Below are 121896 nucleotides of genomic sequence, written 5' to 3'. Positions count from 1 at the left end.
CTACATTTTTTTATCAAAATTTTCGCAAAAATCTGAAAAAAATTGACTGGGCTATATTTTGAGGAATCGGAACTTTGAACATGGTCTAAACATCTGTACCAAATATCAACACTGTCTGTTCAGCAGTTTTTGACTTTTTGTCGTTTACGGAAAATTTTCACTGTCCGACATCCACTCAACCCTGTCACAATAACATGATGACCTACGGTCATTATGTTAAAAATTGGTGAGTTCAAATAACTATACCCAGGCACATATTCTACCTTAAACCAAATCAATGCTTTCTGACCCATGGTTACTCTACGCCATGTCTGAGCCAACAAAAATTTTCTCAAATCACAGAAAATATTACAGATGCATGTATCGGTATGGGACTGATTAAAAAGTTCCGTAGTTGACTAAACATTGTTTTTGCATGTACAGGAAAGATATTGAGTGCATAAAACTCACAGTACATATTACATATTTTAAAGGGCCAGTAATGCTAACGTTTGATGATTTTTTCATTATTTTTATTTTCTATGTCAAGTGCAAGTTCTAATTCTACTTTCAAAAGAATGTTGACACCCAAACTATTTAGCTTGTCAGCATAGAGTCTATATGTGTAAAATGCTCTTATTGTTTGCATTTTAATTCTAGTCCGGACACTGCAGTTTACATGTAGGCTGAGTTGACAAGCTAAATACCGTATCCATATATGAGCATGCTTTGGGGAGTAGAACAAGAAATTATGATTGACAAAGTAAAACAAAATTAGCAAAAAAATTCTAAAATGTTAGCATTACTGGTCCTTTAATGAAAATGTTGAGGTTTCTTTGCTCTTCTTTCTTATATGATGGCAAAATAGGGACATATGATTAAATGGCTGTGGAATGCATAGGGCAGTATATCATTTTGAAACTCATGGAATGTTTTCACATCATCCTGAATGCTAACTCTCAATAAGTTCCATTTTTCAGACTCCAATGCCAGCACTCTGTTCTCCACTGTCATTCCCTGCATCCTGCAGCCACTTCAACGGCACATCACAGAGTCCGGAATACTTTTCCGCACTCACAGCCAAATGAGATATCTGGGCCAGCAGTGCATCCAATGGCATTGGAGAACTCAAATTTGGAGGCGTTAGCTCCTGAAAACAATACACACACCATTATTTAGAGGGTAGATAGGAAAATGGGAAAATTGAAAGTAAAAAGTATGTGAATACCAGGAGAAATCCACGATAGCATTTCCAAATGAACCTAATACGCTCTTTGTATTAAATTTAAAACATAAATGGGCTGGATTGAATACAATAAAAATTTACATGTGAGACTGATGTCACCGCCACCTTTTCAATTTCTGTTTTGCATAAGGCTTCCTCTTTCTCATATACACACATCTATAATTTTGAATTTCTTGCTATTCTGTCTGTCTATCTGTCTGTCTGTCTGTCTCTCTCTCCTACATACACAAAGATACATTTCACACATTTCTTGTTATTTACATCATATAATCATGATAGCAGTTGTTCATTTGTCCAATTACCTCACTAATATTATTTATTTCACATTCAGAATTCCTACCTTTCCAACGTAGATGATTTTCAGGAAGTGATTGCCTTCAGAGTCCTTGTAAACTTCAAACCTGAGATCCGCCGCAAAGGGCGGCCACTGAGAATCAAAGACGTCAAAGGCAGACAGCAATGCTATGATTGACGAATCATGACAGGCATAGACGTGAAATTTTGCTCCCCTGAAAAAAATGGATACAGAGTGATATTATCAATGATTATCATACTTTAAAAGAAAAATCAGACAAAAATTCAATTCTCTGTAGAAAGCAGAAATGACCAATAGAAATGCAAGTTCCTCTGCAAACAAAGAAACCTTACAATAACCTGAACTGATCATATTTCTTACATTTTACCGTCTGCAACACTGCGGAGATTATCCGAAATCATCTTCATCAATGGTCCGACTGACACTTGTAAAACCTCTTCTTTATCCTCTTCTGATGCACCCATCACCTGAGCTCTGGTGACCTCTAGAGCCCACTTCTCAACGTCATCGGCTTTTGATTGCAGCTGCTCTGGCACAGGAAGGTCATTTGACTGGGAGGGGGGAGTTGTGGAAAAAGCAGACAGAGAAATAGGCAATGAGTCAAACACAGTTAATGTGTTCTGTCTGTGTTTTGGATGATAAAATGATAAATTCAAAGGAAAGAATGTGTGATAAAGTTACAAGTATTAGATTTTAACCTTTTCAGACCTTTCTAACAGTTGCACTAAACCAGAAGGAATTCAAATTATAAGGTATGCCAAAAGAGTTGTGGAAGACAAGCAGATTACCACCATTTAGGAGACGGGCCCACTATTCTGCAATTTGCCTTTAGTTTGCCTCTTGTATTTATTACCCAGTCACCACTTTGTGTTCCTGTGTCCCTGGGCCCTGGATTCAAGTAAATACACTGGGCTGGTCTACGTGTATATGACAACAAATGGGAGTGACACTAAGGGCCCACTATTCTACAGGTGTTAGTCGTAATTTGTTCCTTGTACAACCATAGACAGTCTCACTTCTACTGTCTATTGTACAATGTACAATGTATTACCAAGTCACCATTTTGTGTTTTGTGTATCCCCTGTTTCAAACAAAAAGGACTCTGATCAGTAGATGTACGAGAAAATGGGGAGGGGATGACAGTTTATAAATATTTTTTAAATGACGCAGTATGGGAAACTTTTATTGTACAGAATAAATATTTCATGAAAGAGTTAAAGAATGCATCCAAACAAACTTGTAATAACCCTACCATTCTGGCAAACAAATCATCTCTAATATGAATAAAGTTGACGTCTTCTTCTTTCTCCAGGTCAAGTAATTTTTGCAGCAATTTTCTCTCCTCACTGAGGCCAGGTATAATGTCAAGGTGTTTGCTCAACCACTTGGTGTGTGCCCCAAGGTGCTCACAGTGGCGGTTGCTAGGATACAGGATTTCCTTTTTCTCATCTTCCGAGTGGATGACAAAAAGACCTAGAGGAATTGGAAGGGCACTGAAAATGTTACATGCACAAAACAGTAGCCTGTTGATTTTCTCATGCTTAAGTAGCAATCAGGAACTGTCAATCATAAGTACAACTATCTTTTTTGTGCATAAAAAGTATGTATTTTACTTCTTTCAACCATGTACACACATTATGTACTATTTTCCTCTGGCATACAATGGAAGTTAGTGGCTTGCTGAGTGGGTTTTGTCATCACTCCAATGTTATGTCACACCACTATCAAAACCATAGAGTTTGCAGAAATATATTCCATTAATTTATGAAAGACATTACAGAAGTAATAAAAAATACAAGTACTTAGAACGCTTACATGCGAAACCACAAATTTATAGGTAAATAGAGGTATTTTCAAATGTGTGCTTGGGTATATAGATCTGCAGGTGAATGTTCATGTTTACATTTTCAATTTTTCTGAGTCAATTTGATGACAATATATACAAATCTCTAAAACATCCTTATACAAGAACTCTATAATATTAGTTGAACTATGATGAGAGTTTGAAATATATTTCTTGCCATAGTTATTTCATAACAAAAAAATATTAACAACCATCTATGAAAATATGTGTCACTTTATCCTGTATAATATGAAACTTAAACTATAACTGTCACGGTGACAATCTTCTCTCCACAAAAGTACATGTATCATTTATTGGACAGCAGCCCATAATAGCTTTTGATAATGCAATGTACATATGAGTTAACAGGGCTAGGCTCGACTAGCGCATGGCTATATTCCTAGCTCCTTATTGTCAATGTATTCTGCTGAATTTGAATTGTATTATGTTACTTTAATTATGATGATGATGATGATGAGGAGGATGATGACAGAATATAATGTTAACTTTCTCACCTTTTGGTTTGTTCAGTAAGTCTTTGTACATTCCAGCTAAACAGGAACGAGCAGACTCTTGGGTTCTGGCAATATTTGTTGAACGAATGCTGTTATAGGAGAGGAAAGAACAGTAAACTACTGTTTTGAGAAAACCAGTAATTATATACACTGAGATAGATAGTTTCTTTATTCAATGTTGATTGGGATCAACCAATGATTGCAATGAAAATGTCCAGCTGATGTGCAGCTGGCTAGGAAGGTTATATCTGATTGGTCGATTTCACTATTCAAGCAACTTAAGTAGTCTATTGTTTATAATTCAATGATAACAGTAAGATTCAGCCAACCAATTGGATAACAGCTTCTGAGATGCTGCACATTAGATAGAACAAGAGTATTAAAGGTTCAATAGTTTTAACAAGATCATAATGCTATTTCAATTACTTTGATGCAACATATAACAAACCAGCTTTCCCATTCTCTGCCTTAAAGGTACAATTACCTACAACATGTAGAAATATTGTGCATTAAATAAAGTCTGGTCCAACACAGTATTTTAGCAGGATAAAAATCATTACGCAGTTTAGCAAAATTAGTTTCTTTTCTTCTGATTCTATTGAGGGAAGTTTTTAATCTACAAGGATGACTTTTCTCTAAAAAGAACAACAGGTTTAATCATTGAAGCGAGAAATACTTTTTTTCCTAATGGTTTCAAATAATGGGTTTCACAAATGGCAGGCAATCGTATATACTTAAAATGTAAAAAAAAGACGTACATGCAGAAATTTTAATATGAGGGTTGATAAAAATGACAAAACATATATAATGTGACCTACTAAATGACAGAAGGGTCAAATTCAGAAGGTAGGAATTTTTTCTCATCCACATATTCCTTCCGGAGTCGCTCTCCAAGTTCATACAGCTGCATCATTCCCTTGGCAGTGAGCTGACCTGGATATGACCCGCCCTGATAAGGTCAAAGTTCAGAAAAAGAATGAGCTGAGAACAGTGGCAGGGCTAGTACAACCACATAACAGTGTACCTTTCTTTAAGGGAGCCATCATTATTTACAGCCTGGGGGGGGGGTCGGAGGAATTGCTTTAGAAACTCCAAAATTTCGAGTAACCCCCCTGCCAACCATGACGTGTTTGAGTAACCCCCCTCTCTGCTACAGAAATTTTGAGTGACCCCCCCCCCCCAAAAGAATGGGAAAGTTAAATATCTATACAGTAAAATGGATTGCTGCTGCGACAGGCCCTGTACAGACCCTGATTAAACCCTGTGGTACAGGTCTGTGTTGGAAAGAGGTTCCATTGCTGTGACAGGGGCTGATGTACAGGTCTGTATCCAGTGCTCTGATGACATGCAGTGTTCTCCGTAGGATTTTTTTACAAGAGGGCAAAGACCGCAACAGGGGGAGGTTAGGAGGGGGTGTCCCCCCTCCTGCCATTGGAGCTTTTGTAAAATAGAGATTAAAATGGTGTTATATGGTGGCACTTGGGGAGTATTTTTTTCAGATTTTTTTCTTATAAAAAACTCAAAGGAACAGAAATTTGAGACAGTATTCCAAAACTAAGTTATATTCCAGTTCACTGATTTCAATGAAGATTATATTTTTTGAAAATGAAAAAATAGCGACAGACATACATTATTTCACATTTATTATTTATTATTATTTTCCTGCAATAAAAGATGGGTTTGTTGTCAAGGCATTCCACTGGTTTTAAACTTTATAGAATCAGAATTAGCTTGCTTTACACATTTTCCCCTATCGGTAACCTATACAATGTAGAATATAGAAAGCAGACGTTTCTCATGAATTTTCAGGCAAGTATATCAATCTTTAATCAGGAAATACTGAAAAATGTACTCAGTACTAGCCTGTAACATTAAAGGCTTGCCACGTCGAATTATATATATTTATAATATATATATATATATATATATATATATATATATATATTATATATATATATATATATATATATATATAATATATATATATATATATATATATATAATATGTGAGTGTGTGTAAATATACCGGGTATGAACATACATATCTCAAGCATACATATTGCTATTCATTACTATTATTGTTGTATTAATTCATAACTTCACCAAATGCTTCAGTACATGTCAACAAAATTGAGTAGCCCCCCCCTTTCTTGTTCTCCACTTTTGAGCAATCCCCCTTGTAGCTTTCCATTTTTTGAGTGACCCCCCTCAGATTCCTCTGACCCCCCCAGGCCATAAATAATGACGGCTCCCTAATGTGCAAGTTATTCTGTTTGAGGGCAACATGTATATTGCAAAATAAACTTAAGGTAGTATGTGCCTCGAAAATAAAACACTCGAACTTTCTGGAAGAAAACTTTTGATCATTACTCTCAAAATCAAGAAGGAAAATTTGGGGTCACCATACAAAATTTGGTACCAGAGAAATAAATTACCCAATATTTACCGACACTTTAAACTCAAAATGGCTGCTAACACTGTGTTACCACTGTAGGGAACCGAAAATTTTAAATTCTTAAAAATGGGTCAGTGAAAACTTTAGTTATTCCACTGCTTCAAAATGAGCCACAGTGATTGAACAAAAATGTAATGTAAAAGATTCAGAGTCTAAATATCTGTCCCCAATGTGAATGCTACTTGAAATTTGGTAGCATATGAAAATCACAAATTTTGACATTGACACATTGTCATTTTTGGATTTCATAGGAAAAGTAATTGTAATGGTAAAGTAATGGTATCTTATGCAAGTGATCAGAGGATTTATAGTTTTGTGAACACCTCAGCTTCTCATCTGATGCTCACAGTAAACACTGATCTTGATTGGCTGGTCATTTCTCCTGATACAAAACCTAACCATTCAGAATCATTGTTTGTGAATGGCAACAGTCCACTAACATTGGAAAACTCCATACCTGTAATGTCCTTGTACGGTACCTTGCTTCTGAAGTCCAGAATGGTGCTGGCCCATCCTCCAATGACTTCACTTCATACTCAATGCGGGCTTCATCAGCCCCAACAAACAGTTTGTCTTTATCCCATGTTGCCTAAAAACAGAGAATTTACATTTTAAACTAGTGTAAATGGGCAATGTTTTGTATTAATGGGGTTTGCGTATTGTTTTTCAAATTTCTGCTCTCTCATTTTGCTTTCAATTTTCAACAAAATATTCTTGCAGCTGGGTTAAATCATTAACTGCATCTTATTGTGGACACAGACAAATTATGACACACTTTCTTTACTCCGTTTGGTTATAGCATGCCAAACTTTAAACCGTCACTTGTTGAAAACACGAACTCACCACTGTGAAGGACAGTGTGCCGGAACAGCTACAGCCAGTTACTTGCTGAATATGCTGACTAATGGTGAGACCCCCTGTTGTGCGGATATCATCAATTTAAATTCCTTAAATTTTCATTGAAATTATGCTGTAGCGCAAGGAGTAGTAGAAACGGGAAAAATCAACTTTCACTCGAATTAAAATGAAACGCGAACATTGAAACCTGTGTCGTTCCATCGGCTGAGAGAACTCATGTGTCATCCTAAGTTTCTAGGAGTGGCACCCACCGACTCGACATTGGGAATCAGGTTCATCGTAGTTCTGGCGCCGTGTCTGATAAATATTTCTACGTGAACAAGTTCCAAGTCCGGTGACTTGTTCACTGGAACTCCGCCGTCAGCGTTTTCGTCCATTCTTGCAAAGGCCTAGAATATGGATGAAAAACTAAACATGTTATTGCACCGTCTGTTTTCACAAAACCCGGAAGTGCACAATGTACACAACAACTTGTTTCTCGTTGACTAACCCAGTACTGGATGAAGGGAACTGTGACTGAACAGATCTGACTGTTGTAAAAGTCTTTAAGAAATCAACTGGAGTTCGAAACCTGACACTCAAATGTCAAACATTTTAGGGAAACGTACCTTTAAGTCCAATGTGCTCAGAGGTACTTCTTGAGTGCACGATCTACACTTCGAAAGTTGCGAGCACGCGTGAGCTGCAGGGGAAACCAACACCAAGTTCCTAACCGGGAAAGGGCGCCCTCAATAGTGTATGCACAAAAATCTGAAAGTACATTGACTAACCGCTGTCGCAGAGGTTAATTCTGAATGAAGTGAATATTGTGCTCTACGATATTACACATTTTTTTCTGAAATGAATGGGTAAACCAACGGATAGAACAGGATACTTGCTAACCGAAATCCGAAATTTCTGCGAAGGAAAATGATTTATCATGAAATTTAAATGAGTTGTAACCGTGTTCAACTTCATAGCATTCGTCTGTCGTAAAGTTGTGGAGTCACATCAGCATACCAACTGAGATTGACAAGCTACGAAAAAGACAGAGGGCAATTTTATCGGCACAATTACTTATTAGTTTTGCTGTTAATCGATTTTAGATTTCCTTTCTTTTTCAATCACGGCAAACCTAGACTAGCCCCCAGTCGCTTGGCTTGTCTCGTCAGAGCAGTAACTATCCGGGGCAAGGCGTTCACCGCACGATCGAAACACCAGCCTACCAGCTAGTCTGACAGTCTGCTAAGTTCATTCCTTCAATGTATTCTGTTTTGATATTTATATGCTCACAGACTTGGAGCAAGTCTACGGTAAATTCTAAACTGGTTGGGAGTCTGTTAATTATCTCGTTGAAGTTCGAACATTGCTTGTGTAACATCATAAACACCATTAATATAAAAGTGTCTTCTTTTTTATTTGACAGCAAGGACAATTAGAGACACTGACAGAAGATGCAGTGACAGTCACCCTGTATCTGTTCAGAAGATCGCTTTAGTGCAGAATTTGGTGTGAGGAAGGTGTTTTTCACCAGGGTAAGTTAATATCTGGGAAGTGCTCATAGTGTTATTGCAAGCACTGGCAATGAATCGATCTATCCAGATGATGAATAATGAACAAACCTTGCGTTCGTAAACCGCACATCAAAAGGCTTTCATGGTTTGGCCATGACATGTTTTGTTACGTGAAAACACCGCTGTTTAGGGCTACTGAAATAGCCTTCAGTCAGTGCTCCAGGTTTATTGAGATTTCTTAACCTTCTTAACCTTTTAGTCGTCACTTGCATTTCCGAGAGCCACTGCCATCAACTTGAGATAGCCCTGGCCATAACAATGTGATTTATGATCAGTGACTCAGCGGTACAGCTTACTTCTACCTGAATCGCTAACCGATCCGTCCATGCTAACTTCAGCGACCTTCACGCTAGCTCCAAGGGGAACCTTTGATCGCAGTACTTCATCGTAAAACGTGACCGTAAAATACAGGACCTTGTATACTTGAAGATCACGCATTGACCAAGGTAAGTGAAGCAACTGTTGACATTCGGATGCATTTAAAGTGGTACTTAGAGCGACATTTTTTATTTTTGTGTTTCTCATCTCCCGAACCACCGTAAATTTCAGCTCCGACATGAAAATAAAAAACTTACCTCGAAACTAATGTAAGTTCCAAACTGTTGCTAAATTTTTCCACAGCGAAGCCTTAAGCCATTTTTTCTGCACATTAAATCAATAATAAAAATCAGGTGTCACATTGTGGTCTGAGAGTAAGTTTTCGGTTTTCTGTAAACTTTTGAGCAATGTGGTAAAAACTTCAAATGCTACAAATGCTAATACATGTATAATATAATCACATCGATAATGCACCTTACACCTATGGAGGCTGTGTTGACAAGCTGAATTGTGGATGTTTCAGAGTGCTTCGGAAAATAGAACAAGAACTTGCCGTCAACATACAAAACGAAAGTAGTAACAAAATCATCTAAGTGACCGCTGCTGTCTCTTTAACTTACCCAAAACAGCAAATTCGAATTCGTGGAAGATGAGGAGAGAATCAGCGTCAAGTGGACGGTAAGACGTTATGTTAGATGCAGTCAGTCAAGCTCGACCCTGAAAACAAATAGATGGAGGAAAACCGATGGTTCCCCGAACTTACATATCACCCACAGGGTGACGTGAAGCAAAAAATCTTCACATCCTTTAGATGATATCTTTATGATATCTGTGATGTAGTTTCTAAGACAGTCCCTCTATGTGTTTTCCATAGATTCTTTAAAAAGACTATCGACCGTCTCCTCTCTCTTTACTATATCTGCCAATGACAGCCTCTGATCACGTGACCAAACAATGTTGTTAACATTAGTCCATAAATTTTTTATTGACTGACTGATTTAATATCCTAATAAGGTCAACCGGTATCTCATCATATTGTGTTTATGGACAAACAGCAGCGTGTCTTCAAGTGACCAGGGGCTGCAAAATACAGTTCTGTATTGGGAGTCACATCACAGATACCATCAAAAAGATATAATATTATCAGATTTGTATACCGAGACAATAATAATTAACACTCTTTGCATAAATTACTACCATTGTGTTTAAAATGGTTGTAAAAGAGAGAGAGTTACACCGAGGAGATAGGATTCCTCAATCACATAGATGTTGACGGATATTTACAAATACATCTAGTTTTCTCTATGCAAACATGATGATGGTTGTTTCAATGAACTGATTTCATAAATATGATCAGTCATACTTTAAGATAATCACTTTGACTAAATAAAAAATGAGCATTCGTTATAAATATGCCAGGGGAAACTACAGAAACAAATCAACCAAGAACTTAAAGTTAAAAAAGGCCGCCGGAGCGCCAGTCCTGTGTTAAAACTGACGGTAACATTTTCGATTTTCACAAAAATTTCGATTTTCACAAAATTAAGTCGATGAAAACTTTACTTACTCGATGAGCTTAAAAATGAGCCCCTACAAGTCTCTCTCTCTCTCTCTCTCTCTCTCTCTCTCTCTCTCTCCTCTCTCTCTCTCTCTCTCTCTCTCTCTCTCTCTCTCTCTCTCTCTCTCTCTCTCTCTCTCAGCCCGTTCCCAACAATAGTTATCCTCCCTAGTAGCTGGTTGATCATCTTAGTGTTGGACTATACAAATGCCCCTTGAGATGACGAAATTTTTATACTGACCACACAAAGAACACCGTTGATCAGTATTTGTCCTTTCAATATCATTTCTGGTTGGTACCATCTAAAAATGTATATAGTCAGGGGTTTCAAGGGAAATTTTAAACTATTCTTGCTCTTGCTTTAAACTATTCCTGTATGTGTATGGCTGAGATTGACCATCTGAACTGCCTCCTTACAGTGGTAAATATTGACAGAACCAAGCCTCCACGCCGAAATCCACGAGCCCGGCTTATAGTTTGCTTCTTCGGCGTCGGCGCACTCCAGAAGCCATAAATAAGCGTTATCAATATATACGAGCTTGGATCAATGGCCCTGTACTATGCCAGCAACGTTTTTGTTTGTTTGTTTTTAGCGTAGATTGGGGCACGCTGAAATGCCCACTCCCATAAGCGTTGATTTCCCTATCGGTGTGTTCATACACCTGAAACGCTCAGAGCGACGGTGAAACTCTAAGTGCAGAAGCCAGCGTACATTTCTCCTTCGTTAAAGTTTCAAAGCTGGATTAAGGTTAGCTTTGAGGTAAGTCAATTAGCTGTGTACTGACGATCATGACGTACTCCTTGATATATTACATGTGAACGATTTCGAAATTAGCAGGTCGTCCGGTGACTTGGTATGTGCCGGCCGGTTGGAAGCTTGGCTTTATTTATCGTGGCCCCTGGCAACACGTTGAGCTGCTGTTTGCAACAGCTCGCGGATATCTTCAATTTTTGTCGTTTTCCTGAGGTGCGGAGACGAAAAAATATGCCCCTAATAATGTCTTGAACACGAATCGCTGTATACGAACCCTGGTTGCCCGTGAAAAGTTCAAAATCAGAGAGAGAGATCACAATATACCATTGACTTCCGGCAGGACACATCGATATAAAGATAAAAATTAGGTTAAATTAGCTTATACTTCTCACATGGAATCTTTTAATAACTCTCTTTAATTTCATAGTCAATGATAAAATTTAGGATTATAAATTTTAGGGAAAGAGAAGCAAAGTACTTCTAAAATGTGAAATAGACATTGTATATAGTAGGCGCCGCCGTCATTCAGTGTCCCACAATCCATCAGTAGTGATAGGTTATTACGGCAAGTTGGTAGCGGAAACCTTTGAAAATAGAACACTGTGACACCGATATCATAGTTAGTTGGTAAACATTCAATGGATAAAATTGCGATGAAGAGTTAGTTTAAACCTGTGTCCCTTCATACTATCAGTGTATGTCAAAACGAACCCCATTTTACCCACATGATTCACTGTGACCTCATCAAAACTATTTACATGTGTCCCACTTTGACGCCGTACACATCGACAAAGATAAGGCAAACCTAACGAGCTTATGGTATGGCACTATCTGTAATGTTTACACCCTTTCATTTTTCTCAAATGTTTGAAAAGGTCATATGGACGCATTACGAACATTTGCGGTCCATGCAAAGATTCGACCCTGTCAAATTTAAAAACTTTCATTCTCGAAAATGAAGCTGACAAGCTTTCTTTGCTCAAGGAAATGTTAAACTATGCATTATCTTTCAAGGGCACGAATGCATATGAAATGTAACTGATCATATGCATTATTACATCGGTATATTGCCCAAAGTTTACCGACAATTCCCATTCAAAATGGCCGCCATTCAGCGTAACACAAACATAAATTTTCGATCTTCATAAAAACAAGATGGTTATAAAAGTATTCTCTCAATACATTATTTCAAAATAAGCCAAAACAACTTACAGACAAGACAATGACTTTCATATTCTGTTCATCGGCTACATTCTATTTCCCAACAAAAATACTTTCAGTTTATTTTTCGTTAGAATTTTTCAATGGCTTGCTTGCCAAGTAGCAAAAGGGAGAAAGTAGCCGAATAGAGAACACACTATGTAATATGTCCTACCAAATATTGGATAGTTAAGTTAAAGTCATGCAAGGAAATGTTTATATTCGCAAAGATGGTCAAGTTCTATGAAAGATATGGAGATTTTACTGAGAAAAATTATATCTGTGTCACTCATAATGACAGCAGACTTAACTATGACTTGATGAAGTGAACATTCATTAGCCACTGTATGTCTCTCAAATTTGACAATTTTGAACCAACACTAACGGGCTTGGGATGCTAGCAGGGCACGCTTACCCACTCGGGCACCTGATATTGCCACTTGCTAAAAGTAGTTGAGGATGGTCCTAGTTGTAAATAAATGTCTCTTTTACCCACTAATATTTTACCTCGGATGGAAACGATTATTGACACTTTTGGCGTCAAATTGTCTGGTAAAGATAGTGAGTATCGTTACTGTTACAAGAGAAGGAGACAAGGCCAGAACAAAGATCCAAATAAGCCGTATTTACAGGGCTGTAAGAGCGTTTTATAAAATTATCAAATGACGGGCAAAATGAATCCTGCTTTATTTCACTCATACTGCCCTCCCCGACAACGTGATATTTTACAGGATGCTAGCCAGCTTCATTTCGACGACTTACAAGGGTATTGTTGATTGTCAACGTTTTAAGTATTGAAGGGCGACAAATTTGAACTAGTGTTTACCTATCGAATCTGCCGATGCTACCTTTGGTTGCCAATGTCACCCTGATCATGTTAAAACGTCATATGAGTAGGAACCTGATTCTTTCTGTAGTCATTTCCACTTTGATAGCTTTTGTGGCATGTATTGGCAGTATTGCTTTCCCTTGGGACACGTTCACAACGAAATGATGGTAGCAAGATTGCGTGCTGACGTGAGTATTATGATTTAGGAATGCGAAACTACTTTCACCGTTTGTGCCGCTTTCTCATCGAATTGTATGTACCCATATCACTCCCTGAACTGAACTAAAACTCGCCATGTCATCGACAATATCACCGAAATGCTGTTTGAAAATATCCAAAGAGATCCGTTGACGTCGATAAGATGACAAATGCTTAAATGATATGAAGAGTTCCCAAGTCAATTTTATTGTCAATTGGGTATGTATGATAACGCGCAGCCATAATTAGACACACAGTGTAATTGCTTGTTTCACAACTTACCAAGTTACGTTCCCAAGACTCGACAAAAATTCAAAGCTTTTGAAGTTCCAACGGTTTTTTCTCTTTGTGTTTACCGTTGTCGTTTTATGACATGGGGGGGGGGGGGGTGTGAAAGCCAGTATAATAAAAGCAACGTGAAAAATCGTTTATTGCGAATACTGAGCAACGGTCTATGATCGAAAGGTATTTGTTCCAAATGTTGCTGTAAACACAGTGAATGGGGACTATACAAAGAGGCTGCCATCGCTTTCAAGGGCCTCAAAAAATGCTATTCACAAGGAACGTGCGGGTTGTCGATAAAATCCGAATTGACAAGAAAGCTGCATAAACAAATAAACACTCCAGAGAACCTGTAAAGTTGTTAAAGTATTTGGGTGTCGCCTCAACCTTTGCAATACTTATCTGACTCCAACTCCAACCTGCGATGTATGGGCTATAAAGTCCTCATTAAAGGGGTTGTCGAAATTCCTGTCCGCAAGGTAAACTTTATATCGTTAATCTCTCTGTTGTATAAGTAGTCTCAACAGATAAAACTGGCCGGTATTTGCCTCTCATTTGGTGGTCAAGGAAGCGGGGCCGAGCTAATAGAATGATTAACATGATTGACGCATTTAGGATTCAGAGAACAATGTAGAGGGCGCTGTGATCGACATCTGAATCAAGATCACACCCCTCCGGAGTACTTTGATGGTACAGCCCACTTCTAGTACGACATAAAATCATTGATTCGACTGGCGATTAATATAATATAATATTAATCCCGTAATGTGTATATGAGAGTATACATGTACGTACTCATCCCAACGCTTGTCAAGAGTTGGCTATCGCCAAAGAAATGTAATCAATTATATGTTTATCGACCGTCACAGTGTGTCAGCACGGTTTATTCAGAAATCCTCGTTAATAATTCACGCCTTGAAGTTACACCGACACTCTAGGGACCCCGAGGAGACAGGCCAGTGATACAGTTTCCATAGTGATTGAGGTTGTCGCACTATTGTCTCAGAGGCGAGTCACAGGGGAGTGTAGGAAGTTCGGATATAAATCTTGTTGATGGTATCTGTGATACTTCCAATGAAGATGTTTTTTCTATCAACTGTCTCTCTCCTTTACTGAACACTTTAAATGCCACCCGTGATATTTTCATAAGGAACTGTTGCGACTGTTGCCGAGTGACAAACTTGTGATTTGGAACATGTCCACTGGCCGTATTTAATGGCAATTTCAACGCAACGATGCCGCGATCGATGGCAGAATGTGGAGAGAATGATTTTCTAAGGGTTAAACAAGGGCCATTAAAATCTTGTTGATCATTATTGTCGGTGAAATTACCATTTTGATATTGTAAGAGAAACTTGTAAAACGTGTTAGAGGAGCGGAAACTTTGAAAATTCACAATTAATTGATTTGCCTAACCAAATTTCACGTGGATCATTTGTACTGACAAACTAAAATAAAATTTGTATATCATTAAAGTCTAGTAGAACTTCCCCCAAATCCTAAATTCAACGGTATCGATCAATGTTGTGTCTGGTTAGTTATAACGGAAGCGTACTTGCAAAACACATCAGATCATCCAAGAACTTGAAATGCATACATTGCATGGTTTTCGCTGAAGTTTCCCTCAAAACGCCTTCAATCTCTTGTAATTCTAATTGCGACATTAATATTGGTCTACTGCACTTCAAAGTCACGGCCAAGCAATATCGCTAGCACATGGAACACAAAGTGAGTGGAATGAGTTGTACACTGAATAAAGAAACCTGGCTAATGTTCCCCTTTAATTTTTTCCGAAAGTCAGATTGCGATAGATAGAAGCCAGCAAAGATATTTTCGTCTCCATGATCACATCAGCCGATATATCCAGTGCTTAAAGTCGCAGCCGACATATTGTTTCATTGTATGGACTTGTATTTTTGGTTAATGTGTTCGTTTCGTCTGAAAAGGTTTTCACTTTCGCGTCTACAAGCTGCTTCAAAAAGTCCACCATCGGCTGGTAAAAACAGGTCGGTTCACCGGAACCACGCGGTTAAATACGTCTTTCCGGTACCTTTACCTAGTAACCCTCCGGCCCTAAACTCTTTGTCTCATTGTGAATATTCATACATGAGTTTGACGACTTTAGCTAGTTTTTGATGAGTCGAACTAAAATAAAAATAAAGTTAAAAAAGTTCCCGACCGAACTACCTGTTTCTGTAGGGCTTGTTTGGCGCCTAATGTGTTTCCTCAAGTTTACTTAGACCGTCGCGGATACAGAATTGTCGTTACGATCATGCCCTGTCGTTTTATGACAAGTCATACTTTCAGTGTATTTTCGAAAGTTACTTTCTAATATTTTTGCATTCCTGCTTTTTGTTTATCGGCGAAAACTCAAGATGAAAATTGTGGGTTAGTAGGGCGAGGGCCATCAATGTTTGAAATGGTCGCTTCAGATTGCATTTGATTTCGGTATTGTTTAGAATCAAAGCATTTGCGCTAGTTGCGCTTGCATTTAGTTGTATTTAGAAGGGTGAACTTACCGCTCGTGAAATGATACACAGTTTGATCAGCAGTAAACAATCTTGTGTCAAAGGTGTCTACTTCCGACTTCCTGCTTTACGCACGCCTGTCTTTTTACATCTGCATGGATCGACTTCACTCCACGAGTGCAGAGCCGTGTTTGATCATAAAACAGTCACTGAAAAACCTGTGATATTGGTCTTGGAATCTTCCCCAGCCATTGAAAGCTATTCTTGGTGGTTACAGTAAGGATTTACTGCATCTGGTTGGAATTTCATAATTTCTGAATAAGTATCCTGGACGTTTCACCCCTGTCTTTCTTTAGGTCATGGCACAGCGAAACATAGACAGTCTATGTTCCTCTGTGGTCATGGGTACATGGCGAGATGTTGACTGACTGCTTCAATTGCCTGTAATTTCGACACGGTAGATCATTTCACATTTGCATTAGCTAGATAATAAGCAAACAGACATACACCTATACGTATACATGTACATAACAGACAGACAGACAGAAGACAGACAGACAGACAGACAAACAAACAAACAACAAACAAACAAACAAACAGACAGACAAACAAACAAACAGAAAGAAAGATAGACAGTCACATAAGTATACATGTAAGTATATGCGTATACACAGTATTCATTGGTATGAGTTGCACGTTCATACCTACATGCTTATATGTACCCGCGTGGAGCTTGGTAGCTCCACGGTACACGTAAGTATGGTATTGAAGTTCCATGCACGTATGCAACATTCCGGATGCACAAAGGAACGGACATTCAAAAAAGTCAACTAGAACCGTAAAATGTGTACAAAGATTCATGAACACAAATAAAAAGACGATTTATGACATTCGTCATATCAAACTTATATCAAATATCAAAACCACCGAAAATGAACACCCGCAAGTCAAATGTCAGGAACTTGACAATGAATGCACTAGGCTTCGACAAGAACGTCACGCATACGCAATAGTACACCTGTCCAAAATGATGCTATTTCAGAGCAATTATCCCACAATCCAATTCAAGATGACATCAATCGTAGTCATTCTTCTCGACAACCACCTGCACAAACTGAGAACATTGAAAAATCCCGCGAAGAATCAGACAACTCCAATAAGGTATTGCTCATTGGAGATTCTCTTTACGTAACATAACACCAACAACGAATCTACTAGTTGTGAGAACTCTTCCAGGTGCAACAATCGACGGTTTGCGTCACTACATCAGAGCAAATTACTCACGTGAGAACCCCTTTCAAAAAGTCATTCTTGAAATAGGGGGAAACGATTGCTCATCAAGTCAGTCAACGGAAAGCAACGTAGCAAGTTACTCGCAACTCATCGATGAAATAGTTCTTAGTATCATCCCAAGAATTTACGACTCTGACCCAAGCCTTCTCCCGAAAATTGACCACGTCAACCGAGAAATGTCTCTCCTGTGTGCAAAAGACGACTCTTCATCTACGTTTGTGGACATTGACACTAACTTTCGGTACAATGATGGTACAGTCGACACATCTCTACTTCTACGTGATGGTGTTCACCTTACTTATACAGGGTGCGACAGATTCGTCTCAAATGCCAACCTGACAAACTATTGTTATACCAAAAGAAAACCAAACCAAAGAAAAAGATTTTCAACGAAATATGCACACAACAAGAACGAGGGTAACCGTTACTATAATAGGCTCAACTCTGATGGACATCGACATCCTCAACAAGTGAAACAACGAGAAATAAGATGCAATTTTTGTAGTGAAGACGGCCATGTTCAAAGGGTATGTAGATATGGTACTGCTATCTACTGTTGGTTATGCGGTTTCCCGGGCCAAGCTCTGCACTGCACCTATCGCCACCGCGGAGATTAGAATCAAGCCAAGGAAGGTAAAGCCGCTGGCGCTCCCAATGTAACTACGCCAAAGACTAAGCTTCCAAATAGTCTGAAAATAGGATACTGGAACATTCAGCATTTATCTAACAAACTTGATCAGATCACGCACTATCTGAATTTTGACTCGACTACCTTACATAGATATTATGTTTTTAGCCGAAACTTTTCTTGACCATAATAACTCAACTGTTGATTTTTCTATTCCTGGGTTTTTAACTTAAAGGAAATATAGAAATGGAAAACGCGGAGGAGGTCTACTGGCCTATATTACACCAAATATGGTTTATATACAAGAAGACATGATTTAGAATCTGATGATTTGGAAATTATGTGGCTGGAAATCAAACCACTTAAATGCACTTCTTTTTTAGTCGCTGGTATTTACAGACCACCAATTACTCCTCATAGTATCGATGTTCAGATTGAACAAAATTTTGAGTGTGGGTTTTTCTCTGGCAAAGAACTTTACATTTTAGGCAATTTTAATATCGACGCTCTATCTCCTGCAGCAAAAAACACTACCTCTATCAGTCTCTTTTTAACTTGAATTTATATCAACTCATTACCGAACCTACAAGGCCTATCTCAAAAACATGCATTGACCATTTTACGTCTCAAATAACGAAAATATTTCTACGGTTGTCATCTCAAAAATTGGTATGTGATCAGATCATTGTCCAATCATAGTTATCAGGAAAAGAAAGTGTAATTACGTCCGTATGTCTAATCATACTGTGGTAAAGTTTCGCTCCTTTGCCCATTTTCAACATGGTTCTTCTACGCGATCTTATCTCAGCTCCATGGCGTCTAATTGACTTTGCTAGTAATGTCAATGTTGCTATGAGAGTTTGGGCCCTGATTTTCGATAGAATTTCTGACTTACACGCCCCATTTGTCGAAAAACGTGTTAAACAGTTTAGACAACCGGGTTGGATGAACGAAGATGTACTAAATGCTATGCGTAAAAGGGATAACCTTTTGAAGCTCTCGAAACGTGATGCTAGCAAACTTGCCAATTACAGACTGGAAAGGAACAAAGTTGTTCATCTAATCAACAAAACAAAGAAGGCTTATTTTATTCAAGAACTTTCAAGCAAATGCTCAACCCAAACGGCAGTTTGGAATATTTACAATAACATAATAAAACCAGTGGAACATAAATCTCTATAGTTGTTAACAATGCTATGATCACAGGCCCCTCTGCAAATGCCTTCAATCACCATTTCGTGAATATTTCAAAAACGTTTAACATTTCAACAGATAAGAATATCGACTTTTCCTCTTTAGCTGATACTCTGAGAGATAAAGTCCCTGAAAATTCATTCCGTATTCCACATATATCTGAAGACTTTGTCACAAAATGTTATTGGATGCTAAATCGACAGGTACTGATAATATCAATGCAAAGTTATTGCGTTATGGTGCCTCAGTTATTTCACCGTCCCTTACAAATGTGTTGAATGCTAGTATTGACAATGCAGTCTTTCCATCCACTTTTAAATGTGCTCGAGTAACTCCTATTTATAAGGGTAACGGTAGTGTGAACGAGATGTCAAATTATAGGCCAATTTCAATCTTACCAGCTGTATCAAAAGTGATTGAAAATCATGTACACAATAAGTTATATGAATTTTTGTCTGATAGAGACCTTCTTTACGACAAGCAGTCAGGATTCAGAAAGAATCATTCTTGTCAAACTGCCCTTCTCCGTATTTGTGATGAATTATTAGAAAATACAGACGCAGGACGCCTCTCTGGTATAATGTTCCTGGATCTTTCTAAAGCTTTCGATCTTGTAGATCAGAAATATCTTAGTTAAGAAATTATCTTTAAATGGTTTACATAGAGATGTAATAAATTGGTTCAATTCATATTTGTCAGACCGATCTCAAATTGTTTGCCACATGGGCAAACTCTCAGATATGGAAAAGATAAGTATTGGTGTTCCTCAAGTATCCATTTTAGGTCCTCTTCTCTTCACAATCTTTATGAATGACTTGCCACTCTCGTTACAAAATTCAAATCTTGATATGTATGCTGACGATTAGACCCTTCTAAGGACGGGAGCCTCAATCTCCCATGTAAATCGTTCACTTCAAAATGAAGTTACTCCTATTTCCAATTGGGTAAAGGTCAATGGCATCAGCGAACGTAAAACAAACGTAATGCTAGGCTCTCGGCAAAAACTATACAATGCTGAGACACTGGAGAACGCTCTTGATATATCGATTAATGAACATCAAATATCTTGTGTTCCTTTTAAAAACATCTTTGGAGTAACTTTAGATAATGTAATGTCTTGGGATAACCATATTGATAAGGTCTGCATTTCATTGAGTAAGAGAATAGGCCTACTTCGACGTTTGTACAAATTCATTCCTCTCCACCCCAGAAAAACTTTGTACTTCGGTTTGATACAATCAGCATTAGACTATTGCTGTGTTGTATGGGGAATTACGACTGCCAAGAATATTGACAGAGTGTATAAATTACAGAAGAGAGCGCTTAGAGTTCTTCTCGATGCTGATTTTACGACTTCAACTGATTTCATTTTTGAGCTTGCTGATGTTTTATCTATCAAGCAACGTATTTTTTACTTTACCTGTATTTTAACATATAAATGTATCATGAATTTAGCGCCACCTTATCTTATAGAAGCAATCGTTCCACTCAGAAATGTTCATGATTATCACACACGTGCAGCTTCCACTTTGAAATTGCTTCTTCCGAAATTCCGCACTGCAAGTGGACAGAGAACGTTTCCTATGCGTGCTGCAGAACACTAGAATTCATTACCAGACACTATAAGATGTAGCACTGATCTTAATGTTTTTAAAAGTCAATTAAAATTTTTATCCTGGCAAATGTAGAAAAATAACTTTTTATGTTGCTTTTTGCGCAGTTGTATTTTTTAGTCCTTACAGTTAGACTTTAACTTTTATTTTTTGCTGTTATTGTTAAATGTCTTATCTTTTTAAAGGTTGTTTATGTAAGAAAGAACATCTCTTAACATGCTTGCCACGGCGATGTGAACAAACTGATTTTGTTCACGATGGAATTAATCACTGCAATAGTTCTAACGCTGATGCTTGCCGTTTTGATCCACTTTGGATTTCAAGCATGGAAGAAAAGAATGCTCTCGAAAATGATGTGAGTAGTTGAATTTTCTGAAACGAGTAGACCCATATGTAGGTAGGTAGGTAGGTAGGTAGGTAGGTAGGTAGGTATGTAGGCAGGTATTAGGTAGGTAGGTAGGTAGGTAGGTAGGTAGGTAGGTAGGTATGTAGGCAGGTGTGTGTTTGTTCGCGAGTGTGTAAGGATGAATGGATGAATGGATAGATGTGTGTGTACACATTCGTTCTTAGATGTATCCTATGTACGTCTGTGAGTGATAAAATATATATATGCATACATATTACGCAATTGTATTATGATACATCATGGATACTCATATTACACAGAAATTGTTCTCCACTTGTAAGATGCTGCATGGGAGATAAAACGCCCATCGTTAACCTCGAGGAATCTTATGTGAGAAATGCTACAGAATAGAAACAGTAAACACTTAAGTTTGTAAAAATAACTTAGTCAGCTTATATATAGGAGTTGACACTACTAGTTTTATGATATAACACGATTGGAACTAATTTAGGAGAATTGGATCTCATAACAGTGAAATTTTATCCAAATTGTTAAGTGCCTTACAGCAATATTACAAATAACCCATGAAAACAAGTTTATTGCAAAAAAGAAAAATAGATGACCTTACATTATGCTGATTAAAAAAACATTAATACTATATCGAATTATCCCCAAATAGTTCCAATCGTTTTATATTAAACCAGTTAAATATTTTCTCGCTTGGTTTCCTCTCTCTTTCCTCTCTTGAAGGGCCCGGCACATGAAGCCTGGCCTGTTTACTCTTAATGAGTACGAAGAATATGCAAGAAAACATCTGCCTCGACACATATTTTCTTACTTCACGGACGGGGCAGGTGATCAAAGCACAATGAGGCGAAATAAGGCAGCCTTTAATAGGTATGTGAGTCACGTGATTGGTTTCAATTTCAATACTTTATCTCGCCAAATGTGGTATGATTTCAACGTAAAAGGGACAAAGTCGCTCGTTTTTTGAGCTTTTCCATGAATATTTTTGATACGAAGAGTAATTTGTGTTTTTTGATTTCGTAAACCACGCCGAAATACTGGTCAGCTGTGCACAATCTAAACTCTGCTTTCAGCCAGACCAGATTAAACATTCAGTTGAGCATTTTATGGTCTGTACCAAAATAAAATAAAGTTATTGTGCAACTCTTACCATGCATGGCTGAAAGTTCACTGTCACATTGAGTTTGGATCTTATGCAAGCTTTTGTCATGAAATCCTATTTGGCAGTGGCTTTCATATAGATAATAGAATTTTTCCCGTATATTGTAGCAATGTTTATCCGTCATGGGAAAGCAAGGAGAAATAGGAAAAAAATCATTTTTCTGGTCTACTACAAGTGAAAACATTTATTTTCATTCAGAAAGGGGTAATTCGACACATTTTAAACTATATACCGTCTTCATTTGTACACTATGCAAGTATTCCGTGTTTTCTTGATATCACAAAAAAGTGAGCACGATCGGCTTTGTTCTTTTAAGGTAGCGAATGTCTCAAAACTTTTCAATATTTTTCTGGTCTACGACTTGTTTGGGTTCATTTCAAAACTCTTTGAGTCAGAAAAATTCCCATCGTCTTAATAAAATTTTCCGAATAGCGTTAACATAGGTATTCCATTTTTAATTTCAAAAATCAGAATTGTCAGTACTTTGTGTCTCTAGTTCCTAACTTCGCACGATGACCCCTTGAATCATATTTCTTTTATTGGTAAGATAATGGTTGAACGTTTCATTAAGAAATGTTAGAGCAAAAGTTTAAGTCTTTCACTGTCGAGGCACATGACTACCTTCAATAACGGTTTGCCAAAAAGGGATAAACTATACAGGCAGACTCAACCTTCAGACACGGTCTTGAGGTAGGGGGATGCTTTTGGATATCGAGTTCCTCTGACAAGCACTTAGAAATTCCAGAAAACACAGTTGTAATACTGTCATTTTTCGAGTAATATAAACAATGTCACGTTTTCGACCTGCTGGTTTACCATATTCAAGATCTTTTCCATGACCCATTTTTTGTCTGTAACATTTAACAACAGGTACTATCTGCAACAGCGAGTACTGACAGACATTGGAACTCCGGATCTGTCGACGACTGTGCTTGGTAACAAGGTTGCCATACCACTGGGATTCAGTCCAGTTCTGAGAAAAAATTGGGCTTGGAAAAAAGGAGATCTTTGCTCAGCCGAAGGTAAGAATCGACAGGTGTTTGTCTGGAGTGACGACATAAATATAACAGTTTTGAACATACACCCTTGAACTTAGTAGGCACCCCGGGGCAGTGGTTAGTGCACTCCCTCACCTTTGAAAGATGGTGAGTTCGAGACCCGGTAGGTCCAGAGTAATGGACGCACTCTGTCGGAGGATGGTGAGTTCGAGACCATATTGTGCCCATCGAGCACGATTTTGTGCCCTTCAAGGGAGAAGGTAACTCCCCGCACCGGGCGGTCTCTCTCTCTCTCTCTCTCTCTCTCTCTCTCTCTCTCTCTCTCTTACGGAAACCGTTCTTCGGTGCGAGCTACTTATACGTTATAAAACTCTCCTATTGTCATTTTCTGAGACTGTTCACTGATGAGAGCCACTCATAATACGACATTAAACTATCGTATAATACCTTATAAAACTTTCATATTATCGTTTCCTAGGATCTTTCCTTGTTTTGACTGACTTATGTTACGATATTTAATTATCATATCATTGTCGTTTTCTGAAATCGTTCCCTGACGAGAACCGTGCCCCAATACGAGCGATTCCTAGTGCGATTCATGCTGCAGGACATATCTGCTTCAAGGCACTTTACACCTCATTGCAATTTGGTAGTTTACGGACGCCTAATCCTGCAATTTGACGTTAGCCGCTGGATGATAGATTGATGAAAATTTCAAAATATTAAAAACTGAATTTGCATTTGCTATGTAGGCCGGTATATTACCACATTGATCAGTGATATTAGGGTTAACTCGGGTATCTGAGAACCTAACATGATCAAGAAACCAAATGAAAATATATCTCTCTTTCCGAAAACAAGAGAAAATCTACTTGTTTTTACATGAAAGTATTCATTTTTATCAAAATCGGGCTTAATACAAATGATAAAATTTCTTATTAAAAACCAAAGTTTAGCACTGCAATTGTTTTTCATTCAGGTACAGCTCAAAGTCAAATGTCGATTTGAGGTTTTACTTTTCATCTTGTTCAATTTTTCCCTGAAAATATAAAAGTATTACAATTTTTCTAGGATATTCAGTTTTTTTTATAAAAATGTCCAAAAGGCCCGGTTTTCGGAAAGTTGGAATTCTGTTTTGTTGTGTTAGGGACTGGACACAAATTACAGGGGGGGCGGTGTTTTTTGGGGTGGGTCGCCATTTTTCGCGCAAGCATTTTTGAAGGGTCATAAAATTTTGTGCAAGCCTATGGGGGAGGGTCACCTTTTTATGCATCAAAGCTGAAATTGCATGTGCACGTATTAAAGAATATGGAATACCGAAAAAAGAAAAAATGCCTCCTGGCACTTTCATTTTCTGTCATTTCCATTTTCGGCGCGCCCTTCGGGCGCAAGTTTAAGGGTATAATAAACAATGTATTGATGATCCAAGCAGCCACATTGATTTAAGTTGTCATGATTTCTACTTATCCAACTCCTCTATTGTACATATAAACTGTCCCCTATAATGACGCTTTCAATAACAATTTGGGAGATCACTTATTTGATATCATTCTCCCATTGACAATACATTGGGTATAGGTCGGTGTCAAATGTTCATGAAGCTGTATGTACATTTTTCATTTTTTGAGGACATTGACAGAATACAAACTATTCAGAATAGTGCAAAATGTCATCAATAACAACTGGAAGCTTCAGGTCGAACAACTTTTGAACAACAATTTAGGATCAGATAACCTATGAGTTATTTGTAGTTTCCTCATAGCCTACAATGTATAGTGAATCAACATTCGGTGAAATTCCAAAATCAAATTTCTTGCACAACCATAGACTTGAAACCACTGTAGTCTAGTCATGAACATTAATACTAATAATTAGGTGTACATAAATGCACAGATTTACCTAGTTTTGTATTGGAAAAAAAATATTCATAGTTTCATCATAGGCTGCCATGCATAGTGAATCGACATTTCAGTGAAATTCCAAAATCAAATTTCTTGCACAACCATAGACTTGAAACCACTGTAGTCCAGTCATGAACATTAATACTAATAATTAGGTGTACATAAATGCACAGATTTACCTAGTTTTGTATTGGGAAAAAAATATTCATGGTTTCATCATAGGCCGCCGTGCATAGTGAATCGACATTTCAGTGAAATTCCAAAATCAAATTTCTTGCACAACCATAGGCTGCCATGCATAGTGAATCGACATTATCGATGAAATCTAAAAATTGCATTTTTTGTACATGCATGCACTTTCTACCTGCCACTTCAAGCAAAGTACATTTACATGAATTATCACACACATATGATTTGATATTTTTTGGACAAAGCGTTATATCGACCGCGTTATATTTGCCTTCCTTTTGGGAGGGGACTTCAAAAGTATAGCAAGTCAGAAGGAGATCTTGAACACATTACGGGTTTGTTGGGGGGGGGAATATTGAGTAACAGGGGAGGGTCATTTATTTTCATGCACGGATAATGGGGAGGGTCACTAATTTTTGTGCATGAACTTTTGAAGGGTCACTATTTTTGATGCAGCCGTGGTTCGAAAAACACCGGCCCCCCCCCTGTAATTTATGTCCAGTCCCTTAACACGAGCGATTTGTATGATGGTAAATTTGTTTTAGTTGGCATGTAATGTACATAACATCTGCCACGGCATGCGCACTAATACATGTATGTCGACGTTTTGTTTTTCTATGCCATTCGCATCTTCACATACATGCGTACTAAGCAGATAGAAGCTAAACTTTGACTCGTTACATTCTGGAGTAGCTTAGACCCTTCATATGGTAAACGAAAGGTGGGGTTTTTTACAGGTTTGTTTTTGGACAGCCAGTTCACTATTAGGTCTCACTTTTGATAAAATGACCCGAACTCGATACCCCGTGTCACTTAGTCTTGAATTTGCTACAGGTGTACCCGGACAGTTCAAAGTATAAAGTACAAATGCTATTATTTTTACGGGGGTTCAAAAGTGGACAATTCTTTACACGATATGTCAACAGTCTACAGTTTCTATAACATTTAGAGGTCAAAAGTGCTTATTTGGGGTCAAAACTTTATCTTTATTTCCTTGATGAATAGCCTACAGGAGGCCGAGAAAGGGTCAAACCCACGGGATACATAAGGGAGCTTTCAGTAATTACAAGGGGGTGGGCCGGGGGAATTTCGCGCACACCTGTACCGTAAATTGTGAACCTCCCCCTATCCTCCTGTCTAAAATGTGACCCTCCCCCTTGTCCGACATTCTAAAACTTGACCCTCCCCCAACCACTGCGGTATTCTCCCCAGGAATGACTGAAAGAGTATCAGCTAATTTACATAACAATTGGTTCAATTGTTATGTTAGGGACAAATTACAGAGGGGAAGGCTGGTGTTTTTTGAGGGACAGTCACAATTTATCACGCAAGAATTTTTGAAGAGATACGGTATTTCATACATTTGAGGGAGGGTCACCATATTTTGTGCAACTATAAGAAGGCAAGATGTGGCTGATTTAGTGCTTTATCCAAAAATATCAAATCATAATACATGGAGTCCACCAGGCAAATTATTGACAATTTTACCCCACAAAACATGCTATATCTCTATATTATATATGTTCGATAATGTATTTAAATGTACTTGGCTTGAATTGGGAAGTAAAATGTGCATTTGTGTACAAGAAATTGATTTCTGAATTTCATCTAAAAAGTTGGTTCACTATCCATGGTGTCTATGATGAAACTATGAACAATTTTTTCCAATTCAAAAATAGGTAAATCTGTGCATTTATGTATGCTGGATTATTTACATTATTGTTCTTGATTAGACTAGAGTGGTTACAAGTCCATGGTTGTGCAAGAAATTTGATTTTGGAATTTCACCGAAATGTCGATTCACTATGCATGGGGGTCTATGATGAAAATAGGAATAATTTTTTTCCAGTACAAAATTAGATAAATCTGTGCATTTATGTATGCTGGATTATTTACATTATTGTTCTTGATTAGACTAGAGTGGTTACAAGTCCATGGTTGTGCAAGAAATTTGATTTTGGAATTTCACCGAAATGTCGATTCACTATGCATGGGGGTCTATGATGAAAATAGGAAAAAAATTTCCAGTACAAAATTAGATAAATCTGTGCATTTATGTATGCTGGATTATTTACATTATTGTTCTTGATTAGACTAGAGTGGTTACAAGTCCATGGTTGTGCAAGAAATTTGATTTTGGAATTTCACCGAAATGTCGATTCACTATGCATGGGGGTCTACGATGAAAATAGGAAAAATTAGATAAATCTGTGTATTTATGTATGCTGGATTATTTACATTATTGTTCTTGATTAGACTAGAGTGGTTACAAGTCCATTGTTGTGCAAGAAATTTGATTTTGGAATTCACCGAAATGTTGATTCACTATGCATGGGGGTCTATGATGAAACTATGAATAATTTGTTTTCCAATACAAAACTTGGTTAATCTGTGCATGTATGTGCGCTTGATTATTTATATTAATGTTTTCGATTAAACTAGAGTGGTTATAAGTCCATGGTTGTGCAGGAAATTTGATTTTGGAATTTCACTGAAAAGTTGATTTACTGTACATGGTCTATGAGTGAACTATGCACAATTTTTTTCAAATATAAAACTAACAATATCTTTGCATTTACGTACATTTGATAATTGATATACACTTTTCCACCTATTGCATACGTTTTTGTCTCTTGTCGTTTATCAGTTTTAACTGTTCAAGGTGTGTAATGTAGGATACCACTGCATCTTCTTTGCTTGTGAAACTTGTGGATAATGTGTACGTATTTTGTTGGTGATTTCCCTTTTCAGGAAATATCACACGGACAATCAAAGTTTTGGCCATAAAATCAGCTTCTGCCAAAAGTGACCCTCCCCCCAAGATAGGTTTATAAAAAGTGACCCTCCCCCTTGAACTGTTTTCAAAAAAGTGACCCTCCCCCAATTCCCCCGGCCCACCCCCCTGTAATTACTGAAGGCTCCCTAAGTATATCTCTTTTCTTGGACAGAGCCCCACCCCTCGCCCGGCCCTCCTCCCCCGCTGACAAGAGCGTGTAGCGTGTTTCAAATATACTTTAATGTTTATATTTGAACACTTTCTCAGCTGCCGGTAAGCATGGCATTTGCGACGTGGTACCCGTCTATTCGGAAAGCAGTATGGAAGAAATAGCAGCGTGTAACCCACAGGGACTACGATGGTTACAGATCTATATCTGTAAAGACGAAAGCATCATGGCCGCCTTGGTAAGACGCGCAGAGGCTGCTGGGTACAAGGCAATAGTGGTGTCCATAGACTGCCACTGGAAACGATTTGTGTACAGCGACTGGAAGAACATGATTTTCAAGTATTTGATTAAAACTTCACATGGCAACTTCAACGGCGAGAATTTCATCAAGGCATACTCACAGGTAATTTAATCCCTGTTGGAGGAGAGGAATACAACAGAACAAACAGTCATCGATTTGTGATCGGCGCTTTGTCGAAATCTTTTAGATTTTTGATTAGATATAGATCTCGTTTATTTACAATATCAACGTTCGATAATATTTTCATATTTGTTTGATACTCCATGTCACTAAGTCTTGAATTTGGTGCAGGTGTACCCGAACAGTTCAAAAGTACAAAGTACAAACGATAATATTTTTTTATGTTAGATTGATTGTTTCAAATCACGGAGGAAGAATGACGGAATCGCCGCCGGCTTCTGTTGGTCTTCGTATTTTCTGTCCATTAATCTATTTTTCCTGTGTGTGCACTTACAAATACATTTTGATTGTTTGTCCTAAAATGCATCGTATACGAAGTATTAACATAACCCGTATGTGGTCGTAAAACTTGAAGGAAGATTGTACAACTGAACTGCATTAAACTCATCTTCATGTACGATTATCCATCGTAAACAAGAATGAAAGTTTTGCCAGATATAAGCTTTAATCGAGAAATATACTCAACGAACGGCAAACATAAAATATTTCAGACGATGACAGTCAAAGAGATGGTTTCCCTTGTTACGAACTTCTTACAGTAAAGTTTGGTTTCCCAAAGTACTTTATAGATCCGAGGTTTTCTTGCTTTTCACAGAATGTAGCAGAGCGTGCAAGTTGGAAGTCAATCACACGACTGACCCAGATGACAAAGTTGCCGATCGTCGTAAAGGGCGTTATGTCAGCGGACGATGCCGTACTTGCGGCTCAGTGTGGTGTCAAGGGGGTTATTGTTTCAAATCACGGAGGAAGAATGATGGAATCGCTGCCGGCTTCGGTTGGTCTTCACATTTTCTGTCCAATAAATTTTCCATCTTAGTTCCGTCGTTTGTTGGGGTGCCTGTGTGTGCACTTTCCTGTCATTCTATGTCAGCTGGTGTGTCTGTCTGTCCATCTGTCTGTGTCTTCCCGTGTCTATACATATATCAGTATTCATTCGTCCGTCCGTCTACCTATACCTAAATGCATAATCTGTCTATCCATTCTTCCATCCATCCATCTATCTGTCTGTCTGTCTGTTCACCTATCTATCTATCTATCTATCTATCTATCTATCTATCTATCTATCTATCTATCTATCTATCTATCTATCTATCTATCTATCTATCTATCTATCTATCTTCTATCCACCTGTCTATCTATCTATCTATCTATCTATCTATCTATCTATCTATCTATCTATCTATCTATCTATCTATCTATCTATCTATCTATCTATCTATCTATCTATCTGTCTATCTATCTATCTATCTATCTATCTATCTGTCTATCTGTCTATCTATCTATCTATCTATCTATCTATCTATCTATCTATCTATCTATCTATCTATCTATCTATCTATCTATCTATCTATCTATCTACCTATCCATCTATCTATCTATCTATCTATCTGACGGCATATCTTATTGATACATTCCCCGCCTGTTCATCGCGCTATCTACCTACTTGACCGTACCCGTCTGAGGAGATAGATATCTACCTGTCTGTGTGTCAATATCTACACTGTTTTGATTTTAGATTGAAGTGTTGAATGAAGTTGTCACGGCAGTCCGTGATAAACTCGAAGTGTACATCGACGGTGGAGTCCGCAGTGGAACGGACATCATCAAAGCGTTGGCCCTTGGTGCTAAAGCTTGTTTCATTGGACGACCAGTGCTTTATGGACTGTGCTTCAAGGTAACATTGACAAGGTCTTGTTTTCCCATTTCGTTTGTGGTGAGAGGATATGACACCTATAGGACAGCAGCTACGATCTTGAAATGCGTTGATGATAATGTAGTTTGTGAACCTTAAACACTCTTCCGAACCACAGACAAGCCGTTTTCATGACCTCTACTTGACCTTACATTACTTTTTGGTATTAGGCCAAAAAATAAATGAATAAATATATAAATAAATAAATAATAAATAAATTGTGTTGTTCCGATAACATGGTTTTCAAAAATAGGGCAGGGTAGGTTTCCAAAAATATTTTTATTTTTATATATGCACTTTTCAGGGGTTCAGGGCGATCAAACACTGGCCACAACATTCCCAGAAAAACGTATCATACATATAAAAGGAATAAAAACATAAAAGACGTCCTCGTTCAAGCAAAAATCAAATGCCAGGTAATGAACACGTGATTGTACGGATTTTTCTTTCTATTTTTACTTCCGTTTTTACGTAGCTCTAAAAAGTTTAGGGTCGGCAGGCAAAAAATAGGGTAGGTCGGGTTATCGGAACAGCACAATATTTTTCTTTGGCCTTAAGTAATCAACATTTAACACCGTGTAGAGACGAGAATACAAGTTTTACTTGCAAATTAGGTTATCATAACAATTCTCTGAAAAAACTAACATAGTTGGCTGTGAGATACGGATTCATACCAACAAAAGTAACCCGATGTAATTTCATGTAGGAGTCACGAAGGCTGAAAAGTCTTCAAGTTGAAAATGATATTTGTCATGGTAGATGATTAACATGGCAGCAAAAGTTTAAATACCATCTTTTGAGGCGCGTTCGTATGTACTTTGATGAGATTAGGTTAAAAAAGCATACATCGCTTAGTTTGTATGGTCAATTATCACCGAGTTGCATTGTGGGTTTGGGTTTATTTCTTCTAATCAAAGGTTTCGTCCAATATTTAACTCATTTACGTTATATCAACATTTTTATCCAAGGGAGAAGAGGGTGTCTCGCAGATCTTATCCTTATTGAGAGAAGACTTAGAACGCGTTATGCTGTGTACAGGTATGAACTCAATGCTTTTTCAAGGATAACCACGCCTGAATCAATATGTATGAGAGAATTTCCGCATTGTTGAATAAACAAATCAAATTTAGTAATAACACATTGGGCTGAAGTACGTCACTACGCGAAAGATAATTGGACAAATGAGCCTTTATGACGTCAACGTTTAACACCAAAGTCGATCTTTTGTTTATTGCTGGTCGTTCTTTTTCCTTATTTCAGGCTGCGCATCCGTAACAGGAATAACTCCATCAGTCATAAGGGACAGACACGCACCTCGCTCCTCAAGCAACGTTGATTGCAAATGTTTTCTTTCTCCAGCGTCGCACGAGTAATTTCAGCGGTAACCCTGGGCTCGTCATTATTTTATAGATGACAGTATCTCCATACCTTCAAACAGTACCTTCACAGGGACCGTGCCTCAAGGAAACTTTGAATGCAACTTTAGAGTGATATCTAAAAATATTGCCGGTTATATAGTTTAAAAGCGCCACATTTGACCATTGCTTCTTTATTTTGTAACTTTCCACAGATTAATCAGAGTTATATTTTGATTTGTTCTATTATTCATATTTAGCTGTGTTAAAACTTATAAAATGTGTATAACTTCGCCAACATTCCATGTTTTTGTAAAACAAAGATTAAGGAGACAAAGTCTCCGTGTCTGTCATTATTGCTGTCAATTATAATTCGCTAGTATTGTCAGCCATTATTGGCGATGAACCATGACACAGAGGTTTACAAACTTTACCTTTTGACTACTCTTCCAAACAGAATTTTTAAAATGGGTGACGTAATTTCCGGTGAATACAACGCAATATGTTAATGAAGCAATGGCAGATGAGACAGCATGCGAACCTGACGAAAATAATATTTGGCACCGTTTACGACTTGTTAGCATTTCTTGAGTAGACGATCTGTTTCGGTTTTGTCGATCTAAAACTCAGTGACTTCGTACCTTAATCTTTTGAGTAGCAATGTCCTCTTCAGAGGAAAAAACAGCAATGCTTTATCATTAATTCTTCAAGGGCCTAGGGCGTCACGTCTGCGCACGTGTGACTCGTCTGTTTGCGAACATTGTATTTCTAAAGTTACGTTTGGTTAAAGCACCTCGAAATAGCCACAATATTTAAATATCCAAATGGATAACACCGAAAGTATTTTTTATGAATTTTAATCTCCTCAAACGTAGATTTGTATCATCTCTTTTGCTCGCATTCGACCGAAAGAACCTTTGACCGAATGATGACTGAGGCCCTTTAATGATGTATTCGATGACGTCACAGCAGTAATAACGCACAACTGAAAATCTGCTTGTCTTCGCTTTAGTCATAATGAATAATGAGAAAGCCCAAAAATAACATTAAAATACAAAACTGTTGGTCTTGGTATTGTCAAGCTTGACGTAGAAAGTTGATTTCTATGATTAATATTTGTATTTGTTTTGTTGTTTTTTATTTGTCTTCATATTCTTTGTACTAGTAGCTGAGTGTACATGACAAAGATAGCGACCGACCAGTTTACAATGACAAATGTGCTTAATCCCTTAATTAGTGTAACCATTTTAACGAACGACAACTTAGTCTTTGAATGTTTGCAACTCGGCTGCTGAGCATAATATATTCGATTTTATGTTGTATCCGGATATTACGTATGGTAGTGACAGTGCATTATTGGGGACAAGTGGGGAGTACATTGTTGTTTTACTATGGTTAAGGGTTCAGTAGCAACACAGCAAAATCTTTGCTTAAAGTTTAGGAGTTCATACATCTTGTGAATTTTGCTGTTTCTAAAACTGCTATCATTAAAAGCGGTAAACTTGTCAGGTGGCTTTTAATCGACAATAATTGGGAGAGAAGCTTTGCCATTCATCCATATTAATGCAGCACTTACGTTTGCCTGTTCTCTATCAGAGCCATCCATGTCATATTGTACAGCAAGAAATGAAAAATCATTTTGTTATCTCCAAACACTGACTCGAGATAAAAGATACTATATGGAGATATTATCTCATTATCTTTAGATATTATCTCGTCATCTCGAGATACCAACGCGAGATAACAAAATACCTACTCCAGATAACAAGATATTTTAAAACTAATTTCTAACTTTACGAAAGAGAATCGATGGTGTTTTTTAGTTAATGTTCTGCCGGTTTTGCCCGTTGCACCCTCTAGTTGTAGTAACGCCTACACTGAAACTAACATACCGTGGAATAAATTGAATTTTGCTCGGCTATAGGAAATGAAAAGTAATTTTTCCTGCGTGCCGTCTTCGATTGTGAGAGAAATAACGTTTTCTTTGAAACTACACTTGACAAGGGGACTTCGCTTACAATCAGCTATAGATCACACTCCAAGAAGATTTGGCAGATTGTTCACATTGGACAAGAAACGATTTCCTAAGTATCCGTTTTGGTGTGCTTCTGTAAAACGTATTACACAAGATACCTGAGTGATCTTAAATCACGTGACATTGTACTTGCAACTGCTTATAACGAGTGTAATGTTCACCGATAAAGAAGTTTCCCGAACCTTTATGTATGGTGCGGATTGAAACGAGTGCCCTCAACGACGGCGCTGATCACAAAAGCGTACTAACGATGTTTATTGATATGTACTTGTGAAAGGTGTATTTTGTTTGATGACTGTATACATTAGATCAAATAAACATAAAACGAGGTTTGATTGTTATTTGATTCTCTTATTTAGTTACATCTGATGGTCCTGGAATCCCTTTTACTACCGTTGGAAAACTGTTAGCGCTTTAATGCTTGTCAAACCTATCGAGTATTACTTGAATGAAGGCTACATTACGGAATACTATACTATGTCACACGCAAAAACTTAAAGGGCAACTCACTCCAAGTCATGAATCCTCATGATCATTTGATTTAATTTCCCAGAGTGCTTCGCACATACAAATTTTCGTACCAGTAGTATAATAACCGTGATAGATAGATGACTCACACTGGATGATCGTTAGGATTTTCCAACAACAACCTTATGCAGCAAATCGTGAATCATTAAAAGCTGACGTGTGTCATCAAGAATGCTACGTTAAAGTTGGAGTGTACGCTGCACCACCATTACAAGAGTCTATTCTGGATTGGTTGGGTTTGAAATCAGTGGCTTTCACAGAAATTCTCCCTGTCGTCCTCAGACGTTGATGTTTTTCGGTGAAAATGCACCCCAGCGAATTCATCTTCTTCCAGCGCCGAATGCTTCAATAGTACCTGCTCGTGTCGATAAGCAGGGCTAATCATATCTATCGTTACAAAATCTTAGTAAGTATAGACTCGCTTTCGAGGCGCATACTGCCTTAAACCCATGATAGGAAGCAATGTTCATGGATTTATAGACAGTTGGTAGCATATACGTCTTTATTATAGGTATGTCACCGATTTAAGCAAAGATATAGCCCAACCGTTCCCAAGGGTGAATTTTTACTGTATGTTACGGAAAGGGCATGATAGTGTGTCGTCCCACCGGAACGCTCGTCCCTCCAACTTGGCAGTGCTTGACAGACAAAGCGGCATATGGTGGCTCATCGAATTCCCGTCGGCGATCCGAGCAATCCCTAAATTTAGATGAAGAATGCTCTCAGCTTGAGCAAAAATCCCTTTTTGACGTTTCACGCCAGAATTTCAATTTCCTATTATGACATAATAGCAATAAACCACCACAGCAACGGGTATACCACTCGATTTTGACCACTTCACTTCATATATGCACTCGCAATATCATTCGTGAGCAAGTGTTGTGGACTGATCAAAATAATACCGTCTCTGGATGTGGTTTTTATTGTTTAAATATCACCCAAACAGAACAAGGGTTCCGTAACAGATTCACCAACTCAACAAATATAAAAATATATTTTACTAGCTAAGGGTTTTGTAGACTGACTATTCCACGAAGCACACTTTTTCTCGATAAATTTCTGATATTACGATTCAATAACAAAGGCTTATGCAAAAACACGCTATTTTGACAAGTGTAATGCAGTTCAACATAATTTGAAAAGTAGAACAAGAACCGATATTTTCAAAAAAAAGAGAGAAATTATGAAAAAAGACATCAAAGTTACAGCTAATTGAGTCTTTCTTAACTTCAGAGTTGTATTGGAAAACTACAGAATATTTACGATATCCATGTTATTAATGAATTTATCAAGATAACTATTGACTCTATTGTCGCATATTGGTCATCAGTAACATCATTAATATTAAGAAATGTTTACAAGTATTTCCAATTTATACGTGCGATAACAAGTAACAACGATTTGCATTTTTGAATCGAAACCAGAAGCACATTGTAAGTTTAATAAATTAGTCAATTTGTATCAAATAATCAATCAAAACATTTTAGAAATCAAGAGAAAAGTCAAAGCAATGTGTTCATGTAATTTTGTATTTAACTTAATTGGCGTCCTTTCTTCATTTGAACGCGACACAAAATTCCTACTCACACAACGCTCCAACACAGACATCCGTATAACGTGATTAACCTTAGCAACCCATTGGTGCTTCTAAATATACTTTGGTGTCAAAAATAAAACGACCGGCACGTTTCAAAAAGGTTCGTCTAAATCGATATCGTTATCAAAATGGTCAATTGTCAAAAGTATGCGTTCTCGTGAATGGCACGATCACAATCAGTGCTGTATTGTTATGGCGAGACTAACTCACACTTACTAAGGGCATAGAACATATGACATGGTCACCTTGTCAACAGCGAACTACAACTAAAATAACCGAGGACACTTTTTCCAAGAACCCACCTCAACCCCCCTGCCTTCTCTCTGTCTCTGTCTCTATCTCTCGGTCTCTGTCTCTCTGTCTCTATCTCTCTCCCCCTCTCTCTTTCTCTCTCTCTCCCCCTCTCTCTCACTGACTGACAAGCTTGCAGTTTCAATTCCAGTTAACTCAACTTGCCGTAAGATGTAAATGAACGGTCGTCATTCAAGTGACATTCGAAATGATGGGAAATGTAACCATCGCGATTCTGGCCAAATTTGTGTGTTGTCGTGGTATAAGACGGTTTATCACAACTCGTAACGGTACGTTTACGGTTGTTATCAGGACACTTTTGGTCATCATTTAGTAAAAGTCACTCGGCCTGCGGCCTCGTATTAAAAACTGATGACCAAAAATGTCGTGATAACAACGCGTAAACGCACCGTTACTCGTGCGATAACCTATACTTACAGGCTTAGTGTTTCGATGTTTCACATAATAAATATCTTTTGAATTATCCATTCATTTCGAAAAATGAAATGAAACAATACGGTAAATTTAGAATCGGTTGAGAAAGATGAGAATAGCGATGATAACGGAAGAACATATTCTCACTCCTCTGGTTGAGTGAAGTGATCGATATCAGTCAACTTGATATACCGCGTTATATCAATGTACTATACAACTGTTTATCGTCACACGTAATATGTGACGGATGAAGGTGATATATTGCGCTAGAAATAAAGTTCAAAGATTGATTTATATTACAAAGAATTCTCTCCACTCTGTCCCAAAAGCTGCGACGATTCCTCTGCAATCAGATCAAATCAAGGTTCTCGCGGATCGAGCTTCATCATCACACCCTATGTTTGTTTGTCTGTGTGTCAGTCTCTCTGTTTATGTCTATCTGTCTCTGTCGGTCGCTGTCTTTCTGCTTGCCAGCCTGCTTGTCTGTCTGTCTGTCTGTTTTTCTGTCATCTACCTGTCTGTCTGTCTGTCTGTCTGTCTGTCTGTCTTCCACTCCCTTTCCCCTCCCTCCCCCTTCTCTCTCTCTCTCTCTCTCTCTCTCTCTCTCTCTCTCTCTCTCTCTCTCTCTCTTGTTCTCTCTCTTTCTCTCTCTCTCTGACACAGATGGCAATTGTTATATTGTTTTCCTAGGCCTATATTGAGTAGAATATTAAAACTAAGCATTGAGTATCTAACGGATAGGTATCTTACAGTCGAAGGTGATCTATATCACACTCATGGAAGGTTTACTTTTCAACTTGGCAAATCGGAGTGTTGCCATTTCTCAATATTCTTACCTTTTGACGACGACCTTTTGATTTCACGACGACGATTTGACGACCTTTTGATTTCACTGAAAGCAGCCCTCGGTCGTTAGTCGGGATCGAAAGAACAGAGTGTTTAAATCTTGTTTATTGGTTATAAAAACCTAGCCCTCATCAACATCCAACACTGTGTGCAACTTTGCGTCTCACTTCCATTCCTTTGTTGTTCAACCTTGTCATGCCATGGACGGGCTCTTTCTTAAATTAGTTTTTGAAGGAAAACGTCATGCAGTATATAAGCGACAGGTAATTGGCTCAGGAGGGAGTCCCTGAAAGCCTCTTATATAATGCATACACGTATCGATGACGCGAATATGTTTAGAATTCAGACAGAGTGTTTTGTTTTATTGTATTTTTATCATTATAAACATTATTATAAGGTCAACGACCGACAGTACGTCACCCTATAATCTAAATCGCCGAATTACCTGATTAAGAAATCTACTTATTCCTAAAAGTATATTAAAGAACGGCCCTCAAAGCGTGTAAAAACTTTCTGGCGTAAGAAATTAGCCTATCTGACAAAACTTGCCGCAATTTACTCAACGGCTGCCGTTGCAAGTTTATTTGTTATTCATCGTCTGGTGAATCTCATTACAATGTATACCCTACAGTTGTCATCAACGACCTCTGAGCTGCTGCATACTGTGCACGTCTCTCTTTTGATTTATCAGTGATTTTTCCCATAGTTGGTATCGAGGTTTTTATGGTCAGGCCTCTCGTCGTGCCTGACATAGGCCTACCGTAATCAAGCATTGCAAGTCGTGTTTAGTGCATAAACCAAGCGTCGAATGTTACCTTGCTGAGCCCTGATTAAACGGTGTTTTTTCATTTTACGCCCAAATAGCGCTGCAGTGTTGTAAATCGCTTGTTTTCCGCGACGGTCAAAGTCATTCAAAAACTGACTTAATGTCCGTGCCAATAGATTAAGAACATCTGAAATATTCTGTATTCGCCTTACTCGGTAACATGTCTTAAGTGGCAAAAGAAGTGACAAGATTTTAACAAAACTGACAGGACCAAAGGTGAGAAATACAACTTGGTCTGGTGTTGACTAGCATACTGTTAATTTCAATATTTTAGACCCGAACAAAATCGTCCTGTAACAGATAAAACTGTGCGAAAAAATATTCGAAAAAGATGTTCAGTTACTATACATGCATCTATTAGCGATGACTGAAACACAATATGCGAAGTGACAGCGATATCAAATTCAGCTTTAACCTTGAAAGGCATATTCTTGTATTATGAAAACCGAAAAGACATTTTACGTCGATACCTGCCTCGAAACAGGAAAGCTTAAAATTTAGGTTCTGACTTCAATAAAGAACTCTAAATTTAAGACTATTTTTCAGAATCGAGAATAAAAATCGTGCGAGAAAGAGCGCGCAAAAATGTGAAAAACATTGCATTATGACATTTTTGGTATAGCGTGAGCAAAGCTTTCCTATGTACGCTTGCCTTCAGTGTTCTGTGAAATTCGATGACTTAAAAAGGGCCCGCCGGGGGAGGGGGACGTGAATCATAAAACACCGACTTATAGTCATCGTTTCCGCATAAGGTGTCGGCATTACGTGCTGAGCGCTATACGATATTCAGAGAGACACGATCATATGAACATCTTTGTAAAGAAGACAGTTTTCGACAAAATCGAATCGTATAGTGCAAAAATGCCAACGGAGCTGGACGTAGGTGTATCCACTCTATTTTCTTTCGCAGCATGTGTGTGCATGCGCAGGTTGAACGTGGGAGGCCGCCCCTTTTGCTCGTGTTCGCACACGTGAGCTTATGTCGTACCGATGTGTGTGTACATGTCTGTCTGTCTGTTTGTTTACACGATATCTCAAGAACACCTAAACGGTTTCATGACCAAGTCAGATTTGGTACATAGATTTTCTTTGAAAATGGCAAGAAGTGATTAGTTTTTGGTGGGTGTGGCTTGCACAAACCTTACTCATTTGCATAATTAATGATTTTAGAAAAAAAAGACATACAATGAGAACGGCTGCACAGAATTGGATGAGATTTTCTACAAATGTTGATCACACTAGGATTTATCCACCATGAGAGACATAAAGGCGTGACATGAAAGTTAATTGCTAATTTGCATATTTGATGAACTTTCCTATTAAGGATATATGACTGGAGGGACTCTAAAAAAGTGTACTTGCTATGCGCATTGATGAGACAATTATTGTAGAAGTGAGAGATAGTTAGCATTTTCATATCAGCTAATTTATAATGAGCTTCAAAGTTTGGCATATATAGCTTGAGGGACTTGACAAAAGGCAATTACACTCAACAATATAAAGTGGTGATACAATGAAAGCAGTCAGAGAAATTAAGTATTTTTATTTCAGCTGATGGCATATTCATACACTTAATGACCTTTGGAATTAATCTGTGGTGAATATTATTCATGATGCCGATCATAACACTTTCAATGAAGTTGAGAACACGTGGCAAAAGTTTAAATTCACAGACAACTGCAATATAATATGAAACAAGCGAGCATTTTCAGTTCATATCCGGTTAGTAAAGTAATGAGAAGTTCTATTTAAATGATGTTAATACGCATTTTAATGACAATGATTGTTAACATTCTGTGCCAAAATTATAAACTTTCAAGTTCAACGATTGCTTTAAAAGACGAGTTTCATTATTACTCATCAAGTTCTCTCTCTCTCTCTTTTTACCATTGCCCACCCTACTAGGACATATTTCGTCAGTATCAAACTACGGCGCGCCAAATGTTTCAAAAATATTTATCGATTGCAAAAATAAACTGTCTTTCTCTATTGAACTGAAAATTCGGTGCCAATAGGGAAGGAAATAAGTAAGAAAAGTATAATTGAAAAAAAACCAAAAGAGCAGAAATATCTTTTAATACTTAATTTTAACTTGAGAATATTCATTAAAGCGTAATTACAGTTTTCAACGATTTGAAAAAGTCATACACCCATACTAACTGACGTTCATACACGTATAATAGTTCTCGTAAAAGGTGAAATGGGTGCTGATTTTACACAGAATGAAATACAATGAAACATAGACAAAATCGGGAATAATAATTAAAAGAAAGAGAAATAATTAAATTGTTTCCCTGTGCTGTTTTTTACGAAAACTGACCAGAGTTCAAGAAGTGACATTTATTCTGTGTTGATTCTGAACCGCGCCTGAGATTCAGGTAGAGGCGATCAAACGGACACCTTTGTGATGAACACAGCCTTTAACCATTGTAATCCCATTCTTCAAAGTTCGTTACTGAAACGCTAATGTGTCTTCTCGATGTCCTTCCACAGCATGCATTGGTTGAACATTCTCAAATTTACTTTAAGGTAGAACGCGTCTTCACTCTTTCAAAACTGGTGATTTTTGCAGTTTATTTTTATTTGCCTTATCAAAATAAATAAAACTTTAAGGACGCTGAAAATCCATTTGTTGTTAATATGTTCTGTATTGTTGTACTCCCTTACTAACATGGTAAAAAGATCGATATGCAAAGGGTAACTCCCGATTGAGATCTGATCAACGAACAAAGCGAAATATCTTTAACTTGAGATATAAATCTGGAAAATATAATTCTTACATTCATAAATTTGGAAGACTCCATTAGAATATTGTTTAAACTTCCCCTGTGGAATTATACGCATTTTGTCTGTTTAATATTTTTGTAGCGATTTTACGTTACTGTTAAATTTCAGTTTAGTTTTACTATATGCCTGAGGCATATTTTTAAAGATCTCGTTTTCCTTTTTTGTGATATATATTATCGATGAATTAATGGTGAGAATTCGTCCCATTAATTTTTTTTTCTTCATGATTCATTTATACGTATACTAATATGAATTTTTAATTTATGCTATTTCTTATCTGCAGATTGAATATGAATGCCCGAACAATGCTAAAATCATTGACCAATTATGAGACGGCTTGAGGGAAGCTAGACCGGATGTCAGCTGTACACGGTATTATCTTGAAGGTTAATCACCGCCGTGAATATTTCGAAAGAGCTATCACAAACTTTCAATGTAATATTTACGAGGTTTATCTGATTATCAAGTTGCTCTTGGCTGTAATAGATCTCTCCTTATACGAGTTTTCGAAAATGCAAAAGAAGTGAACTGAATAAATGAAAACGCCAACTCCACTATAAGAACTTCATACATTTTTGGCACTGGATCATACAGATGATTGTCTTCTAATACATATGAAATGGAGCCGCATTTCTGATGCATACACTGATGTGGCTTAGGATATTCAACTTGATGGTATATTAAGCAACGTGAAATAGAACAAAACCTGCCATTTTAAAACTGCTTTTTATCGCAGTCATCGTTAAAATATTGTACAGGACACCCGTTCCGAATTTCGAAAAATCAAGGAAATCAAGCTTTCATAGCATAATTTATGTTTATTTTTGGTTTTTTGTTTTGTTTTATTTGTTTTGTTTGGGTTTTGACCTGTAAAGCTAACCCGGACCATTCGCCGCCACTTTGATTTTCAAGGATTGGTAGATTTTAGGCATCTGTTTCTTTGATTCAGTAATCGCATGACTACTATTAGTTTTTAGAATTACCTTACGAAAGATCTTTAAAATTCGACGATTCAGAGGGCATGGCAAAACATTGTAAACCATAAACAGCAGGGGAAAGATACCACGTTAGGGATCATGGATCATTAAAGCACGTGCATTGCTGCGTTTGACCTCACAACATCACTTTCCCGCTCTCTTATAAAGGAAAGTTTGGAAGAGCAACATCTAACGACGAAATCACAATTGAAACTCCCATCCCACTCCATCGACAAGATAATAACTTGCTGACGTAAAAACATTTGGATTTTCATCGATGAAAGAATGCGTTCCACTTTTCTTAGTAACCAGTATAGTTTAATGATGACAATAAGAATTTTCATGACAATAAGTGGATATATTATGTGTCAAAACATGAACCTTTCAGTTCAACGATCGACAATTTTAGAGATGGGATTTTTGAGGTTTTAATCAACTATTTTCTCTCGTTTTATACACCTGCACCACCATAGTGATAGTCTGAATGTAAAGTTCCTGAAGAATCCAAAGGAGCTAACTAATTAGAGAACCACTTTAAGGTATACAGTCACCTCTAATCTAAATATAATAATAATGATAATAACAGGTTCTTATATCCTCAAGTACATGTGCTCAAGGCGCTTTACAATTATTATTACCCCATGTTAGGGGCGTTCCTTGGTATTCAAAATGGCCATGTGAGGGCGCTGTTTTTAAAAAGCGGCGACCCGCTTAAAATCTGTGATTGGTTAGATTTTCTCTTTCCATGGTAACTTTGGCAAAATTGGAACAGGTGACAGTATACCTTTGATTGGGAAAAATCAGATAGAATATCAGCTACACGGCAATTTGAAAGGTTGTTTACAACCAGGGAGATTTTTGAACGAGCAATCTAAAAATGTCGACGTAATTTAAACATTTTCAATAATGATCAAGTTGCTCTCAGCTCATCTTTTATAAAGTAGTTTTAAATCAATCACAGGTACGGAGGAAGATGTACTGCGTCAATGAATACGCTCAACCATCGTACCATTGTGCATTCCAAGCTATCGTTCTGACAGCCTTATGTGTCAATTTTGTAGAGCAATGTATATCACATGCATAATACCCGAGAATTTTCAACTGAATTTAAAATTGCTTTTATTATTATTATAATTATTATTATTAGACTTTATTTAACTCGATAGACTGTTGAGCCGAAGGCTCTTCTCACACAGTGTCGAGATGCAAGAAATATACATATTACTGACAACGGGACATATAGTTGAATCACTTTTCCAAGCCTAAGTGTGTTAAAGTCGCGCGTTTAGTTATTAACTCAATTAACACCTAATATAAATGTTCAAGAAAGTCTCTAAATCTGCCACAGTGCGATACCTTCTGCTAACTCCTTTGAAGAAAGCAACTCCCTAGACAAGACAGTTATTTGTATCCGTTGTATTCTGCATGGAGATTTCCTGCTCCAGCGTAAAAGGAGGTTAAAGCTGCAAAGGTTTCTCCGGCTGACACCACTACCTATGCTGCGTATTCTCAGCCATATATACTAGTATATATATATATATATATATATATATATATATATATATTATATATATATATATATATATATATATATATATATATATCATGTATAGGATAAAGCCCAAGTACGAGGGCTCTTCTGGTATATAAAGTCCAACCCAACGATAAAATGTCGAGCCGCAGGCCGAGACATTTTATCGTAGGGTTGGACTTTATATACCAGAAGAGCCCGAGTACTAGGGTTTTATCCGACTTAAAAACTATCGCCCCTAACTGATATATTTTCGTTTTCAATGTGTTTACGTCAACCGTCCCCTTTGTCAATGTAACATGTTTAGGATATGAATTAAAACTTTATTTGTGAAATAGCCTTCAATGTAATGGAACATCCTATAAATGCCCTAGGGCACATTATATAAATGCCCTTGGGCACAGCAGATTTTGTGTTGCAGCTAGTTTCCGCTGTGTTACCAAATTTGAATATTAAAACGTACCAGATGTCTACAGAATATGACATGTTCACTTTTGATTGGACAGTACTTTACTATGGCGCTGTCATTCGTTCCGGAATCTGGTGACCAAGGCTTTATGAGTAAATAAAACACCCTGAATTGAGCACTCTGATTGGTCAATCAACAGTAGTTATTTATTTATTTATTTATTTATTTATTTATTTATTTATTTATTTATAACGCTCTGCTTTGCATCGAGCACTGTAATTTCCTACGAGGACATATCTGATACTGAGAGAGAGAGAGAGAGAGAGAGAGAGAGAGAGAGAGAGAGAGAGAGAGAGAGAGAAGAGAGAGAGAGAGAGAGAGAGAGAGAGAGAGAGAGAGAGAGAGAGAGTGTGTGTGTGTGTGTGTGTGTGTGTGTGTGTGTGTACGTCGATGTATGGCTACAGATATAAGTATGTATATATATTTATGTATGTATGTATGAATGTATGTATACGTATCAATACTTATGTGACAATACTTAACTTTAGCACGAAACCTTGAGTGATGTCATTTGAAACAGTGTTTTCATATGAAAGGAACTGGAACACGTACACAGCACTACCCATGATGCTATGGGTTCAATGACGCACGTTCTAAGCATTGCAATGAAACACAGCTTTTGCTGATCGACGGTTGAGTTGTCGGTTGAGAAGCTGGCAATCACGCAAATAGTGTTGAGCCAAATACTTAGGATATGCACGAGTCGTAGACACAGCACCACAAAATGTCGTATGCGAACAACTCCAGCAACTTCTCAACGAACGATGTCGACTTTCAAGTGAGAAAAATTTCTCTGAGCATGCAGATTCAAATTATGGTAATACTGTTTGTTGGGCTGATTGCAAACATAATTGGACTGGCACTCTTGATGCGCAACACGTTACCTAGGACATGCATGCCCATGTTTTTGGTAAAGGTACTGGCTTGGGTGGACACGCTATCGCTAAGTTGTTTTCTCCTAAGGGCAATTTTGTTGCCGATGCTCAAGCAGGTGGATCCGTACATGTTCTGTTACTTGAGCGTCTTCACCAATGGATTGCTCCCATTCGCATCGGGCTTCACAGCGACTCTGATGTCAATCGAGAGATGCCTAGCGCTGACGCTACCGATCTACTACCAGTCGCACGTCACCCGAAGAGCGACTATTTCAGCCGTTGTCCTGGCGATGACGCTGGTCGTGTTCATCAACGGTATGCCGTTCCTTGGTATCGGTTCGTTTCATGACACGGACGTCGACGGACAGGTCAATTGTAAATACATGTGGGTTCCGAAATCGAGCTCAGGTGAACTGGTACATTTTTCGATGTACATTGTGTGTGGCATGGCAATGGTGTTCATAACGGTGTTCTGCAACGTTGTTGTGATACGGGTACTTTACGGGATGAGAAACAAAGTACATCCGCTCTCGGTGAACGCACCTGGTAACCACCAAGACGGTAACAACAGCGCGGGGGACGCTGAAGGCAACCGGCAAAGGCTTGTTGATCACTCCCGTCAAGTCAGGTTCGCCAAGATGATGATTGTTATAGCAGTTGCCTTCACGGTATGTTGGTTGCCATGGATGGTAAGTGAAATTACTGTTTTGTTAAACTCTTTGACAGTGTTTAGTTTTGGTAAATCTACGCTTGTCTCAGTGTATGTCTGGAATATGCATCACCGACGACAAGAGGCAAAATGCAATACCAGACAAGATGTGTTCGATGCATTTTGTTCACGTCTACATTTCATTACTGCTCCTTCGGTACCTTAGCCTACATGTATAATGTAATGCGTACATTTGCTAGATTTACGAAAGTCAAACAGTTCTTACTACAGATAGGTTGCCGTCATAACGCATTGTTACGATGTGGTGGTACGTGTGAGTATGAATACGAGAGAGAGAGAGAGAGAGAGAGAGAGAGGAGAGAGAGAAGAGAGAGAGAGAGAGAGAGAGAGAGAGAGAGAGAGAGAGAGAGAGAGAGAGAGAGGGAGGGAGGGAGGGAGATAGACGTTGGCAGAGACAGAGAAATGTAGACAGACAGACAGAGAGGACAAAAGCAGACAGGGAGAGATAGATAACAGGAGGCGGAGACAAAATTTGTCCAAACTACGGAATCAAGTATTATTTACCCATATCAAAACAAATTTCTAACCACTTCGTGATGCATCAAACAAATGGTATTTCACTATGGAATAAGGGAGCCGTCGTTATTTACGACCTGGGCGGGGGTCGGAGGAATTTCATCGGAAACTCAGAAAATCCGAGTACCCCTTGCCAACCATGATGAATTTGAGTAATCCCCCTCTCTAACACAGACATTTTGACTGACCCCCCCCTTCGAAAAGTTAAATATCAAAACTTGTATTTGTAAAATTTACGAAAATAAAGAAATATTAAAGACATTTCGAATTCTGGTGTACCCTGCTAGATTATCATCGGTTATCTCATGACGGTTGAAAAAGGTGCAACCTAAAAAATGAAGTTTAAAGTCACAAGAAAATACAGATATAAAAGCTGACGCTATATACCAGTATCCAAACATACATTATCGTTTAATTTGAATGGGTATCATGACAGGGTCTTCACAAGGATATCTAACTGCGTAGAATTTGAAAGTACAGGGGAGAACATATAAGAGGCTGAGGGGGAAAGTGTCAGAAGGGGGTGTCCCCAATCCTGTGTGGAAAATTTTGAGAAGTTGATATGTGCAATGGTGCAGGCTGGTGCAATCTGAGAGGTGTTTCCCATCGTTTTTTACTAAGTAAGACTGTTAGAATGCCCAAAGGGGGAGAGCACGAGAGTGGGTGTCTCCCCTCTGGCATCGAAAATTTTGAGAAATTGATGTGTGTGATGGTGCAATCTGAAAGGTGTTTCAATTTATTTTCAACTCGCTAAGACGTTTTGAATATGACATTTTAATTACATTTTTTATTACATTTTTTGCATGATCAGTGTTTGAGTCACAATATTCAACAACCAAACAATGACAATACAATTTGTGAAAAAAGTTCTCAGTTTGCAAGGAAGACCAAAGAATATTGAAAATCTGCGACCTTTTTGTGTCATTACCAAAATCTAGATCTCACATTTCTCTAATTGATATTAGAGGACCATTGGTCAGAGTCAGCATTTTTTAATCCCTTTATTATTTGTTTGCGACCGCGCCAGCCGTCAAATTTCTCCAGCTGCCAGCTTCTAATGAAAAGCCTGAATACGGTATGGTTAAACGTCAAAATGGCTATTGAACTGAAGTCAATTAAAATATTATGTTTCTGTGATAACAATGGATGAACTCACTACAATTCAGTTTTTACGGGGTGTACCCCTCCCGCATAGAAAAATTAAGAAAGTAATGTGTGCAGTAGCACAATCTGAGAAGTGTTTCAATTTATTTTGCCCAAAAAAATTGAGTAACCCCTTCTTTCTCACCTCGTTTTGAGCAACCCCCTCGTAGTTTTCAATTTTTGAGTGACCCTCCCATTCCTCCGACCTCCCAGACCATAAATAATAACGGCCTCCTAAAATTAGTATTTGATGTTACAAGTGTTTTTAAAGACGAAGTAATGTCTTCATTTAAATCAGACTAATGATGATTGCTACTGATAAACACCCGCGGTTTAAAATTTGAAATGGGTTAATACAGCGTAGAAATGTCAAAAATAGTACATACAACATTAATTGAGGGAGAAGCGATGCCAGAATTTTCATAAGAAATTATAATTTAAGGTGGCGTTGTACGTAACTCAGTGCATTTTGCTCAAAATCACTTTTTGTGCAAATATTCATTCAATTTTTATCACTTTGTTAACCAAAGATTAAAATGTTGTTTGGTTTCACTTTTAAACATGACAAGCAGTCGTATAAGCTGGTTAGGAAAGAAATATATGCAAATGTATGCCGATCATCCGATGTCCTGACCCTTTTCCTCCCGTTTTCAATATATTAAAAGTATTAACTCAATTCTGGTCGGCTCAAATTTTGTGAAATTTTCACATTATGTACTCTAAACACTATAGAACAAAATGACAATTTTGTTTGGGGATAAATTCCTTATATTTTGAATGTAAGTCATTTCAATTCTTATCATCACGATTTTAATCATTTTTTTTGAATGTCAGACTTTCAAACCCTGCAAGAGAATAGATAAATAATTCAAAATAAAATTTTCGTTTTTTTCTACATATATATTGTAATCTCCAATGATATATATATATATAATATATATATATATATATATATATATATATATATATATATATATATATATATATAAGCTCATAAAGAAATATCAAGTTTTTTTATTAAAATTATTTTCATCATTAATACCAAAATTGATGTTTTCTACCCCAAATATATACCCTTCATCCTTCAAGTAAATTATTGCTAAGCTACAGAACTTTAAATTCTCTGCTCCTTGAAAATATACAGTATGAGGGGATTTTTATGTTGTCATTGATAAGAAATATTGCTTTGAAAAAATTGTGTTTGTTAAGTGCTACGCCACCTGCACCTGATTCTCTTTGAAGGTTTTACATTTTAGAAGTTCACACTGTTCACAGAAGTGCACAATATTTCAATGCCGGTCATAATAGTTTATTTGCATGAGAACAAACGCTGACTTTCACAGTTTGACTCAGCAAGTGTATTTTTATGTTTGACTGTTCAACTCCTTCACAGATCTGATATCTGGTGTTTGATTCGTAACATGCCTGAATACTTTGCAAGCATTCACAGATAATAAATTTTCCCTGCTTCATGGTGATAACGGCCAAAGGCTGGTATCTTATTATTTCGAAATACACCATTGCTGGTTGTGTTGAAACAATGACGGTACCAGTAGATGGGGAAGGGGGGGGGGACCGATGAAAGCATTAGTGGAACAAGATGATCTGCAGAAGGCTGGTTGCAACACAAAACAATGACGTCGCGACAAGGGTAACAAATTAACTATCGGACTTTTTGTGTAGCAGCTAGAAACAACGCAAGCACGGCGCGCCGTCCTTTGGAAATTTTCTCTTGATAAAATAAATCAAAGAAAGACTTACTCGGCCTCAAGTGACAAACTTCTGATACTGCAGGAGACACTCTTATGGGAAAGACTTTCCACAGAAGACAACTATGAAAACCATCTAAAACTATGATATATCTAGCTATAATAGATTTCCACCATCTTCATCAACGCATGTGTCACAAAAAGTTCTCCTCTACATAACACAGCAAAGCTATAGTGACCAATTGTGAATCAGTGCACGAGTAAAATAATGTAAAATCATTTTGGATACACTGTTTAATTCATTCTATCGGTTGCATCATTGTTGAGTTGGCGCTGAACAGAAATTGATTTTAGAGGGAGTAAGTGGGGCAGGGGGAACAGTCGGTAGCGTATGCCTGATTTCATAGTGACGTCATTACTGAGTGTTCGATGCAGGTACAGAATTAGGCTTGGTTGGATTTTTGCACTTCCAAACTTCTGTTTAAAACTATCTCAAACTGTCAAAAACACTGCACATAGAAATACATAGAAATCATGTCACCGTGGAGACCGTTGAAACAGCTGCTATGTTGAACTCTTGGCCAAACATGAGAAACTTTGCCGATAACAATAATTATTTTGAAAGGCTATCATTGACTTTTTAAAGAGAAAAGTCATCCCTATAGAAGCTTTCGGACAAGCGTTTTAATAGTAGATCATGTTTTGAATAGATTAGAAACTTAGCTTTTTCATAGTAGCAAACGCGGCATTGCCGATGTCTGGATTTTTTACAATATCTAAAAGGCGTGGCTTCAATATCATTTATACTATAGATTTCAATTAAAGATAAAATAATTTATCCAATCATAAAAATCAATTCAGCCTAGCTCGTTATATGATCACACAACTAAACTTTAGTGTGACAATTAAATTAACACGATTGGAACTAATTTGGGATAATTGGATCTTCATATTTTTCAAATTTCTCAAAAATGTTAGGTGCCCTTTAGTTGAATGTCCTCAATGTTACAAATTACTCATAAAAACAAATGTGTAACGTAAAAAGAAAAGCAGATGAGCTGTCATTTGCAGATTTTAAAGACATTACTTCACCATCCAATTATCCAAAATTAGTTCCAATCGTGTAAATTACTTATTTATTACTGACGCATTACAAAACCATCGCGTTGATTTCCCATTTTCATTCATGAAGTTTTGGTCAAGTAGTAAAACACACTTAATGTCCGTTTTGTATGCAAATCCACATGTTATTTAGATCCCGGTGCATTTTGATTAATGATGTCGCATTCACTGTAGTGCCAATGACCGCTAGGTATGTGAACCTTTATGTAAAATAGTTTTGAAAGATGGAGGATTGAGTAAATTCCGTAACAGCCATAAGAAATTAAATGGGCAAGTCGTCCTTACGACCAAGAGACAAAAGTTGAAAGGTATCGGACCTGTGATTTAAGAAAAAGGTAATATTTGGACCAAACCTAAGAAAAGTGTCACTAAGAACTTACATATGTAGGTTTCATTATCATTTGGACAAATCCATGTCATACCTATGGGCTTAGAGGGCAATTGTGAGAGCCATTTGACGAGTGCTTAAAACGGAGATGAGTTCTCACCAGAAAACAGTGGCAAACTTCTAAAATGTACAAATATGCAAATTACCCGCATTCCTGGAAACCAAATTTAAAGCGAACTTGAAAACCATCATTTAAAGGGAATTTTTAGAATTTATGTGGACTCATTATTGTACACTTTTACTCCATTGTACAAGATGCCATTCATCGATAGATATTTATATCATCTGGCAACACCTTTCACATTTCTTTCGGTTGTTTTATATGTAATAGGCATTACAAATTTGTCGGACGGGTGGGGGATGGACAACATACAGACAGACTTAATGAGTACTTTTGGCACACAAGAGCTAAAGATTAGACAAACGAGGTAAAACTATTAAACTCAGCTTTTAAAATATTCGTCTTTAAAGGTATACTGTCACTTATTCCAATTTTGCACAAGGAACGCCCCTTTGACCATATATGGGCATATTTAGATTACAGGTGACCGCATACCTTTAAAGGAAAACAACAATCGTAGCAATAAAAGCTAGTATACGAATGTTTAGATAGTATGTCAAATATAAACAATGAAGGGTAACTAAAATCTCATCGTGGACGGTAACGTTTTTATGAGTAACTCCATCAATAGATAAAATCTATCGATGTTTTAGGGGATTTTTGCGACAGCATTCCTAGAGGGACGGTTGTATTCATCGTTTTGCGTCTGGTTGCTGTCGATGTCTTGGATTTCGTCGGCGCTACTCTCGAAATTCCTCGAACTCCGGAGATAATGGAAAGAAGATGAGGATCTTTGTCTCCGTCCATGTGTCAAAATTGGTATGCCTAATCAGGTTTAAAATAGTATGCACTTGAACATCTTTTGCAACAGTGATATCATTTACCCAATAAAATTCTGTTCTATGTCATGGTGATACGAAGCTTTCAACATCCATTCGTCTTTAGCCTTTGAGAGACACAGTCATACCGAAAGAGGCAGAGAGACAGGGGGAGGGAGGGAGAGAGAAGAGAGAGATTTGGAAAGGGATAAAAGTGTAGAAAGGAAAGAGGGGGTAAGGGAAGGGAGAGAAAGAGGGGCGAGAGGAGAGTGAGAGGGGAGAATAAGGAGACAAACAACTATGAAAAGACGTAATTATCAATTTTTTAGAATATGAAAGTTTTGGGAAAAAACACTGCATGGTACAATTTTGTTATATTCTGGTAACATTGAGATATTTATGATGGGCACAACATACACTTGCGCACGTTGCCTCTTCGTGAGATTGTACGGTGCGCTTAAACGTAAAAATGAACTCTGCACAATCGAAGCATGGCAAGTTCTTTCATTTTGTATGCGACGATAATGCTGAATAACACGCAAATCGTGTACAATACAATTGCTGTCTGATGTTCGCTAACGGCAACATAGTAGTTTAAGGTAGTATGCACCTCGAAAGTGAAAGACTTGAACTTTCGCTCTAAATTTCCTCCAGGGATATTTCAATCATTCTCTTTCAAAATCGAGAATAACCAGATATGAACTGAAAATGCTCACGTGTTTCATTATAATTGCAGTTATGTGTAAATTTGAACATTTGGCACATGTTTGCAACTTCATTGAAAGTATTATGATCAACATAATGAACAATATTCACCGCCGATTAAGTCTAAAGATCATGAAGTAAACAAATACGTAATCAGCTAGAACAAAAATACCTTCTTTGACTGCTTTCATTGTACCATCACTTTATATAGCAAGTGTAATTACCTTTGGCAAAGTCCTTCAAGCCATATATGCCAAACTGTGAAAGCTCATTAGATATGCAAATTATAAATTAGCTGACATGAAAATGTGAAATGACTTTCGATATTGTTTAAACCTGGTATAATCATCAATGTACATAGCATGTTTTGCCAACTTTGATCAAGTAAATCCCAGTATATATCCCTAATTAGAAAAGATCATTGAAAATGAAAAATTAGGATTGGCTGAAGGAAAAATGCTTAATGACTTTCAATAATGTTGTATCATAGTATCTTTAATGTATATAGCAAGTTTCATCCACTTAGGTCCAGTCAATTCAGATATATATCCTTAATGAACAAAGTTCATTAAATATGTAAATTAGGAATTGGCTGAAGTAAAAATACTTAATGATTTTCAATAATGTTGTATCATAGTATTTCCAATACACGTAGCAAGTTTTGTCAACTTTGGTCGAGTCAATTCAGATATATATCCCTAATTAGGAAAGTTCATTAAATATGCAAATTAGGAATTGGCTGAAGAGAAAATGCTTAAAGACTTTCAATAATATTTTATTATAGTGTCTTAATGTACATAACAAGTTTCATCAATTTTGGTCCAGTCACTTCAGATATATATCCCTAATTAGCAAAGTTCATTAAATATGTAAATTAGGAATTGACTGAAGTAAATGCTGATATATGTTGTATCATAATATCTCAAATACATGTAGAAAGTTTTGTCAACTTGGTCTAGTCAATTCAGATAAATATCCCTAATTAGGAAAGTTCATTAAATATGCGAATTAGGAATTGGCTGAAGAGAAAATGCTAAATGACTTTGAATAATATTGTATCATAGTATCTTCAATACATGTTGCAAGTTTGGTCAATTTCGATCTTGTCAAATCAGATATATATTCCTAATTAGGAAAGTTCATTAAATATGCAAATTAGCAATAACTTTCATGTCACCCCTTAATGGTTCCCACTGCTGATATATCTTGGTGTGATCAACATTTGCAGCAAATCTCATCAAATTGTGTGCAGTTGTTTTTAATGTATATCAGTTTTTTCTAAAATCATTAATTATGCAAATGAGCAAAAAGTATGCAAGCCACACCCACCAAAAACTAATCAGTTCTTGCCATTTGCTAACTGAATCTATGTACCAGATTTGATTCTGATCTGATCAGCCATTTTTGAGATATCGGACCAACAGACAGACAGACAGACAGACAGACAGACAGACAGACAGACAGACAGACAGACAGACAGACAGACATCGCTGTGACATATGCTCACGTGTGTGAACACGTGAGCAAAACATAGGGGGGTCACCATACAAATTTTGGTGCTGGAGAAACAAATTACCCAAGATTTACCGATATTTGAAATTCAAAATGGCCGCCATTTCTGTGTTCACTCTATGGAGAAAAATAAAAATTTTCGAAATGCGAAAAACTAAGCCGGTGAAAAGTTTTCTTTTACCAAGAGCTTTAAAATGAACCCGCACATGTGGTATATCAGAAGAAAATTGTAAACGTTTGAGAGTCCGAATGTCTGTCCCCGAGGTGCGTGCTACCTTAACAGGGAGTGATTTCATCCAGCTGTCATGTAAACGATATAAACTTCATAATGTGACCTCTATATGACATTTATATTGTTAGTTAATAAAACATTTTTTTAATTAAAAACAATAAATTCTAACTTTTAGATAAATCGCCTGAAAGACACATCATCCATTCCCGATTGTATTGAAACAGGTGGTAATGACGACCTGTCTGTATTTGCTTTTCAACGAAGAGCAAAATAAGTAATTGCGCCGACGACGTTCTCGATGTTTGTTCTCCTCTGATAATCAACAGACAACATCGACACAACGATCCCTCCATGCCGCTACGAACAAGACATATCCTCGTGAGGAAGTATTTACGTAAATTAACATTTCCCACCTTTCGACAATTGTCATTTAAAGATCAAGCTGTGAAAAACTACAAAGCTGATTCCATAATATCTTTTAAGTTTAATCGAGATTACTTTCCTTCGATTAGAATGATTAATCGTAAATGATACATTTCTTAATGCCATATCATCATCGTTGCTAGGTGACAAAAGTACCCGTAAATCACACAATTGGCTATGAGGTTGACCATACAATGTTAGTCCCATCAATATATCGTTCTCAGCGCACCACCAGGCTTTCTGCAAGTCGACGAATTGTTTTTGTATGAGCAAGGTGTTTTATAACAACTGTTTGCACATGTTTTACAAGTGCCTAAATGTTTCAGTCTGGGTAAGTTCAAATCTCTTGCGACAATCGCATTATTGGGTAAGTCGTACAGTAAGCTGAACGCAAGAGCTATAGCCGAACAAAACAGGATATTAAAATTCGCCATATTACATTTACCTAAACTAAAAAATTAAACATTGAACAGACATACGTACATCCGAAGAAATCGCTATAAATACAGACATTTGAATAGCAGTGTCGAGCCAACTCCAGAGTAGCAGACAGCATGATTCTTATTTGTGTCGGTTTCATTGTCAACAGTAAATAGATTTGTCGAAAATATTTTATGATTTTCCACCTGCAGTTTTAGCGTACACCAGCACATCATTTTTACTGGATGCCATTGTTTTCAACTTTGAAATAAAACCTTCAGATTTCAGGGAATTAGTGAATTTTATAATGTATTGCCTGACCCATTGTCCAGCATTCTGTCGTTCCCTGTCGCTCAGTTTAGTTCGGTAAGGGATGAATCACCTGATATTTTTAGAAGTATCCAAACGGTAATACAATTATGATAGGTGAAAATTGCAATAACGAAAATCAGCTACTTTTTCTATAATTAATATAGGGTCACCAGTATAGGCGTGATCCACCAACGTTTAAAATCTAGCAAATCTTGGAAAGCAAAGAAAACTAATCACTAATTGTTTTTTTAAATTTCTTTTTTGGTTCTTACTACATTAAACATATTGAAACACCCAAGTTCAGATCATACTGTTGACTCGATGGTTTTATTTATCGTGTCTAAAACCGGGGTAGAATATATGCATGGTTACCCATTCATTCAATATCTTTCAACATGTCAAATAATAAAAGTAGTATCTCGTATCAAACAAAATACATGAAAAATGGCCCACTTTGTCCCTTTAACAAAGCAACAATAAAATTCAGGGTTCACTTAGCAAATTTTGTTACAGACAAGAAAATCTTTCAATATATAGCGATATTTGAAGTTCAAAATGGCTGTTGATGTAACTGGAGGATTGTTATCGTCATTCTATTCTCCTACAGTGTGGGAACATTTCTTTTATTACTGACCTCAATTTAGGGGTTTCTGGATGAATAGTGACCCACGTTTAGGGATTTTTTCATGAAAAAAGTGATCCATTTGGGTGACATACGACCGTAAAGTACCCCGGATTTGGTGCCCTCTAACAGACTTATACGAGATCGCATCATGTCAAGCTTAAAATCATCATGTTTCCATGATTGACAAATCGGAATACGGCAGCATTTTACAAGTGGTATAGCCACAAACTGATGACGTCAAATCTCCGTACACAATACAAATTGCCATAATTACAAGACGTCTTGTTTTGTGTGCGGCGAATTGACGTCATCAATTTGTGGTATACCACTTGTAAAATGATGCCGGGAGAAGACTGAAGCACAAGGAAATTATGAAATGTATGATGCAGGAAAATAGCATATTTTGCATAATAGAAATTATTTACAAGGATATGACTTTTTAAACAAGTCCTAGCGCTTTTGTATGAAAATCCTTACGGCTTTTATGTACAGAACATATTATTCAAGTGAGTGAAAAGAGTTATTTATAAATACTTGTCCTATTTTCTTCGACCCGCGGTTGTAGCCAGAACCTTAAGCATGCATCTTTTTCATCTTACCATCTATTATCCGTTAACTTGTGACGAAGTCCGTGTCATTTTCGTCCAAGTAACTCAAATCAAAACGCCAAAAAAGTCTTTTAAATGCCGTAAGAGCCAACACTCAAGCTGGTAAAGTGTATTTGGTATACTTCGCGCCATTGGACTTTCACAAAGAAATACTGCAGCCAAAAGTTAAGTTCTGTGGTACTCACCTTGCTTAACTTTCATATTGAGAAACTGAAACACCTTGAAAATATTTGCTATCCATGCTGGCAAGGGATATACTCTGACGTCACTGACTGTCCATGCGACGGCGGTATAGGGCAGGATTTATGGGATTTAAACCATATACAGTAGAGTAACTATGTTTGAACCGAAAGAGGCGTGAAAATATCCATCGCTTTTGAATAAGACATGTTGTAACACCTTTGGCACGCAAACCATCTGTTGCACATTGCCTTAAAAAGAATTGGGCCAATCAGAAACAAGTAAGCAGTGCCATTTAAATTCCCTTCTAGTCAGCCGAAATACTGAGAAGACCTAAATTAGCACGTTGAAGATGCACGTCTCTGGAAGACAAACACAAATGATAATATAACAAGCAAAGCGTTGTCCAATCAAAAGCGATCACGCGATATCCCATAGACGGCTGTAATTTCAATATTCAAATTTTAACACAGAAGCCGAACACGTACTTGATTGCGTTGGCACAAACACATGGTTTTGCCCCAGGGTTTTGATTGGATGTTCCATTTGACCCGTAGGTGACTTGAAAGTCAAAATTTAATTTATGTGCTAAAATATTACATTGTCGAACGAAACAATCCAGTAATGTTTTTTTATCCTACACACTTAACGTGCAACGACTTTCACATAATATATATAATAGGTAGAACAAAGTAAGAAAGACCAACCCCCTGACGTACCACGGACAACGACCTAGATATCTGGCGAATAAATCTTTTATATAATATCACATAATCATAAGCTACTTGTCACTTTGTATTTTATGAAACAGATGGGCACAGAATAAGGCTAAACGTAATCAAATCACTCTTAAATCTTTCAAGCTACCTTTAGGATATCCATAATTAAGCTCTATTGCGTGTATTCGTGACGCTTGGCATCTGATTAAGCAAAAGTTACTTGAAAATTTGATTGATTTAACTTAATTCTTTCGGCAATGAAAAACTGAAGAAACTTATCGTATTTCACGTCAGCTTCGCAACACCGTTCCGGAACTGAGTTGAGCTCAGAAGAAATTCTGTTTAGGTAACATTTTCGTGGCTGCGGAGGCACCAAAAAGTCTTATATGTGCCATGAAAAATGATGAAAATCGTTTGCAGCCTTTGTAACAGCAATGATTTAAGGAATATCCCAGAGCGCACACTGTCCAAGTGAAATTAAGATTGACGTGAGCATTCAACCGAAAGGGTGTTCTATTTCTGTGTGTTGATCATGCTAAGGTTTGAACCATTATGACTTTAAAGGGGTTAAAGTGATGAAAGTAGACAATTTAAAAATATATATTACACGTTGTCACTTTCATAATACTGATCATTGGAACTGGAAATTGACTTTCTGTTCTGAAATATTGCAGAATTCCTCTCTATTTTTAAATAAAACTTTAGACATCTAGAAGTTGCATTTCAACATTTCAGCCAACGTTGACCTTTTTAAATTTTCACAAGCTTAACTCTTTATTTGTTCGAATTTGTTTTAACAAGGTAACCTTTAATATGTCAATCGTAATGTTTATCTGTGCCTCCCTGGCCTATAATAACCTAATATGTGTACATTGTTCGATGTGTTGGAAATAATTCTCCCTACCTGAAAGCCAAACCAGGTGAGTCTTTTCATACAATCGTTGATCAGTTTTAAACGGTTCGAATATGTCAGGTCGGCCTAGATCATCCCGGTTGAAACCAGCTCGGCCTGACCGGAAATCGGCTTGACCAAATGCAAACTCAACTGCTGCCGGATACTTGGTCGAAAACCATCTTACACTAAAGAAATGTATTTCAGATTAATTCGCAGTCTTCTTCAACCTTTACTGAGGATTAAGTGAAAGTTAGAACGGGAGATTTTAACAATGTTGTTCTGGTTGCGGACCGTAGGTAACCAAAAAGACATTAATCCGGTCACTAAGGCAACATCTTTGACCTTATATGACGGAATCGTGTGAAAAGAAAAATGTTCGAGAAAGTTCGAGTATAAAAGGAAAGGTCCATCATGTTCAGGTTGAAGGAGGGGGGGGGGGGGGGCGCTTGTAGGCTGTGCTGATTATTTTAATGTACGCACTGATATGACAGTACCTGCAAGTTTGAACACTCCTACGAGAAATTAGACTGTGTACATAATTTTAATTCGACCAAAACCGACTTTACATCAATTCTTACGCTGTCGTAGATATTCAGACTTCAGACGAATACTCACTGGAAATGAAAAAAAAAGCAGTTTAATAAACTGACCGTTCAAGTTGTCTTTGCTTTTCATAACGGAACTGAGCAATTAGCTTACCTGTCTTAAAACTTCGAATTGTTGTAAAACCAAAGAACGGAGATGACGTCATTTCAAATGACGGATAAACTCGAATGTCACTTCAAAGGTCACGTTTATAAATCATTTAAGTAGTGACTCACTCAACTAACGGTGCAAAGATTTTTTTTTGAGAGCAATGATAAAATTGGATGATAGTTCACTGATAACAAAGTGCAAAAGACGCTACTTTTGGGGCTTTGTCAATCGTTCTCGTCCTTGCACTACATATGGAAAAGAAGCATCAAGTTAATTACCATCAGGGTTGCAGGGATAAGGAACATGGGAGTTATTAGCGACTGGCGCACTATGCCAAAGAGACAGTGATTAAAAAAAGGGGAGGGGTTAACATAACTCTCGGAGAAAGCCGGCGACTCGAAAAAGCTGAACTGCGCCGACGGCGGCTTGCTTAACATTTGGGCACAAATTCAACAAACAAATATTTTGTTGTAGGTTCTAGCTTGACTACCGACTTTCCTAGTTCCTCGGGTTTCATGATATCTGGCTCTTATCGACATTGTTTATAAAATATTAACAAAAAACGGTCTTGTACCCCGTATGTATAGGTCGTACCATTCTAAGTTTTGCGAAGGCGTTCAGTATCTCATTTATACCGTCGACCAACTTCCGAGGTTCCGTTTGGCCGACGATGTTGAACGTTCAGAGTTCAGGTGGAACGTGCCTCGGGGACAAATATTCGTACTCTCAAACTTTTACATTTTTGTATGATCTACCACTGATGAGGTTCATTTTAAAGCTAATTATTAAATGGATTAAGAAAACTTTTCTTAGTTTTTCGAAAATCGAAAATGTAACATTTCTCCATAGACATAGCAACGGGGTGGCGGCCACTTTGAATTTCAAATATCGGGAAATGCTCAGTAATTTGTTCCTGGCCAGAGTATGATTGAAAGTTTCCCGGGGAAAGTATGGGCAAAATTTCATATAAATCTTTCACTCATGCGGTGCATACTACCTTGATTGCTCACACAGTCTGCCGATACAACACTAACAGAATATGGCGAAAATACATCCAGTTGCTTATTCTTGGTCAGAAAAACGCCTCTTCATGATAACATTCTTACACTATTGCAAGCTATACACTTTCCACCCGCAAGAGTGAAATTATGTGAATGGTGAGCTTGCGACTGAAAGTAATTAAACTGCATCGACAGCTTGAACTCTGACCTTGTAAGTTAGTCAGTCGTTTCCTGAAGGAATGAAAAAAAATGAAGTAATTGGAAAGTGAGACTTGCATATCGGCCATGACGCAGAAGAAGACATTTCATTTAAACAAAAATCCCATGAGTCGCTAACAAGACACCCGCCAAAGAAAATAAAACCGAGGTTAAGAAAAAGACACAGTGAGCGTCGAAATGGCTAATGTGGAAATTTACACAGAGTTGACCAAGGGTTTACAGGCAGTCTATCTTACGCACGAAATTATAGTCTGCACAAATTTCGTCGATATGCAAATAAGCTGAAATAGCGGCGTCGTCTGTCGTAATGACACACATGTGTAACTCACTAACGGAGGCAAACTGGCTTCGTCTGTCAATCAAGTATTCGTATTTGTGTTTTGTGCGAATCAAGATGTATAAGTTTGATTAAATATTATCTGGTTTGGACACAAGCATTCAGCGGATAAAATATGCATTTCGAATTGGTACAGTTTTGTCATAAAGTACCTCGGTGACTTGCGCATCAGTTACTGCGACAAACTTAGTGTGGAGGTAGCAATTTCATCTTATTACCTTAGTGGACAAAATATGGGCGGACAAAGTATGCGTTCAGGAGGCAGAGTGATTTTAAAGCAATGAATTGTCTTACTGAGTAAGGGAATGATTTTATGATCGGGGCCATAAACATTAATCACCTTTTGAAATTCTATTACATGTAACGTTGGATGCATATTCCAAATTACTTTGACTATATTGGTAGAGCATACAATAAACATTCTCGTTTCTATTCCAAGAATCAAACTGAAGGGCGGATTGTTCACCTAGTCAGAGAACAATATGATAACAAAATACCACGAAGAGGTACAACCATCCGAGACAGCGTGTTAAGTAACAATCGTTCGGCAGTAGATCTAAGTTCATCTAACGCAAAGCACATAGTAAGAAGCTTTTATAGTGATTAGGTTTGCGCCTAATAGACTTGCAGTGTTTCGCTAAAATCGCTCTCTTTCGTAAGCGTGACGGTGATTTTCCGAACCATGCTAATTGGCAACAAAGACGATGTACAAGAAAGCTAAGCTTGAAATCAACAGACGATGTGCATGGAAAATATATGATTATGTTTCCTTTGTTGTCGAGTAGCCAGTAAATAAAGTAACACACGTGGTTGCAAGCACGCTTTGCAGGGATAGAATGCAAAGGAATTAATTTATCTTTAGGGTATCCATTAGAAAGTCTCCTTGAGTACTTCTTCAACATTTTGAAAAAGCGAGAGTGAAACGGTCAAGGCGAAGTATACGTGTGTTAACCTCCTCGTGTTACACAAAGACAACCATCAGAACTACTTACATTTTTGTAGGATGTCTATAATTCTATAATAAGTTCTATAATTAGTTTATCAATCATTAGGTTTATTTAGGTATACGAATTATACTTCTTCAACAAATACTACCGACTAAGCGGCTACACTAGTGAGCCTGCATATTATGCAATTATAGATTCAAGTCCTGGGTTCTGTATCAAACTAGGCGATATACATAACGCTTATCTCACAGGTCAAGTGCAAATTTATCGTGTGTAAGCGTTCATCGTGTATTTATTGTAGGCCATCATTTAAACTAAGCATAATACTATTGACAAACTATTGATAACTATCTTACTATATTTCTGCTTGCCATTCTGCAGCAGCGAGCACCTACATATACATCTGTAAAAATTCTTACTCAATCTCCACTGGGTTTGTTTAATTATTAACGCTTAATTATATGCGTCCATTTTTGATATAAATTTACGTTCGTTAAAATATCGCTTCATTACGCTTTTTTCAACTGGTATTTGCTCTCTTTGCTCACATTAATGACAAATCCTTGACAGTCACTCATTTTCATCGGTATCCTCCAGTTATTCCCCATACCACATATCCCTCTGTGAGGAAGAATCTCCTTTGATGTTGCCTCGTATGTATAGATGGCACGAAAAGTGTGTCAGGGCATCGTGGATTCAGTTCAAATTAGACTTCAAGATGTCATTTCTCAATATGTAAATGCTCATCAAAATAGATATAAGCAGGCAGTAGTAAAGTAGGCTTTGGCTCTTGGCGGATTAACTTGAATCTTCTTTTCTAATTCTTTGCACATTGCTTGGAATCCACTGACGATGTGTTTTGGAAATAGAGACACATTAAATCGTAACGCACCCAGCAAGTTACAAATTAAAATGTGTTCTATTTGGGATATCCATTTGGGATCGTCTCCGGGAATGGCATCTTGAAAGGGCACAGGTTGCAAACAATAAGTGCATATGTGACCTCCACTCACGATGAGACAGCAAAGAGCAGCATCCACCGTTTATACTTATCGTGATTTTATTTTCATTTGAACACGTGAGTTCACCTTGTTTTACTTATGTACTACCAATCTGGACTAATTTCTGCAACACACAATCGTTGATTTTAATACCAATGCCATATATTAAATGTTGTGACATGTTTTAAATCGCTTGTCGTAAAGGTAGTTTCATCCTTATTTATCGAAGGCCATTTGTTTTAGCTCTAGGTAGTAACATTAGCTAACAACTTGACTACGGAACTACAGAACCATGAAATGTCTGTAAAATGTAAGGTAAGTGGCCATGAGTGTATGTGCTTCGACTCTCGGGCGCCATGCTGCCACAGCGAGCAGTATATATATAGCTATCTACGGAAAGTTTTGATCAATTAAGCTTTTCTCAAGTTTAATTTAAAGAGATTGTTTTAATGGTTTTAGCATTGACAATTGTATCAATTCTCTGTAACACCATAACTCATATAACATTGTGCAGTCACATTTCTTTGCAAGTACTTTTGAGTTATTCGTCAATCCAACGCACGTCTTTTTTAGGAAAAAATCGCTTGTTTTCACATTGTGCAAGAGTTCATAACCATAAATGTTTTCGGCACTTCAGCTTTGAAAATTATGAAATTCCATTCACGTAAACACAGAGAAGCCAGGTAAAAGTCAATAGCTGCCGCTGATGTGCAGCGGATCGGAAAGGCATATCTGATTGGTAGATTTCTAGCATTTACAGCAACTTAGGGGGTCTGAATAAAGGCTACTGTGCAGCTGATTGGCCATTTGGAAGTGATTCAACAATGACAATAACCTAAATGTTCCGAGATGATACACCTTGCCCGCTCAATAGAGGATTCGTCTTATTGAGCTTCTCTCGAACGGGCAGATGCAGAAATGCACATTTAAGATTTTCTGTGCCTCAAGAAAAAGGCTTACTGCGCACTATTACGGCCGCTTTGCGTTTAAAATGTTAAGTTGATAACGCGAAACACTAGGCTTGCCATTGGTACATAGAAAGACTGTACGTCTACTGCACTTAGTGGATACCTATATACATCTACTGTGGATCCGTTTTGCAAATATCGTATATACGTCGGATGTCACCTGTATTATTGCATTCCAAGTCTTACTTCCTCCTGCTTTGACTTACATGTTCATGTTAAAGGGTGAGTCCTGCCACATTTTGAGACTTTTTCGTTTGACTTTGGGCATATACTATAGTTCTGGTTGTCAATGAAATTGGTATTAATAAAACAAACATTTACACACAAACTGAAGCTTATTTGAGCGGTTTTTAGACGGTTGTATTATGTTATTTCGACGAAAACACGGGAAAAGTTGCACTTTTCGATTTCCATCATGGCGACATTTTCCGGAAATTGCCGAGCTCGCCCCGTTTTGGCGTAAGTAGCTGTGACGTCACTAATAGAATGGGTGATGGTGACTTCGTGCATTGACTATGGAGATAGTGATAATTTCATGAGTGAAAGCAGTGCAACTGAGAATATCATCGTCACAGAAGATATGACAAAGCTGTTCAGAATTTACAGGCCTGCAAATTTTAACAGTCGGAACCTTAACTTAACCCCTTTTCCTGCCAAGTCGGTGAAAATCCGCTTGAAATTCGGTGTAGCTAGAATCTGAGCAGCCACGGCCGTTATCCTGCCAAGGCGGTGGAAATCGGGCTACTTTTGGTACCCCCTTTCCTGCCTAGTCGACGGAACTACGTGTAGCAAACCCTTGCTCGCGCTAGGGGTCGTTCGAGGACAGGTTTTGGGCGAGGAACGGCGTTTGCTCTCGAAATGGGTTCACAGAGAGTCCAAGGACAGGAAAGGTGCGGAAGCTACCCAGCCAGTCCCCCACCCCGGTGGGGGACTGGTTTTTTTTTTGGGGGACGAGTAGCGTACTTGGCAGGTTAGCACGTTGACGTATTCTAGCGGAGTTTGGGGTAACTTGGCTCTGAGGCACTACATAGATTGCGGCCGAAATTGACCGTCTCGGCAACGCTAATCTGTAAGGCAACCGCCTAAGACCGCCTCAGCTGGCGGTGCAATTTTTTGCCAATGGTGCGAGACGAAAATCACGGACTTGGTCCTGATTGACGGGAAGTGCGGACGGATTTGACGGACTCGGCTTTCTCGAAGGCAACCGCCTAAGACCGCCTCAGCTGGCGGTGCAATTTTTTGCCAATGGTGCGAGACGAAAATCACGGACTTGGTCCTGATTGACGGGAAGTGCGGACGGATTTGACGGACTCGGCTTGATTAGTCCCTGACATGGAACTGATCCGAACGGACTTGAGCGACATTTGTGAAGGGTAACCACCGCTTTTAACCGACTTGTTACCTTCTCGAAAGACTACCCACTCAGATGTCGGACGTTGTCGGCTGCACTTGGCTCTAGACGTTCAAGCCGTGCAACGAAACACACCGCCTCAGCCTTGCCATTCAGGAACATGGCCTCAAAATTTGATACATTGTTCACCGACTTGGCGGCTGCGGTTAGGTGCGTGAACCGTTGTTCACCGACTTGTTACGCCTATGTTGTCCCTGTGAAGTTCGGCTAACGGCCGAGTCTAACGGGAGTTGGCAGACCTGTGTTTGGTTTATACCGTAGTATGACCGACTCAGGTAGAGGTACCTGTCGGTATATTCCGAGTTTTACGCACTCGGGCGTCAATGACGGGTCGTCATCACCGCTGATGACGTAGACGTGCTGGCCACGTTATTTGAAGGAGCCATGTTTGCCCAACGGACGAGGCCGAGACAGCCGTTGACAATTTTGGCATCCTTCATCTTTGACCGCCTTAGTTGGGTAAGCCGCTCGGCAGGCGACGGTTATGACCTAAACAAGCCGCTGAAGCACTGTTCGTTGCCGTACAAGAACGAGACGGCCAGTCCATTACTGCTTAATGGGCAATCTGTCGGGTTGGCTTGTCACCGACTTGGATGACAATACGCCCTGCGCAGGCGTACTTAGAAGGGACATGAGGTTAAAGATACGGGTTTCCCACCCGTACTAAACATGGGCTTGGGGCAACGTCCTTGGGTGGCAGGTGCGCATGCCACGTACCCAGCTGGACGGAATGTCAAGTTGAGATGCTAATGACATTGACTATGTTATGCTAAGTGCTCGATTGATTTGCATCGCAAATGAGTATTATTAGCATATCAAATGGTGCGGACAGGCAATTTACATGACGGGTAGGAATGTCAGCGCCGGTTGGTGGACTGATTGCCGTAGGTCCATTATAATAACAGGTGGATGCATATATTAACACCCCTGCGTCCAATCATGTCCAGGGCTTTGTTTCCCTGTGGCTTTAAAAGGGAGGGACCTGCTAGTCTGTCGACACTGTTCCAGACATGAGCTTGACGGACCGCAAAAGTTTTCTGAAGGCGAGCAGACGACTGAAGCTCAAAGATGCAGAGTCTCCGGGCGGTAGTGGTAGCGATCGTTGTGATGTCCCTAGTAAACGTTCTAAGAAGTCGGGCAAGAAACGCTCCCGTAAGGCGAAGCCATCTCCGGCTGAAAAACCCAGTGGTAAGCGTAAACGTAAGACCGTCGTTCTGCCGATGAGGATGATGACGGGTCACCGGTTGCCAGTGGTTCTCACCCGGCTGCTCCGGGAGAGACTACTTCACCTGCAGAGACTACATCTGCTCTTGTGGGAGATACTTCACCTGCACAGACTACGTCTGCTGCTGCTAGTGAGACAGTGAGTAATGAGACGGCTGATGCCATGGTTCTCCCCCGGCTGCTCCGGGAGAGACACCACCTGTTGCTACTATGAGCCCTCATCCTGCGTCAGGAGAGGTTCCTGTGCCCAGTGCGAAAGAGCTTGAGTCCTCGTCATCAGCAGAGGCTGCCGAGCCCGCTCCTGCCATAGTTTCGTGTGCTGCGATGTCCCCCGCCGAAAAAGATAGTGCGGAGGGTTCGTTATCAGGATAGCCCACCTGATTTTGAGCCAGATATGATCCTTGATGCCGCTACGGGCGAGTTCAGGCCAGACGCCCAGACGACGGTGATATCACCGCTGAGTCCGACTCGGAGGTTGACGAGGATGCGGCAGAGGACGATGACTTTTATGACAGGCAGTACGTAGGTGAGGCAAGCTCTGACGACGATGATGACGTTGCTGCTGTGTTGGCGGAGGACGACACACCTCCTGTCTGGCGTATGTCGGAGACTACCGATGCTAATATATTTGAGGAGACCGATTTTGACCATGAGAGAGGACCGACTTTCACCTTGCCCAGCCACGCCCGTGAGCTCGATTACTTTTTTAAGTTTATTCCAGCTACACTGATCAGATGGCCAAGGACGAGACTAATAAATACGCCAAATTCCACCAGCGACATATCGCTAGGAAAATAGATAAATACTGGCGTAACGCTGACTACCGAGAGGTGCAGGCGTTCATTGGCGTCTTAGTCTGTATGGGTATCGACCGTAAATCATCAGTGGAGGATTATTGGTCTAGCGATCCCTTTCTGAGAAACCAGGGTATTTCTACTGTGATTACCCGCAGTCGCTTTCAGCAGCTTATGCGATACTTTCATCTGGCAGACCCAGAGAACGATCCACGTCGTGATCCTGATGAGGCACGCCGCCGACGTCGGTGTCAGGAGGATCCCCTGTATAAAATCAATCCATGGATGGAGCCCATAGTTGACCGGTGCGTAAATAATTATAAGATGGGTAGAGAGATCTCCATCGACGAGGGCATGGTGCGATTTAAGGGCCGTTCTAAATTTAAGCAGAGATTACCGCATAAGCCTGATCGAGACGGTTTCAAGATATGGCAGCTGTGCGACTCCACCACTGCATACATAGCTAACTTTGCACCGTACCTAGGTGTGAAATATCGGGATCGGACTGATGGGAGACGGCAGGAGCGAGGTGTGGTGAAAAGAATTACGATGGAGCTGGTCCAGCCATTCTGTGGATATAATCACAGCCTACTCTGTGATAGCCTGTTTAGCACGGTCGTTACTGCTAGAGAGCTGATGGAGACCGGGATCTACATGGTCGGGAGTTTCAACCGCCGTAATCGTCGCACCATGCCCCCTCAATTAATTCCGCCGGGTAAGAGGAAGCGCCTTCCTCTGTCTGTTGGGGATATGAAAGCCACGACCAGAACGGACTCTCGTCTTAACATCACTGCTTATCAGGATAGTAACGCTCAGGTGCTGATCTTGAATACGGTCTATCCACCCTTGGAGTGCGTGCCAGTGGGGGAGGGAGACGAGCGGCGACAAGTGCCTCTGTCGCTGTATAATTATCGCCGGTACATGGGAGGCGTCGACCGAGCCAACCAGAAGCGCAAGTACTTTCACACTGGGCGCAAGAACCACAGATGGTGGACATATCTGGCATGTTACCTGATTGATGTTGCCCTGGTAAATGCATATATATGCTTCAAGCATGTACACCCTGATAGTAAGCTGACCCATAAGATGTTTCATCTGCGTGTCGGGAAACAACTCATTGGCGGTTATTGTGGGCGATCGCAGCCCAGTGTGAGAGAGGTCGAGGCCACTGTTTCTCTTGCCTCGTACATCAATCCACAAAATCAGCCGATGCACGTTGTCAGCCGTTTGGAGGGGCGGCAGAAATGCTGTAAAGTATGTAGCAGAGAGGGTAAGACCACTGCGAGCGGACGACTGTCTGAGACGTCCAAAGGATGTAGTCTGTGCGGGGTTCATCTTCACGAGGGCGAGTGTTTTGCGGCTTTTCATCATCGCATGATGCTACGAGGTAAGAGGAGCATTGGCGTGCAGACCTCTACTCACACAGCCCCGACGACACCCATCAGCAAGAGAACCCGACGTAAATAACGGACAGGGGACAGCTTCGCCTAACAGTGGCTTGACTGTATTCTGAACACGGACCATGATCACATTTTGAGCACGGTTGTGCCGTTTGTTTGTGCTTTACGATCCCGCTGATTGTAAATTGAAACACGGATTATTTTGTACAATCCCCCGATTGTAATCTTTGTAACACGGACCATGCACTCGGACGTCGAGACAGACTCTGAGATTTATTATTCGGCATAATGTAAATTATTCCCGAATAAAATACTATCTATGGATCGCATATTTTCGTTTTGTTTTGTTTTGTTTAGACGGATTATTTTGTACAATTCCCCCTATTATAATTTTTGAAACACGGATCTGCCACCCCGATTGTAATTTTTGAAACACGGACCATGCACTCGGACGTCGAGACAGACTCCGAGATTTATTGTTCGGCATAATGTAAATTATTCCCGAATAAAATACTATCTATGGATCGCATATTTTCGTTTGTTTTGTTTTTACCCCCACTTTCGTTTTTGGCAGATCCGTAAGGACGCTATAGTAATGGATGAACGTGCGTTGTATCACGTGGGAGGGGCACAGCCCAACGGAGGCTGTGCTCGTGCGACGTAGACGTTGTACCAACCATCTGTCGTTGGGGTTAGTGCATAGAGCAGTTGCACTGTCCAGAGCTAAGGTGGTACAAAACTGCACCTTAGTAACAACTGCACAACTAACGTGTTAGGAAACGGTAACACTAACGAGCTAAGTGTTCACTGAACTGGCCAAACTACGTACACGCCTTCCTTCAATGGCGGAACTATGTCGTTGACACTACGTCAAAGCAGACTGCAATGTGCGACTCTTCCAAGTCGTTCAAAGTACGTGGCCAAGTGACACAACCCAGGGAAACAGGACAGGTTTGAGGGTGCTCCCGCACCCATAGCACTAACCCCTGGGTCTTCTACTAACCCACGAGAGAGGTGACGTTTCCCCGGTGTGGCCGTGCGTGCCGGCGAACGAGCTTTACTTCCGCGAAAGTAAGCTAGAAAAGGGCATAAAAGTGCACGTCCCCCGGGGCAAACAACGCCCGTGACCTCGTCATTTTCTGGACACAACCTCATCAGCGGTTGCCCCTCTATACGGGCATGCAAAAATTTTTGAAGTCTAACACGTATATGGTCGGTAATCGTACCCCGAAAATGCGGTATTTTCCCGCCAAATGCCTGGCAGGAAAGCGTGCAGGAGAGCCTATCTTCTGTAGACACGGAAAAGGGGCCGGTTTTGACCGACTTGGCAGGATAACGGACAGGGGCGCTCGGCAGGAAAAGTTAAACGAGAACAGAGCGGAACTCTTGTTGACCGTCGCGTCAGTGACAAGCCACCGTGACCACAGTCAAACACACCAGTGCACTACCGTACACACAACCACGGTCCATAAGTCTGGAGTTGCCATTCCACCTTATTATTACTTCTCAACACAAATTGCCTCGTTCAAAATCTGTATATAAAAATTTGAATTACACCATGACGCTTGTAGATAAATGTAGTAGAGATCAAGTTGAAAATTGTCCACCGTTCATAACACACATCTTTCCTATCATTCAACAGCTGGAAGTGGAAAAGGCTGAGGGTCATGTTAGCATAAACACCAAAGGTAGTATTCTCGCCGCAAAATCTTCAGTTTGGCGTTATAAAACCTCACATGAACATTGGCACTTTAAAAATATGTGACCGTAAAGACATGTCTAGCCAAATTCTCGGGAAGAGATACATTAAAATTGACATGCTGTAAATATCGAGCACACTGGCACCCGAGGCCGGGCGGCTCAGCCGGCCATTTCTGTGACGGAGCATCCGTTTTAGGGTCTATGGACGGAGTGATCAGCTACGCTTCCGCAGTTTTTTTTCTTGATTAGTGTCAGCGATATAAAGCACAGTGTTCATTGTTTCATGACTGCGAAATTCTCAAAGAAGCTAAAATATTTTAGGGGAGACTTAGTCGAGCAGAAGGGAACAGATGACGACAACGCGACTGCTTCGTCAACAGTATAAACTTCTTTGCTACACGTTGTGTCACTGTTACTGGCAGCGCCGTGCTGTATTCACCTATCGTTCAGTCTCGCAAAGAGTCAGTCAATCACTACGTAAACTTTTTAGGAATATAAAATTAGATATCTCCTAACGTTACTAATTATAGAGTCACACATGCATGGGATCTAGTACTTGTATTCATTTATTTATTTACAGTCACTTTCGTAAAGCATCTGAATCGGCGATCAGTCTTGGGGATGTAAACACGGCCATACTTCTCCGCGGCCCCCGCATCCTTGACATGTTTTGGCAACCTGTCTTAGCCTTGCTGCTGTTCTAGCACTTGTCCACAGTTGATGATGATACACGCGAAGCTTTCTGGTGACAATGGTCGTACTGGTACGGCATTGCGATTACATAATCGATGTAGTAACTCCGGGAATTAAAGTCTATCTTACCGTACATCTGGCTTCCGAACCGTGTTTATTCTAAGTCACGGCACTCGAAAATGTGCACCGCAGAAAACGCTTGTCTGAATGCCTCTTTTCCGACCCTTTCTTGTAATTTTGTCAAATGCGGCTAATACATCATCCTAAAATGCAATAAACTGACAATGGCTGCAGTTACTTCAGCCACCAAAGGCGTAACTTCTCACCATGTTGAAGCCACAGCGGTAAGCATTCGCTATGGCCGAGGTGAACACACTCACTCGTACATTCTATTAGTACGTCTTTCCGGTGGCAATGCCCGCGAATTCCGAAACGACCCGAATGGCAGCTAACTTCAAAGTCGCACAACATATTGCATTTTAATAATATTTAACCGCGTCGTTTCATTGGGGTGCGGCATTTATTTGATAAAGTAGGGGTGGCAAAATCATATAGCATGGCTCATTTTAAGCAAAATTAACTTTGAATTTATGCGGGACATACACTTTAAGAGTAAATTTATCAGCGCGTGCTCGATCACTTCGAAATACTTGACATCACTGCATTGTTTCTACGATAAATGTGTCTTCCTTCATTGTTGTGGTTTGTCTTGACACCTCAATTTGTCACTTGTCTCTATACATGCATGTAAGGCTCAACTCGTTTTAGATAGTCTTTATCCCGATTGGGATGTCAGCATGTTAAATGCATTTTGGTTTTGAGCAGTCTCATAGGCACAGAATAAACATGCACTTAACTCTGTCACCACCTTCTTTGGCTGAATATAGTTCCATTCCTCGCATTGAAAACTATAGTAATACCCAAAAATTAGAAAATATGCGTGTTCGCATGTCGGTCATGTGACATTTATGCCACAAGTCTCATACCTAAAACCCGATATACACCGGGTTTTACAAAGTATGTACATTAGCTGACGACATGTTTCCAATACAAACCATATAAAACAAACACCTGACGATTACGTTAATACGGACGTAAATAAGAACACTAATGCATTTTTAAACCTCCTTCAGCCGAAACTGTATCTATTTTATAATACAAGGGATGTGGTCTGTCTTTAAACTTGAAGTCAGTGTTGCATCCAGGACGCACCCTTGCGACAATGCCCCCCCCCCCAAGTAACCTATTGTCTCGCATTCTCGCGCACGTCCTGCGGGTCTTCTCGGGAGTACTCATGAGTCGACTGTGTTCAATGGGTGTAGTCTGCAAGTAATATCTGTTACTGGGGATGGCCTTTGTTTTGCGTGATTAGGCTTATATTTACGTACTTTTGAAGCTGTGATTAAAACAACTAAAACGTTACACTTGGTTGTAGTCCGACTTAGCTCTGATTGGGGCAGATATGGTACAGTCTGTTACTATTGCCCGGAATTAAAGCATAGCGACGCGGTCTCGGTAGCTTAAAAAATTAAAAATTTATAATAAAAGAATGCAAAACATGATTGACAACTGACGCATGTTGTCCCCAAAATTTGCAAAGTGCCCCCAAAATAAACGGTAGTGGGACACAGTGTCCCCTGGTTTAAAAATCTTTTCTGCAATATTGAATTTAAACCAAAATCTCATTTTACGGTCTACACAAATTCCGAGTGTTAAGCTTGTTGATACACATGTGTATTATGTCTGATATCATATTTGATATCATTTACAAGCAACTGGATTTTTGTCCGAATTGTAATTTCTTTGTCCGAAATTGCATATTTTACATAGTTTAATCTGTCAGCGAGGCGGATACTTTTGATTTCAAGTAGCTAAGGGACACTAGTTTCCCTTCAAAATTCACGCATGAGTTTTTAATTCCATGCATACATGAAATAGATGTCCCTTCAACCGTTGCCATAGCTACTTGTCACCACTGAAATACGATGCTCTTTATCCTATAGCGGCTAAATTTATCGGCCTTTGAGAAACTAATAGATATAAACATTTCTCTCTCAGGAGATCATGGCACTCACGAAACACAGTTATCTTGTTAGACAATCAACCTTGTGCTGATCTACAGCGTGTTGCAGATACGATTTCCTCAGTCTAGAGAATGGATCAGCAAATGTGTCTTATCAGCCAACAATACGACTGACTAAATCTGTGCCTTCAAAGCTGTCACCACTGTGAATATAATTGTAGAGAATGTTGAACTGTGACTCACAATGGGCATCCGAAAAATGAACTTTGTCTCGTGTCTAACACAACACAAGTGATACTCATTCTGACACCACACAGGAACATGTAATATTGCTTAAAGAACCTAAAAAATTGATTTGTGTACCTGCACTATGATCGTCTACTCGACTGCGTTACCTTTTTAAGTTAGTATGCGCCTCGAAAGTGAAAGACTTAAACTTTTGCTCAGACTTTCCAAAAAGAAATTTTCAACCATTCTCTCAGTAAATCAACAATAAAAATCGCAGGTCACCGTGAAAAGTTCGGAACTAGCGAAACGAAGTGCCAAACATTTTGCAATATATGAAATTAACTCCATGGGGGATATTAAATTTCGGAAAACTGAGAACGGAGGTGAAACCCTAGTTTTTCTTTCTCCGAGTGGTAGATCTGAAAAGAATAGTAGAAATTTGATAGTCCGAATATCTGTCACCGAGGCGCGTTCGACCTTAAAGTTAATGATTGCTCACTTCTGTTTCATTTGTGTGATTCATTGACATTTCTTGATATCATTCCCTTGGTTTCCTTGAAGCAATGTCTTATGCAATTCTGAACATAAAATGTATTTCTCTGGAAAAGAAGAAGTTCGTTTACTTATCAGTTTGTGTACGTTGCCTTAAATATGGTTTATGCATGGAAGATATATGACGACAAAAATTGTAAAGGTACAGAACCCGTCCGCAGAATACAGTACAGTACTTCAATGTTTACGCGTGATAGTCACGTGTAGACACGTGATAGACACATGAGTATATGTTAGCTAAGATTCATCTGGTCATTCATGACATGATTGAACAGAATATGTAGCAGCTAAAACCTTGTTGTTTGTGCCTGAATTTACCGGCCAGACCGATCGACTGGTAATGCTATCTTGTGGTCTGTCAGCCGTTGTCTAATGGTTGCCTTGACGACGGCAGCGTCGACGAGTAACAAACATTCAACAGCCTTGTTTTCTGCTTGTGTCTGCTGTCCGTTAGACTAATTGAGCATCTCCCGTTGAATTCTGACGACCTCGTTTCCTTTTTTTATATGTACACAAATAAATGCATAGACACATACATACATATACATACAGGATTTTGTGTGATAGGCCATTCATTTACAGAGCGTTTTCAACTGGCGTGATCTTAGACTTTCGAGCTTAATAACCATGGCAACTAAGACGAGCAGAATATGATAAGTGTCGTATTCTGAGTTTTTCCATGTTGAAAATGACAATCTCGAGAATCCATATTAGTATTCATATATTATGGCCGCCAATTGGGGACAAAACTATCAATTTTTGAAAAAAAATATCGTTCTTCCTTTCCTGGACAGGTTCCAATTTCTTGTTTATTCTGTGTGGGAGTGTGCGGATTTTTCCGTGCGCGTGAATCCTACGTTATTTCAAGGAATAGCGCTGCTCATGGTGCAAAGCAAAATTCACTAAATATCACCAAAAGCAATCGTCAATTACAGAAATCTTGAATTTCGTTTTAATGTGTGTTTAAATCTCTAAAAACTGTACGAATACGTTTTCACTTTTCTTGGGTGTTGGCCAGCTCAAATCATTATTTCTGAGATGCCTGATGCATGACATTCTGCATTGAACATAAGAGTTGATATCGTCAGATTTTGTCATGGTTGGATTTATTAAAGTCTCTCTTTTGATATTTACAGAGTTGCCTAAGGACCAGCTATATACTTTGCGTTAATGATATCGGAATGAGGTGTTAATGGCGTGGAAATTATACCTGCCAAGTTGCGTTTCTGTATCCGTTATGTCTGTACTTTGGGACGGGCTGAATCACTAATATGACCTCTGCTGTTTCGATATGTTTCAAGTTACTGATATGCGTTTTTCCAATTATATAAGAGGATGATAAGGGATACTGGCTAAAGGCAGTGATTCAGTCCCTTGAAAATTATATCGGTTGGTATGAACAGTATAAATGTGCGAAGGCCCATTAACAAGGAGAGCGGACCGTGATTACAGATTATCTGGTATTGAAATCAGCATTTTTGCTCGTTCCTTCTGGCAAGCTCTGTTATGGAGAATCAAGTCGAAAATGACTTATCTCAAAATTTGCCACTAGCTGTAGATTAGAATTTAATGAGAGGAGAAGGCGGAGGAGAAGGTCAACTAGCGACTTAACAATGTTTGGATATGTCACCGGTCCCCGATTAAATGTCGTCAGTCAGTTTAATTTGATCCATGGATTTCTGCCTGCAAGGGAAGGCAGTACAGCATGTCGGATTTAACCGGGCACAAATTGTTGTCTTTAATAGAGCTTGACAATATTCAGTTCTTGTATATCCTACCTCAACTTATTATTAAATTTTGTGTTATTATTCGCCACTACATATGCCTTAAATCGGTAGAGTTAGTGTTTAAGTTTTCTTTATAATTATAATGATCGGCTGTGACCATTTTGATTAGTCCTGTTTCATAAGTCAGGTCCATGACATATGAAACCAACATCAGTGATTGGTTCATCTGGTTATTTAAGGTCCATTTGCGTTACGCTGATTGGTGGGACCTCATGCGTTAGGTCTTATGACTATGTACACAGAGAAACAGAGACGCAACGCTTGCATGCCTTTTGTTCCATGGTCGTCTCGGTCGACTATTGGCTTTTCATATTAAAATGAGCTTCAAAGGTGTTAACTTTTGTAGAGGTTTTGTTTGTGGTTGATAATTACACGAGATTATGCGACAAATACGACGAGATGGCATCGTACTGCCAGTCGCGTAGCAACCATACCGGTAGTTACTTTGTGAGCTCTCAGGCAAGAAACACTGCTTCACGCCAATCAAAACATAACACGCCAGCAGTTTCATAAACATATCCTTCCTTGACGTACGTGTAAAAGACGGTATGACTGACCATAAACCATTGAGTAAAACCAGACAGTATCGATAAAAGACTTTCAAATTTGGTTCAAACACAGTCATTATATATTCATAAAATATGAGAGGAATTTTAAAACGGTAAAACTCACTTTCCTGAAGCTCAAAACACTCCCGTTTTCGCCAGCACGTCAATTCCGCTCAGCACGGCACGACAACAACAACACAAACTTTGCCGAACATACTTTGCTTAACAATTGGCGAAAATCCGAAAATTACCGAAGGATGCATGGTCGGCACTCTTCAGAAAAGAGAGGCGAGAGCAACCTGAGGCGAGGCGAACATGTATGGGTTGCGTAACCACTTCACGCCTTAAACATACAGTTGCGACTCTGTCTATGTTTCTCTGTGCTATTGAATGACCTACATTACCCGTCCTACACACATGTTGTACTGCATGCTCTGATTGGTTAATCCGCTTCTCTAAGGTCCACTTTCGGAACAGTCATTGGAGGGACCTCATGTGTTAGGTCTCATTATTATGTATTATTCAATTTACAGCTTCCTGATTGGTTAATGTATAGGTGCGGTCCACCAGCGTTCACTGCCTCATTATGCAATGTCCCATGTACTTTTCGATGATGCCTGCACGTGGTCACAGCTCGATCCCAGCATATGAAGGAAGGTACTCATGCCGAATGGATCAAATACCCTCTGCAGCTTTGTGTTCTCGTCAATTGCATATGTCAGTGTTCTATTTCAATAGTCAATAATTTTTCAGTATAGTACATTTCCACGTTTAATCCTTATTTTTGTGTAACTTTACATACAAAAATCATTCTGTAAATGTTAATTGTTTCCAACCACGAAATTTGATGTATAGTACTATACGAGGTAGAAATTTAAAGGGATAAAGTCGTCGGAACTGCGGTCGTATGGGACCCATACGACCCATGGCAACAATGTATCCAAGGCACAATGGTGTTTGATGAAAGTTAAAACATGTGTGTCATAATCTACCATCGCATAATTTAAATGTTGCAGCTATGATGAGGTGCATCTTGATATCGTGCACGAAATACATTGTTTGTAAACGAGAAACTCGCACATGCGCAGTTCCGACGACTATATCCTTTTAAAAGATTATATAAATAATGAGTAATTTTGAACGAAATTGGCATCGGCACTCAGGTCTTGAAAATTAGTAATTTTAGGACCATACAAATCAGTGAATACACTACAGTAACGGGCATAATCTTATACCAGGTTGAATAATCTGTAGAGAGTGTTTGTGGATTCTTGCAGGTTAGCTAAATGGCTCTGATAAATTTCTTGATCAAGTCAATTTTGCATTTCTCCAAGAGTTTGCGAGAAAGATATTCATACATGTCTGTCCAAAGATCGGTATATGTAGGTTACGACCGGTACGACTGACCCACAAGAATCTATGACGGCTGGCACCAGCTGCAGTCAGTTGACTGCGAACAACTGTTCTCACACGGTCACAATTTTCGATCTTTGGAACATGGTAAACGGCTTACTGAATTATATAATGAACCCCATGTGTTTCCCTTGAAGCTCTATTGTTTCCTCTTGTCATTCACAGGCCTCACTGTTGTCGATGCGGCCAATGCCCCGTCAAATCAAAATGAAAATGAAAAGCGTGAACTTTGTACGTAACCAACAATTGGAAAACAACGAGCCAACATGCCTGTAATGCATAAAGGGACAGGGATAAGTAAAAACATGGAAATTTAACGCATAAAGTTTTGTCGGGCATTTTTTCGTTGTAATTTTCGGCCGATCCGTGAACATCACGAATAACGTATTACTTCAGCGGTAGCCAGGAAGCACGTGGGACATTGCATAATGAGGCAGTGAACACTGGAGGACCGGACCTACACATTAACCAATCAGGGAGCTGTAAAGTGAATAATACATAGTAATAAGACCTAACGCATGAGGTCCCACCAATCAGCGTAACGCAAATGGAACTAGTCCGTGGCTAGAGGGGGTCTACGTGCACCCCCCCCCCCACAGGATAACAAACCTGTATTTTTCAGAACCCTTGGGATCCCTAGAATACGAAATGGAATTTTAACAGAAAAAATATAGGGACGCAATAGCTGTTATGGTCATGTTTTGAAGGGTACCGCAAAATCACGATTTTCCAAGCCAAATGCATTTTCGTCAAATCTGTCTTCTTGTAAGTCATGTGCTGAGCTCATTTTTAACATAACCTCACTTGTTTGGTATCATTAGAAAGGGAATTTATTCTTCTTTAAGATGACATATTGCATTATGCAATATCTGCTACAGTTTTTGTCAAATATAACCAAAACTTACCCCTTACCCCAAAATTTAACATTACAAATTACAGAAAATCTCAAATTCTACCAATTTTTTAGCTAGGCATAATAAAAAATGCAATGCTTTGTCTGAAATCTGTTTTATTTGATACAGGGACATGTCAGAAATATGAAATAGACTTTTAACAGAAAAAATATTGGGAATCTACAGCTGTAACAGTCATATTTTGAAGGGTACCGCAAAATAATAGTGTTGCAGATTTGCATGCATTTTTGTTAAAACTGTCTTCCTATAAGTTATCTGCTGAGCTTGTTGTTGAATATAACCTGGCTTGTTAGGTATCATTAGAAAGATAATTTACTAATCTTTAGAATGACATATTGTAACATGCAATATCTTCTATAGTTTTCATGATATGTAACCCAAACTTACCCCATACCCCAAAGTTTACATTGAAAATTTCAGTCATAGCTAAAACCAAATTCTACCATTTTTTTAGCTTGACACATAAAATCTGGCCGTTTTTGCTATTAAATCTATTTTATTTGGTACAGGGACATGTCAGAATTATGAAATAGACTTTTAACAGAAAAAATATTGGGAATCTACATCTGTAACAGTCATATTTTGAAGGGTACCGCAAAATCATAGTGTAGCAGATTTGTATGCATTTTTGTTAAATTTGTCTTCTTATAAGTTATCTGCTGAGCTTGTTGTTGAATATAATCTAGCTTGTTAGGTATCATTAGAAAGATAATTCACTAATCTTTAGAATGACATATTGTAACATGCAATATCTTCTATAGTTTTCATGATATTAACCCAAACTTACCCCTTACCCCAAAGTTTACATTGAAAATTTCAGTCATAGCTAAAACCAAATTCTACCATTTTTTTAGCTTGACACAAAAAATCTGGCCGTTTTTGCTATTAAATCTGTTTTATTTGGTACAGGAAAATATCAGAAATATGAAAAAGACTTTTAACAGAAAAAATATTAGGAATGTACAGCTGTAACAGTCATATTTTGAAGGGTACCGCAAAATCACAGTGTAGCAGATTTGCATGCATTTTTGTCAAAATTGTCTTCTTATAAGTTATCTGCTGAGCTTGTTGTTGAATATAACCTGGCTTGTTAGGTATCATTAGAAAGATAATTTACTAATCTTTAGAATGACATATTGTAACATGCAATATCTTCTATAGTTTTCATGATATATAACCTAAACTTACCCCTTACCCCAAAGTTTACATTGAAAATTTCAGTCATAGCTAAAACCAAATTCTACCAATTTTTTAGCTTGACACAAAATATCTGGCCGTTTTTGCTATCAAATCTATTTTATTTGGTACAGGGACATGTCAGAATTATGAAATAGACTTTTAACAGAAAAAATATTGGGAATCTACATCTGACACAGTCATATTTTGAAGGGTACCGCAAAATCATAGTGTAGCAGATTTGTATGCATTTTTGTTAAATTTGTCTTCTTATAAGTTATCTGCTGAGCTTGTTGTTGAATATAACCTAGCTTGTTAGGTATCGTTAGAAAGATAATTCACTAATCTTTAGAATGACATATCGTAACATGCAATATCTTCTATAGTTTTCATGAAATATGACCAAAACTTACCCCATACCCCAAAATTTACATTGAAAATTGCAGTCATAGCTAAAATCAAATTCTACCATTTTCTTTACCTAGACATATAAATTCCGGCATTTATTTGTATGAAATCTATTTCATTCGGTAATGGGTCATGTCAAAAATATAAAATAGACTTTTAACAGAAAAAAGATTGGAATTCTGTAGTTGTAACAGTCAGATTTTGAAGGGTACAGCAAAATCTCAGTATTCCTGACTTGCGTGCCTTTTTGTTGAATCTATCGTCTTTTAAGTCATCTGCTGAGCTTCTTATAGAATATAATGTAAGTTGTTAGGTATCATTAGTAAGATTATTTACTAGTCTTTAAAAAGACATATTGTAACATGCAATATCTTGTACAGATTTTTATGAAATATGACCAAAACTTACCCCATACCCCAAAATTTACATCGAAAATTACTGTCATAGCTAATGTCAAATTCAAGCAATTTTTTACGCAGACATAAAAAATTAGGCAATTTTTTGTATGAAATCTGTTTTATTGTGTACTTGGCCATATCAGAAATATGAAATGAACTTTTAACAGAAAAAATATTGGGATTCTATAGCTGTAACAGCTGTATTTTGAAGGGTACAGCAAAATCTCAGTATTCCTGATTCGCATGCGTTTTTGTTAAATCTGTCACCTTATAAGTCGTCTAATGAGCTTGTTATTGATTATAACCGGGTTTGTTTAGTATCATTGAAAAGGTAATTAAATAGTCTTTACAATGACATATTGTAACAGGTAATATCTTGTATAGTTTTCATGGAATATGACCAATACGTACCCCATACCCCAAGGTTTATATTGAAAGTACTGTCATAGATAACGTGATCAAATTCCGTGAATTTTTAGCTAGACATGATAAAAATAGCTCTGTTTCGGTATTAAATCTGTTGTATATGGTACTGGGTCATGTCAGAAATGTGAAATAGACTTTTACAGAAAAATATTTGGACTGTATAGTTGTAACAGCCATATTGTGAAGGGAAATGCAAAATCGCAGTACCGCAAATTGGCACCTTTTTTGTTAAATTCTTCTTCTTGTAAGTCATCTGCTGAACTTATTTTGTGACACAACCTGGCTTGTGAGGTATCATTAGTAGGAAAATTTATTCTTCTTTAAGATGACATATTGTAATATACAATGTCATTCATAGTTTTCCTGGAATATGGTCAAACTTTACCCCATACCCAAAAAGTTCAAATCGCAAATTACAGCGTATCTTAAATTCTACCATTTTTTGTTGCACATAATACAAAAGGCAATTCTTGTTTAAAATCTGATTTATTTGTTACAAAAGTATGTCACAAGTATAAAATTAACTTTTAACTTTTAAGATGATACAATTTAGTAGCCATTTGGATCATTTTTGGAGGGGGAACCCATATATTGCAAATGTATGTGTTTCGGCAAATTTGCCCTGATACCTGGGTACCCTTCCAAATATGATCCAAAAGGCTACAAAATCATATTATGTTCCTGTTAAAAGTTAATTTCATATTTGTAACATACTTTTTAACAAAAACACATATTTCATAGATTGCATACAAGCATTGCCTTTGGTATATAAAGTTAATAAATTGTAAAAAATGGTAGAGTTTCAGATTTGCAGTAATTTGCTGTGTAAACCTTGGGTATGGGGTAAGCTTTGGTCTTATTTCATGAAACCTAAACAAGACATTGCATATTACAATATGTCATTTTAAAGACTAGTAAATTACCTTTCTATTGATACCTAACAAGCCAGGTTATGTCAAAAATAAAGCTCAGCAGATGACTTTTAAGAAGACAGATTTTACAAAAAAGCAAGCGAGTTGGCAATACTGTGATTTTGAGAGACCCTTCAAAATATGACTGTTACAGCTGTAGAGTCCCAATATTTTTTCTGTTAAAAGTCTATTTCATAATTCTGACATATCTCTGTACAAAATAAAATAGATTTAATAGCAAAAACGGCCAGATTATATATGTCTAGGTAAAAAAATGGTAGAATTTAGTTTTAGCTATGACTGAATTTTCAATGTAAACTTTGGGGTATGGGGTACGTTTTGGTTTGATATCATGAAAACTATAGAAGATATTGCATGTTACAATATGTCATTCTAAAGATTAGTGAATTATCTTTCTAATGATACCTAACAAACCAGATTATATTCAACAACAAGCTCAGCAGATAACTTATAAGAAGACAAATTTAACAAAAATGCATACAAATCTGCTACACTATGATTTTGCGGTACCCTTCAAAATATGACTGTTACAGATGTAGATTCCTAATATTTTTTCTGTTAAAAGTCTATTTCATATTTCTGACATGTCCCTGTACCAAATAAAATAGATTTAATAGCAAAAACGGCCAGATTTTTTGTGTCAAGCTAAAAAATGGTACAATTTGGTCTCAGCTATGACTGAAATTTTCAATGTAAACTTTGGGGTATGGGGTAAGTTTGGGTTACATATCATGAAAACTATAGAAGATATTGCATGTTACAATATGTCATTCTAAAGATTAGTAAATTATCTTTCTAATGATACCTAACAAGCCAGATTATATTCAACAACAAGCTCAGCAGATAACTTATAAGAAGACAAATTTAACAAAAATGCATGCAAATCTGCTACACTATGATTTTGCGTTACCCTTCAAAATATGACTGTTACAGATGTTGATTCCCAATATTTTTTCTGTTAAAAGTCTATTTCATAATTCTGACATGTTCTTGTACCAAATAAAATAGATTTAATAGCAAAAACGGCCAGATTTTTGTGTCAAGCTAAAAAATGGTAGAATTTGGTTTTAGCTATGACTGAAATTTTCAATGTAAACTTTGGGGTATGGGGTAAGTTTGGGTTATATATCATGAAAACTATAGAAGATATTGCATGTTACAATATGTCATTCTAAAGATTAGTAAATTATCTTTCTAATGATACCTAACAAGCCAGGTTATATTCAACAACAAGCTCAGCAGATAACTTATAGGAAGACAGTTTTAACAAAAATGCATGCAAATCTGCAACACTATTATTTTGCGGTACCCTTCAAAATATGACTGTTACAGCTGTAGATTCCCAATATTTTTTCTGTTAAAAGTCTATTTCATATTTCTGACATGTCCCTGTATCAAATAAAACAGATTTCAGACAAAGCATTGCATTTTTTATCATGCCTAGCTAAAAAATTGGTAGAATTTGAGATTTTCTGTAATTTGTAATGTTAAATTTTGGGGTAAGGGGTAAGTTTTGGTTATATTTGACAAAAACTGTAGCAGATATTGCATAATGCAATATGTCATCTTAAAGAAGAATAAATTTCCTTTCTAATGATACCAAACAAGTGAGGTTATGTTAAAAAATGAGCTCAGCACATGACTTACAAGAAGACAGATTTGACGAAAATGCATTTGGCTTGGAAAATCGTGATTTTGCGGTACCCTTCAAAACATGACCATAACAGCTATTGCGTCCCTATATTTTTTCTGTTAAAATTCCATTTCGTATTCTAGGGATCCCAAGGCTTCTGAAAAATACAGGTTTGTTATCCTGTGGGGGGGGGGGGGTTGCACGTAGACCCCTCTAGCCCACGGACTAGACCTTACATAACCAGATGAACCAATCACTGATGTTGGTACATATGTCATGGACCTGACTTATGAATCAGGACTAGTGAACCTCCCCATGGTGGTGTATTCTCTGTGCGCTTGAAGATATTTCGGATAGCTGCACAGTTTTCCAACATGTCACTTATATGTGTGTGGCTGTTGCATATACAATGTTGAATTTACAGTTTTAATGGAAAAATATTAATCTGCATCCTGACTGGCATCATCCGAACATTTTCCGTTTCACCATACGAGAAAGCAAAGGGAAAAAATTTTATAGGCAGTAAATGATGAGTCAGACAGTCTAACCCGGACCCTGATTCATGTCAAAACTGGAAAAGCTATGTTCGCATTTTGAAAAGGAAGTAATTTGCTAAGAAAAGCTTAACAGTTCTATCGATGCATATACACCAAAGTATATGTACACCAATTACCGTGAGCCTCATTCACAAGTCAATTTGTAAAACGTTGTTTTGTCAAAACCGACCAACGGTTTCATTATTTTCAATCTCATTACAATTATTCAGCACAGGAGTCTTATGGTAGTCAAGAAATTACAATCAAATTCAACTATGACTTCATATTGATGCACAGACCAGCCTCATCAGTTAGGATTGAAATAAAATGCCACGACATTTTACTCAATAGATCAATGGAACCATAAGAACTGTCCCCTGAGGTGTAAAATGATATCATACAATTTCTTCTAAAACTACCACCTCGGGGATCAAAAATTTGGTTTTGGGTGAGTTGTTCAGTGTCAAATAAATAATAAATGCATTTGTGGATCTCTCATACATGAACATAATTAAGATTCTAGAAAAGACAAGTGTGCTTTTATTGTTAGTGTTCCTTTTCAATAACATCAATAATAAATAAAAATAATTTATTCATAAAGCGTCAATATCCACAATAAAGATGATCAAGGACGCTGAAATAAAATTTGCACATCACGAAAAGCAATCAAAAATACATTTAAAATAAAAACTGCAAAAAAAAATTTAAAACCAAAGTATAAAAAGCAGATTTAAAAAGGAAAGTTTTAACATTAATTTTAAAAATTGACAGGTTGGGAGAAAGCCGAATATCTATTAGAAGACTGTTCAAGAGTATGGGAGCTGCTACATTGAACGAACGATCTCAATACTTCTTTGTACGTGATCGCACCGGACAAAGTCTGAACTGGTCAGCTGACCTCAAGTTACGACATGGAACATAGAGTGAGGTCATATTTAAAATATAAATGAGAGAAAGCCCGTGAATAAACTTAAAAGTTAGGACTAACATCTAAAAAAAACATTCACTGTGTCACCGGTAACCAATGCAACTGGTAAAGAACAGGGGAGATACTTGCAGCCTAGTTCAACAGCCTAGTTATCAATGTATTCAAAAGTGAAGATGCTGATATTCCTTATCCTCCTTAATAAGACAGAGAGAGCGAGCAACATACATATATGTTTGTCATTCTTGGCGTAACACGCAAAGAATGACAAATATCAGAATCACACTAGTACATTTAATTCGTCCATCAGCCGTTTGATATTCTTGACTTAAATGGTTCTTTCCGATTGCACAGGCATTCAGGATAGAAAATCTCTAATATGGAAGATAAGATTATGCCAAGAATAAAAGATAATCGTACATGAGATCGTGTGGAAATGTTTGCTACGCGTTGCACTGTTTTGACCGAAAGGGACATGTTACACGCCGATTCTGAGCCTTCATAATATTTTGGACATGAAACTAATAAGTTATGATATATAATCAATAAAGGATATTGCGAAATCCCTTAGTTTTCTCAGTCACTATGATTAAACCTGATTCAATGGCGACTTCCTTTCCGCATACGGTCCGGTTACGAAAATGGTATAGTTTTAAAAGTTGTATTCTGTGAATAATTGATTGATCCGAATTTGTCCGACAGCTGTGCACCTGTGGTTTATATAGGTAATGACTGCTTTTCACATGGACACTAAAACACTAATGTACGTCAACGTTGTGATACTGACATTATGTTAATATTATAAGTTCCTGACGTTTTGCTTTTATTATTAGTAGGATATATGCGAATTTGCGGTGACTCAGTTAGTTTGAGAATTGACACAACTGTACACCTAGGCCTTATCTTCCTCATCAAAGCTTTCTTTCATATTTTTTTTCCAACCAGTGAACGCGAGTTCCCATCAGCTTAACTCAGTGGGAATGAAAAGCCCTAGATTTCTTTACAGTCTATGGTTAAAGAACCGTTTTATCTACGGTAATTATCCAAATTCATGTGCAATAATCCTTTGAAGTACTAATGACATCCTGAAAGTAAACATTGCTGATACGTCCTTATGCCATATGCGCCTCTTTCACAACCAATGCTGCTGTCAGGGATATTTTTAAACGTATATCATGGCTAAAACTTTGCCTGGAATCCCATATGTTCTGTGTGGTGGAATGGCCTCTTCACAAAGTTATATGTTAATGTAGGAATTAACTCGAAACTTTGGAGGCTATTACGTACTATGTTTCATGGTCAACATTGCAAAATTGTAATGGGTAGATGTACTTCAGAAAACTTCCCAATACTGACTTCAGAAAACTTCCCAATACTGCAGGGAATTCGCCAGGATAGTGTACTCTCTACGGCATTATTCCTTATTTTCATCAATTATTTCTTTACTGAGCTAGAGTCAAGTAAATTCGGTTGTTTTATCGGTTCATCATTTATAGGCGCACCTGCACTTGCTGATGATATTTCAATGATGATATACTCGTTCCAGTTGCCAAAAACATGTTAACATTGTTAGTAATTTTTGTTCCCTTTGGAGACTGAAACTCACAACAAGTAAGAGCCGTCTTATTATTTTCAGAGAAAAACAATCTGAGCACAAAAGTAGACCTATGCATTGTGCTGTATTTTTAAATAACGAGGTAACACAAGAAACTGACTTCATTACCACTGTTGGCATGCAATTCAATAGTACTTTGTCATCTTTAGATAGGACAGTTTCTGCGTGTAAAAAAGCCAGATCCATTATTAATTCTCTGCGTAGCTCTGGTGTTGGACCAAATGGGATTAATCCTATCATTGGTGCAGAGGTTTGGAAAAAAATGTGTATGCCTGCAGCTTTCCACACATGTGAACTTTGGACAGTCTCTGATACTGAAATGTTAATGTTAGAACGGTGCCAGCGATATGCTGCAAAAATAATACAAGGTTTACCGACAAGAACTTCATCGGACATTGCTATAAGTACGATTGGCTTGTACTCAATGGAAGCACACTTAGATTTATGTAAATTAAGATTTTTTGGAACATTGTGTCATCTTATTAACTCTGCTTTGTGCAAAAAGGTCTTCCTACATCGTCTTTTTGAATTCAAACTATCAGTCATTGAAAGTCAAAGAGGCTTTATTCCTGATGTGTTACGTATTTTAGCAAAATATGACCTTTATGTTTTCTGGAAGCATTCTATTTCAGACAACATTTTTGCGTTAATTAGTTTCATTTTTCTCTCTGATGTGACTGTTATAACTCTTAAAATGTAAATATGTATGTTGCTGTGACTCTTTTTGCAAAGGAGGAAATAAAGAAACAACAACAACAACAACAACAACAACAACAACAACATGGCTAAAACTTCGCCTGGAATCCCATATGTATTGAGATGCGAGATACTGAGGTTGGTTAATTTATCGTGTGTGCAAACTACCATTTCCTGCTCCACTAACGATTGAAACGTCATTTTCGTTCTTGACGGGAAAAAATAATTCATATAAGAGGAGAGGTATAATTATGTCGCTATTGAGAAGAGTTAACACTTCATACGAAAATGGAGACTAATATTTTCTGGTGTTAAAAGCGACGTAATTATACCTGTCTTCTTATGTAATTACACAATCACTATTAGACACAATCGAGGTTCTTGTATTGAAAGATTCATAAATGCTTTTTAACTCATTGAGCGCCAAAGTCAGTTTTTACCGCCTTAATAAAATACACTCCTGTCAAGTTTTTTCAAATTTTTACCGAAAGTTTGCTAAAAAATTGTGGTCAATGACATGAGATCCTCATTTTGTCAAAAAAGCATCCAAAAATTGCAGAAAAATTCATAAAAATTGGTAAAATGTTGCAGTAAAATTTTGGCGAGAAAAAATACAGGACTCAAAGGGTTAGACATCATCACCTCTTTATCACAAGTAACAATAGTTCACTGTGCACCTCAATATCTCTATCGCTGATTGGTCTTCCTTCTTGGAGATAACAATGCGTGACCGTGCTATAATCAGCACTCAATGTCATCAAATGTGTGGTTGTGCAATTATCATGTAGAGTGATAAACTGCACTTGTAGAAACAAAAGAAATCATTGAGACCTAGTGATCTCAACGTTTTCGTTACAGGAAGATAATTCCTATGTTTGCTTTTCTCCGTCATATTAAGTATTCCTGGTTTATCATGTATTCGTGGTTCGAAGCGTGCCAAAGTTTACATATAGCTTCCCATTCTTGTCACGAGTTTCTAAACCATCTCATTGCCCAGAACATGGCTCAACATCCTACATAACTTACTTTCGATTCTGTGATTGCCCTTATGACATTTCTTCGTGGTCCTAAAGGGAAAACAGACAGAAATGTGAAATTTGCTTTCAGTGTGGGAGAAAATTCTGAGATTTCTGTGTAGCAAAGACGACATTAAAACGGGTCAAATCCATGAGACAAAACATCACCAGGTCCGTCTCCACTTTAAGTTTACAACATTAAGTTAGACCATCCTTAACCACCTACAGTAAATATTGGTACAAGATATTCGGAAGGGAAAATCGTAGAGATCGTTGACTCCGTATTTACAATTCGTCAAATGCTGGGATATATAACGTTGACAAAAGCAAAGTATGTTTTAAAAGATTTATTAAGGAACACTGATAAAGAACATTTATATTATTTATAAAAAGAACATTAACAATGAAGACGATGGTGACTTTTAAACTGTCGGCAATGAATTTTGGTTTTGCTACACCAAGAATGTCTTTGATGTGTTAATTATCAGTGAAACTTTTCTCAATGACTTTCACTCTGACACTGACTTTCTGATCGATGGTTATGACTTATGCAGAAAAGATAGGGCAACAGGTATAGGAGGTGGGCTTCTTGCATTTGTGAAGTCACAAATTTTTTTCAAACGTAGGAGAGATCTTCAGTAGAGATGAGTGTTCTCGAACTTGATTGTAGTTGGAGTATACAGGTCACCCGCTTCCTCAATTTCAGTAGACATCGAAATTGAATCAGTTATTGAAACTCTTTATCTTGAAGATAAAGAAAAAGTCGTCTTGGGAGATTTCAATTTTAACTTATTATCTCAGAATGGTAACAATCACTATATTTTTAAGTGTATGGATTCAATGAATTTTACACAGCTTGTCTCTGTTCCAACCAGATCAGTGTCAGAGACTCTCCTTGATCACGTGTATGTCAGTTGCCCACAGAATTTTTCATCTGTCTGTGTTGCTGAAGTTGGCCTATCTGATCATTATCCTGTTTTTGTTGTACGACGTTTGAATGCATGCTCTGACACCACTGGTTCCCATATTATGATTAAGTCAAGACAGTTTCGTAATTTTATTCCCGAGCACTTTGTTGGGGATCTGGAATCTACCTCATGGCCAGATGTCCAAATGTCTGATGATGTGAATACCACTTTCAATAATTGGACTAACTCCTTCAGTCGTATTTGTGATGCGCATGCACCGATTATCACGAGACGCGTGAGTAGGATTAGGCAACCACCGTGGTTCTCTCCTGAAATTCTGGATCTTATTCGTGTCAGAGATTTCAATCTTGTGAAAGCCACTCGGTCCAAAAAACCCAACGACTGGCTTGTGTATCGTTCTTTACGGAACAGGGTTGTCCATGCAATTACCTCTGCTAAGCGACGTCATTATCGTAGTGTCTTCACAAACAACCCTAATAACGCTTCTGTTCTTTGGCGCTCTGTTAATGATATTTTGTCCCGTAGTAACAGTCAGTCTCTCAGCTCAACTTTCTACCATGAAGGTAAGAGGCTGAAAAACCACGGGATATTGCAAAGGCTTTCAACATTCATTTTACTAGCATCATTGATAAGTTTCGTCAGCATTTTGACAACACTCGTGATCTCAGTATAACCAAAGCTTGGGTTAACTCGTGCCATGGTTACTCTTCACCAATTTCCAAATTCCTCCTGTCACTGTTGATTTTGTGAAAAAGCATCTTTCTTTGCTCGATGAAAAGAAGTCTCCTGGTAATGATGAGCTCTCCTCAAAGTTTCTGAAATTGGTGCACCGTGTATTGCTGATTGTGTTACCAGTATTTTTAATATGTCAATAACAAATGGGGTCTTCCCTACTTGTTATAAATGTGCCCGTGTTGTTCCCATTCACAAGGGTGGTTCGAAAAGTGATGTAAACAACTATAGGCCAATTTCGATTTTGCCCTTCCTCTCTAAAATCCTGGAAAAGCATGTTTACATTAGCCTTTTTAACTATTTGCATATGAATCATTTGATTGTTGAGTCTGATTAAACTGACGGATCATCTCTTTTCGAACAGTGATTCTGGTCTCTTCAATGGTTTATTGTTTTAATTTGATCTACGTAAGGCCTTTGATCTGGTTGATCATGATATTCTTCTGGATAAACTTGCTATTTATGGTGTTTCCGGGTCATCTCTCCGTTGGTTTCGCTCTTACCTGACAGACAGAACTCAGCTCGTTCAGTATCTTGGATGTGAGTCGGAGGTCTTGCCAATTGTTGGTGGCGTCCCTAAAGGGTCTATTCTCTTCCCTCTGCTTTTTTTATTTTTATCAACGACCTATCAACGACGTTCCCCTTTACCTTAACACGGGTGAGTTAGATATGTTCGCTGAAGACCAGACTTTGTGTGTTTCAGGTAATAGCGTCGATGAAATTATTTCTTGCATGAACGATAATGTTGTCCCAATCTCATCGTGGGTTTCTAATAATGCTATGGTTGTCAACACGGAGAATATTAAAAGTATGGTTATTGCTTCTTGCCCTAAAATTAGACATGTTACTAATAATGAGGCCTCTATTTGTGTCACAATACAAGAAACAATTATCTCTAATGTCTCTTCTCACATCCTTTTAGGCGTTTCAATTGATTCAACTTTAAGTTGGGATGTCACGTTGATAACCTGTGTAAGAAACTTTCTACCAGAATTGGTATCCTTCGCAAACTACGTCCGGCACCATTTTACAAGTGGTATAGCCACAAACTGATGACGTCAAAGATGTGCGTACTTATGGAAATGAGGTCAAAGGTTACGTTCTAAAAGGGGCGATAAATTATTTTGGGGGTAAGAGTTAGGAATGGGGGCTTGGAAACTTAGGGGGAAATGATTGAAAAGAAGGGTCCCAAATTTCTACTATTTTCAATCCTTTCCCTCATTTTGCAGTTTCCTGTTACTATGTCCATATCTTCTTCAGCCAGCCTGATACCTATGTGGAAGCAACCGTTGATTAATGACAATGGAGAGAAGTGTTATTTTTAAGTTACGTTTTTTTTACACAACAACTAATACAACATGTGAAGCACTACCTATAACCTGTACTCCACGAGAACAAGTTGCGAGAGAGGGATGCAATGTTTCATATAAACGTTAGGATGATAATGCTAAGCAGGAACTGATGAATTTATAATGTTCACTTGTAATGATTTGAAAGTCTTTTACGCATTTTCCTTCTTTTATTGAATTTATGCCTCTGCATTGATTCTTTATTGCCTGTCTTTATTTTTTTCTCTGCATTGTCGTGTTGGTTGTGCAGGTTTGTTATTTTTTGAATATTTTACATATTATTTGTTGTATTTGCACAGTTAAAGTATTAAATTGTCACTTGTTTAGGATGTTTTATATGTTGAAAACTTTGTGTTTGACATTTATTATTGAATTTGTCATTTGCTGCCTTTTTTACAATACGAAAGATGTGTGTTCCGTTTTTGACAGGATACACTTTTATATAAAAGTGGTTCGTCACTCGACATGTAAGCAATGCGATATTTCATTGCTATTGTAGATGAAAACGTGAACAACAATTCGTTGGATATGCCACGAAAATTACATTATAAAAATTCCTCCGATCGACGAAGTGAATTAAGTACAGAAGCAAACGAAATTCGCCGCCAATATAATGATTTAGGGTGCATATATTGTCACTAGCACGAACTTGGTCTGGTTTGTGCATTCCTAGTGTCACACATCAGCGGCAGCAGTGGCCTCCTGAGTTGTCAATGTAGGCGTGATATTAGTTTTTAGACCGTCTTAAAACATTTGAAATAATATGGTGTTATGTGCAGAGTTGCAATTAATCGATGAAGGGGACTGTAAACTTGAAGGACAGAGAATTGAAATGAACAAGTACGCCTTAGCTTTATCGCCGAAACGCCTCCGCCACATGAACTCATAAAGATAAGTTGGAAATAAGTCTGAAGGTGTGAAGCCAATCCAATTTCGCATGGCATGCATCCACATGCCTTCAAAGGTGTTGGTGTGGGCGAAGGTTTGAGGATCCACAAAATGAAGACAATGATTAGCGGTGAAATGAGAGAACTGAGGAGACTTGGACAACGATGAATAAGGCCCCTACCATTCATCGGAATAATATCGGAACCTGTAGGAACAAATCGATAAAGCATTGGCATTCATACGCCGGTCAACAGAAATAAAAAGGAAGCACAAATATCGCGACCAATGACTCCAATCACCAAATGTCTGTCACTGTGTCGACTCAAGCTGTATTTGGACTTCCGAAACTTGAATTCAATATAGATTTTTTTTGTTTACATCCGTGTATTCATAAATTTCCATAATACAGCCTGGCTAAAAATCTATTGGAAGGCATATCGCGAAGATAAAGGAAACAAATTTGTGGACAAAAATTAAACCAATCAATAACAGAGTTTGAACTAATGTACAGGTGTGATTTTCGGTCTGTAGAAGAAGTAATGCAAATGAAAACATACAAAGATTTTTTGGCCGTCATATTGATTATTATTTGCATTTGAATAAACTCTGAATTCTGTTATGTAACTGTGTGCCATCTTTGGCAACGGCTATATTGAAAAGGGGTCAATATGGCCATTGCCGTCGGGGTCAGTTTGTACATGACAACAAATTTGATGAATAAAACGTGAGAGGGGACATATTGTACCCGGAATGAGACGGAATTATTGCCGCGATCACATGAACTAACTAACCCTAACCCTAAAAACTCTGTGATGGTCTTCATTTGCTTGATTTTGTGTCGGGTGAAGCACAGTGGGAGCCAGAAATTGGGGTTAGCTGACCAAATTGTCGGAACTCCGCTCGCTTCGCTCGCTCCGTTCCGACAATTTGGTCAGCTAACCCCAATTCCTGGCCCCCACTGTACTTCACCCGATACAAAAACTAAGCAGTCGGAGATTGTGACAGTGATTTGAAGAAAGTGCAAATTTATATTATTTTAACCTTATTAGTTAGTCAGTGCCGCAATTACGGGGCGTCTGTGTTTTGTGTACGGCGATTTTGACGTCATCAGTTTGTGGCTATACCACTTGTAAAATGGTGCCCTACGTCCATTTGCCACTAAGGCCTCTATTTTTGTCACAATACAAGAAACAATTATCTCCAATGTCTCTTCTCACATCCTTTTAGGCGTTTCAATTGATTCAACTTTAAGTTGGGATGTTCACGTTGATAACCTGTGTAAGAAACTTTCTACCAGAATTGGTATCCTTCGCAAACTACGTCCTTTGCCACTACGAGTACTCATTTGGTTGTGTACAATGCACTTTTCCTTTCTTTAATTTATTACTGTTGCACTGTTTGGGGCAATACCTCGAAGTCAAATCTTCACCGTATTTACAAACTCCAGAAGAGGGCTGGAAGAGTAATTTTAGGGTTGACATGAGTGTTCCCTCACGAACTATCTTTTTAACTTTGCACTGGTTGCCGATTGACCTACGTATTATGTATTTCACCGCATTATTGACATTCAAATCATTGAATGGCCTTGCACCCTCTTATTTGAGTGACGTTTTTCATCGAATTTCATCAAACACCCGTAATGCCAGTCATGGAAATTTGTGTGTTCCAAAATTTAAGACTACCACAGGTCAAAAGTCTTTCTCTTTTCGTGCTGCAAGTACTTGGAATACAATTCCCCCTGCGATTAGAAATACCTCAACTTTAGCCACTTTCAAACTAAAGTTGCGAGATTATCTTATGACGAAGTTTACAAATGAGGGTTCAGATTTAGATTAATTTATTTCTTTTTGTTGCAATGAAGATGTTACTCATCCTTTTTTGAACACTTGCTGTATTTACATGTACATTGTATTTGCTATTTATACGCATGTACTTTTTTCGAGCTCACAGAGGGCTCTGATGTAAATTACAATTTGTTTTGTAACTCAGATTACCCTCTTTAAATAAAGTCTAATAATAATAATAATAATAATAATAATACTAATAATCATCATCATCATCATCATCATCATATTATGATATGACATGCGATATGTAGTGACCATGGTAACTTCAGAGTTGTTAAAGCTGTTTGATGTTTATAATTATAGGATCGATCTATCTCTCTCTCTCTCTCTCTCTCTCTCTCTCTCTCTCTCTCTCTCTCTCTCTCTCTCTCTCTCTATATATATATATATATATATATATATATTTATTTACACAACTGAGTTGATCAGGATAATCTAAATTACATTTCCACTACAATTTTGTTTCGTATAGGCGGCCTACATTCATCGGGTGGCTGTGATCAACTGAAACGTTTGGGCTGCTGATTGCATATGTTGTTAGGCAGGGAACAATATATATATATATATATATATATATATATATATATATATATATATATATATATATATATATATATATATATATATATATATATATATATATATATATATATATATGTATGTATATCTTGGATGTATATATGTGTATATATGTATATGTGTGTATATGTTGTGCTTACATGGTTGTATGTTTTGTAAGGTAAGAATGCAAGTTTCGAAGATATTGCTATGATATCTTCTCTCTCGCTCCCTCCCTCCCTCCACTTTGAGAAACGCCAAAACATAGGACAAGCTGTATCTTTGACGATGGTTTGTAAGCTTGTTTACTGGACAGGTCAATAAATGGCATGTAGTTGCAAGGAACTTTACATCGTCATAGAGTCCAATACTTTGGAGATGCCTAATCTCCTAGACCCTTAGAAGCCAAATGGGTATTCCTTGCAAGCATGGAGAATTCATCTCGATTATATACTTATTATATTACTTTGTCTTGCTAATCGATGTAGCGCAGAAAGGATTCCTGCGATTAAGGAAAAAGATTTGATATTAAAGAAACCTCATGAAAATACTCGGAGTGTCGCAGAATACGTCTTACATCTTTCTTGTCGGATTTAAATTACATTTTCACAGTGCACTGTCCTTCGGATACCCCCGTAGAAAATTGATGCGCGACTTATGAATGGTTTCCACAAGAGGTCTACTTGTTTACCATATCTCGTAAACCCGTGAGCTTCCATTTGCCCAGTTCTGCAGGAATGGTACGAATCCGGATCTAACCGGTTTTTCGGATCAGTAAATAACGTTACATTTGTAAACGTGCGAAGTTGACCAAAATGAATTTATAACACCTTACTATTCTTGACAAACATTTCTCAATAATATTGTTCAATTATGTTGTCTTATTATATGAAGCATAAATCGCAAAATATTTTATATATCATAAAGGGTGCACAAGAATAGTTTCAAATTATGAGAGTTGTTATTTGCGAAAGGGAAAGATTCTGCAGGAGTTTATACGTATGTATAGGATTACGTACTGACTCTCGGCTAAAAACATTTTGACATCTCTTAGTCCCTTTCTTTGCAAAAACATTAAAAAATCCAAAGATTTCCGTGTTAGTATTTTAATGCAATTCAGGTAAACTTATGCTTGTACGTTAGACCACAAATTATCGTCTTTCCCGAAGATTATTGAAAACAGTCAAGGGGGAAAATAGACTTAGCAGGCGATAAATCTATACTCTTCAACACTTCTTTCCCAAGATTTTAAAATAAAAACATAAAAGGTACAGATGTCATGACCTTCCATATTTAATCCCACATATGCTTCAATGATAGCAGTTTCATCGCATCTATTTTAGAGTTTCTTGTTCGTGAACATGGTTTTTTGACTTTGACCAATGTAGCCTACACCTTTACAAGCATTACCCTTTCATTTATGTCAAGCTTCTAGATATAATATTTTCTGCCTTCAATTTTGTCATCAGGAAACGTAGAATTACACTTGTTTTGTGCATGATTTTAGTAACCGCACGGAGGAAATGATTTGGTACTTGTTTGAAGCACAGTCCTGTAGTGTTTGAAGAAACTCTTTAGAATAAGTTCCAAAACGCGGGGGTTTATGGCTAGGATTAGGACTTAAGACGGCTTATGAAAAGCAATTTGATAGAGAAATAGTTCCTTTGGAGAAGATCTCAACTGCTATAATTATCAAACAAAGACTAGTTCATAGCGTAATTTGCTAATCGTAATCTTGAAGGCATTCTTTGGAGACAATGAGCGGAGGCATTAACGATGCACTTCCTGAAATCATTGTACACTCACAGCCGCAGGACTTGAGCAAAATCAGACTTTGCATGAAAGAAGACAATTTCACCCATATCCAGACGTAAACGTCCTCATATACTACGTTCAAGAGATAATTTACAAGAGCGTTATTTTGAAAGAGAACTAGTTCCTTGGGAGCGGGGGTTACACCTGCTCTCATTATCCGAATAAAGAATAATCCATAGCATATTGTGCTAATATCCTTGAGTAGTATTCATTTCACCAGTATGCAATGTTGTCAGCGTTTATTCCTGCTCATCCTCATAATTCGAATGTTTTTGGCGCCACATCTATCGTCAATATTCAATTTCTAGAGCGTATACTAAGACATTCAATTCAATTATTTCTACACGCTGACTCTACACTTCATATCAAAAGATCTCTATTTAAATTACATTAGTTATGTCTCATTTTAAACTCAGCACCGGATAATGTTAATGCATCTTTTTAACGAAGACCGATTTTCGCGAAAGTTAAGATCAGCTAATCAGCACTTTGTAGAAATTTCAACAGCTAAAACCGAGATTTTTAAAAGATCATTTCAGGTAACAGGGGCTAAAGATTTTTTTGCCTTTGTATTTGAAAAATAGAAGGTGTCGATAATTTTAAGAAGGTTCGCTTCAATTACTTATTAATTCTGATGTGGGATGGATATCCTCTTAGAATTAAAGATTAATTATAAACATATCAATTAATGATGTATAATCTGAATTATACACATTGTTCGGTCTCCATCGACAGAACAGGTGTCATGACACTGATAAATATATAAAGAAATGGAAGCTGACACACCTTCAGGGCCCTGTCAATATTTAAAACCAAAAACTGAAATCATCCACGGCCAGTTGTTCTTCACGCTTCCGTATATGTGAGTTCAGATAGACAGTATTTTTTCTTATTACCGGGAGACGTAGGAAGACTTTAAGTATTCAGTTTGTCAAAAGGTTCGTGGTTCAGGAACAGTACTGGCGCACCAGCTACTGTAAACCATACGTCACCAATGTTCCCTTCGTTCGTGACGAAGATGAATATCTCTATTTTGAATGGCGTGTATTACAAAGCCTTGTATATCATTGCTTTTTACCTTTTCAGATCAAGCATACACCTTTTCACTCGGATTGATAAAATGTTACCGCCTTTTGTTAGCCCTTCATTAGCAGTAACTTTCGATGTATAATCCCGTTCGTTCTTTTTCTTTTTTACCAACATAATATTGTATTTGTGAACACAGCTTGCATGCGTAATTTCCATGCAAGCCGTGTATGTCTGCGCTTGCAGTGTTCAATATCCTCATTGAAGAATGAATTCCTGTCAGGACGCGACGAGACTTCATTTGGAAAACGTTGGTAAAATTTTTCAATTTTCACCGTAATACGCTCGGGAAAACTTGTGTCGCTCGCTCCATGAGCTTCAAATGAGCCCCCACAAGTGATAAACCAACAGAATATTTTAAAGGTTTGAGAATTTTTATATATGTCCTCAGGGGCATTTTATCTCGACCCTTAGGCTTTAAGGTAGTATGCACCTCGAAAGTGAAAGACTGAAACTTTTGCTCTAACTTTCCTCAAGGAATCTTTCAATCATGCTCTTTCAAAATCAAGAATAAAAATAGGGGGTCACCATGCAAATTTTGGTACTAGAGAAAAAAATACCCAAGATTTACCGATATTAGAAATTAAAAATGGCCGACATCCCTGTGTTAACTCTATGGATAAAAATCAAAAATTTTCGGATATCGAAAAACTAAGCAGGTGAAAAGTTTTCTTTCACCGAGAGCTTTAAAATGAACCCCCACATGTGGTATATCAGAAGAGAATTGTAAGTTTTTGAGTCCGAATGTCTGTCCCTGAGGTGCGTTCTACCTTAAGACATTGTTTGTGATAAAGGTTATGTGTTCTAGTGAAGGCAAATGAGACGAAGACTCCGTTTCTCCAATTTAACTTTTCGTATGCATCAGATAAAATGCAGATTGTCTAGTCATTGAACACGCAACATGATCCAAACCATCAGTGTACGAGAAAAGAATATCGTAAAATAACTTCATAAAATTAAATCCAGATACAAATTGAAAGTGCTTCCCTGCATCAGTACAAAAGTTTCGTCAACTTTCATCAAGTCTATTCAGATATCTATCAGTAATTAGAAAAGTTTATAAATATGCAAATTGGTAATTCGCTAATATAAAAATGCGAAATTACTTTCAATAATGTTATATAATGGTATCGCCAATGTACATAGCAAGTTTCATGAACTTTATTAAGGTTATCCAGATATATATGCCTACTATTAAATTTCATTAAATATGCAAATTTTCAAATAATTTTCATTTGCACCTTTAATATCTTTCACGGGTAATATATCCTCGTCTGATCACCATTTGTCGGGTAAATTTCATCAAATTGTGTGTAGCTCTTCTCTATGAATATCCGGGATTTTTTTTTTAAATCGATAATTATAAAAATTAGCAAAAATATGCAAGCAACACCCACCAAAAACTGATCAGTTCTTGCAATTTGTAAACAAAATTGTTGTACCAGATGTCATTCCACTACTATCAGCCCTTCAGATATCGCGCCAAAAGACAGACAGAATCAGTGTGATATTAGCTCATCTGTGTGAAAAAACTTGAGTTGAAAAGCATGTTAACTTGTAACACGATGGAACTAATTTGGGATAATTGGATAGTGAAGTAATGTCGGTTTAATCTGCAAATGTAAGCTCATCTTCTTTTCTTTTTAAGTTATACACTTAATTTTATGAGTAATTTGTAATATTGCAGCATTCAGCTATAGGGCACCTAATAATTTTGAGAAATTTAAAAAATACGAACATCCAATTATCCCAAATTGGTTCCAGTTCCAATTAGTTCTTTGAACAGACCGAGTACGTTTATTGTGTGGTGTATATTTTTGGTTGTATCACAAACTTGAGGGGATCAGTACTGAGACCACTTTTTGACAATTTTATTTTTTCAACATATAATTTCACATCAAGGTAGATGCGTAAAACGTCATTATCTCGGTTATACGACGGAGAAGGCTGTCATAGAATGTCTTCACAGATAATATTCCTCTCTGTTCAGCTTATTGTTACACTGTGCATTACCATCAATGACAAGAGATCATTCTCCTTGACGTATTTCTTAAGAAGTGATCCAGTAACGCCCACTTCACATGCACACAAAGTCCATATTCTCGTAAACATCCTCAGGGAGAAAACCGGGTAAATGGGCTTATTACAAAGATTGTGATATGCAGTAAAACTTATACAAGTTGACTTTGCAAACGGATTTCCCTTGTAGGTAGATAGTTTTCAATCTTTCCCGGCATCTTGCTATATACGCCAGTCAAATGCTGTACCAGACTGACATATCGCAAGTAACAAGAAGCCTTTTTAGCAGGGTTGTAAAGGTCACCCAGAAGATTGGTTAGGCTGTCGGTGAATGCAATTTTCACCGTTATCGATTTCATGTAAGACTCTATACAGACACGGATGTAAACCATTGGCAAAATTTTTGCGAAACGGAAGTGCTGTTTGCATGATGGACGTGTTCAATCCATTTTCTGAGACTTCCCTTGCCATAAGGGTAAGACGTGACAAGGGAAGTGGCGCCGGCACAGAGAAGTCACTCCAAGCTAGAAGTTTAAATCGCCTGTGGTTCCTTTTATCTGGACTTGGAGATAAAGGATATTTTGGGGATGGTAAAAAAATGAAAAACATGTGGATGATAAATTGCTTTCTTGCTACTTTTCCAAAGACAGTAGTCACGTGACTGGACGTCAAAAATATACTTATCTGCGAACTGTGAAAAATGATGTAAAGTTATGATCATGATGAAATTTTTAAGCCGTCATTCATGACGTGTCATCGGCCGTCATTCATGACGTGTCATCTGACGAACTCTGCGGCAAATCTGTCTTCATTAGTTTCACTCAGGGGAGCTTTCCTCATCTTTGTCACTCAAATGGTCCTCCTAGCATTACGTTGATTTCTGAGATTGTTTGGTTAAGGCCAGTGCCCTTCAGTTTTGCCGCTCATTCTGCTCCGACCCAGCCTAGCAGGATGTAATCTCCAATCCCTCACTCTACGTTATTCATCAGTTGAAGATGACCCCACAATGTTTCTGAAATACACAACAGCCGATTTCACGGTCACATTTATTAAATATTGAAGGCCAAGAATACTATGTCGTTCTGGGAAACAAAATTTCCCAGCACATAATCAATCGATGTTAATATATTTTCCATGCGTAGTCAGTGTTTCTTATCTGATGTACAGTTTCTTGCTCTGCTTGAAAAGTATCATATGCATGTTGAAGTGCTTCATTTTCAACTTGTTAGCACAGCAGCCGTGTGTGGAATATCTAACTTGTTTTTGTTGACAGTTAAATTTTAACCAGCATCCAAATCCTAAACCAGCATATAGAGGGGTAATGTGGAAACCAATACGGGTAACATTTAGCTTGCAGAGAAATTTAGGGGATAATAAATAAATAAATAAATAAATAAATGAATTGTAATTTAATTATTAGTATTTTGCAAACACAGGTGTGGAATGTTTCGTCCTCGTTTCAGAAATGTCTCACTGTATACTTTTGGTATTTTGCCGTACTTGTACAATTGCATACTATTGGTTGTCTGATGCTTCACTGGACATCAGCCGTGGCCGGACACACTAATGAGCTGAAAGAGAAAGATTTCCTGAATGAAACAGCTTGATCAGTTCAATTACAACGCAGCCGATTTGCACTTTCGCGTTGTAATGAGAATAAAATGCGACGTTAATGAACATATGCGCTTGTTGTAGAAGGACAAGCTTACTGTGTGCGTGTTGTCAACGTAATCCAGCTCATAAAAATGTAAGGTCTCGGTCGCTGAATTTTTGACGTTCGATCTCTTAGAGGACTATTTTCTGCATTTAGGGCTTGAAGTGACGAAAATACTCAAATAAGATGACAGACACACGATTTGGTACAATATAATGGCAATTACCGCCGCCGCAGTCAGATATACTCTCGATTTATGTGCAATTCGCTCCATCTATAGCATTCGCCTATCTGCTCTTGCTGTATGTCGCAAATTGTACCAAAATCTCATATACTTGACTTGATACTTGACATATTTCTTCACAGTCCCGGGCGTGAAATTTGGTCAGCGGTGAAACAAACACTATATTTTGAAATGGCAAATGTCTACTTTGTAATTTCGTACAATTTTTAATCCTATTCTTGCCGTATCTCAAAAATCATTGAGAATTTTCTAAAACGCATGCTTAGCCTTATGTATCTTGGCGGTGTGTACAATTTTGCCGAAATTCATTCCTATAGATGGAAAATGGCCGACTTTAAAGATTTTAAACATTTTCACAATATCAGAAAGCGATAGAGCATAGAAAACTATGTAAACGGTAACGATTTTCACTTGCAATAGCGTGCATTTGGAACACTGCATGCGAGCCTTAGCAATCAAGTGCGGGTTTAATCCTTCGGTATCGCCTTATAGAATTATAAAAGTTGAAGAGTGTAGATATCTGTCCCATAGGTGCATCGTCCCTTAAATAGCATAAGACAGAGAATCCAGGGTACGTACGGGTGAGAATTTCATTACCATGGCTTACCAATGACACAATTACATATACTCGACGAGAAACAGCGAGCGACCCTCATGGCTTACGCGTTACGGAAATGTGCTGTTACAATATGAAATCATGAAGTGTTTTCTGTCAAGATCAATGCACTCGTCTTTTCGCTTATTCTCTTTTCAGCATTCAATGAAAAGTTTTACTCTGATTCATTCTCTAGACACTGTTGATTTGTTTTGCTGACTGTACTATCTACGATCACCTCAAGCTCGAGTCAAGCAGCCCACATTTTGAGTCCGCAATAATTCTCGGTACCTTAAAAGCGACTTTACCAGCTACGTGACTCATAAAAGTCTAGGGCCGTCGACCACATGTTAAACATGGCGGATTTGTTTCGGTAGCAGTACGTGACTGTCACAACGGAAGTCAAAGTAAAGTTTATACAATTATTTCACGACAGAATATCTTAACAGATGAAAAGGTGGTATAAGTTTAGCTAGTTTCACAATCAAATAGAATTTTTTTGCATGAAGAAGAATGCAGTTTTGAGCTAAAGATATTTATCAGATCACTATTTCAAACTCGTGCTGGGGTGAGAAGTCGATTTTTCATCCAAAAGGCATTTCATTACTTTGCAGTTTTGACTCTTAGCACAAGACAAACGCTATTTAAGGTATGGATCATTAGATCGGGCTCATTATGTACTGGAGAACCACACAGAACTGCATATTCTTGCAGAGTTAGAAGAACACATAAATATCCGAAAAGCAATTGCCGAGGAAATCGTCAACTATAATGACTAATATAATAACCATAGTAATGCCTGTGTGAAGCGACAGTGGATACCAGTCGTGATTATTTTCCAATTGAGAATTATCCTGTATATGAGCCGGAAGCCTTGTATTGCAATAGATAGCCAGTCATAGGCTGGTATACCCATTATGTCATATACTGCAGACAACATATTTTACATGACCCCCACCAATACATTGTTGCATGTATTATCGATGTTATTGCAAGCGCAATATTATAAAGATTAAATATATCTAAATCGTAAACTTGACATATAAAGTGCAGATAACAGAATACATGGTATTATGTATGTACGTGTATATATTAAGTATGTATGTCCATGTAGAAATATTATTATTATTATTATTATTATTTCAGGCACACATATCATAAAAATAGAAGAGTGACAAAAGAAAAATATAAAATACTAAAAATTTATCTGTACCTTACATTTCTAAAATGAATCCAGAAAGAAGAAAACAGCATAGTATTCATCTGTATAACACTAGTCACTCCAGATATTTAGGCAATATATACTATACAATAAAGCTCTGAAAAGTACATTTTTAACCTCATACGAACAATAACTGAAGTTACGGATAAAATAGTTTGCCCTGGACTACATACACTTCAGCTGTCTGTGGATGTCATTATTGTCACCTCCTTTAGACGATACTATGTAGTCCAAATATGTGCATTTGTGTAATATAAATGTGTGTACTAGGTATGTTTTGTGCCTATCCTATACTTTACATTTACATGGTCTTATTTTGTTTTCTTCCCAGATAACTATAATTTTGAAGAAAGGCGGAGTGGCCACTTCGTTTGAAGGAGAGCAATTGGCCTCAAGAATGCTCCTTGCAAACCACGCCATTGATCCGTTCATATACGTCATGATGTGGAAGAGCATGCGCAGACGGGTAGCCCGTGCCTTTGCTCGGTTCTTCTCGGCATTGGGTTGCGTTTGGTGCCTTTGTGGCTGTTACAGCAACTGCACGTCTTCAGGGACAGGTATTCAACTCGTTATACGCTGATACGCTGTTGGCTTAGCCTCGCTTGAGCGTACATTACTAAAAAGCCGAGAGGGATAGAATTTGTGTTTGTGTATATGTGTGTGTGTGTGAGAGAGAGAGAGAGAGAGAGAGAGAGAGAGAGAGAGAGAGAGAGAGAGAGAGAGAGAGAGAGAGAGGATAAGAAACCTCATTCAGAAATCAACGGAACACAAAGGTCACGATGTTGGCATGTTATATCTTTATGACGTTGTATTCCATCATGTATATTGAACTCATCAGACAAAAAAATCAATTTCATACAACTCTACAGAAAGGAACGTATTTTAATTTGTGCATCTCTACAGATAACTGAACAATATGGATTAAAGAAAATGTAAATTCATTTCTCAAATAAGGCGAGACCTATGTGGCGTAACTCGATCATCTGAAGCTTGAATTGAATGTATTTATTCATGCAAAGATTACCAATCAGTATTATTTCTGTAAATAGATTTGTATGTATGTATGTACGTATGTATGTATGTATGTATGTATGTATGTATGTATGTATGTATGTATGTATGTATGTATGTATGTATGTATGTATGTTTGTATGTATGTATGTACGTATGTATGTATGTATGTATGTATGTATGTATGTATGTATGTATGTATGTATGTATGTATGCAGTTACCACGACAAAGTAATTAATTGTAAGCAACAAGTGTTCAAGATGCCTGACACTGTTTGAAAAGATCTCTATCTGGACCCGTTGATGTCATCATTGACGCCAAGGTGTCGGCTTTGATCCATTCTGTTGGTGATCAAGTGAGTAAATGGGTGAGGTATAGTAATTAAGTTTTCTTTCTACTATTCCAGGTATGGAAATTGCATCTATTACACCTGTCGGTGTACCCACTCTGAACGGCACGACGATGGCCAGCGCCTACAACATAACTGTGGCCAACTTTGATAAGTTCGCAACCTTGAGAAGGACGCCCTCCCGCAGCGACAGAAGGGAACCTGTCGAACCGGAAGCTTCACGACCCGATAGGCGCCTCTCTGGCCCGTTACCATCAAGTCATCGCGAAAAGACGTTTGAATCAGTTTAGGAAGTTTTCTGAAATTTCATACTTCCGAATCCTATTGGAATATAATTATTTCAATGGCAGTCCTCCTTGTTACGCGTATACATGTTAATATCATACGCGTGGCGTAGTCGCTGAGTTGCCAATCATGTGTGAAGTAGCAATACATTTTCTTAAGATAACAATGAACAAAGCATTTTCTGTATAAAAATAGCAACGAAAATATGATTGATCTGTTTAGAGCTTTTGTTCTTGTTTAATTCAACAAAAGAAAACAGAAAGTTGTAAGTCTGTGGGCGATTAATCAAATTCAGAAAGAGATCAGGGTCACAGGAAACAATTTTTTCCAGTCGAAGGGGGAAAAAATTGTTTCATAATATACTTCCTTAGGGAACTTTAAATCCTTCCCTTTGGAATTTAAAAATAAAAATCGGGGGTCGCCGTGCAAAATTCGACGCAAAAAGAAGAAAATTACACAGTATTATGGACATCTGAATTCAAAATGGCCGCCAGTCCTGTGCTAAATTTGTAGGGGAACTATGCTTTGTAGGGATGCTAAAAACTTTGGTTCCCTCATGGGCTTCAAATGAGCCCCCTCCCCCAAAGTGGTAGTCAACAAAGAATTGTAAAAGTTTGAGAGTCCAAATATCTGTACCCGAGGCGCATTCTACCTTAAACTCTATCCCTTTCAGTGGTATTTTTTTTCAACCGTAATTTCGCGTAAATGTGTCGCGCATGCGAATTATAGAACTTTTCTCCGCTCGGGATAATATCAACCGAAACGTCAATGACCGTTTAGCGATATTCTTGAGCGAGAGAGCGTAGCCTCGCCAATCTTGTTTTTCATTTCCTAGCAGAAGATCATGGAGTGATGACAAGTCATTTGAATATCTTGACAAGAAAAATGTTTCAAAACGGTCAATTTTAAGGTAATTTAAGCCCAACTTGCGCGGCGGATGATCTAGTAATTTAAAAGCAAAAACAAACAAAATGTAAACGTGGGATACCCCCAAGGTCCGTTAATAACTCTGATGAAAATTCACTCGATCATGTACAGTTTGAAATAGGCGTGGGCACTGAGACTACAATATGTTGACTCCAAGAAAGTGTATTTTGTCTTGAAACGGATTGTATGTCCTACTACTTCAAATCTATCCTGCCGCGCTAGTCAAAAGATGATTCTAAATTATGCTATTTGTGGTAACACCACCAGCAGCGACTGTGTAAACTCTTCGTATACGAGGTTGCTGAATCGGTTGCGTGGGCAGGGAAAGTATAAGGTGCTGGTTACATAGACACTGCGCATTTACTTTTAAGAAAACATGAGACAGCTTAGCAGCAGTGTAGAATGATGCGAACTGTTCTTGTAAGAAGGAGGACTAACCGAACAGACCTTGGAAAAAATAATAAACACAAAATAAGTGCAGGATATAAATAGATGTGCTCATTCGACACGAGCTTACACTCAGTGAATTTTATAGGGCGAGCCCTAGAACTTTCCCAGCCGCTGTGGATTTTACCTTTTGTGTTAAAGTTTCCAAGAAGACATAACCTGTGATCAACATATTAAAAATATGCCATGATTGTGTTAACACTTGGGAACATGAAAGCTCCCCTCTTTGAGGATTGCTCTTAAACTACCAGGACAGTTACCCTTGGCCGTTTCCCATTAAGGGAGCCGTCAGTAATTACAGGGGGCGGGGGTGAGCGAGGGGAATGGGGGAGGGTCGCTTTTTAGAAAATTGTTCAAGGGGGCCGGGGAGAGTCAATTTTTATGAACTTATCTTGGGGGAAGGTCACTTTTGACAGAAGCTGATTTTGTGGCCAAACCTTTGATTGTCCATGTGATATTTCTTGAATATGAAATCACCAACTAAATACGTCGATTCTATTAAATACGTACACATTATCCATAAGTTTCACAAGCAATGAAGATGTAGTGTTATCCTACATTAAACACCTTGAACAATTAAAACTGATGCAAGAAAAGAGACAGGTGGAAAAGTGTATACCAATTATCAAATGTACATAAATGCAAAAATATTGTTAGTTTTATATTGGAAAAAATTGTGCATAGTTCTCTCATAGACTACCGTTTCAGTGAATCAACATTTCAGTGAAATTGCAAAATCAAATTTCTGGACAACCATGGACTTATAACCACTCTAGTCTAATCAAGAACATTAATATCAATATTCAAGCATACATAAATGCACAGATTTACCTAGTTTTGTATTGAAAAAAAATATTCAAAGTTTCATCGTAGACCACCATGCATACAACATTTCGGTGAAATTCCAAATCAAATTTCTTGCTCTTGTAACAACTCTAGTCTAATCAAGAACATTAATATCAATCATCAAGCTTACAAAAATGCAAAGATTTACCTTTCTTGTATTGGAAAAAAATTATTCATAGTGTCTTCATAGACTGCCACGTGAAAGAAATCCACACATTTCGGTGAAATTCCAAATCAAATTTTTTGTACAACCATGGTCTAATCAAGAACATTGATATCAATAATCGAGCGTACAAAAATACACAGATTTACCTATTTTTGTATTCGGAAAAAATTATTCATAGGTTCATCATAGACCGCCATGTATGATAAATCTACAGTTTGGTGAAATTCCAAAATCAAATTCTTGCACAACCATGGACTTGTAACCACCCTCGTCTCATCAAGAACATTAATATCAATAATCAAGTGTACACAAATGCACAGATTTACCTATTGTTGTATGGGGAAAAATTATTCATAGTTTCATCATAGACCACGATGTATAGTGACCCAACATTTTAGATGAAATTCCAAAATCAATTTCTTATATACAAATGCACATTTTACTTCCCAATTCGAGCAAAGTACATTCAAATACATTTCAAACATGTATAATACACAGATATAGCATGTTTTGTTGGGGAAAATTGTCAATAATTTGACTGATAGACTCCATGTATTATGATTTGATATTTTTGGATGAAGCACTATATCAGCCACATCTTGCCTTCTTATAGTTGCACAAAATATGTGACCCTCCCTCAAATGTATGAAATACCATATCTCTTCAAAAATTCTTGCGCGATAATTTGCGACTGTCCCTCCTAACTTGTCCCTAACTTTAACAGAACAATTGAACCGATAGTTATGTAATTAGCTGACACTGTTTCAGTTTGTCCTAGGGAAAATACTGCAGTGGTTAGGGGAGTCACGTTTTAGAATGTCGGACAAGGGGGAGGGTCACATTTTAGACAGGAGGATAGGGGGAGAGTCACATTTTACAGTACAGGTGTGCGCGGATTCCCCTGGCCCACCAACCTGAAATTACTGAAGGCTCCCTAATCGCTTAGGACGAGGGTTAGGGATAATGTCCCTTGGACGAAAGTGTAGGGACTGAATGTCCTAGGCCACACTACAACACCAGAAGGTAAACAAGATTTCTTTGTGGGACTTTTTCATCATTAACTCAATCTTTATTAGGAGTTTGTGTACTTTTGTCACATAAAATAGCCAAGTAGCGTAGTAGATGTGGTGAGTTCACTGTGAAGTAAATTAACCTCTCAGCCAACTGCTGAGTTGCCATTTTCTTGACGGATATAATTTTGCTTTTCATTGTTTGGGTATTAAGGCTGTTCAGACCACATGTGATATGTGGTTAAATCAAAGTATAATAAAGCGATTATATAGAGATTAATCTCATCAAAATGACATTTAGAGATTGCAGTAAGCATCCTGACAGTTGAAAATTGCATAAGCTATTTTAAAATGCTGACTCTTCAGAACAGTATATTCTATCCCAATAATGTGTTTGGATTAATGTGAATATTTATTTGTAAATATGTGGATTTCAATTTTGAACTCATAAATTATCCCCGTTGGCAAGTAATATTCCGTCTGCACCTGCTAATGGTGTGTACGTGTCTCAGCTTCTCAGATATTGTAGGGCTTGTGATTCCTACGCTGATTTCCAGCTGAGACATAGCTAATTGGCGTCAAAACTAGTGAGACAGGGATACACATCAAAAAGACTCGTTAGGAGTTTCAAAAGGTTCTACGGTCAATATGACGACATTTTAGCCAAATATGACACGTCGGTTACTCAAATGATTAGCGACAGCATTACCGGCTTTGACTTATTACAGTGATTCATATCCTGTATCTTTTCATACAATATTTAGACAATTTTGGGACCAATCCTGACGGGTGTAGCATGCTAGCAGAGTGCGCTTACCCATTCCGGACACCTGGTACCACCACTAACTATCAGTGGTTCAGGATGGTCCTACTCTAATTTGTAAATCTCAAATGTCCCATAAACCTGGTAATGTATTACCTTGAATGGAAATGATTATTGGACCAGTTTTATGTCATATTGTATGAACCTAATTATCTAATGGGAAATATTTTCTAAGGCGATTTCTATTTAAGAACGAAAAAAAAATGTTGTTTTTGTATGTTGTTTTGTTCGGTTTTGATGTAATTTATTAATGTAATAATTAAAATTTGTGCGTTTGTTGAGTTGTTAAAGTAGTAGTAGTAATATTAGTAGTAGAAGTAATTGTAGAAGTATTAATAGTATTCGTTTTCGATCAATTTTATTTCATTCACAAGCACTATTTAAATGATAAAACTAAAGGAAAATGAATGTTCTTGACAGTCAGAAGTCGTTGAAACACATGAAAAATAAAGAAATAGAAAATAAAGAACATCACCAAAAATTAATCGACAGCAATTGGCAGGAACCCCACGAAAAACAATTAAAACAGTATCAACAAAAATACCTTGGCACGAACTATCACAATCCTAAAAGACATTTTGAAATCACATCTGACCAAAACAAAGAGTTAATGAATTGTTAAAATTTACATGATCATTTTGAATGTCAAAGAGGATGTTATCAATTTGACCTGAATGGTAATAAACGCATGCAAATTTCAAATGCGATGATGGCACCCAAATTCAAATCTCAATCCAGAGAAAATTCTGGTGTGAAATATTTCTGATGTATCAACAGCCAATGGTCTTTCATTCTCTTCCTTCCTGCTAATGTTCAGTCACTCTGCGAAAGAAGCAATAGATGCGTAGTATTCTTATTGACAGATCGAGTTGACAAATTTTGATAGTGATGAGAAATTTACGTTTGAATCGTCTTGAGACTTTAAGAAATAAAGAAAGCAACCTTTTTGACTTACAGATTGTTTGAAATCGTTCCGGATCAAAGCAGTTACCTGCATCCAGGTTAACACGATGATCCAAATTTGTAACTTTCATTTTACAGTACAGTGGTTCGGATTAAGAGAGAACGTTTGAGATTTTAAATATCTTAGTGCCTACATCTTGAAAACCCGCACAAGAAAACTTAAACTCAGAAATATTTACATTAATGATATCTTTATTGGTGCGAGCAAATATGTATAATAATGTGTGCACTTGTGTTATATCTGAATTCCTGTAAGTGGCTGCTACAGTTAAGACGATGAGTTACTTTAATTGTTCCATGAAATTAGTAACGGATAGCTTTAATATGAACCGCTATGTTTGAATTTCATAAAATGTCTCTGTATTCCAGTAGCTGTAAAGCTCTATGGTGCTGAAAGAAAGATAATTGAACTTTTAATACCTTCGATTTCAGGGTTCTGTCAAGCGAAGCATTAAGCTTACTTGATATTGTGTGTTGATGATTTTTACAGCCAATTTCTTGCTGCCATTTGTGTGACAGAAATGTGCATTTCAGATTGGGTGAGCGGATTTTCAAGACGTTCAGATCACTTGTGATGCGTAATTTTGGTCATGTATCTTTTTTCTATTTGATTGAAGAAAGACCACTTTTGTAACGTTTGATAAATTTAAGGTATTTTCAATTGTAAGAAAGAATGTTTTTATAAGTTGTAGAATATTCCTCTATCATATAAATGACATAGCTATTTTGACTTGTTTTTGTTTGACACCAAAAACATATCAACCGTTGATGAAAATGCATACATATTGTATTGTTATAAATAAAATATGCTATTCTTTTGTGTTTGCCTGTACTCCTACAAGGGTGTGGTTTGTTGGTAGACAGTTGTCAGGACAACTGTGGTTTGCCCTAATCGTGTTGAAACCCTCGTCCGGATTTAAACCAAAATTCCAGCATTATTATTTATGTTAGGATTGCAGAACGACCATAATATTCTTAACACTTTAATTAATCCCAATCCCTGGCCTTTTCCAGCCGGGGTTTATGTAATTGCTTCCGTGTCCTTAAAGGGGCACTTTGTTTATCAGACTGAAACCCCCCCCCCCAAAAAAAAAAAGAGAAGAAGATAAATTTGATAAAAACTTCATTTGGAGGCAAATGCGAGAGACAGAGATATGGAATTGCGCCCTTAAAGTGCCATTGCTACAGTGTAAACAACTTATGAGAGTCAAGGTCAAGGAAAACAATAAAAAGAGAATCAAAGCATGACTCGAAAATGAAGAAGGCACGACGCAGTGCTACTAGAGCCGCACAACCTGCCGAAACGACAGGATATTGTCAAAATCAGTATATTCACGATGGACTTTAATCCTGAAAGATTCACCATGCAGACGACAATTTAGGCAACACTATTCGTGAAGTCTTCAAGTAGAGATGTTAATCATGTTACGCGACCGGATACAAACTATTCTATATAAATTAAGTAGTAACAAATCTGTATATTCATGAACATAATAGAATCATATATTTCAGTTGGTTTCTTTGGATTGATAAACTTGTCACTGGACGGGTAAAATTGACCAAAATTTATAAAAAACCTGCAGCGGTGTGTTATCATATCATGGCATGCAATCAATTATAATTCTAGAAGAATAAAACAACATATACCTGAGATTTTTCTCGTCGGTCCACACGTTGATTGTTTTGTCAATAGTCAATAACAATGACTGCTGGACACGTACCGCTTCGTATTCGCGTTCATTTCTGTCCAACCTTTGCTACGTACGTTGCTAGTCACAAACGTGAGACCTCTGAACAAACACATAAGAGCTTTGGACCTTTGTTATTGGACAGTGTTGTAATCGAGCGGAAACCTAGCGAAATATTGTCTAAAAATCCTCAGCTAGCTCAACTAAGTGACTTGCTGGTGACCTCTGTTCATTTGTATGATGCGAAGGAAAATCGATATATCATTATTAAAGCAAAAGCAACGCACGTCGCCAAAGTCGTAGGGCACGAATACAACATAATCGTACACTTCATTGATTCAACCATAGTTATATGTAAAAGTGGCTGACAAACAACATGCAGACAACGTCTCTCCACCCACGGGACGGTGATGCAGATCAATGCCAAACGGGACGCGACCCTCAATTTTTTTATTCATATTAAATAGAGCTACATGGTGATAAATATTAGATACTCTACACAACCTTATATCGAAAACTTAGCGACGTATTAATGCACGGCAAATTACCATAGGTAAAACAGGAAATACGTTAAAAACAAGTTTATAGCGCCTCAATTTTCCTTGTGCTGAAGATGCCAACGCTCACACACTTCTTTATATGATTAAGAAATCGGTTCCTGTTCATTTCGATAAAACAATGCATTAAACTATCATCAATAGTGTTCCTTAATTGCGGAAGTAATATTACATGTACAGTGTAGTTGCTTGGGTAGGGACTCATAGATTCCTTTTTTGTTTGTTTTGTTCAGCTATTTTTTATGTAGTTTTACACAAAAATGGTGACTATGTTTCCTTTTGTATAAACAATCAAGGGAAATTTGGTCGGTTGCTAGGGGCGGGGTAATCGTTTCCAGGCATACTTTGTTATTGAAAGTTTGCTGATCTAAATAAATATCCCATGTTCAGTTTCATCAATTCTTTCGACTTTTTAGGTTGCAAAGGGGCGCGGCCATGGTTGCTAAGCATTTTGTTGTCTTAGTTTGGTTAATATAGTATCCCCTGTTTTGCTTTGTTCTTGTTCGGTTGAGTGTTATTACATGTTGGGTTAACCATTACGTATAGGAGTAATACAACATGAAACTTTCGTCAGTTTCTACAACTTTCGCGCATGGGCATAGAGACAGGCTAGTCATAAATGGGTCTGAGAGCTCCACTATAGTAAGTCTTACTTTGTATTTTGTTTTGTTATCGAAAAACGAAATTGTAAGTTTTCAGATTCTGTCCAAGTGGTATTCTATTCCATCGTCAAATGTCACTAATGGTAGACATAATGTTTTTGCATGCTTCGTGATGCCATAAGAAGGTTTAACATGTTTAATGTGTATCCGTTTTTCACAAAGTGGCTCTGTGACAGGATGTTAACGTTTACCAGCAAAGATTATGTTTGGATGAAAAAGAGATATCGTTTCGTTCAATTCAACCAATTTTGAAGGTAAGACTGTGCACGTGCCAGCATTTTCATTCCTGATAGACTCAGAACAGAACGAGATACTTTGATAGATTCGATCCATTCTACCAACCACTGAAGAAAACGTGAGAGAGAGAGAGAGAGAGAGAGAGAGAGAGAGAGAGAGAGAGAGAGAGAGAGAGAGAGAGAGAGAGAGGGAGAGAGAGAGAGAGAGAGAGAGAGGTATCTTGTCAATAAACTCGCTATCTTATCAGTTTGTGACCATCATAAAGTTTATGAGAATCTGCTGATCAGTGTAATTAGTTATAATATGCATCTTTTCTTTTTTCAGAAATATCGCACGTTTTCAAGAGTACAGATATTGTACAAGTTGTAATTTATTCCGTGATCAAAGTTCACCATGGCAAATGTAAATGTTTCCCCTAAGCTTCGAGCTTCCATTAGAAGATTTACCAGGTGTCACATGAATTCAGTAGCAAAAATTACGTCGCAAGGAAAACAGATACCTTTTGAAACTTTAGCCTCATTGTGTCAAGAGCCTGCAAGCATAGAAATAATTGCAGAAATAAATGTGCATGTATGTGTCATGTAATTCTTTCTGTGTTGACCTCAGAAAAGAAAAGTGAGGCTGACGTAGAGGGCGTTGCAGGTCAAATCGAAAGTATAAATAGGGTTCGTTTCCAAACTTTTAGTTGTTACACTCAGTAAACCACGATATTGATTGGTGTATTCGAGCCATTCGAGCGACAATTTTGAAATTTTGATCGAAAAAAGTGAGAGAGAGAGAGAGAGAGAGAGAGAGAGAGAGAGAGAGAGAGAGAGAGAGAGGGAGAGCGCCTTGGCTATATTAAGTTTTTGAAACACTAGCAATGTAAATCGCATTATGTCCATTCAAGAGGAACTGACCTGATAAATTTAAAAATGAAACATTACACCAAACTTACAGAATTAATGTATTTGTGTTCTGATAAATTATCTCTCTGATGATCATACGTCCACTTTATTTTAATTTTGGGTCATTTGTATCATTGAAAATGTGCGCGTGCGTGTGTCTATGCAAGTTCACATATTCATTATATTGTAACCTTATGTTCTGCATATTTCTTGTTAATGGCAAACACCACAGTCCTACTTGTCATATCCGTTGTTAATCTCCTATTTCACCGAAATAGGAGATTGGGAAATATTAGACAGATCTGAAGTTGTTAATGTCTAAAGGCAGGAGACTCGATACCCGTATCAAGTTCTAGTCTGTAATAGGATTATGTACTCGTCATAGCTTTTTAGTTTTCCGTTTTAATTGTAATCTTAAGTAAATTCCTGGTAACGCAATCTAAAGCCTGACACAGGCCTTTTTAAGGCACTGTAATCCTGAATGTAAAGTCCCTAGATGAAAAGTGCGTTGATATAACTTTTGAAATTATCTAGTATTTGTATTTCGTTGGTTTTATTGTATACATAGTGAGCGAAAGGGGGGTTTGGGGTAGATATCCTCCAGGGCCCCATCTGTCGTGGAGCCTGTCATACAAGCATGTCAGCGAAGATGGAACAGGGGAGTTGCAGTTCCTGCGATATAAGATTGACAATGTATACAATGCTGTCAACCTTGTACAGACATGTCACCACATTTCAAAATATCAGAACTTGCTATGTGTGACTGGATACGGCAATGTACTCGCAGACGTGTCAGGGTTCGAGATATTTTTGTATACATTAATGCTTTGCTAAACAAGCAGACCTATTATTTCTGAAAATGTTTACGACTATAAAATCTTATAAACATAATATAATACTAATACAGACCCTGTAGAGAGAACTATAGCTCAACACTGGATACAGCTCTATCTGTACTGTTACGATTCAAACCGGTGGCCAAAGCAATGGCTATCGTGAACGTAGTAAACAGATCTTACATTAGCTTCGGAATACAATTCCTAAACCATGCCAAAAAAATACGAGCCCCGTGACGGGAATTATTTGGCATAATCCGTAACAGATAATACGGAGTCATGTTATTCAAGACATATCCTATAATCCGGCAATCGATATCTCGCCGACTCGAGCGATTTATTTTTAGTGATTTTCCTGGAAATCGATCTTCGTGACCAAAAATCAAACCATATATATATATATATATATATATATATATATATATATATATATATATATATATATATATATATATATATATATATATATATATGTGTATATATATATATTATATATATATATATATATATATATATATATATATATAATATATATATATATATACAGAAAAATTCCGATTTCCTGTACCAATTCTTGTGCCAGCAAGTACACAAAATGGAAAGTGAGAAGTGTGCTCAAAGTTTCCTCAATGACAGTTTCAATCGTTCACTTTCAAAAACAAGAATACAAATCAGAGGTCACCATGTAAGTTTTGATATCAGAGAAATAAATTGGCTTCAATAGTTTGCTGATATTTGAAATTAAAAATGGCCGCCATCATAGTGTTTACTCTATGGGAAATATTACATTTACGATTTTCACCAGAATAAGACAGTGAAAACATTAATTGCTCTAAGAGGTTCAAAATTAGCCAGCACAAGTGGTAGATCAGAAAATATTGTGCAATTTTGACAGTTCGTATATACGTCCCCGGGGTGCATTTTATTAAAAGTGTATCAGCTTCTGAGAAGGCGAAACTTAATTTCGACACTCCATCCAACATCCCATTTGTTTATGTTCAATGTTATTTTGTCTGTTTTTGTATTTACACATCGTGTATCATGCATTGTGTATACATACATGAGTGTGACCAGAGCTACATATAAAGTTTTATAACAGAGATGAACTAAACATTAAAGCCTTTTACAAAACAGGAAGAACTATCAAATGTACAAACTGTATTGTCGTCATGCGTATTGAAAAACACGCGGGAGGACATATGTTTGTTTTAATAGGTTGTTGGCCTAGAAAGAGAAGTAGGATACAATGCTTTAGCGGAAATGTGAAATTATTGACGTATGCAAGAACGTCATAAATATTAAAATTACAGTACATATGTGAAGCTTCCTTGCTTTTAAGACTCTGCAAGCTTTCCTTTGATGTCACGTGTTAATATTAAAAGACGAGGCTTATTACTAAGTCTGCCGTGGGTTTTGTTTGAACGAGACTACAAGAGTTGTTTCCAGGAATTTTATCTGAACATTCGCCGATTTCTGTCAATTGATTGTATAAATACTAATCTTGACAAAATGCTCCTCAGGGTACAGATGACCAAGCTGTCAACCCCAACCCTGTTAAGTCTCAGTTTTAAACTTGACAGAGAAGCTTTCCCAGAAAATTTTGTTAAATTGGCCAAACTTAGCCGGTTTCTTCTTAGGTAACCTCGGGTTTCTTTAATACGATAAGATATGATCTCACAACAGCCTGCTTATGACCAAGTGTTCATCAGTCTTGACGCACAATTTAACCTGACATTATTCCCAATGCCATTAGATACTTGTCTGCTTGTCTATTTATCTGTCATTATATGAAATTAAAATTGAATTAAAATTAATTACGGCGATAAACGTCCTTCAAGATAAAGCGTGAGGCATTTCGTGGTATCTGTGCCGAGGCGACTTGTACCGGCTGCAGTGAGAAGAGAAATATGTCGCCGTGGTTGTTTGCTGACGATACAAGGGATCTTATCTCCCAAATTGGATAAATCTGCTGTAGAATGAACGCCTGCCCAGTGGGTCATTATCTGAGATCCAATCATGCTAATGGATGTTTGTATTCTCCAAGTATTTTTTCTTAAAAATCGTTCATTGCTGTTCTACAGGTGCAGTTTTCGAAATGCTAAAAGGTCTTCTTCATTTGTGTAGCGTGATCGAAAGACGAGCTGACGTTTCAACGTCCGCGCTGAACACTTTAGCTGGGTTCATCCGGTACAATCTCCGTAAGTAATCTGTGGATCCTTGTCCGACTAAACCCCTCAGATTGTGAAGTCGGCAGATAATTCGCAGGATGTGCTTTATCAACAGAATGTATTTGATTCTTGAAGCGTCTCTCTGAACACTAAGTGAGGTTTCAGGCGGGATGTGGTGTTATGTTGAGGAAAAATATTTGCAATGGTATGACATAATTGATAAGGGGCAAGGGTAAAAGACTCTAAAATACTCCATCACTTAACCTTCCTTTGATATAATCATTACCATGGGAGCATTGGGTATTTCTTTGTAGCTTGATCTGTAACCTATTGCAAACCATAAGAACGAAATATTTTAGTAAATACATTCATCTAACCACCAGTATGATTTTTTTTAAGTAAGGTCTTGCTTTGTTATTAGATCTAACGGAAAATTGTAAAAGGAATAGCATTAGTTAGCGAATGAGGTTATCATACTCTCGTTTTACTGGAAATGAATATTGATGTCGTTAGGCAGTCGAAGTTTATCTGTGATTAATTTATATTGACGATTTGTTCTCGTTACGGTATACGGAGACCAACTCTGACCGCCAACAGTTTTAATTTATTGGCATTAAATATGAGCATGTATTTCACTGCTAGAAAAATGTCTCGCTAAATTACCGTTTATCTTGAATATAGGCCAATTTTGAGGAGAAAACGCTCCAATGCTGTAAACAGGGTTGCGCTTTGTATTTCGCTGCTTTCAGATGATGTCCCTTTGTGTTTCCAAGATATGTGGTTACGTTCTGCAGCTCATAACATGGATGTCCCTGTGCCGCTCCATGGGCTACGATAACATAAAAGTGCCCTATTTCGAGAACGTTCTCCGGCGAAAAAATGGAAGGTACAGTATGTAGTCGTGCTTGACACCTTAACAGATTGATAAATAGATTACATTCGCTTCAGGCTTCACCAACGTGAAATCGTATGAAGCGGTAAAATTCAAGGAATGATTTTCAAACTCGTCTGTTTAGTGAGCTTCGTGCCTCGTGTGTCTGTAGATAGTCCCTCGTGCCGTTTTTTGCCTAAAATACTATATATCGTTGCAGCCGGTTTTGCACGGGCTGTAGAATCGGCACGAATAATATGCTTTCCTCCCTCAATCGAGAGCCGAACGTTTGAGGGCGTGTGCCGAAGGCATGTGCCATGTGCCCAGCGACACGAAATTCATTCCTCCTTTCCAAATTGACTCCGAGTCCACAGTAGGGTTGTATTTTCAAAATTAATCATCGAAATGGAGCTCGTTAGGAATAATTTAGACTGTGCTGACAATACAATTTGCTGGTGAAAATGTCTTTAACGGTTTCTTGACCGATTCCGAAAATGAGGATAAAAAGCTCAGTCTTATTCCAGTCAGCACAGCTTGGTTTATTTCAAGTACTGGTGTATTGCGGCTGCTGATTTAGGAGTCGAATCAGAATCACTCGTCAACAAAAAAAAACATTCGACGTGCTTTCCAGTGCGTTGTTTTCGCAAAGCTAAAACTTAAATATTCAAACATGATTATAGAGACGAATATTTAAAGTATATTTGCTGAACAGCACAACATATATTGAAAATATCAAACATCAGAGAGCTAGCCTTAGTAAATGTGTAAAAGTGCTTCATTTGAGATTTTGTCATCGGAACAATAGCATTTGGGTATTTTCAGTTTCTAAATATATTTCTCTCAATTTATTGTACATTCTTTACCGAATATTCGCCATTCAAATTTCAAGTGGTCGCAGAGATGTTCATCTCAATAACAGATCGACCTTCCACTGGACTTCAATAGAACATTAACTTATTGTCTTTTACACTCGTTCATACCCACTTTTTGTAAACGGACATAATGAGATCACGAGGGGAAAGGACCGGAAATTGTATCATGATAGCGGCAATCGCTTTCTACATTGATGCGCCACGCAACAATCTCTTTCTGCTGATGTGCAGCGTCCTCAGAAGGTTATATCTGATTGATTGATTGTCACTATTCACAGCAATTGGGGGAGTCTATTTGTATTAGTCAATTATAACGGTAAGATTTAGCAATCCTATTGGATAACAGCTTCCGAGGAGCTGCACATCAGCCCATCTCTTTCAGTGTGATTCAACTGTTCAGATAGAATTACCGTAAATAGCATTGCCTACTCGTAATGTTCGAACATGTTGGTCGTTGAGGGCGATATTAACTCCTCAATGAACATTTAACCGAGGGAAATATCAAAGGATGCAATTTATTGCTAATCAAAGTGTGTAGAAAGATTTGTAAATGTTAAGTAACGAATTATTGAATGGCAGAAAAAAGTCATGAAAATTAAAATGCTTACTGCCATTTTTGTCAGTTTTAAAATTTTTATGTAGATGACACTATAGCAATAATCATAAGACATCAAGATGAATAAATTGCTACATAACGGTAATGACACTTGTGTGTGCCGGTCTTTCCTAAACAGATACGTTCACTGACCATGATCAGTTTGTTCGAGTTCAACCTCACAGCCAGTTTCACGGCAGGTGTAAACATTTATGTGATCAAACAGCGCCAATAACGTTTTTTTGTGCCTAAAATATGTTCGTCTCGTGTATACCTAGCTTCACTGATAACATGGCCCTTTAAAATACTTGCTATGAACCTGAAACATATTTGAGAAATTTTTCGGCGACTTTTGCATGAGAAGAGGAAAGCCCATATTTAATGGACGCCATTGAGAATAAAACAGGAATTTGAACTTGACTATGCACTTACTTGACATTTTGATTCATATACGACAGTGTGCACCAAGTTAAATGTACAGAAAAATAAAGTAAATCTCGCTGATACTGTCTATAGGTAAGTAAGAGAAAGTACACCGAGTTTGCTTTTCTCCTTTCAACACAAAGCCAGTCTCATAAATTACGACATTTTATCCAGAACCAGACTTTTAATTATCGGTGACTCACGAATAAAATTCGACTATGTAACCACAGGGACCAAACAAATAAACATGCACACATTTTTAGCTCACGTGTGTAAACACGTGGGCTAATGTCATTGCGATGTCTGTTTGTCTGTCTGTGTGTGTGTGTGTGTGTGTTGTGTGTGTGTGAGTAGTAAAGTAAACGTGGGCAACTGGGATTAAGTAAGAATTTTACACCCCATTTTATTCATTTATCTACATGAAGCGAAGGAAAAATTAACCATCCATGTAACTAAAGTATGACCCTGACCTATATATGAACTCACGCGCAGCAGTGCATTGTCCTGAACTAAGCGGGCCTGCTGAGCATGTTTATACACGTTCCGAAGGTGTACGGGAAATTCCGTGTGAGTCATCACCATCAAACTAGCCTATATAAAGGAGCCCCGTTGTCAGTCCGTCCGGCCGGCCGGTCGCGGAGTCTAGCTGATGTTGAACACGAAGTTCCTATCGGTACGAACTAACTTTCATATCCATTCAATCCATAATATCGTAGATATCGCTCCAGAGGTGGACTAAATCCTTCTTGTTTTGAATTTCTAGCGCCTGATGAAATATGTCCTGAATAAGTTCTGACCCCGGAGCCTCCTCGTTCCGAAGGGTTGCGCCTTTTTCTTGTATTTGTGTAAGCAGCTGTTTATATTGAACATAATAATGTTTATATTTCTCTCGTCTCTTTGCTACACCAGTTTTCCCTTGTATCACATCAATAACAACACCTGGTATAGGAGTTAAGGCTAACAGTACCGGAACTGTTGGAATTGCTGCTATTACAGCAGAGCTTACAAGAATTCCCTTAGTAATATTAAGAGCCATATCAATTCGACCCATTAATTTATAACTTCGTCGATATGCAGCACTTGTTCTTTCTATGTAATCAGCCAATTGTTCAACGCTTTCAACAACTGAGATGTGCATTTTTTTACTGTATATGTAAGGGGGGATAAAAAATAATTGTAGTAATATAGAAAGACAATATGGCAGAAGGAGGAGAAGATATACCACTCCAGGATTTCGATGATGCAAATGTAAATGATGATGATGACGCTACTGCTGAAACATTCTTTATAGAAGATGATAATGCCCTTGCAGAAGTCGATCCTTACCGGGATAGCCCAAAGGTCGATCGTTTGACTGAACTTAAAGCAAATGAAAAATTAAGAATGGTTAATAAATTCTTAAAGGAGAATAAAATTACTGATCCGGATGCACTAAATGTATTGGTTATGGAATCTGAGATTAGGGATGGAAAGCTGTATTATAAAAACCTCAAGCTGTCTAAAGATAGAGGAGGTGGATTTTATAAGCTGTCCACATTAATGAGTTTAAAAGGAGGACATGAATTTATTAGAGAAGTATTAGCAGAGCCCGAATATGTGAAACGTGAATTGCATTCTGAAGATGTGAAAAACGATAAAATACCGGCTGAGAAGATGACACCAAAAGACATGGGTGTATACAAAGATGAACTGACAGAGTTACGGCGAGATGCTTCTGGTAATGCAGATAAAATAAAAGCTTTTGAAAATAAAATCGAACAATGGAACAATCTAAACCCTGAATATAGAGCTTTTGTTGATGAATTAAAGATGGCAAATATGCGTCTTGATGAGCTTTACAGTGAAAGAGAAAATCTGTTAGAGCAGACAGAACTTACACCCGAACTCAGAACAAGACTAGCTAAAATTGATGATCGAATTGAAGTACAACATGATATGATCAGTGGGGCACGTGAAAGACTGGCGTCGACTAGGTCTCTTCGTGATGTAATTTCCGATCCAGAATTATCACTCAGGCTGAAGCTGACAGAGTTATTTAAACGAAATGGTATAACAATAGCTGCAATAACTGACTGCCCTTGGAATGACAATATCAACAATTGCCCTGGCTGTGACTAGAGGAGGGGGAGGAGGGGAGCAGGGGAGGAGGAGCAGGAACTGGCGGGTCTGGTTCAGGTCCGCCCAAAGTATATACAAAAGCGAAA

General features: G+C 37.8%; 3 protein-coding genes across 7 annotated transcripts; 2 read left to right on the top strand and 1 right to left on the bottom strand.

The window, feature by feature from the left end:
• Positions 1 to 468: 468 nt before the first annotated feature.
• On the bottom strand, positions 469 to 7928 carry LOC139142687 (lysophosphatidic acid phosphatase type 6-like). Its single transcript, XM_070712749.1, has 9 exons — positions 7821 to 7928; positions 7464 to 7601; positions 6812 to 6943; positions 4718 to 4848; positions 3900 to 3988; positions 2794 to 3014; positions 1902 to 2092; positions 1566 to 1734; positions 469 to 1129 (listed from the first exon to the last, which is right to left on the bottom strand). Exons 2-9 carry the CDS (start codon positions 7587 to 7589, stop codon positions 956 to 958), a joined length of 1233 nt encoding a protein of 410 aa, XP_070568850.1. The 5' UTR covers positions 7590 to 7601; positions 7821 to 7928; the 3' UTR covers positions 469 to 955.
• Positions 7929 to 8620: 692 nt separating this feature from the next.
• On the top strand, positions 8621 to 34572 carry LOC139142686 (2-Hydroxyacid oxidase 1-like). Of its 5 annotated transcripts, none has more exons than XM_070712746.1 (10): positions 8621 to 8726; positions 8965 to 9211; positions 21286 to 21455; positions 22197 to 22343; positions 23506 to 23657; positions 28767 to 29071; positions 29745 to 29924; positions 30666 to 30824; positions 31811 to 31880; positions 32103 to 34566. In XM_070712746.1, exons 3-10 carry the CDS (start codon positions 21358 to 21360, stop codon positions 32213 to 32215), a joined length of 1224 nt encoding a protein of 407 aa, XP_070568847.1. In that variant the 5' UTR covers positions 8621 to 8726; positions 8965 to 9211; positions 21286 to 21357; the 3' UTR covers positions 32216 to 34566. The 5 variants fall into 5 exon arrangements, with proteins under 5 accessions (XP_070568847.1, XP_070568846.1, XP_070568845.1 ...); XM_070712745.1 differs by lacking the exon at positions 8621 to 8726 and adding an exon at positions 9713 to 9761 and having other exon boundaries at positions 8891 to 9211; XM_070712744.1 differs by lacking the exon at positions 8621 to 8726 and having other exon boundaries at positions 8891 to 9211.
• A 10926-nt stretch (positions 34573 to 45498) lies between these two features.
• LOC139141638 (oxytocin receptor-like) lies at positions 45499 to 104719 on the top strand. Its single transcript, XM_070711228.1, has 3 exons — positions 45499 to 46083; positions 103400 to 103625; positions 104487 to 104719. The coding sequence occupies exons 1-3, from the start codon at positions 45499 to 45501 to the stop codon at positions 104717 to 104719; spliced, it is 1044 nt and encodes a 347-aa protein (XP_070567329.1).
• Positions 104720 to 121896: the final 17177 nt, after the last annotated feature.

The sequence above is a fragment of the Ptychodera flava genome, chromosome 10 (genome assembly GCF_041260155.1).
Source record: "Ptychodera flava strain L36383 chromosome 10, AS_Pfla_20210202, whole genome shotgun sequence".
Lineage (NCBI taxonomy): Eukaryota > Metazoa > Hemichordata > Enteropneusta > Ptychoderidae > Ptychodera > Ptychodera flava.
Note: the sequence above shows the minus strand (reverse complement) of the source record. Positions and strands in the feature narration are given on the sequence as shown.

Coding starts and splice junctions, on each gene's coding strand:
- LOC139141638 (XM_070711228.1), top strand. CDS start 45,499: ATGCTCAAGCAGGTGGATCCGTACATGTTCTGTTACTTGAGCGTCTTC. Junction 46,084..103,399: donor TATGTTGGTTGCCATGGATG/GTAAGTGAAATT, acceptor TTTTCTTCCCAG/ATAACTATAATTTTGAAGAA. Junction 103,626..104,486: donor CTGCACGTCTTCAGGGACAG/GTATTCAACTCG, acceptor CTACTATTCCAG/GTATGGAAATTGCATCTATT.
- LOC139142687 (XM_070712749.1), bottom strand. CDS start 7,589: ATGGACGAAAACGCTGACGGCGGAGTTCCAGTGAACAAGTCACCGGAC. Junction 6,944..7,463: donor TGATTCCCAATGTCGAGTCG/GTGGGTGCCACT, acceptor CTCTGTTTTTAG/GCAACATGGGATAAAGACAA. Junction 2,093..2,793: donor ATGATTTGTTTGCCAGAATG/GTAGGGTTATTA, acceptor CCCCCCTCCCAG/TCAAATGACCTTCCTGTGCC.
- LOC139142686 (XM_070712748.1), top strand. CDS start 21,358: ATGGAATTAATCACTGCAATAGTTCTAACGCTGATGCTTGCCGTTTTG. Junction 23,658..28,766: donor AGATCTTTGCTCAGCCGAAG/GTAAGAATCGAC, acceptor ACACTTTCTCAG/CTGCCGGTAAGCATGGCATT. Junction 31,881..32,102: donor ACGCGTTATGCTGTGTACAG/GTATGAACTCAA, acceptor TCCTTATTTCAG/GCTGCGCATCCGTAACAGGA.